We start from the raw sequence: 121,896 nt of genomic DNA, 5'->3' as shown, positions 1-121,896 counted from the left end.
CATCTGACCCGTGATACAGGCAGTTGATTGCGTGTGGGGTCGTTTATCTTCCCCATCTTCATGAACTCTTGGGTTCGGTGACTGTCTGCCACTCCACGCTGCTCCTACGTGCTTGGGAATTATTCCTTTCTTCTGTGGGTCTCACTGTCTCTCCAGGAACCCCTGAGTGTCTCAGCTCCACAAATCAGGCGGGGTTTCTGTCACCCGCCTGGGGCTTGGTCTGGGGAGCAGCATGCCCGCTCACTCTTGCTGAGATCTAATGGTATTTTCATTCTCACAGTTTCCCTTCTAACGTTATACCCTTCCCCAAGTCAGGGAATAATCTTGGTAGAGAAGGCTTGGGTTAATAATTTCCTTACCATCTCATAAGAACACTCCTTCTAAAATAATCCAATTTTTCTCTTTTTATCTATCACATGCCTTTCCTTAGAGTACAGATGTCCTGGATGCACAAATGTGGGAGATGGCCAAGGGAAATGCTGAGAGAACATTTCATATTTCGATAGTTTTGATACAAAAGATGTAACCAAGATAGCCCACATAGGAAACTGGAGTAGACACCACTTAAAAAGGCTGACCTGCTGCAAGTCTGTCTGCTCTGAACACTGTCCAACAGTCATGTCTGTGTTAAGTGACCCTACCCCCATGCCACAGTCAAACCGGGCCATCAGATTTCGTGCCAGGAATGTGTAATTTGGGGCTGAGAATCTGGAGACTTACACAGCAGATGTTACTGTCCCCATGCTGCCTTGGACCCCTGCTGCCAGGACCTCAGTGCTTCCCTGTTCCAAGCCTTGGTTATTGAGCTCGTTCCTGGGTTCTGCGAGATATTCCAGTATCTTTCCAATAAATTCTCCTTTTCTCAAGCCAGTATCAGTTTCTATTACTTGCCATGTAAACAGTATTAATAAAAAATCATAGAACCACCTCACATCTGAAGACAGAATAAAACAAATGGAAATATTTAAGGACATAACTCAACCAGGTATTAATTGAATTGGGAATTTGGAGTTAACTTGTCAATTTATTGGTGCCTGATCTATCCTCTACTAAAGTCCCATGGAGAGCTGTATGGCCACGAACACACACAAGGGAAAAATCAGCAACATTACTTAGAAAATGGAGATTATCATATGCCAAAGTTAGAAAAATTATAATAACTGCATCATCAATGAAGATATATAGAAAAGTACATTTTGGAGTTATATACTGGACTCTGTGAACCGATATAACGCAGAGAGAGGGTGGCAAAGCTGGTAGGGAAAAGTGTTAGTATTTCCCTGCAGGCCCAAATATCCAGGATTCACTGAACAGAAAACTAAGCAGGCACCCCCTACTGCTCTGAGCAGTCCCCAGAGTTGGCCATAACCATGACTTCTTCCACGCATGCCAGCCCCGTTGGCTAGATCTGCCGAAGGCAATGCAACTGCCATATTCAGGACGGGCTGGCAGAGTGGGGTGTGGTGTGTTCCCACCCAAGGGTGCCCTTAGCGCCAGCCTTCCGCTTCCAGCCCCTGTCAAAGAACTACAGGCTGCCTGGAAATCAGTAGCAGAGTTAGGGACCCTGGCAAAGAGGGGACTGGCCAAGACCCCACTGCACTGCAGCCTACCCAGCCGGGGAGACACACAGCCAGGGAGAGGCACACCGACCTCCTCTTCCCAGTCTCCGTCAGAAGGAAAGAGGCTGAAGCAGCAGTGCGAACGCTGTGCCCACACTGTCTGAGACTCGGGACTGAGACTCCTACAACTTATTTCTAAACCGGGTCACTTTGCAAGGGAAAGGGAGCAGTCGTATTAATTATGGGAACAAGTGGTGTAGCCCGGCACACCAGGACAAGTGGTCAGCCGCTGAGACTGCGCCTGACGGATCCCCCTCAGTTCAAAGTCCGTAACAGAAATAGGCCAGTCTGGACCCATTGATACGAAGCCGGGAACCAAAGGAAAGGGAAGGGTTACCAACGATGATCCGATCTAGGAGAATGCATCTCTGAGGAGGAGGGACATTCTGGGACATACCCGCCTGGAGTCCCCAGAAAGATGCAGGGAAACGTGCACACAGCGTACACCCGCCCCGCTGAAGGCAGACAGGAGAGCGGAGCTAGACGCTTGGGCCCCTCTGGCAGGAAGAGCCGCTTCCTGCTTGACATCAGAGCTGAAAGTGGATACTGTGTTGTCAGCACCATTTACTTCCTATAAACACTGCTACGCATTCCCTGGCAACGGAGTTTCAGGGTGCGAGCGTTCCGATTTCATATCCATTATTCTGTGGTTTACACACGCGCTGGAACTGGTAAAGTTTAGGGCCGTGGACACATGGACAAAAACCAGAGCAAGGCTGCAAGAAAGCTCTATTCAGCTGCCCCCTGAAGGCTCCGTGCTTAGCAGGGGTCACAGACTGACTTCTGCCTGCTACACAGGAAGAAACAAATCTTCTCCCTACACGAAGTTCTCTGATAAAAATGATGCATAAACAAAAAAGAAAGAGTATGTTCTTAAGATAATTAAGGTGACGATGACATTTCAAAAGTGACTGAATCAAGATATCGCTTAAGAAAGGAATACTGGCTTTGCTATTTTTCTGTAAGTCATTCTCATTCAAGGAGCTCTGCTTTAGAATCCCACAGTAGATACTCAAGATGGCATATAGTTGGTCATAACCGTAATAGAAATAATTACAATTTTATATATATATAAAAAGTAGATACCTAGCACTTATTCTGTGACAAATCTACTTTCGGAGTCGCATCACTCACAATGGTTGTGGTAAGAGTATCTCCATTTTAAAAATGAGTGGACACAAGGCTACCTTCCCGAGTTCACATGGTTAGTGAACGAGAGCTGGCTTGAATCCATGGCCGGCCAATTTGAAGGCCATGGTGTTAATCATCATGGCTAAGTGCCAGAAGAGTTCTCAGCTCAGACAAGCATCTAAACAGAAGCTCTAGCCCGCAATCTGAAGAATTCCCACACCCCCCCCACACACTGAATACGCAAGTCTGCAGGGAGAAATCTTGTGGTCTGTGCAGTAGGCACTGCAGGGCACTGTGAAGACGACCACTCATTGGGATAGAACTCCAAAAGCAGTGTGCACTGTAAGTTAATAAATTAGAACTCCATTTACAATAGTTGACCCAGCACGTGTCCATTGCTAGCTGGCCTCCTGCCGAGAAAGATCATTTCATAAAGTTTTATTTTTTCATAAATACGTGCTTTTTCTAAGAGCCTACATCTAATGTCAAAATATTCTGAAGCAGCTGCTAAGCAGTAGGTTCAATAAATCTCTAATTTAAAGGGAGGGTAGAACTTTCTCTGTATTCAGTGTAAGTAAACAAAATACAATTTTCCAATTCTGCACAGAAAATGACTTTTCCCTGCTTCCATGGACCAAGTAGACAATTGATAAACACACAACTTACAGCCACTTTGTGTCTTAGCAAGAGCCGAGATTTAAACTCCAGTGCACGGAATGCACACGTGCTCTCATTCTGCCCCTGGAAGACAGGAAAGGTACACCGCTCTGAGTGCGCTGTTCATCCCCAGAAACGTGTTTACACAGAGAATGGTACGAAATGACAGAGGTCACTCAGCCGTTTGGCCTCTTCCTTTCTTTGGTAATGGGAGGCAGCAGGAGCCCAGGTTCTCACGAGCAGCTGCAGCAGCAGCGGGGCAATCCTCACTGGGGCTGGACAGACTAGAAGCAGATGTGGCACCAGCCCCCCCACGCAGTCCTGCGAGCTGGTCTCAGCGCATGTGCAGTGGGGGTTTCCTGAGCTAAGACGGCGGTGAGTCAAAACAAATAGGCATCTTTATTTCAACACATTAAACAAAAGTGCAGGACTTGACAGGGTAGCTGAGAGTCACGGTCACTCACTTGAAAATGTGGCTTTTTGAAGGTGAATTCAAACATCTGGAAATACTTTTAAAAATAAATCACTTCTGAACTGAAGCACTAAACGGCAATTTTTTGGCAAGTGGTGCATCAGGGTTACTGAGAAATGAACTCCTGGCAAACGACGAGCTTAATGCTCCCCTCATGAGATCAGCACATAATTCACTATATTCTTAGAATGATTTTGCTTGAACTGTTTCAAGAGTTCTGCCTGGCAGGAAATGAGTTTAGGGTGAAGTGGAGACACAGGCCCTGCAGCTTCTCAGAGCAGACATGTCAATTGGTACTCATATGTGTATCTGCGTGGAGTCATGAAGCTTTACAGGAAATTGTTTTCACATACGTGGTTACGAACCTTATTCCCACAGACCCACAGTGTCCAAATCTGTGAAAAACCATATCTGATGAGAGTAGAGAAACTCTACAAAGAGAAACAGGAAAACACTGAAATGGAATTAAACACAAACTTTTTTTATCTGAAAGAAAACAGAATAATTGTGTCAAGACCTCACAGGATGGAAACCTCCTCTTTGCAGTAAAAACAAAAAAAACAAAAAACAAACCTTCCTGTTTCGAACCTTCATTATGCTTCTTGTACTTCATTACGTTTCTGTACATATAGTCAATTCTGCAGTCATAATAGAAGGCACAATTTCTGCGTGTGTGTACAAAGAGGAAAAAACAATGAGAAATCACAAACATAATTATAATTACACTAACAGTGATAAAAATGAAATATATTAACCTCAGTATACCAGTGAAAAGGTACGAATGAACAAATGAACCAGGGCCCTGTAAGAGGTACTGAAACACATTTTATTAAGTTTATTTGTTTGTCTTTCATTTTGTGTATATATATTATTTTATTAATAGCTCTTTAGAAGACCTGAGGGAACCCTTTAGACTAACGTGTATTCTGGGACTTCCTCTGATCAACAAGAATTATAGGCGTTTTCCTGTCTGTGTAGGAGCGTTCCTCCAGGGATTCATGCTGTTGTTTTGGTAGCCTCACTTTGAATTGGTAAGAAAATATTTAAGATGGATAAGAACTCATTTTTTTAGGAAGAAGGAAACATTTCCCCAAACTTGGAAATAGCCATTGGGCATGTGTAAGGAAGTGAAATAATCTTTTACCACATGTGTATACCTGTAAGAGACGAAAATCGCAGTCTGTTCTTAGCAAAAGGCAGCAGGTGGGACCCCTCCATCACCTCTGAAGAAACATCTCACGCTCCAAATCATGTGTCCTCCGTGGTACCATATTCAACAGTAAGAACGTTAATTGGTATCAACCATAGACATGGTAATCTAACTTTAGAGAACACTGTATACTAATTTGTGTCCTTAAGAACATCTTTATTCTAAAATTCAGATATTATAGCAAGGATGTGAATAGGTTTGCTCCTCAGAATGGCTGGGATTTGAGATTTCACCCTTAAGTTCAGAGAATATTTGTCAAGCAGTGCTTTTACTCCATGAAGTTTCCTCATCTACCCCTGGCCTTTCAGCAAAGACCACTAAAACGGAGTCAAAAATCTATTTTAAGACATAAGAGAAAAAATGAGTTTGATATAGTCTCTTTCATTAAAATCTGAGTGTGTTATCTAATTTTATGGCTCTCAAACTTCAGTGTGCATCAGAATCACCTGGAAGGTTTGGTAAAACACAGGTTGCTGGGCCCCCTCAATGAGTAGAAGTTCTGATTCAGTGGCTATGGAGTGGAGCCCCCAAATCTGCATTTCTAACAAATTCCCAGGGCATCCTGAAGGGGCTTATCTGGGGACCAGGCTGTGAGAACCACTGAGCTAACTTAATCCTTTTTTTTAGCCTCTCTGGAAGGTAATGGAATAGTAAGTACATATCAGTGATCACAATGTTGTCTGTTTCATTTGTATTGACTGATTTCTTCTCTGTCGAGTTAACAGCTAATTCCTTGAAAATCTTCATCCATAGAAATATTAACTAGCACGTATCGAATGCTGAAACAAAGGGTATCAAAATTGCTCGAATTGAGTATTAAATTTAGCCAAGGCAAAAGAGACACCACAATACATTTATAATGCTCATTGCAAGGTTAAAAACATCTTGAAGGGAAAAAGCATTTTCCTGGCCATATTCTTTAGAAAACCACTGCCATATAAATTTCGTGTTCAACAAATATTTGAGTGCCTATTTTTTCTTTTTTTTTTTTTTGAGTGCCTATTTGTACCAAGTGCTGTTGTGGGTGAAGAAGGCCCAGGTCAACGTACAAAACAGGTGAAACTCCAGTCCTCTTGGATTTTTGTAAAGGGCGAGAGATGACAAACAAACAATAACATATAAAGAATGTCAGATGAGGATTAGTGCCATGGAGAAAAGTCACAAGAGAAGCAAAGGCACAGGTGAGGGTATTAGTTTCCAGGATGGTCGACACGTTGTCAGCAAGCAGGTGACATTTGAACAAGATCGTGAGGATTTGAGGGAGTGAAGCAAGTCACATCTAGAGGAACGGCATTTAGGACAGAGGAAGCAGCAACTGCAGACGCTTGAGGTAAGTACTGCAACACGAGGTATTTTCACTTGATGACCTTCCACACTAGGTACATGGCAAATCCTTACAGGGAGTGAAGAGTAAAACTCCCTATGAGGATTTGAATGGTACCGAGGTCACAGGAGTGAGGTGGCTGGAAAAGCCAGACAGAGAAGGGAGCCAAGTGAGCACAGTGAGCGAGACTGAGCTAGTCCCTGGGGCTCGGTCCCACTGGTGACCCATCCGCACAGAGCCTGTCTCCCTAGACCAGGGCTGGGCCTTCTCCCCCTGACCCCTGTCCCCAGGGGTTGGGGACCCTCCATGTCTGGGTTCTGTGAACAGACCTCCTCAGCTTCAGAGAGACACTGGTGTCAACAGGAGGTGGGACCGTGCCGCAGGTGTCCACCTCCAAAGGGAAGAGTCATTTGGAATTTCTGGTCCTTGAGATTTTCAACAAACAAACAAACAAATGACAGACAACGTGAATGCATAGTTGACGGTGTATTAGGACAATTCAGGAACACGGACGATCAGCCAATTACAGCTGAGTCAAAGGGTCATAAGGACACTCACAGGCAAGGCCATTTTAACTTTACACAAAGAAATTTGGAGTTTTTTTAAAAACCAAGAATGCTTTCTTGAAGTCAAACTTCTATGTTGCTGAACGTAGAGGAAACAATTTCACTTGAGAAGTTTTCCAAGAATCTCAGTAGGCTGTCAGTGTTGGACAGCATTATATTTTCTCCAACATCTCAGTACAAGACCCTTAAAAAATATACCTATTGGATTCTGTTTGCTAGTATTTTGTTGAGGATTTTTGCAACTATGTTCATCAGTGATATTGGCCTGTAGTTTTCTTTCTTTCTGACATCTTTGTCTGGTTTTGGTATCAGAGTGATGGTGGCCTTGTAGAATGAGTCTGGAAGTGTTCCTTCCTCTGCTATATTTTAGAAGAGTCTGAGAAGGATAGGTGTTAGCTCTTCTCTAAATGTTTGATAGAATTCGCCTGTGAAGCCATTTGGTCCTGGGCTTTTGTTGGAAGATTTTTAATCACAGTTTCAATTTCAGTGCTTGTGATTGGTCTGTTCATATTTTCTATTTCTTCCTGGTTCAGTCTCGGCAGGTTGTGAATTTCTAAGAATTTGTCCATTTCTTCCAGGTTGTCCATTTTATTGGCATAGAGTTGCTTGTAGTAATCTCTCATGATCTTTTGCATTTCTGCAGTGTCAGTTGTTACTTCTCCTTTTTCATTTCTAATTCTATTGATTTGAGTCTTCTCCCTTTTTTTCTTGATGAGTCTGGCTAATGGTTTATCAATTTTGTTTATCTTCTCAAAGAACAAACTTTTAGTTTTATTGATCTTTGCCATCATTTCCTTCATTTCTTTTTCATTTATTTCTGATCTGATTTTTATGATTTCTTTCCTTCTGCTAACTTTGGGTTTTTTTTGTTCTCCTTTCCCTAATTGCTTTAGGTGCCAGGTTAGGTTGTTTATTCAAGATGTTTCCTGTTTCTTAAGGTAGGATTGTATTGCTAAAAACTTCCCTCTTAGAACTGCTTTTGCTGCATCCCATAGGTTTTGGATTGTCATGTCTCCATTTTCATTTGTTTCTAGGTATTTTTTTATTTCCTCTTTGATTTCTTCAGTGATCACTTCATTATTAAGTAGTGTATTGTTTAGCCTCCATGCGTTTGCATTTTTTACAGATCTTTTCCAGTAATTGATATCTAGTCTCATAGCATTAAGATCATACACCATGATCAAGTGGGGTTTATTCCAGGAATGCAAGGATTCTTCAATATATGCAAATCAATCAATGTGATACACCATAATAACAAATTGAAGGAGAAAACCCATATGATCATCTCAATAGATGCAGAGAAAGCTTTTGACAAAATTCAACACCCATTTATGATAAAAACCCTGCAGAAAGTACGCATAGAGGGAACTTTCCTCAACATAATAAAGGCCATATATGACAAACCCACAGCCAACATCATCCTCAATGGTGAAAAACTGAAAGCATTTCCACTAAGATCAGGAACAAGACAAGGTTGCCCACTCTCACTACTCTTATTCAACATAGTTTTGGAAGTTTTAGCCACAGCAATCATAGAAGAAAAAGAAATAAAAGGAATCCAAATCAGAAAAGAAGAAGTAAAGCTGTCACTCTTTGCAGATGACATGATACTATACATAGAAAATCCCAAAGATGCTACCAGAAAACTACTAGATCTAATCAATGAATTTGGTAAAGTAGCAGGATACAAAATTAATGCACAGAAATCTCTGGCATTCCTATACACTAATGATGAAAAATCTGAAAGTGAAATTAAGAAAACACTCCCATTTACCATTGCAACAAAAAGAATAAAATATCTAGGAATAATCCTACCTAAGGAGACAAAAGACCTGTATGCAGAAAATTATAAGACACTGATGAAAGAAATTAAAGATGATACAAATAGATGGAGAGATAAACCATGTTCTTGGATTGGAAGAATCAACATTGTGAAAATGACTCTACTACCCAAAGCAATCTACAGATTCAATGCAATCCCTATCAAACTACCACTGGCAGTTTTCACAGAACTAGAACAAAAAATTTCACAATTTGTATGGAAACACAAAAGACCCCGAATAGCCAAAGCAATCCTGAGAACGAGAAATGGAGCTGGAGGAATCAGGCTCCCTGACTTCAGACTATACTACAAAGCTACAGTAATCAAGACAGCATGGTACTGGCACAAAAACAGAAATATAGATCAATGGAACAGGATAGAAAGCCCAGAGATAAACCCACGCACAAATGGTCACCTTATCTTTGATAAAGGAGGCAAGAATATATAGTGGAGAAAAGACAGCCTCTTCAATAAGTGGTGCTGGGAAAACTGGACAGGTACATATAAAAGTATGAGTTAGAACACTCCCTAACACCATACACAAAAATAAGCTCAAAATGGATTAAAGATCTAAATGTAAGGCAAGAAACTATCAAACTCTTAGAGGAAAACATAGGCAGAACACTCTATGACATAAATCACAGCAAGATCTTTTTTGACCCACCTCCTAGAGAAATGGAAATAAAAACAAAAATGAACAAATGGGACCTAATGAAACTTAAAAGCTTTTGCACAGCAAAGGAAACCATAAAAAAGACCAAAAGACAACCCTTGGAATGGGAGAAAATATTTGCAAATGAAGCAACTGACAAAGGATTAATCTCCAAAATTTACAAGCAGCTCATGCATCTCAATAACAAAAAAACAACCAACCCAATCCAAAAATGGGCAGAAGATCTAAATAGACATTTCTCCAAAGAAGATATACATATTGCCAACAAACACATGAAAGAATGCTCAACATCATTAATCATTAGATAAATGCAAATCAAAACTACAATGAGGTATCTCCTCACACCGGTCAGAATGGCCATCATCCAAAAATCTAGAAACAATAAATGCTGGAGAGGGTGTGGAGAAAAGGGAACACTCTTGCACTGCTGGTGGGAATATAAATTGATACAGCCACTATGGAGAACAGTATGGAGGTTCCTTAAAAAACTACAAATAGAACTACCATATGACCCAGCAATCCCACTACTGGGCATACACCCTGAGAAAACCATAATTCAAAAAGAGTCATGTACCAAAATATTCATTGCAGCTCTATTTACAATAGCCAGGAGATGGAAGCAACCTAAGTGTCCAACATTGGATGAATGGATAAAGAAGATGTGGCACATATATACAATGGAATATTACTCAGCCATAAGAAGAAACGAAATTGAGTTATTTGTAGTGAGATGGATGGACCTTGAGACTGTCATACAGAGTGAAGTGAGTCAGAAAGAGAAAAACAAATACCATATGCTAACACATATATATGGAATCTAAGAAAAAAAAAAAGACGGGAATAAAGACACAGACCTACTAGAGAATGGACTTGAGGATATGGGGAGACGGAAGTGTAAGCTGTGACAAAGTGAGAAAGTGGCATGGACATATATACACTACCAAACGTAAAATAGATAGCTAGTGGGAAGTAGCCGCATAGCACAGGGAGATCAGCTCGGTGCTTTGTGACCACCTAGAGGGGTGAGATGGGGAGGGTGGGAGGGTGGGAGACGCAAGAGGGAAGAGATATGGGAACGTATGTATAACTGATTCACTTTGTTATAAAGCAGAAACTAACACACCATTGTAAAGCAGTTATACTCCAATAGAGATGTTAAAAAAAAAAAAACAACAAACCTAAAGTAGTGGTCTGTGCCGCCGTGTTGGACGAGTTAGCTGCTATTTTAGGTTAGAAGACCCGACCCCGGGGCTCTGTCCTCACCCCTCTTCTGGTCTCTGTCTATAGTCACACGGTTGGTGACGTCTCTCCTGTGGAGCCACATGACTACCTATTTGACAGCTCCATGTGGGCGTCTAATGATCAGTGTCTCCAAAACTGAGACTCTGAACACCCCTCCCCAAGCCCACCCCACCCCCAGCCTTCCCAGTCTCGGATGCTGGCAAGCCCATCCGTTGCATGGTCCGGGGACCCCTCTCATTCTGTCACAGCCCACATCCAACCCACCAGCAAGGCCTGCTGGCCCTGCTTCCAATAACCCAGAATCTGCTCCCTTCTCAACACCCCTACAACTGCCAGGCCTACCCACAACGTTCAAAGAGAGGCTCACAAACATATTTCTCAATATTTTAAAGGTATAAAGCAAACCATTAAACTTAAGAAGTCTTCTTTCTTGAGAAATACATCTTCCAAAGGATGTGGAGGCCCAGAGTTTATAGAAGTCCGAGACTCCTTGGATCTCTGTGATAGAATGCCATCAGCTGAGGGTGGCAGCGGTAGCCCCAGCCCTGACCAGCTCCCCTCCCCACCCTGGCCCCGTGTGCACACACATGCACACATGCGGACACAGGTGGACATACACAGGCTCCACCCACACGCGGTCCCAACAGCTGCCCTGGCCACTAGCAGGCTCCCGGCATGCACGCCGCCTGCATGCTCTTCCTGTGTTATGGTTGCTATGGAAAAGTTTGTTTCTTTCATCTTATTTCACGTGTTCGGTTTGCTATACTTTATTGCTCTTTTCCTCCTCTTTTTTAATCTTTGAATAGATCAAAAGTTCTCTGCTATCCCTGAAAGTTATACATTCTTCTCTTATTCTTCTTACATTTACATCTGACTTTTTCAGAGTTTCGCTTATGCTTTTATTACCCTATCACTGTTTCAAGGTTATGATTATGTCTTTTCTCGGGATAACTGAAGAACTTCAGCATTCTCTCATGTGGTGGGTAAGAATCCAGGGATTTGGGTTTGGGGTGATAGATTTGTGCTTCTAGTCTTTGGAATGTGTGCATGTGTGTGTACCAAGTATTCTACACTGGGGGGTGTGAGCACCCCAAATTCCATGCCAGCCTATAAGCCCACGGAAGATTTTGTCAGTCCATAGGATGGGGTGCTGTCCAGCTTTGCCTGGGCACCAGCTCTCTGTACCCAGGGAGCAGCTCCTGCAAGAGGCCTGCTGCAGGTGAAGTGAGGGTCTGCAGGGGACACGGAAAAAACTCAAGTCCACTCCCTGCAGGACCTCTGCCTCTTCTACTCAGGGACCCCTTCTCTTCCCAAATTGGGATCCAACCACTTCTAGTTCCCACCTTATTTTATTGGCTTATTTTAGGAAAAGAGCAATGCTCTGAATTTATGAAGTGTTGTCTCTCTCTCCTGGGATCTGCAGAGTTGGGTTGTAGGGAAAGCGGTGGCTATATTACTTTCATATCTCTCCCACATGAACACTTTATAAAACAAATGTATGTGACCCACAGGGTACTGGGGATGAAACCATTAAGTAGCAATACCTTCAAACTACTCTGTCAGTGAGGGAGAATTTAATGTCACTATCCAAGAAGTATTACGACAATCTTGTCCTGAGAAATCTATTTCAAAATCAGACTTACTCAAAAGACATTAAAACGCCCACCCCCGCACCCCATCAGTTTGATGGAGAAGATGCAGGAAGGGGCACCCTTAGATGACAGACTGGACCTCAGCACAGCAAAACACAGATCCACTCGACCAGCAAATACGTGGACTCATTTTGCGGGAACACAACGCCTTCCTGGAGGTATTATTGATAAGGGTACTGATAAGGGCTACCCTAAATGGATGTCTGGGGAAGTATGTAGATATGCAAAGACTAAGGACTTTCTACAGATACTTCCCAAATGTTTCACTTTTCCCCACTAAGTCAAGAGTTAAAACAAGCAAACCTCCCAGGTCATACATCTGTCTGGAAGGGCAAGATCCTCCCACCTCTTGGAATCCTAACTTGGGAGGTCCAAGCAGCCCATCTTCAAGAAGGTTGTCTTCACAAAACCATTCAGCCCGGGTGTGTCATGCACCCTAATGCAGGGCCCAGCAGCGAGCATTTTGATTAAAGTGCAGAATTCCATGCAGCATTGGAAGGAATGGTGTTGAGATGAACAAAGTAGCTCTTTACTGTGAACACTGGAGGAAGGTGTGGACTCGTCTCTGCCAATTATAAGAGTGCAGAAAATAATACAGGAAACGTAAAGTCTGTTGCATAAATGAGAAAGCCTGTTTTTGTTGTGATTTGCTGTCATATTCAAATCACAGAGAGGAGTTTGTAGGAAGCGCTCCCAGCTGAGTGGGAGTGACCACTCTCAGGAGTGACCGTGTGTGTTGGGAGGCCCTCAGCTGGACACTGTGAGTGGGCATCTCGGGTGGGACACCACACACAGGGTCATGGAGCCCAGTCACACTGGCTCCCAAGCACCAACTGGTAAATACACAGGAATTCTGTGACTGGGTTGTTAAACTGTTTGTAGTTTGACATTGGCCATGATTGGAATATTTACACCACAGAAATCAGCAAATGCTACAAATCAGAGCTTCTTTTCTTTTTTACTCCCGAAAGCCCATGTTTTCACGTGAACCAATATCTTAGCAATAATGCCACGACATTTCTCCCTTAGAAAGAAATGAGCTGCAATGAATTTAAGTGAACAATAAGAAAAGTTTAGATATGGAAAGACAGCTTGCCTTTCGTCCTGCTGCTTCAAGAACTAAAAGTACACAGTTTAATATATTTTGTACTTACTGTACAAGATTAGATTCATTGACATATTGTAGTGAATTCTACTAATTCCACATTACTAAAGTCCACGATGTTTTATTATGAAACAGATCTACCCATTATCATATTTTAAATAGCATATTTTCATTTGATGATTCTCAACCACTTATTTAAAAAATGTTCATTTATACTACAGCAACAAACTCCAGGAGAAGAAATGTAAAAGTTAGAGCATTATTATGGGATGACCATATTTTTCAGGGGAGGTAAACGAAAGGGAATAAATACATCAAACTCATCACCTTCAGTTTATTCACCACACAATAAAATGCCATAAGAATTTTGGAAAGGTGCCTGGTAATGTTTTCAAGTCTACAGATGTGAGGATTCAGATCTTATATTGAACTGAATTATGAAATTGGATTATAATTGGATTATGAAAGATTCTGCATATTTTTATAGATTATTTCAAAATTATGGCAATAATTTTCAGCATAAATATTAACCAGCCAACGTTTGGTTTCCTACTATTTCAGAAGAACTTTCCATGAAACCTAATGTGTCTTCAAAGTCCATCCAGTGGAGAAGGAGCAGAAAGGCAGCAGACCCGAAAGCTGCTGATCTGAGTTAGCAGAGAAAGTTAGAAAGGCCTCCAGCAGCCTTGCACGAAGTGCTCGTCAGCCTCCTAGCAGCTCAGACTCAGCGAGGGGCAGGAGGCACCAACCCAATAGAGCATAAGGACAGGCTAGTAATTAGGGAAAGAACAAGGGATAGGGAAAGAACAAGGGAGTAACTCCTCAGTTAGCAGTTTCCCAGCTGAGATGAGAGTCAGTGAAAGACAGAAACCCGCTCCTCTGACTCATCTACAGCATTTTAAGGCCACAGCACTCACGCTACTGAATGCAAGTTGGATTTAGCATGGAGAGTAAACTGGGACACAAAAGCACATATAGGAGTTTTTCCCACTTATCATTTCACAAATTATCCTGGTCAGATAGACCTGGGCATCAAAAAGCCTACACTCAGAAGAAAGGTGCAGTCAAAATCACAAGGGAGTGAATAAAATAGATTTACTGACTTCGTAACATCAGGAATGGTCCTAGACCCAGATAAAGATGTAGAATAATTATCTGAGCAAGAAAGCTGCACACCTTAGACTAAGTGAAGGGCATCAGGACTCCAGTTACAATCCCAGGGCAGCTGCAAGAATTAGGTTAAGTGTTCAAGTAATTTTATTCCTGGCATAAATTTTTACATACTGAGTAATGTCTGAAAGAACATTCCAAATTTATTCTAGAAAAAAAAAGGAGTTTTGTTTAGGTGCAAGGAAAGTTGCAGTAAGGGACTGGAGAAAAAAGAGCAAACACAAATGTAAAAGAGATGTTCAGAAAAGCCTTCACGCTTGCACCTTATCCTGTGTGGACTGTCAGCTGAAGGTTACTGTGTTCTGTCTGCTGATGAGGAAACTTAGTCTGATCTCAACAGTTTTCTAATTCATATAAACTATTCCCAGTGTGCTAAGGCCACAGCACCCTATGATGGAGGCAAGTGATAGAGTTTATATTTAGTGCCAGACCTGCTGTGGGTTTTCTCTCTCTGCTTTTTCCATTTTCTGGGATATTTTAAAGGTAAGTTAGAAAGAACAAATAACATGCTGTTTCCTGCTCCAGATTACTCCCATGAAGTCCACTACAAATTTTATTTCTTAAGAAATAATGCCTGATTCAAAAGGGCTTGGAAGTGTATTTATATTCTGCACACAGTGTGACAGAGCAAGTAACACTGAAGTTGAGTCACAGTTTCAAGTGAGAAACTCTTAAGTCACACCACCCTAAGCTTCAAATGGTGTTAGGTTTACATACAGGAAGTTGAAGGGAGAATGGGGTTTTGCAGACGTTTTTTGATCATTTCTGTTCCAAGAGGAAACATATTTTTCTATGTCCTGATTGCAAACAACTGGGCTGAAAACTCAAAATGTACCATCCTCGTCTGCCCTAGAGATAAGATATCACCTGAGATGACGAGAAAGTGTTAATATTTCATCAACTCAACAAACTACTGTGGAGCATCTGTTTTGTGACTGTCATCCTGCCAGGTGCTAGAGTTACATAAAGAAAAGAAACATATTTACTCCTCCCAGGGACTTAGAGACTGCTGAAGAGACATCTGAAATAATTATTACAATATAGTCTGTGTTATTCCGGTACAGCCTGGAGAGTGCAATGCTCAAGGTGTGCACATAATGATGAGGTGTGTGTGTACTTACTTGACGTACCTTTTGCTCAACTGCAGAGAAGTCTAGGAGCCAAGGAATTAGACAAGAATAAAATCAATGATTTGATTACTCTTAACTGTGTCAATTCGGAGGGAAAATAATAGGAGAGGTTTTTAAAATTTCATAAGTCCGTATGCAAAAAGCATCCTGGGAATATAGAGGGAAACCCACGTGGTCTACAGAAGTTCTGGGGAGAATGTTCTGGAGAAATGATATTTCCATTAAGACTTAAAGTGGGAGTTTGCCAGAGAACTGAGGGGGAAAATGGTCACAGGGGCAAGATTAAAAAAATGTAAAGTTGTTTGAAATGGTCTGGCAAGTTGGGGATGACAAGCAGTTCTGCTGCTAGATCACAAAATGCAAGGTCTTGCCCAACAGCAGATGGCAGCCTCTGAAGGAGACAGGACCTGGAAGCCAACCAGGCCGGGGACCAATCCCACCTATGAGCCCATCCACAGTAGTCAGCCCAGCCACAACAGAAGGGCCAACCCAACCCACATAGGGTTGCACCTGTAGAGCAAATAGCTCTGGTGACCAGAGGTGAGTGTGCTGCTGGGCCCCACAGGACATCTCCTATATAAGACCACTTCTCCAAGGTCAGAAAACATAACTGACCTACACAATGTAAACTAATAAACACAGAGAATTAATCAAAATGAGGCTACAAAGGAATATGTTCCAAATGAAGGAACAAGATAAAACCCCAGAAGAGCTAAGTGAAATGGAGATAAACAGTCTACCCTCAAAAAAGTTCAAGGTAATGACCATGAAGATGTTCAATGAACTTGGGAGAAGAATGGATAAACGCAGTGAGAAGTTTACCAATGACTTAGAAAATATAAAGAAGAGCCAAACTGAGTGAAAGATACAATTACTGAAATAGAAAATATGCTAGAAGGAATTAACAGTAGATTAGATGATACAGAGGAACAGATGAGCAAACTGGAAGACAGAGTAGTGGAAATCACACAAGCCACACAGGAAACAGAAAAAAGGATTAAAAAAAAAACTAAGGACAGATTAAGAGACTTCTGGGACAACATTCAGCATACTAACATTCACATTATAGGGGTCCCAGAAGGAGAAGAGAGAGAGAAAGGGGCAGAGAGCATATTTTAAGACCTAATAGCTGAAAATGTCCCTAAACTGGGAAAGGAAACAGACATCCAGGTTCAGAAAGCACAGAGAGTCCCAAACAGTATCAATCCAAAGAGCACCACCCAAGACATATTGTAATTAAAATGATAAAAATTAAAGATAGAGAGAAAATATTAAAAGCAACAAAGGAAAAGTGACTAGTTACATGCAAGGGAACTCCCATAAGACTGTCAGCTGGCTTTTCAGCGAAACTTTGTAGGTCAGAAAGGAGTAGCATGATATATTTAAGTGATGAAAGGAAAAAACTTACAACTGAGAATACTCTACCCAGCAAGGTTATCATTCAGATTTGAAGGAGAGATAAAGAGTTTTACAGACAAGCAAAAGGTAAAAGAAACTGGCTTTACAAGGAATGTTAAAGGAACTTCTCTAAGTGAAAAAGACAAGACCACAACTAAAATATGAACATTATAAGGGGAAAAATCTCATTGGTAAAGGCAAATATATGGTAAAGGTAGTAGATCAAACACTTATAAAGCTAGTAGGAAGGTTAAAAAAAAAGTAGTAAAATCATCTATATCCACAATACAAAACAAAATAACACAACACAAAACAGAATAATACAAAACAAAAATATGTAAATATGATGTCCAAAACATTATTTTGGGTGGGGAGTAAAGATGTAGGGTAGTTAAAATGCATTTGAAATTAAGAGATCAGCACTTAAAATAACTATATATATATATATATATATATATATTTTTTTTTTACAGATTGTTATACATAAACCTCCTGGCAACTACAAACCAAAAATCTGTAATAGATACACACACAAAAAAGAGAAAAGGATCCAAACATAACACTAAAGATAGTTATCAAATCACAAGGGAAGAGAGCAAAAGAAGAAAGGAGCAGTGACCAAAAAAGTCTATAAAAACAACCCCAAAATAACTTTAAAAAATGGCAATTGGGCTTCCCTGATGGTGCAGTGGTTGAGAGTCCACCTGCCGATGCAGGGGACACAGGTTCGTGCCCCAGTCCGGCAAGATCCCACATGCTGCAGAGCGGCTGGGCCCGTGAGCCATGGCCGCTGAGCCTGCGCATCCGGAGCCTGTGCTCCACAGCGGGAGAGGCCACAGAAGTGAGAGGCCCACATACCACACACACACACACAGAAAAATGGCAATAAGTACATACCCATTAATAATTACTTTAAATGTAGACAAACTAAATGCTTCAATCAAAAGACACAGACTGGCTGAATGGATACAAAAACAAGACCCATATATATGCTGCCTACAAGGGATTCACTTCACATCTAAAGACACACACAGACTGAAAGTGAGGGGATGGAAAAAGTTATTTCATGCAAATGGAAATGAAAAAAAAGCTGTAGTGGCAATACTTATATCAGACAAAATAGACTTTAAAATAAAGACTGTTACAGGAGACAAAGAAGGACATTACATAATGATTGAGGGATCAATCCAAGAAGAATATATAACAATTGTGTGTGTGTATATATATATATACACACACACACACACACACACACACACACACACACACACACACACACACACAACATAAAAGCGCCTAAATACTAACACAAAGAAAGAAATTGACAGTAACCCAATAATAGTAAGGGGACTTTAACACCTCAATTACATCAATGGACAGATGGTCCAGATAGAATATCAGTAAGGAAACAGTGGCTTAAAAGGACACATTAGATCAGATGGACTTTATAAATACATATAGAACATTACATCCCAAAGCAGCAGAATACACATTCTTTTCAAGTGCACATGGAATATTCTCCAGGACAGATCACATACTAGGATGCAAAACAAGTCTCAAATTTAAGAAGACTGAACTCATATCAAGCATCTTTTCTGACCACAATGCTATGAGACTGGAAATCAACTATAAGAAAAAACCTGCAAAAAAAAAAAAAAAACCAAACAAACAAACAAAAACTCATGGAGCATAAACGAGATGCTACTAAATAGTCAATACATCACTGAGGATCAAAGAGGAAATTAAAAAACACCTATAGACAAATAAAAATGAAAACACAACTATCCAAAATCTACGGTATGCCGTAAAATTATTTCTAAAATGAACGTTTATAGTGACACAGGACTACCTCAGGAAACAAGAAAAATGTCAAATAAACAACTTAGCCTTACACCTAAAGGAACTAGAAAGAGAAGAACAAACAAAAAACAAAAGTTAGTAGAAGAAGAAACAAAGATCAGAGCAGAAATAAATGAAATACAGACTAAAGCAAAATAGAAAAGATCAATGAAATTAAGAGCTAGTTCTTTGAAAAGATAAATGAAATTGATAACCCTTAGTTAGACTCATCAAGAAAAAAAGAGAGGTCCCAAATCAATAAAATCAGAAATGAAAAGGGAGAAGGTACAACAAACACCACAGAAATACAAAAGGATCAGAAGATTACTATGAACAACTGTATGCCAATAAAATGGACAATCTAGAAGAACTGAACAAATTCCTAGAAATATACAATATCCCAAGACTGAATCAGGAATAAATAAAAAATATGACCAGTAAAGAAATTGACTCAGCAATTAAAAACTCCCAAGAAACAAAAGTCCAGGACCAGACAGCTTCACAGATGAATTCTACCAAATATTTAAAGAATTAATGCCTATCCTTCTCAAACTATCCCACCAAATTGAAGACGTCTGTACTCATTCTAGGAGGTCAGCATCACCCTGATACCATAACCAGACAAAGACACTACAATAAAAGAAAATTACAGTCCAGTATCACTGATGAACATAGATACAAAAATCCTCAACAAAATATTAGCAAACTGAATTCAACAATACTGTAAAAGGGTCATACACCATGATTAAGTGTGATTTATCCTATGGATGCACGGAAGTTTCAATATTCACAAATCAGTGTGATACACCATAGTAACAAATGAAAGAATAAAAATCATATGATCATCTCAATAGATGAAGAAAAAGCTTTTGACAAAATTCAACATGCATTTATGATAAAAGCTCTCAACAAAGTGGGTATAGAAGAACATACCTCAACATAATAAAGGCCAAATATGACAAACCTACAGCCAACACCATACTCAATGGTGGAAAGCTGAAAGCATTTCCTCTAAGGTCAGGAACAAAACAAGGATGCCTCCTCTGGCCACCTTTATTCAACATAGTATTGGTAGTCCTAGACACAGCAGTCAGACAAGAAAAAGAAATAAAAGGAATCCAAATTGGAAAGGAAGAAGTAAAACTGTCACTATTTGCAGATGACGTGATAATATACATAGAAAATCCTAAAGACGTCACCCCAGAACTATTAGAAATACAATTGCATCTAAAAGAATAAAATACCTAGGAATACATCTAATTAAGTAGGTAAGAAACCCGTATTCAGAAAACCATAAGATGCTGATGAAAGAAACTAAAGACAACACAAACAAGTAGCTTTCTACTTGTCATGGATTGGAAGAATTAATATTGTTAAAATGACCATACTACCTAAGGCAAACTATAGATTCAATGCTATCCCTATCAAAACACCAATGGCATTTTTCACAGAACTAGAACAAATACTTTTAAAATTTGTAAGAAAACACAGAAGACTTTGAATAGCTAAAACAATCTTTTTTTTTTTTTTTTTTTTGTGGTACGTGGGTCTCTCACTGTTGTGGCCTCTCCCACTGCGGAGCACAGGCTCTGGACGTGCAGGCTTAGTGGCCATGGCTCACGGGCCCAGCCACTCCGTGTCATGTGGGATCTTCCCGGACTGGGGCACGAACCCGTGTCCCCTGCATTGGCAGGCAGACTCTCAACCACTGTGCCACCAGGGGAGCCCCAAAACAATCTTGAGAAAGAAGAACAAAGCTGGAAGTGCCATGCTTCCTGATTTCAAACTATACTACAAAGCTATAGTAATCAAAACAGTATGATTCTGGCACAAAAAAACCAGACAAATAGATCAGTGGAACAGAACAGAGAGTACCGAAATGAACCCACACTTTTATGGCCAATTAATCTATGACAAAGGAGGCATGAATACACAATGCAGAAAATAAAGTCTCTTTGATAAATGATGTTGGAAAAACTGGACAGCTACATGCAAAAGAATCAAACTGGACTGCTTACTCACACTGCACACAAAAATAAACTCAAAATATATTAAAGACTTAAATGGAAGGCCTGAAACCATAAAACTCCCAGAAGAAAGCATAGGCAATATACTCTTTGATGTCAGTCTTAGCAATATGTTTTTGGAATATCTCCCCTCAGGCAAACAAAAACAAAAAGAAACAAGACTACATCAAACCAGAAAGCTTTTTCACAGAGAAGGAAACTATCAACAAAAGGAGGCCACTACTGAATGGCAGGATGACATATCTGTTAAGGGATTAACATCAAAAATATGCAAAGAACTCATACAACTCACCTTCAGAAAAAAAATAAAAACCTGATTAATAAATGGGCAGAGGACCTGAATGGACATTCGCCCAAACAAGATATACAGATGGCCAATAGACACAAAGAAAGATGTACAACATCACTAATCATTAGGGAAATGAAAATCAAAACCACAATGAGGTATTACCTTATACCTCAGAATGGCTATTATCAAAAAGACAACAAATAAAAAGTGTTGGCAAGGATGGGGAAAAAAGGGAACTCTCATGCACTGTTGGTGGGAATGTAAATTGGTGCAGCCACTATGGAGAACAGTATGGAGCTTCCTCAAAAAATTAAAAATAAAACTAACATACAATCTACCAATCCCACTTCTGGGTATTTTTCCAAAGAAAAGGAAACACTAACTGGAAAATATATATGCACCCCTATGTTCATTGCAGCATTACTCACAAAGTACAGAAGTAACCTAAGTGCCCATAAATAGATGAATGGATAAAGAAGATGTGAGATATATATATATATATATAGGTATATATATAATGGACTATTATTCAGCCATAAAAAAGAATGAAATCTTGCCATTTACAACAACATGGATGAACCTACAGGGTATTATACTAAGTGAAATAATAAGTCAGAGAAAGACAAATACATATGGTTGCACTTATATGTGGAATCTAAAAAACAAAACAAATGAACAAACATAAAACAGAAAGTCATCAATACGAAAAAAAACAGGTGGTTTCTAGAGGGGAGGGAAGTAGCTAAGGGCAGAGCCTTTATTGTAGGGACTTTATTATCTGATCTTAAAGAAAATGTGAAAATATGCACAGATGTAGATATACAAAGTTAGGGGACAGACATTTGAAAGTAATCATGCCTCTTGTTCTCAACTTCCTTTAAGAGGTAGGATGGAAAGTAACCTGCTAAAGTTGATAAGGGCTGTTGAGAAGGAGACTTAAGGAGAATAAATGCAAAGGAAAAGTTCCTGAAGGAAATTAAGTGTTACTCCAGTGAACACGTGACTCATAAGAAAGCAAAACAGCCTTACTGCTGATATGGAGAAAGTTTTAGTGGTCTGGATATAAGAAAAAAACCAGCCACAACATTCCCTCAATCCAAAGGCTAATCCAGAGCGAGGCCCCAACTCTCTCTTTGATTCTATGAAGGCTGAGCGAGGTGAGGAAGCTGCAGAAGAAAAGAAGAAAAGTCAGAAGCTAGCAGAGTTTGGTTCATGAAGTTTAAGGAGAGAAGCCAACTCCATAACATGAAAGTGCAAGATGAAGCAGCAAGTGCTGATGTAGAAGCTGCAGCAGGTAATCCAGAAGATCTAGCTCAGATAATTCATGAAGGTGGCTACACAAAACAACAGATTTCCACTGTAGACAAACAGCCTCATATTGAAAGAAGATGCCATCTAGGACGTTCATAGTTAGAGAGGAGAAGTCAATGCCTGGCTTCAAAGGACAGGCCAACTGTCTTGTTAGGGGCTAATGCAGTTGGTGACTTTAAGTTGAAGCCAATGATCCTTTACCATTCCTAAAATCCTAGGGTCCTTAAGGATTATGTACTCTGCCTGTGCTCTATAAATGGAACAACAAAGCCTGGATGACAGCACACCTGTTTACAACAAGGTTTACTGAATATTTTAAACCCACTGTTGAGACCTACTGCTCAGAAAAAAAGATTCTTTTCAAAATATTGCTGCATTGACAATGCACCTGGTCACCCAAGAGCTCTGATGGAGATGTATAATGAGATTAATTTTGTTTTCATGCCTGCTAACACAACATCCATTCTGTAGCCTATGGATCAAGGATTAATTTTGACCTTCAAGTCTTATTAGTTAAGAAATGCACTTTGTTAGGCTATAGCTGCCATAGACAGTGAATCTTCTGATGGACCTGGACAAAGTCAACTGAAAACGTCTGGAAAGGATTTACTATTCTAGAGGCCATGAAGAATATTAGTGATTCATGAGAAGAGGTCAAAATATCAACATTAACAGGAGTTTGGAATAAGTTGATTCCAACCCTCATGGATGATTTTGAGGGGCTCAAGACCTCAGTGGAGGAAGTAACTGCAGATGTGGTGGCAACAGCAAGAGGAATAGAATTAGAAGTGGAGCCTGAAGGAATGGTGACTGAATTGCTGCCATCTCATGATAAAACATTAATGGATGAGGAGTTGCTTCTTATGTACGAACAAAGAGAGTGGTTTCTTGAGATGGAATCTACTCCTGGTGAAATGCTGTGAAGATTGTTGAAATGACAACAAAGGATTTAGAATATTGCATAAACTTAGTTGATAAATCAGTGGCAGGGTTTGAGAGAATTGGCTCCAATTTTGAAAGAAGTTCTACTGTCAATAAAATGCTCTCAAACAGCATTGAGTGCTACAGAGAAATTATTCATGAAAGGAAGAGTCAATCGACGCAGCAAACTTCATTGTTGTCTTGTTTTAAGAAATGGCCACGGCCACCCCAGCCTTCAGCATCCACCATCCTGATCAGTCAGCAGCCACCAACACCAAGGCAAGACCCTCCACCAGCACAAACATTATGCCTCGCCAAAGGCTCAGATGATGGTTAGCATTTTTAAGCAATAAAGTATTTTTTAAGATATGTTCGTTGTTTTTTTTAAGCATAATGCTATTTCACACTTAATCGACTTCAGTATAGCATAAAAATAACTTTAATACACACTAGGACTTGCCTTATTGCAATACTCACTCTACTGCAGTGGTCTGGAACCGAACTCACAATATCTCTGAGGTATGTCTGTACTCAGTCGCTCAGATTTGGAATAGAGAGGACAGATTTGAGCATGGATACACGACTAAATTCTACCAGGCAGGTGTTGAGTGAAGACAGGAGTGGGAACCAAGAGTGCTGTTGGATCTAGTGTGAATGAAGGAGGAGGGGGCAGGCCAGGCCTATGAGCCTTGGGAAACAGAGATTTAAGATATCTCTAGGAAGCTGAAGCCCTGGAAACTGAAGGAATAAAACCTAGTATTTCAGAGGTTGACTAGTTCATAGTGATAAGTTACAGTGTGTGGCCATGAAAGTAAAGAAAAAAGGGGATAGTGGTTATTGGAGTTGAGAATTATTCAAAAGAAAACGCTTATTTTCCTCCCTCTCCTGCTCACATGAGAAGGGACAGAACCCCTCCTTCACCCCCTGGTAGTGAACAGGAGTAGGGTGAACATTTTGGTCCCTTTCCCTTTTCCTTACTCACTGCTCTCTTTGGGAGGAGGAATCTTATTTGATCACTGAGCTCAATGGAAGCTAGGTTCACTGGTCCATATTTCCAGGGGCCGCCTTGCTGTCTTGTGATGTGGGTGACACTGGCCCATGTTCTCTGCTTCGTGCTCCCTCGTGCTAGGTGACAGCGCCTGCGCTTGGGTGAATAGTCAAGACTGTGTTCATGCCAAGGTCTGCACTTGTGGGGGAAGACAGAAGCCACAATTTAACCTCAGTTCCAAACTGCACTCTCCCCCTCCCACACCCCAAGTCTTAGTCATAACAGAACAAACATATCTTGACTCCTTATTGTTTAGAAACTCCTGCTGGGAAGGGAATGAATGACTTATGTTCCCTACGTTTTAGTAAGGAGGTCAAGGCATTTTGAGGCTAGGATCTGGATAGGTTATCCATCTGAGTGGTGGTGGGTACTGATAACCCAGAGTGATGGCAGGACTTTGGGAGGAAAAAAAAAAAAAACTTGGAGCCAGATACCAGATTTTCTATAAATGCAGCAGAATTACTAGACATCTGATAAATGGTAGAAATGAGGTGGGGCAAATATGTTGGTTGTGAGGGGCAAGACCCTCAAAGGAGCAAAAGTATCTATGAGAATGGGCAGTAAATGACCTTAAGGTGACACTGGGGATGAAAAGGAATGTTGGCCTCACCTTTTGGCTCTGAGTGTGGGAGGATGAGCAGCCTCTATTCGAGTTGGCTGCTAGGGACTCTTCATCCTCAGGAGAGAGGCGGGTTTCAGGGAAGGCCAGAGGGTGTCACTTCTGCAAAGAGTTTCATGATGCAGAAGAGTTTGTTTACCACATTTGTGGTTCCAGAGGGAAGAGTGAAAAATTCAGAATTATAAATTCTTACCATTTTTATATCCTTGAGAGCAGAGGGTGTGAATTTTTATTGTATTCCCACTGCTGAATAGAGTACCAGACATATAGTAGGCACTAGTGAATATCTGCAGGATGAATGGATGAATGAGTGAGCCTATGAATGAAGAGCGATAAGGCAATCAGACTACAAATAGAGGAGGTGACTACAGGTTTAGACTAAGAAAGGAGACCTAAGACATGTGACACTAAAGACACTAAGAAATGTGAAGCACGGTCGGGATTAATTTGGCTCAATGTATTAAGCACAATTGAATTAGAACTGTCTTGGTGTGAGTCAGGAGAGGCCCATGGAAAGTGACTTTCTCTGCAGGTGGTGAGCACAGGCTCAGCTCTGGGGTGGCTGAAGGTTCCAAGCTCCCTTGAAAGTAAGAGGAATCCCAGGGCTCCAGCCTCTGTTCTAGGAGTCACACTGGGGAAGGGCTGGCCAGTAAATAAAGGCCTAAAGCAAAGGTGAATCAGAGACCATATCCCAGACAAAGGGAGGCTGTGTATGTAGCAATGTAGAGCATCAAGCCCAAAGAAGTTGAAACAGGAATTTTAAGTAAAGGAAGGCAAAACTGGAATCAGTGGTTTGAGGAGCCAGGAGAGTTTCCCTTGACCAGCACCCCTTTTTTACAGGTCAAGAGGAAGTGGGACTGCTGGTCTTCAGATCACTGCTTTCCCAGTAGACTGAGTCCTGGTCAGGCATTTCATTGTTAGGGTCCACACCCCCAGAATACAATACAGTACTCCCCACTCCACTGACACTACAGTAAGGATGTGTTGCAGGAAAGGAGGAGGGTTACTAAAGTTAGACAAGCCCCCAGATGTGAGAGTCTCATTACCTGAAGAGCCCCTAGAAGTTGCCCAGCTGATGTGAGAGGTGGTATGTCAATGCCTGGAGAAGAGCCAGAAGGCATGTCTAGGTCCAGAGGCCAGTCAGCACGATGCCTGTGCTGTTCCTTTCCAGGTGGGTCGTACGAGGGAAGCCATACTCAGTGGACTGGTGTGAGAGGTGCTAGAGCGTGGGGCTTTTGTTTGAGCAGGAGAGTGGGAGCCAGAGCTGGAAGGAATGGAGCGTTCCAGGTAGAAGGATTGGAGAGCTGCGTCTGAGTTATGATGTGGTAAGAGAGATGGAGAAATGGCAGCACGGGGGCTCTTTAGGTGACCGAGTGGTAAATCCCACTGGATTTGGGGCAAGAGACACTAAGTGACCTTGAAGAGAAGGAAAACAAATGTACGATTAGGAAATAGGTATCCAGGGGCAGAAGGTCTTGTTGGCACATGGTTCAGAAAAGACTGAAGAAGTGGATAAGAAGTAGGAGAAATAGCTCAGTAGGCCAAGCACTCGCCTTGGGAAAGGATTCTACCACTGTTGCTATCAGAAAGAGGCGTGGTTATACAAGGTGAGTGGACTGAAGATAAAATGAGAATAGCTATTTCACAGGAAGCTGTAGAAAATCCAGGGCAAAAGCTGGTCCCTTGAAATTAATCAAGGGGTTCTAAATTAAAATTTTGCCTTGGAATAATGCAAAACAACATACGGAAGCAAAATTGTTTGAAAAAAATGGGTGTAAAAACAGAAAATAAGACTGAACGTTATGATCCATCTTCAACCACTTGAATGTTTTTGGTCAATGGTGTTTATGTATGAGGTGGAACTAGGCAGAGGCATGACAGAATGTGTTAGGATTAGAATCCTCTTGCCTCCATAGCGGTATACTTTTTAATGGGCTGGGTTCATTGAAAATATTTCCTTCCTTCTTATTTGAATTCCACCTTTCAACTTAGGCAGTTTTTCCATAGTTTATTCATAGCTAAAAACTTTTTTTTTTCATTTTCACCAAGAATTTTATTGAACAAGTTATTTTACCCTTTTGTTCCACTACCTTCTGCCAGTTTTCAGGCAACTTCATAATTCCATCGTCCCAAAACTTTTTACCTTTTTTGAGCAAAGAACTGGTCTAGGTCATAGCTAAAAACTTTTATCTATGATTGTTTCTTCTTTTATTTGGGGTTATCTTCCAAGTACTAAGTTGCCTGATACACAAACAACAATTCCATTCTATTTGGCCACCAAAAATGTTCTGAAAAAGTGGTGAATCTGCGCAACCAGACAGAACCTAATTAAGAATATAAAATGTCTTCTAGCCACTTATCCTATAATATTGTGATGTAATTCAAGCCATTTCTTGTTTTATGAGCTATGGTTATACAACACGTAACAGTCTACCCCTCCTACGAGAGAAATTCAAGATCACTTCCTTGAGGTCAGCGACTCCTCTTGCTTTTTGGTTCTTAAATTGAAGGCTGAGTAAAGTTCAGAGCTGCCGTCATAAGGGAAGAAAGTAAACCAAGTTCAGAGTTCAGTGACTGAGGAAATAGTCCAGATTCTACCGAGTTCAGATTCCTTTCCACAGCCTTCCAGTCTAAAGTGCTGACTTTCGCCCTTGTATGTGAGAAAAAGGCCTGGGCCTGGGAAACCTTCTCCTCTGGAAACATCCCCCCAACACCTTGTGCTAAGTCAGGGATTCATGGAAGGGTAGACATTTCGTAAATGCGAATGCCTTGCCAGTAAGTCTAAACCTGCAGTTACCACCTCAACGTGAACAAATCGATTAGAAGTATGAGCGTTCTTTCTTCCTAACAACTGCTTGAGATCCGTGGGCTCAGGGAAAGGAGACCCAAGCAGAGCAGTAACCAACCTGCGTGGCTGAGAGGAGGCTTCCGTCATGGAGGGCAGCACCCACCCCTGGGGCGGGGGGCGAAGAGGAAGTGATGGGGAAGCAGGACAGGGGCGCAGGATGCTGGGGAGGAGGTGCCGCACACATGCTTTCCTGTAATTTGCAATCCTGCTCCGAGGGCCCCGTTGGCCACATGTCATAGTACAGGTGTGACTTAATATGGGAATTCGTCATTTTTCTATTGGTGTAGTCCTACAATCCATTGTTTTTAAGAAAGTGATTTTGGACCTATGTGAGAACAAAGCTGAATTATCGGGAGCTAAAATCGCATTGAACACTTTGGTGTGCAGTGGCCTCAGAGGCCTGTGTGCCTGCCTTGCGAAGTGTTCTCGAGCCCCCCCTCCATGAACCCCTGACTTTACATGGGACAAGGCACGCTGCACATCCACCTTCTTCCCGCTGGCAAGAGGACCCTGGGCAAAAATTCAAAATACTGGAATATTTTCTCAGTACTTCTATACTCCTCATGCTTCCCTCCCTTGCCACTCAGGCAAGCTAGGCAGCTTTTGGTCTGGTAGCTTCTTGCGTCTTGACCCGATTTCAGTGGTTAGCATCTACCCGGGTCGGGGCAGAAACATACCTTGCCTTGGTACCATGATGTCCGCCCACCCAGAGCTCCGTTCCTTCCATTAGCGGCTTTCTAATTGGCTAGTCCCTGAAGTCTGGTGCTTGCTGTTGCCACTCGTGGTAAGGACAGGTGGGCTGGATGAGGTAAACTCTCCACTGTAGGTAAGCTACATTTGTAGAGCCTTTTCTGTCAAATATCTCCCTCACTCTTTCATTCACTCATTTTGAAAACTTTAATTGAACACCAGCTTTGTGTCAAGCCTGGGGGATAGAAAGATACACAGACAGTGGTCTCTGCCTCAGAAGGTATCGCAGTCTTTTAGGGGCAAAGGTTGTAGTGACAATACTCCCCCTTTGTGTTTGTGAATGCAGTGTGATGATTCTGGAAGAGGCAGCCGGTATCTCTCCTGAGGCTCCAGCACAGATGTTTGGTGGGGACGGGCGCTGGTGCACTGACTGGGGCAAGGAGGTTAGTAGATATTCCGACAGTGTCTTAAACCCCACTTCCAGGCAGAAACGGTAAGAGGCAGGCATCTGCCTCTGTTGAGGAATGGGGAGTAAACTTGCAGCTTTTAAAAATAATCAGTGATAGAAAATGGAAAAATAGAGGCGCTGGAATGCCATTCTGGCTTGCATAATTCTGGAAAAACAAAATGAAAAGTTTCTAGAACTGTGTTCCGGCATGTTTCCTTAATAACACAGTCTTGTTTATGAAGATTATGTGAGGTAGAACCTAGACCCTAAAGCAAGTAAAAGGAGTGAATAACCGTAATTACCTGCATGTCTACTAAAACTAGTTTGTGTGATGCCATTGGCCAAATACGTATCCTAATATTACACCACTGTGTCTGTGGGAAAATTTAAGTGTACCTCTACCAATTCAAATACAGGACTTTTTACAGACCTACAAACGTAAGGTGATATACTCAAGCCCAGCATAGCCTCACTGAGACAGAACTCTGCAAAGGACACGGCTTCCTAGGTTCCTCCAGACACTGAGAGCCTCACCCCGATGTCACTGACAGTGTAAAAACTTAAAGTGGGTGCTCAGCACAGCTCTCCTATTGGTGTCCCTGAAATGGGTGCTGGCTTTGTCCAGCACTTTTCTAGAGGAGAAGGCTAAGCATGGCTTGGGAAGGAACAGAGAAGAGTGGAGGCCCAGACCTACCTCCCCAGAGGCCGATGGCAGGCCAGTGTTGTTACCTGAGCCCCCCTTGGGTCTCACCCCATGGCCTATCAAAGGATCTCTTCCAACAACATAAGACTGTCCTGAAAGGCTTTTTGCCAGTTTTCCAGTGATGCATTATTGCTCACTAATGATTTAATGACCCAAAGGAAGGGCACCACAAGCTACTTAATCCAACACTGATGTGAAAAGTAATTTTCTGTTTGGAGACAAAGCTGAAAGCAGACCCTCTGCTTTCTCAGTGCCTTGGTGAGTCTCAGGTTACACCACTAAACAACATTCTGTCTCTAGTAAAGAGGCACAGAAGTAGCTCTGGGAATTATTCTTTAGTCATGTCATATCCAGATTATCTAAACATTGAATTAAACAGTGAATTTTATGGTGCACTTAACATTTTTCAGTATTTTCTCATTTCAAGAAAATGATGCCTTTCACAGAGCAGAATCTCCAAGCACATTTGTGGGTTGATTATTGAATCAAACTCTTCATTCACATTTTGAAAAGAAACATCCAAGTATTAGGTTTGCTACTGCTTTAAAAGATGTAAATCAATGTTTCCATGACTATGGAAAATTATAACAAAGGAACTAGAAAATACACTCTCACCTTTGTGAGATGTACGAGGAAATGCACTTTACACTCAAAATCTCAGAGATCTCCGTGCAAGGTGGGGATGGCATGAGTGAACAGAGCTAAAGAAGGAAAAGCACGGGGGCTATCGGGTCAGCCACACGGGGCCCTGCTCTTGGAGACGTGATGCGCCCACAGGGCAGTGTCGGCACAGGCATCGCTGCTGCCGCTACACCAGTCTTTAACCACCAAGCACACATCAGAGTCTGCTGACAAACGAATGAATGAGTTTTTCAGGGAAGTCCTAGTCAGCATTTTTAAGTGCTTACAGAGAACTGAGGAAGAACAAATGGCTTCAAATACAAGAGAAGAGATTTCATTCAAAACAAGTGATTTGAGAAAAATGCTGGAGCGCGGCCTTCCGGGTTTAGGGTACGTTTGAGAAGAAAATGCACATCCATCTGTGATGGTTTGAAAAAGCTGTCTGCTTGAGGAGAAAATAGGCTGAAGGAGCCCATCTCCTCAGGTTCCTCTGGTATCAAGGTGGGCTTAATCCTTGTTAACTGGCGTTTTATTACTGCAGCTTTCGGTGGTAACAAACACCTTCCCGAGCTGTGAACAGCGCTGACGTGGAAAATATCCTAACCTGCGAAGCACCAGCCCCGGTTCCCCGAGAGCAGGGACAGTGCATCAGCAGGTGCCCAAGGGTTGGCCTGTGGATGCAAACTCAGAGGCTTAGGACGTGGACTTTTCAGAGACCTTGAAACCTGGAAATTGTTTACAAAACGCAGTGCCTTCGTATCCCATTTTCAGAGGAGAGGATCCGTCTCAAAGATAACTCTGTAGCCACTGCCTTGGGGAATTCTGGCACAAACCCTGTGTTCTAACTATCTGATGGCTCCTAGGACATCACAGCCTCTTAAACCTCTACATCTTTGCTGAGGTTGGGAGGGTCTCCCAGAGCCCCCGGTGCGACTTTCCCAGGACGTGCGCTCCAGCCTGCCGAGCAAACGAGGGACAGTCCCATTCAGGACAAACCCTGGAATCCCCTCTGTCAGCCTCCCTAGTCTACCACTTTGGGGAATTTCCAAAAAAACACAGGCATGGTGTGGGGTTAAATGGCCACTACTTTCAGAGTCACACCGAGGCCAGCCTTGTGTTTTCTGTCTGCTTCTCTCTCTCGATTATTTTGGCACAACTGACTGAACAAATAAAGGGTTTGGGGTGTGTGTGTGAAATGATGCAATAAAGTTCTAACATGAAGCTAAAGGATAACACTGTGATGCATTCAGGTTCAGGAGTGTAAGTCAGAAAATGGTGACGCTGCCAATGTTTGCTATTTTATTAGAATGTAGAAACCCATTAAACTGATTGCACTGTAAGCATGACTTGCTGCGTCTATGTACTTTACTCTGACAGAGAGGGTGTAAATATAAAGTCTGATCTTAAATGGAGGCTTGCAATGACATTTACTTTCCTGACCTGCACAGCCAAGTTAAAGTTTATGTAGTCCTCCCTTAAAGCCCAGAGAAATATAGGTTTGAGTCAAAATGGCCTTTATGACTCTCATATGAGGAGCTCTGGCTGAGTTCATAAAGTCGAGGCATGTCCTGGGGGCACTGTTCTTAAATATGGAAAACTATTTCCTAACCCAGAGCCAGGCTTCAGCCACAATGAGATTACACCAGCATCAGAAAAAGAATGGGGCTCAGATCTTCAGACCAGAACATCCACCCACAAGAACATCATGGAAGAACGGCAGTTTTCTCAGTGCCTGATGTCTGCTTGTATGAAAGTAATAGAGAAGCAGAGAGGGGGCAATAAGGTAAATCGAGTTTAAGAATATCAGGAAGAATAGCAGAACATTGGGGTCTTGGTAAATGAAGTGAGATTCAGGCATGAAACTAAGGCCCTGAGCAACTTAGTTTCAGAGGAGAGCCAGGAATGTTTCTCAGGAGTTGTAAGCACCGGGCCCTGGCTGGGAGTCAACTGAAGAAGAGGCTCACTGGACGCGAAGGACCTCGGCATCAGACAGCGTGTGCACGGCAGGGGCCTCTGGGCTGCAACGGAAAGAGCCACACACAGGTCCGCAGAGCACTTAGTGAAAAGCACCGGGGGCTGCCTGAAGGCTTCGCTTCAGATGGAAACTGCAGGAGGAATTCTGAACTGAAGTTAGGAGGACACAGATAATGCTCTGGATACCAAATCATGTGGGCCCAGAGAGAAGCAAGGTCCGCCTTCTCACAGGTGAGACCATACTCCCCAGTATAGTGAATGTTCTCTTTTACAGGTTTTAAGAATCAACTTAAAAAAACAACTTAAATCAGCTTCAAGGGTATCTCGTGACGTTTGAGATATAGGTAAATACATGGGTTATTGGCTTCAATTTCAATATTGTTTTAGAATGTTTCTATTCAGAAGATTTCTTTTTTTTTTGGCGGTACGCGGGCCTCTCACTGTTGTGGCCTCTCCCACTGCGGAGCATAGGCTCTGGACGCGCAGGCTCAGCGGCCATGGTTCACGGGCCCAGCCGCTCTGCGACATGTGGGATCTTCCTCGACCGGGGCAGGAATCCGTGTCCCCTGCATTGGCAGGCGGACTCTCAACCACTGCGCCACCAGGGAAGCCCCAGAAGATTTCTTGATTGACAAACTTTGGAATAAAGTTTATGTGGGGTGTATTTAGGGATTCAGCAGGAATGGGATATTTTGAGACTAGATTGTCAGATGGCCACTCACTCGTGCTCCTTGACGAGAGATGGGGAAATACCTACAACAGCATGGGTGGGGATCCCTGCACCCTCTCAAAACCTGACCCCATCATGCTTGTACACATGCTCCTAGTCTGCTTCTCATGGTCCCACAGAACAAGGGACAGCCCCCTTCCCTATGATGTCTTGGCAGGGTCTCTGAGTTCTCCTGCTTCAGTCAAAATATCCTTAGTGCCTTCCGTATTTCCTCAAAGGATCTTTTAATTGTCTTGGCTGCTTTTATCCTGAATGTGCTAGCTTATGAAGAAATATTAGGCTCAGAATTTAAGGTCTATTTATTCCTCGATACATAATCATGAAAAGCGTCAAAGAGCTAATCTGAAATCTGCAGAGAAGAGTAGAACCACCGTGTGCAGATGTCTCTAGTACTAGTCCGTGCTGGGCGAGCAGTTAGAGAGCTGTGTTAGCAGAGTCACATGCTTTCTACTAACTTAAAACCTACTTCATAATTGCCCCAAATTGGAAGCAACCAAATGTCCTCCAATAGGTGAATGGATAAACAAGCTACGATACATTCATACCACGGAGTATTATTTAGCGATAAAAGAGCGAGCCATCAAGCCACAAAAAGACATATTATTTAGCAATAAAAGAGAGCCATCAAGCCACCAAAAGACACGCAGAAATCTCAAGTGCTGGTTACTAAGTAACAGAAGCCAATCTGGGTGGTTTCCGGAGGCAGGGGGTAGAGGTGGGCAAACGGTAGTCACTTCTAGTTATAAAATAAATAAGTCCTGGAGACATCACATACAGCACGGTGACTGTAGGAAACAATACCGTATTGTATATTTGAAAGTTGCTAAGAGATTATCTTAAAAGTTCTCATTACACACACACACAGAATTTGTAACTATGTGCAGTGATGAATGCTACCTTTATTGGGGTAATCATTTTACGATATATACCTACATCAAATCATTATGCTGTACATGTATAACTAATTCAATGTTATGCATCAATGAACTCTCAAAAAAATTAACCAGAGGCGCAGCCAAGCCAATCTGAAAAGACTCCACACGATATGATTCCAACTATACGACATTCTGGAAAAGGCAAAACTACAGAAACAGTGAAAAGACCAATGGCTGCCGGTGTTTGGGAGCTGGGGATAGAGGACCGAACAGGTGAAGCACAGGGAATTTTTAAGGCAGTGCAACTATTGTGTATGATACTATGGTGGTGGATAAATGACATTATGCATCTGTCAAAACTACAGGGGGGGCTGAGTCAAGAAGGCAGAGTAGGAGGCCGTGGAGTTCACCTCTTCCCACAGGCGCATGAAGAGTACGTTGACAGATGGAAATTCTCACAGAGCACCTGCTGAGCACAAGCAGAGGGCCTGGGAAACCTAAAAGGACAAGGAAAGATCCATGTGTAACTGGGCAGGATGAAAGAGAGAAAAGGAAAAAAAAAAGAAAAGAGGAAGTAGGACAGGACCTGTGCCCCTGTCGGGAAGCTGAAGGAGCGGAGAGCTTCCCGCACCCGGGGAAGCCCCTCACTGTGGAATAGGTCAGCTGAGACAGAAGGGGAGCTTTGGGGGCCCTGAGGAGAGCAGAGCACCCAGTTTGTGGCAGGCAGGACAGAGTGAGACCTACACAGATGGTCATGCCACAGCGCTGCATGACCCAGCCTGAGAGGTATGGGCAGGGGCTGGGTGCTGCAACATGGGGTTTGGAGAGCAAACCTGGGGAGAGGACTGCTGTTGGCTGTGCAGAGACAGCCTGAGGGGAAAGGAGAGAGGAGCTCTGCAACCAGAAAAGCTCCCGGAGGAAGCCTGGTCTGCCGTACAAGCAAAGGGCCATTGTTGAGTGACTGGGTCGCCATTGCGGCCTCTCTCCCCAGGGGCCGGCCCCTGCCTCTGCAGGCACTAGGAGGGGCTCCCACCAGAGCAGGTTCGTGTGCCTCATTCCGTCGCCGCCTCCTCTCCCTCCCACCTGAGTGGGCACATGAGCCCCAGTCGGTTGCCACCTCCACCCCTCTTGCCTGTGCAGGGAGCAGACACCTGAGGGTAGTCCACACGCAGAGGTGTGGCGGAAACCAAAGCTGAGCCCCAGGGGCTGTGTGACTAAGGAAGAAGAGCCGCGGCCACTAACCTTGGATTAAACCCCACCACGACTGGCTTGGTAAACTCAGTGCCTGCGGAACATCTGAACGGACAACAAGTGCTCCTGCAACTGAGACCGGTCTTGCTTTCACAGCTATGGACTTTGTGGGCACGTACATGCCGGGGTTGGGCCAGGCCGGACTCTGAACTGCATCATAACTCCCACAGTGGGTACAGATCCATGATTACTGCAATTCTGGAACCTGACTTCAGTGGATCTATGCTGGTGGCCTGGTGTGAACAATGCTCGAGAGACACCAGGGCCAATTGCCGGCTCACCCACAGATAAGGTGGAGCAGAGAGCAGTGCCAACAACAGTGTAATCTGAGAGCTCACACAACAGGTGAAAGGCGCCACAACAGAGCACACCCACAGGTGAACAGCTCCAAAGGAGGAATACTCAGTGGCTTCTCTCGCAGTGGGAGTGCTCCAATTGCACATACCTCACACCGCAGATCAGAAACACAGCTAGGAACAGATATGGGGGCCTCTACTGCAACAACTAGGGAGCAGACTACACCTCTGACAGGGCAGTGACAACCACAGAGCAAACGGGAGGCCCTGCTCAATACCCAGTGTAGGCTCTGGTCACCACAACACCAATCAAAACCCCTGTCAAGGGGATAAAGGGCAGCATGCACTGAAGAAAGTGGTGGCAGACATCCATACTAAAAACAGCCCTTGTACCAAAAAAAAAAAGAAAAAAAAGAAAAAAATTAAACCCATGCAGGCTACACAGCATCGTGCCCACTTAAAAATAGTCCTCCAAGACAGTCTGAGGGTCTGGCATCAGGAAGAAGAACGCCCAGAGCATTTAGCCTTGAAGGCCAGTGGGGGTTGAGTGCAGGAGCTCCTCAGGGCTGGGAGAGGCAGAGACTCCACTCTGGGAGGTGCACACAAGGTCTCACGTACACTGGGACCTGGGGAACCGGGGCTAGACCTACCTTCGGGCCTTGCAGGGCCTCCTGGGGAAGTAGTGGTGGGCTGCAGCTCACAGTGGGGGCAAGGACACTGGGAGCAGAGGCCCCAGGGAATAGTAATCGACATGAGCGCTCCTGGAGGACCCCGTTTCAGCACCAAGACCTGACCCCACCCAACAGCTTCAGGCTGCAGTGCTGGAACTCCTCAGGCCCAACAACCAGCAAGACAGGAACACAGCCCCACCCATCAGCAGATAGGCTGCCTAAAGTATTATGCTCACAGCCACCCCAAAGCACATACCCTGGGCTTCCCTGGTGGCGCAGCGGTTGAGAGTCCATCTGCCGATGCAGGGGACACGGGTTCGTGCCCCAGTCCAGGAGGATCCCACGTGCCACGGAGCGGCTGGGCCTGTGAGCCATGGCTGCTGAGCCTGTGCGTCCGGAGCCTGTGCTCCGCAACAGGAGAGGCCACAATAGTGAGAGGCCCGTGTACCGCAAAAAAAAAAAAAAGCACATACCCTGATAGGGAACTGCCCAACAGAGGGACAAGACCCAGCTCCACCCACCAGAGGGCAGGCACCAGTTCCTCCCACTAGAAGCCTGCAGAAGCCCCTGGACTAACCTCACCCACCAGGGGGCAGACACCAGAAGCAAGAGGAACTATGATCCTGCAGCCTGCAGAAAGGAGACCACAAACACAGTAAGTTAGACAAAATGAGATGATAAGGAAATATGTTGCAGATAAAGGAGAAAGATAAAAACTACAAGAACAACTAAATGAAGAGAAGATAGGCAAGCAACCTGAAAAAGAATTCAGAATGACGATAGTAAAGATGATCCAAAATCTTGAAAAAAGAATGGAAGCACAGACTGAGAAGATAAAAGAAATAACAAAGAGATAGAAGATTTAAAGAACAAACAGAGATGAATAACACAATAACTGAAAAGAAAAATACACTAGAAGGAATCAACAGCAGAATAACTGAGGCAGAAGAACGAATAAGAGAGCTGGAAGACAGAATGGTGGAAATCACTGACACAAAACAAAGAAAAAAGAATGAAAAGAAATGAGGACATTCTTAGAGACCTCTGGGACAACATTAAATGGACCAACAATCGTATTATTGGAGTCCCAGAAGAAGAAGAGAAAGAGAAAGGGCATGAGAAAATATGTGAAGAGATTATAGTCGAAAATTCCCTAACATGGGAAAGAAATTGTCACCCAAGTTGAGGAAGCTCAGAGAGTCACATACAGGGTAAATTCAAGGAGGAACATGCCAAGACACATATTAATCAAACTGACAAAAATTAAAGACAAAGAAAACATATCAAAAGCAACAAGGGAAAAACAACAAATAACATACAAGGGAATCCCCAAAGGTTATCAGCTGATTTTTCAGCAGAAACTCTGCAGGCCAGAAGGGAATGGCATGATATATTTAAAGTGATGAAAGGGAAAAACCTGCAACAAAGAATACTCTACCTAGCAAGGCTCTCATTCAGATTCGAGAAAGAAATCAAAAGCTTTCCAGACGAGTAAAAGCTAAGCAAATGCAGCATCACCAAAATAGCTTTACAACAAATGCTAAAGGATCTTCCCTAGGCAGGGGAATAAAAGAGGCCAAACTAGAAACAAGAAAATCACAAATGGGAAAGCTCAATGGTAAAGGCAAACATACAGTAAAAGGAGGAAATTATCCACACACAAATATGATATCAAAACCAGCTACCATGAGAAGAGGGGAATACAAATTCAGGAAATGGGAATTGCATTTGAAATTGAGACCAGCAACTTAAAACAACCTTGATATATATATATAGACTGTTATATCAAAACCTCATGGGAAATGCAAACCAAAAAACTACAGTAGATACACACACGAAAAAGGAAAAGCAACCCAAACACAACACTAAAGATGGTCATCAAACCATCAGAGAAGACAGCAAAAGAGGAAGGGAAGAAAAAAGACCTACAAAAACAAATCCAAAAAATTTAAGAAAATGGTAATAGGAACATACATATCAATAATTACCTTAAATGTAAGTGGATTAAATGCTCTAGCCAAAAGACATAGACTGGCTGAATGGAAACAAAAACAAGACCCATATATATGCTGTGTATAAGAGAACCACTTCAGACCTAGGGACACATACAGACTGAAAGTAAGGGGATGGAAAAAGATATTCCATGCAAATGGAAATCAAAAGAAAGCTGGAGTAGCAATACATATCAGAAAAAATAGACTTTAAAATAAAGACTGTTACAAGAGACAAGGAAGGACACTACATAATGATCAAGGGATCAGTCCAAGACGAAGATATAACAATTGTAAATATATATGCACCCACCATAGGAGCACCTCAATATAAAAGGCAAACACTAACAGCCATAAAAGAGGAAATCAACAGCAACACAATAATAGTGGGGAATTTCAACACCCCACTTACACCAATGGATAGATCATCCAGATAGAAAATTAATAAGGAAACACAAGGTTTAAATGACACATTAGAACAGAAAGACTTAATTGATATTTATAGAACATTCCATCTGAAAGCAGCAGAATACACTTTATTCTCAAGTGCACAAGGAACATTTTCCAGGGTAGATCACATCTTGGGCCACAAATCAAGCCTTGGTAAATTTAAGAAAACTGACATCATATCAAGCATCTTTTCTGACCACAACGCTATGAGATTAGAAATCAATTACAGGGAAAAAATTGTAAAAAACACAAACACATGGAGGCTAAACAATATGTTCCTAAATAGGCAATGGATCACTGAAGAAACCAAAGAGGAGATCAAAAAATACCTAGAGACAAATGACAACAAAAACACAGTGATCCAAAACCTATGGGATGCATGCAGCAAAAGCACTTCTAAGAGGAGAAGGTTATAGCAATACAATCTAACCTCAGGAAACAAGAATCAACTCAAATGAACAACCCAACCTTACACCTAAAGCAACTAGAGAAAGAGGAACAAACAAAACCCAAAGTTAGTAGAAGGAAAGAAATCATGAAGATCAGAGCAGAAATAAATGAAATAGAAACAAAGAAAACAATAGCAAAGATCAATGAAACTACAAGCTGGTTCTTTTAGAAGATAAACAAAATTGATAAATCTTTAGCCAGACTCATCAAGAAAAAAAGGGAGAGGACTCAAATCAATAAGATTAGAAATGAAAAAGAAGTTACAAGTGACACCACAGAAATACAAAGGATCATAAGAGACTACTACAAGCAACTATATGCCAATAAAAGGGAAAACCTAGAAGAATTGCACAAATTCTTAGAAAGGTACACCCTTCCAAGACTGAACCAGGAAGAAACAGAAAATATGAACAGACCAGTCACAAGTACTGAAAATGAAACTGTGATCAAGAAACTTCCAACAAACAAAAGTCCAGGACCAGATGGCTTCAAGGTGAATTCTATCAAACATTTAGAGACGAGTTAACACCTATCCTTCTAAAACTTTTACAAACAAACGCAGAGGAAGGCACACTCTCAAGTTCATTCTACGAGGCCACCATCACCCTGATACCAAAAACCAGACAAAGTTATCACACACAAAAAAAGTTACAGGTCAATATCACTGATGAACATAGATGAAAAATCCTTAACAAAAAACTAGTAAACCAAATCCAACAGTACATTAAAAGGATCGTACACCATGATCAAGTGGGATTTATCTCAGGGATATAAGGTTTCTTCAATATACACAAATCAATCAGTGTGATACACCACATTAACAAACTGAAGAATAAAAACCACATGATCATCTCAACAGATGCAGAAAAATCTTTTGACAAAATTCAACACCCATTTATGATAAAAACTCCAGAAAATTGGCAAAGGGGGAACCTACCTCAACATAATAAAGGCCATATATGACAAACCCACAGCAAACAGCATTCTGAATGGTGAAAAACTGAAAGCATTTCCTCTAAGATTAGAAACAAGACAAGGATGTCCATTCTCACCACTTTTATTCAACATAGTTTTGGAAGTCCTAGCCACGGCAATCAGAGAAGAAAAAGAAATAAAAGGAATCCAAATTGGAAAAGAAGAAGTAAAACTGTCACTGTTTGCAGATGACATGATACTATACATAGAGAATCCTAAAGATGCTACCAGAAAACTACAAGAGCTCAACAATGAATTTGGTAAAGTTGCAGGACACCAAACTAATACACAGAAATCCTTGCATTCCTATACACTAAAGATGAAAGATCAGAAAGAGAAATTAAGGGAACAATCCCATTTACCATCACATCAAAAAGAAAAAAATCCCTAGGAATAAACCTGCCCAAGGAGGCAAAAGACCTGTACTCAGAAAACTATAAGATACTGATGAAAGAAATCACAGATGACACAGATGGAGAGATATACCATGTTCTTGGATTGAAAGACTCAATATTGTGAAAATGACTATACTACCCAAAGCAATCTACAGATTCAATACAATCCCAATCAAATTACCAATGGCATTATTTTTTTACAGAACTAGAACAAAAAAATCTTAAAATTTGTATGGAGACACACAAGACCCCGAATAGCCAAAGCAGTCTTGAGGGGAAAAAAATGGAACTGGAGGAATCAGACTCCCTGACTTCAGACTATACTACAGATCTACAGTAATCAAGACAGTATGGTACTGCCACAAAAACAGAAATATAGATCAATGGAACAGGATAGAAAGTCTAGAGATAAATCCAAGCACCTATGATCAGTTAATCTATGACAAAGGGGGCAAGAATATAAAATGGAGAAAAAAAAGTCTCTTCAATAAGGGGTGCTGAGAAAAATAGAGAGCTACATGTAAAAGAATGAAATTAGAACACTCCCTAACAGCCTACAGAAAAATAAGCTCAAAATGGATTAAAGACTGAAATGTAAGGCTGGATACTATAAAACTCTTAGAGGAAAACATAGGCAGAATACTCTCTGACATAAATCGAAGCAAGATCTATTTTGATCCACCTCCTAGAATAATGAAAATAAAAACAAAAATAAACAAATGGGGCCTAATTAAACGTAAAAGCTTTTGCATGGCAAAGAACACCATAAACAAAATGAAAAGACAGCCCACAGAATGGGAGAAAGTATTTGCAAATGAAGTGACTGATGAAGGATTCATCTCCAAAATACACAAACAGCTCTTGTAGCTCAATATCAAAAAAACGAAAAACCCAATCAAAATATGGGCAGAAGATTTAAATAGACTTTTCTCCAAAGAAGACATACAGATGGCCAAAAAGCACATGAAAAGATGCTCAATATTGCTAATTATTAGAAAAATGCAAATCAAAGCTACAATGAGATATCACCTCACGCCAGTCAGAATGGCTATCATCAAAAAATCTACAAACAATAAATGCTGGAGAGGGTGTAGAGAAAAGGGAACCCTCCTACACCTTTGGCAGGAATGTAAATTAGTACAGCCACTATGGAGAACAGTATGGAGGTTCCTTAAAGAACTAAAAATAGAATTACCATATGACCCAGCAATCCCACTACTGGGCATATACCCAGAGAAAACCATAATTCAAAAAGACACATGCACCCCAATGTTCACTGCAGCACTATTTACAATAGCCAGGTCATGGACGCAACCTAAATGTCCATCAACAGAGGAATGGATAAAGAAGACGTGGTACATATATACAATGGAATATTACTCAGCCATAATAAAGAATGAAATAATGTCATCTGTAGCAACATGGATGGACCTAGAGATTGTCATACTGAGTGAAGTCAGACAGAGAAAAACAAATATATGATATCGCTCATATGTGGAATCTAAAAAAAATGGTACAAATGAACTTATTTACAAAACAGAAATAGAGTTACAGATGTAGACACAAACTTATGGTTCCTGGGGGTGGGGAATGGCAGGGAGAGGGATAAATCAGGAGATTGGGATTGACCTATACACACTACTATATAAAAAGTAGATAACTAATAAGGACCTACTGTATAGCACAGGGAACTCTTCTCAATACTCTGTAATGACCTATTTGGGAAAAGAATCTAAAAAAGAGTGGATATATGTATATGTATAACTAATTCACTTTGTTGTACAGCAGAAACTAACACAACAACTATACTCCAATTATACTCACCTATAATCCAATAAAAATTTGAAAAAAAAACTATAAAGCTACACAACACAAAGAGGAACCCTAATGTAAACTATAGATGTTAGTTAATAATATATCAATATTGGTTCATTGATTATAACAAATGTACCATACCAATGCTAGATGTTAATAGAAAAAAAGAAAAAGAAAAAAACCCCAACTCTTAAATAAAACCTAAAGTAGTTTTCATAATCCCTCTAAGCATGTCATTTCATCCATTATCCTGTTTTTCTATTACCTTCTGGACCCAAAAGCAGGCTTTTTATTTAGTCCCTATTAAACTGCACTGTGTATTTATTAGTCTGATAGTGTTTGACCATGATTCTACCACCCAGCACATGCCCTATTCTCTTGTAGGTATGTACTACCCAGTAGTTTGGTGAGTATGTTCTTTGTTCATGTATACGTCATAAATTAAAATGAATGAACCAATTTCTTCAACAACTATTTGTTAAGTAACTGGTGTGTACCAGGCATTGCTCTGGTATCAGTGAGCAAGATATAAGTTCTGGTGGAACTTATATTCGTGAGCAGGAAGACAGACAATAACCAATAACATCACAAATGAGTTCTCAAATAGGTTAGGAAAATCTAAGCATCATGGGAAAAACAGAAAGGGGTGGAGGGGATCATTAATTATTCAAGTGCCCTGGATCTGAGCTTGGAAGGAACATGGCGGGTTTGAGGTAGTGTGGAAAGGCCAGTCTGTGATGGCCACGTGGAGAGCAGGAGACAGATGAGGCCACAGGGTGCTGCGAGGCCAGAGCACGCTGGGCTGCATGGGCTGAGGGGAGGGCTTGGAACTCTATGCCCTCCTTCCCCCCACAATAGAAAGCCATTCCACGGTTTTAAACAACAGGGATGATGAAACAAGCCTCTCAAAGAGAGAACGGACGGGAGGGAGGTGAGAGGCGCCGTGGGGAGGAGAGCAGCAGCAGTCCAGAGGGGCTGCGGGGCTTGGAGCAGGACAGCGGGGAGACGGGAAAGCAGGGGCCGCTGAGAGGAAGAGCTGACTCCCCGGCCTCCGTGAACAGTCAGGCGGGAAGGGGAAGCGCTCACCGAGACCGGAAGTCCTGGAGCCGGGGGAGCGGTCCGGGCAGCCTGATGGGGTGTGCGGCGCCTGTGACGTGCACAGGCAGGAGAAGCGGCAGGCAGGTGCATCTGTGGGGCTGGGGATCAGACCCGTGCGTTCATTCAACAAGACATAGCTTTCCCTGGCTAGGGCAGTATCATAGTCACTGTTCCTGCATCTTGCAGAAGTGTCGCAAAGGCATGTTACGGGAGACGAGAACAGGGCTTCACGCCACGCGGACGTGAGTGCAGTTTCCTTGAGCTCACTGAACTTCTCTGAGTCTCAGCTCTCCCTCTTTTGCAAGTTCTGGTCATCACTTCAGTGAAGGATTTTTGTCAGGCTTGAAAAAGATAACGTGTTAAAAAACTCTAAAAGATCTTTTCTATTTGAGATGAGAATCCTCAAGTCCCCCCTGTCTCTGTCCCTCTCTTTATCACCCCTCCTCTATTTTTTCTTCTAGAGTTTCCTATTTTACTTTCAAAAAAGGAATTTTGTTCTCACATGTCTTATCCCCAGGGTATCTACACAGTCTCCTCCTCAGTGACTGACATGCCTCTAATAATCTGCTCTAGGATTTTTTAACGTCGACCATAAGAAGGTTGTGGACTTAAGAACGCATCTTATTTTCTTTTGTCAAGGCTTTACCTACATCTGAGACTCCCGTCTCTTACCAGCCTTGCACAAATCCTAAATGCTCACGAACAGCATTTGTCATAACGTCAATCCGCCATCACTTGATTTCAATCCGGCTGCACCAGGCAGTGAAGGAGAAACTGAGAGTGTGGGCAGATGGGTTCCTTTGGAGTTGGGATTTGACGACACAGCTTTGGTGGAAAGATAAGAAAGCAAGAAAAGTGCAATGCTGATGTACTATTGTAAAATGGTCAATCATTCTGTTCAGCCTTGCTGATAGAGTGAACTGGGAAACTAGGATGATATATACATCCCAGTGATACAAAGAGCAGTGTTACTCGGAATAAAAGAAAAGGCAAAGAGAAAGAACGGCAGGCTCGGTGACATCTAAGCTCATTATTTCAGAGGTGGGATAATCACAGTGTGACCAAGAGAAGAAACTGCTTAAGTGAAATAGAAGTGAAGATTGTCAGGGTTCAGGAGAAGAATATTTTGAGAAAAATTATAACATGAGATAAGAGTCTCTAACCAGATATAGAAACATACTATAACATATCATGTTTAAAGCAAAGAAATATGGCTGAAAAACAGAAAAACATATGAGTGGTAAAGTATAGACAGCCCAGAAATTGACCTAGATCGGTGTGGGATTATTGAAATATTGCTGGGTAATGAGTGGGAAACAGCAGAAACTTAATAAATTATATTGGGTAAAAATTAGACAGTATTTTGGAAAAAGTAAATATATAACCATATTCGGAAAGCTCTGAATATATCAAAGAACTAAATATTAGGGAAATCACAGACGAGCTTGCATAAAGGCAGAATTTGTTATAACTTTAAACTGTTGATATCATTTGAAGAATTGAAGCAATATAAAAGTATGAGAGAAAAACAACAGATTCTATTACATAGAAATGTAAAATTTTTGTAAGCAAAGAAGGGTTAGAATAAAAATGCAACAGAAGACTGGGTAACACGTACAAACAGAGTGCACACATATAATAAAGCAAGTGGTAGAAATTGCTACGGCCCTAACGGAACGTTAATCGACTATGGAAATAGTCATATCATTTGGACCAGTACTCTAACCTCTAAAAATTTACCCTACGGAAATAGTAAAAAGGAGAAGAAGTTAGGTCCATGAAAGTATTAACTGCAGGATTATCTGTAACTGTAAAATAATAAAAACAAACCAAATATCTAACAATAAGGGAATGGTTAAGGAAATTAGGACATAGTGGCTCAATGACATATTTAGCTATTAAAATGGTAATTTGGAAAACGATGTAATAACACGAAAAATATTTGAGATAATACTTAAAGGGTATGGTAACATTTATATGGTTATGGAAAAACACTAAAATAGCACACTGGAGAGTTAATACAATTCTTTTAGTGTGTTAGGATTATGGGTGATTTTATTTTGTAAGTTTCATTTAAGAGTTTAAAATAGTATATGGAAAATTCAAACAGAAGACATGCACACGGTAGGAAGGACTACAGGTGTTGCTGAAACCAGACTGGTAAGTCACCCAGGCTAATGGCACAGGCTACAGGAGTTCTGGGTTGTGTCTGAAGCCCCCACAGGGTTTCCTTATCACCCCGATTCCCTCACCAATACTAGAATTAATTTGTGTTACTCACAGGAAGTGGTTTACTTAGATGACTGACTTAATGTTCTCAGATGAGTCTCCTCCCTGAGGCACTGCCCCTCCTAGTAACTACACACCACCATCATTTTCTAGGCAATAAAAATTTAGGACGGTCAAGCCTAAGCTTCTGAAATGCATAAAAACTGACGTTTTCAAAGTTTGGGCTTTTTCAAAACTTCCTGAATCTTCTGAAAGCAAAATGGACCCATAAGCACCAATTCTATTGGTCCTTCACTTCCTCTGTGCCCAGACAGAGGAAGATTTCTTCCTTTTACTCTACGTCCTCTGCCAGGTAATTTGTGGACCTTTTGGATTATGGATCTTCAAAACATGGAGAAAAGAGGAGAAATGAGACCTGAGACAAGGAGGAACAGAGGAGGGCCAGGAGAGGCTATCAGTCTACAAAGTAAGGCAAGGGGATGTGAGAGGAGGAGGGGCTTGGGGGGGACGGGTCTGCCACCAGAGGGCAGATCCAGGGTGCAAAGGAAGGGGGTGAAGGAAGGGGCTTTGGAGAAGGGCTGCTCTGGGTTCCGAGTCTCTCTCGATGTCCCTGCAAGATGCCAGCGATGCCTTTTTAATTAGTTTGTGGCTGAACCATACTTCTATACGTGAGCCATTGATTTCAGGGAAGGAGCCACACTGGGCCTGAGAACTTATAAGTGCCTCCCTCCCCTCCCTATGGATACGTCCTGGGACATCCTGGTGCCACTCCAGACAAGAGGCCGGGTGGTTCGTGCCTCTCCTCCTTCCTAAGGAGCAGGCCCTGTCGAATGGCTCACGGGAGCCAGAGCTGAGAGTTTTCTCTGCTGGATGTTGCTGCCAAGGAAGGAAAGTAAAAGCAGAATCTTCCGCATCAGTTAAATGATGAAGGATACCAACTAGAACAGTATTTCTACGTATTTCCATTTTCCATGAGAGACTGTACCTCATGGAAATTCCTCTCTGGAGTGAAATAATTAAAGGTAGATACAAGTGTGTCCTTTTGCCACACTTTTAGTATTAGTTCTCTTAAGGGGTAATATTTAACATATTTATCCACTGCCTAGGACACAGGCACCAATCATTAAAATGAAACAGACATTAGCCTTGACTGGCTGGAGTGACAGGGCGTTGTGAAGGCCTGGAGCAGGGACCATTTACCAGCCACTTGGAAATACTGCAGTATTTTAACAAAAGTGTGGCCATGTTGGCATCTACTTATTATCAGCCTTGGTTCTTCCTCTTCTCTTCTTCCCCTTGGTAGCTGCAGCCTCTTTTTTGTCCCGCCCGACCACCGCCAGTGCTGGGTGTGATTCCCTTTCACTCTGATCATGAATTACTTCATGTGCATGGTGGTGACCGGGATCCTACAGGTAGACTTACTCCTCAGGCGCGAATGGGGGCAAGTGGGTGGGTAGTGGTGCGACAGCCAGGGTGATGACCCCAATTGTCATGGAAGCGGAGGACGGTTTCCGTCTTGGGCAGGAAGTCAGAGAGTGCCCGCGGTGGCAGAATGGAGCCCGTGGGGACATTCCAGACGGGGAAACTTTTCCCAGTGGTATAACACTGGGTGGCCCCTAACATCTCCAACCTTCTCAAAGCTGCAGACGTTGCTCGCTTTTGTGAGACCACGCAGACCCCTCACTGAGCCCAGCTGCAGCCCTGTTTCGTAGCAACAAATTCCCTCAACGAATCCCCTGGATGAATTCCCAAAGGAGGGGTGGGAGCGGGGACGGGCAAGAGCTTCCTGTGAGCTACACTGATTTCATTAATTTCATCCTCAGTACTTGTATCATCCACTAGAACAAGTAAATCAAGTTATATAAGGATGGCTGTCTCGATTCAAGCTGTAAGGAAAAAAAGAAGCAAGTGTTCTACGTTACAAATAGAAACAAAGGGGAAAGAATGACGCTTTAGAAGAGGTTGATGATTTTAACACCTCCAGGTCTATACTCATTTACTCAGTACAGCAAACCCTACTTGGTAAAGTAAGACAAAAGAATGTCCTGTTAAAGAAGCACACAAAACATTTGCATTTGAATGAGTACAATCCCCAAACCTCAATGCTGAAAAGCAGCAGCTGGGGTGCAGTGGAAGGAACTTCTGGACCAGGAGCCGAGAGAACTGGGCTCCAGGCCGGCTCTGCCATTCAGCAGCTGCCTGACTGTGCCCAGCTCAGCCGGCCTGAGCTTGGGTTTCCTCTTCGGTAAATGAAATGCTCGACTAAAGGATCTCTACAATCCCGTCGAGTGGCAATCTCTCTTACTGTTGTCTGCAGTAGACACAAATGAATGGCAACTCCTGACCACCTCTGCCCTCCCCACCCAGCTCACAGCCAGGTGAGTCTGGTGGTCCAGGGAGTGGCAATGTACGATGGTTTATTTATCTATATTTCCCCCAGTACTTCTCTTAAATAATTGACAGTAGCTGGAAAATGCTTTCAAACTTAGAAGTCACTGGGCAGAGATGAGAGGTTGACCCTTAGACTGACTTTATTTAAAGACCACCAAAATCTGCAAACCTTCTATACTTTCCTTGCTGTGTGTGGCAAACTTTTTTTGCAGAAGCTGAAGTGTCAAACAACATTTTGTACGTGGTCCTGCCCTGTCTAAGGTAAGGGTGACCTGCCTATAACTTCTCTCCATTACAGACACGCCAGGCTCCTTCAGGAATGGCTATCAGCACTCTTCCTTGACAGATAATGTGCATTTCTTTATGGCATTTTGATAACTATTTCCTTAAGCCATTAGTTAAAGATATTATTGATATTTTGCTTTTCAAGTGCAGAAGTGCTGTGCCTGTAAGTATTAATAGCTATGATTTGATGAGAACCTACCACGTGCAAGTTTCCAGGATGGAAACTTTATATACAATATTATTTAACTGTCAAAATACCTCTTTGAGTGGAGATATTCCTATCTCCAGTTAACAGATCAGGAAAAGCTAAAAATCACGTAAGTATCTCGCCCACTGTCAAACTGACGGTGGGGCAGAAATCTGAACCCAGGCCACTCCAGCTGCGGTTTCCCACTCATCCCCTCCCCCATCCTTTCTGGATGCCAGGCTCACAGCTTTCATTCCTATGGTTTTTATTCCCCAATTCTTATAAATTCTTTATATTAAGAAGGATCTGCTAGCATCATTTGCGTTCATCCCAATATATTCCCTATAATTTTAGCATAATCAACTTAGAGCCTTATTTATAGTGAAGAGGTCATGCTTCATACAAGAGGGCTTGAGTGGACCTGAGGCCAATCCTCAAGACACCTAAGGATTCAGCACTGCTGCCTCCCAGTGGCTGTGAACCTTGAGTGACTACCGAGCTTTAGAGAGATCTGCGATTATAGTGATTTTGGGTAGAATGAAGATGTGGAGGAAGGAAAAGATAGGAAAGGTTCTAAGGAAATATATACTATGAGGCTTGATGACTGGGTATGGAAAGTGGTGGTAAGTGAGAGAGGTTGGAAAGTAGATGATGTTTATCACAATATTGAAATGAAATTACAAAGGGTTTGGTGGGGGACAGAGGGACTTGGAGGCCAGTGAGAAGACCAGTGGGTTGAATGTGGAGTTTCACTAACGTTTAGGAGGTGATCACAGCAAGAAAACAATCAGTAAATAGTCCGAGAAGGAACAGGAAGAGAGTAGAATAGAAATGGGGAAAGATGATGTGGAAGAGAATTTTAAGGACTAGTCAGCCAAGGGTGTAAAATGTAAGAGTTTATGATTGTATTAAGCTTAACTGTTAGTTTAAGAAAATTGCTTTAAAATTACTGCAGCAGATGACTTGACTTCTAGAAATACACAGCGAAATAACTTGTGTAATTTCTCCATTATGTGTCATTCTTTAGTCCCTAAGAGCCCTGAAAACAGATATTACACTGGTAGAGGAAAATGACCCCAGAAATGGGTCACGGTAGAGCCTGCAAAAGATTTGTTTTGCCTACTTTATAGATTTTTATCAACATTATGAAAGTAAATCTTATTAATTTTATGAGTCAATAATATCTACCCCAAGGATTGATATTTATGAAATAAGTAAAACTAGAATGCTGACTTAAACCCCAGGGAACTTTGTTATAATGAGAAATCCTCAAGACCTGAATTTAATCAAGAACTTGAGGATTTTACATTGTGCTATTAGTCATACTCCTCAGGATTTAGCTCATCATATACTCTTCCTTCATTTAATAATTTTTTTCTAACTTTGCTGATTTAGAAGCATTCCAGAAACTGATCACGACGCAATAAGCATTACCAACAATGACCCTATTGTAGTGGAAATGACCTCATTATCACTCTCGTTGCCAAAAGCAATCCAGGGCAGATGTGGTCGTGGTTTGAGATGAAGAAAACAGTCTTAGGATGAAACAGAGACACTGGGAAGATGTCTCCCCCCAAATCCCGATCTGTTCCTCTTACAAAAATGATCATGAAACTTTGGTTCCAATACCAATGAATGCACCGCTGATTTAAGAGACAGTGCACGTCAAGCTGGCGATTAGAATTCTATAAATGAGGTATGGACAGCATGACGCGAGCTTGGCTGTGTATTTAAGAGCAATAGCTGGAGTCACAGCAGTGACTGCCCTGCACCTGTGGCTTCTGCTCCCAGTTACAGCACTGCCGTAAATTCAGACATCTCCCTAGCAGGCCTCTGTCACTACCGAGACATAACTTCAAGTAAATATGGCCTTTCCTTCTAACTTTCAGTTCCTTTTTCAGTCATTTACTTCATCATTACTCATGCTATTATTATTTTATTCCTTCAACAAATTATTTTTTGTTTACCTTTCTATGTGCCTTTCCATGTACTGTTCTAGTGGCAAACAAGACAGACAGCATCCCTGGCTCTATGGGGAGACAGAGCCGATGGGCCCCGCTGCTCAGGCCCTCCCCACTTCTGGTGGCTGAGCAGAGAGCTTGGGAAGGAGACCTGAGCCAGTTTAACAGAAGGATGGGCTAATTACTAGTTTCCATGACCTGGAGCATCCTCCTTTCCATCAAAGCTACTTCCCCAGCCAGGGAACTTACGTGATCTCAAGGATGTTCTCTGACCCTGTCCCTCATCCCTGTCCCTCATACATATGTCCCTCACCACAAATGTATGGAACATTGCAGGGGACTGTCCTTCTTCATTGGTACCTTGGCCATGGGACATATCTATACCCGGCCTAAGCTCTGACAAGTAACAAGAGTCAAGGAGATTCTATCTGCTTCTACTACTTCTTTGAAGGTTTTTCTCAATAAACTCTATATCTGAACTGGATGGTGCTGCAACAAATAAATAGATAGAGATACAATTTCCGATAGTGATAAGTGCTGTGAAGGAAGCAGAACAGTGCAGTTGGATCGAGAGGGACTGAGGCTGGGTCAGGACCAACCTAGGCAGGACAGTCAGGAAGGGCTTCTTGGAAGAGATGGTAACAGAGTCAAAGCGGGAGTGATAAAGGGCAGGCAGCCCAGCAGAGAAAGAACATTCAAACACAGGGAACAGCAAGAACAGTGGCTTGGATGAAAGGATGAGATTGAAATGTCTGTGGGACAGAAAGAAATCGAGCACCACAGTGAATGAGGGAAAGAGTATTAGGGGTGACTTCAGAGAAGTAATCAGGGGACTGGTAAGGAGATGAGGTTTTGTTCTAACTGGAATAAGAAGTTATGGGAAAAAAGAAAAAAAAAAAAGAAGGAGCTATGGGAGAAGTTAAAGTGAAGGATTAATAAAAATTCATAAGCATATTTAATAGTTTAACTCTTGGATCTGGAGGAGAATGGCATGCAGGTGACATGGAGGGAAGCAGGGAACCAGTTAGGAGGCTACCACCGTGGTCCAGGGGAGTGGGGAAAGGTAGAGGGGCAAAGACTGCTTAGTCTAATTACGGGACCTGCAGTGAGTGTTGGTGGGATGGGAGAGGTGGGAACAAGGCGAATCACAGATGATTCCAGAGTAGAGAGGGGCTGTAGCCCTTTTAAAAGCTGGTGCACACGATCACTCAAAATTCTGTAAAATTAACCACCAAGAAGAAAGTAGGAGGCCACAGGAAATAAAGATGAACAAAGACTGGAGGGTGCAGGGTGACAGGAAGCTGGAGACAGGCAGTGGTTCTGAAACATTCCCGGGAAGTGCTAACTCCTGCAGTTCCTTACAGGCAGCTGTCATCTGAGGGCTTCTTTTAGGGGGTCCCGCAAGCTAGCACTCACTGCAAAAATGTGGCAGATTATTCTTCAAACCTGCATTTTAAAAGGGGGATGAGAAGATAGACTAAGCTTGTGAGAAGCTTTTTTCTTTTCTCACGGCCCTTTATAAAAAAAGTTCAGGACCAGAGTCTCAAGCTGACTGCGGGGTTGGCCACCAGACTTTACCTCAGAAATTGAGAATTAGTCACAAGATTCCATGTAAGCCACAAAAGAGAAGTGGGAAGCAGACAGCACTCACCGAACTGCGATGTGCCAGGCCCCGTACACATTATCCGTTAATCCTCAAAAAGAACCCGTGAGAAAGATGTGCTTTCCTTCAGGATCTGCAAGAACAAACTGAAGCTCAGGGAGGTTTATGAACAGCTCAAGGTGTCCCCGACGGTGGCAGGGATGAGCAGCAGGGATGAGCCCCGGGCTCCGCCTCCTGGGCCAGGTGTGGGGCTGCTACAGGTGAGGGCACCTCCCCTCACACCATCACCGTGCCCGCCCTGAACTCTGGCCTCTGCTTTCACTATCACGAGGTTCACCCCTGGGACTGGGGTCTGCTCTCAGGGGAAGAGTCATAAAAATGGGAAATTTACCAAGTGACCTCTCTCCTTCCACGTCCACCCCCCTGCAGAATCTGCCTGCTTTTCCTCTCTCTCCTACGTCTTCATGTAGTGTTTAAAATATATTATGTCGAGATTACAGTTATCTTCAGGAGAGTTCCTCGACACTCCATTACTGAGAAATAATGTTTTAAACAAAAAAATTCTGAATCAAATAAATGGTTTCTAGAAATGTATTCATTTTCTTTTCACCCTTTACTCTGATAGAATGAATGCTTTTTGGTGCTCACTAATCATCTCATTTTAGTCTCTTTTTGTAGAAGATCTAGTTGGTTCCTACGCTAAACCCGGTGCCCATAGCGTAATAACCACACAATTCCACTGGCGTTTTCCACATTGCATTTTGGTATCTTATTTATGTTTCTGTACTGCCCTCTAGTGGCTGACTGTCTGAAATACAAATCAAAGTACAGCAGGCCCTTTGTATCCATAGGGTCTGCGTCCGGGGATTCGACCAACCACGATCCAAAATGTTCAAAAAAACAAATTCCAGAAAGTTCCAAAGAGCAAAAATTGAGTTTTCTGCAAGCTGGCAACTATTTACAAAGCATGTATATTATACTTATAAGCAACTATTTACATAACGATAGCATTTACATGGTGTTAGGTACTATAGGTAATCCAGAGATGATTTAAAGTATAGGGGAGTTTGTGTGTAGGTTATATGCAAATACTCTGCCATTTTATATAAGGAACGTGAGCATCCCTAGATTTTGGATTTTGGTATCCATAGGGGTCCTGGACCCAATCCCCTCAGATACCGAGGGATGACTGTATTATTTTCGAAATGCAGGCACTTTTTCTAGAGGTAAGACAAATCTCAGACAGTTCAATTGGTTAGTAACAACTTGTAGTAGACATAAATCTTCCTAACAACAATCTTATTGATCGTGAACTATTTCAATTTTGACTTTGACAACAATAGAAAAATTTTTAACGCTTAGAAGAACTTTAAAAGTTCTGGAGATATTTAAAGAATCTGTTGGCATAGTTGGAATGTAGACAATAATTAAGTATATTGGAAAAGACTCCTGAAAGCCCCTGGAGAAGAAAGTGCTGGGCCTAGAACCTGATTTGAGAGGAGGCCGGGGGAGTATATGCTTTCTTGGAGTAACATCGCCATCTTGCGTCTTTCTTAAATACTGCTGATAAAAATAAGCAAACCCTTATTTCTTTTAGCACTCCTAAATGTTCTCTAATTAAAGAAATTTGAACATTTGTTTCAAGGTTCAAACAGAAGTTTTATTTATTTATTTAGAGAAGAGTTTCTAAAAGACTGTATTGAGGTATGATTTACACTCAATAAAATGCACCCTTTAAAGTGCACCAGTTTTCAATGTGTTTCAAAAATAAACTCCCAGGCAGCCACCAGAACAATCAAATTGCATAACATTTCCATCATCTCCCAGAGGTACCCTAGTGCCTATTTACAGATAACCCCATGCCCAGCTGTTGCCCCGGGCAACCACTCATCTGCTCTCTATCATTAGAGATCAGTTTTGATGTTTAGAATTTCATATAAACGAAATCATACAGTATGTGCTCTTTTGTGCCTGTATTTAAGCATGTGCTTTTTTCTTCATCATAACATTGTTAAAATCTGTTCATGCTTTTGCATCTATCAGTAGCTCATTCATTTTTGCTCCTGAGTACTGTTCCTTTGCGTGACTACTCCTCTATTTACCATTCTCCTGTTGATGGCCACAGCTTGTTTCCAGTTTTTAATTATTTTGAGTAAGACTGCTCCGAAAGTATGTGTATAGTAAGTGTGTACAAATGTTCTCATTTCTCTTGGTAGATACTTAGAAGTAGATGGCTGGGTTTCAGGGTAAATAGATGTTTAACTTTACATAAAACAGACAAAGTATTTTCTAGAATGGCCTTACCATTTTATTTTCCCAGAGCAATCAATGAGAGTTCCAGCTGAGTCATATCTTTCATATTTGGTGTTGTCATTCATATTATCCATTATGATGGATATATAGTAGTAGCTCATGACGATTTTAATTTGCATTTTCCTGTTCACTAATACTGTTAAGCATCTTTTCATATGCTTATTGGTCATTCATATATATTATTTTGTCAAATGTTTAATTAATTTGCTTCCCTCTTTTTATAAAGTTGGGTTGTCTTCTAATTATTGCGTTATAAATTTCTTTGTATATGCTCTGCATGTCTTTTGCCAAATACATGCATTGTTAGTATATTTTCTGAGTCTGTGACTTGCCTTTTTGTATTCTTAAGTGTCCTTTGAAGAGCAAACATTTAAAATTTTGATGAAGTTTATTCATCAATAATTTTTATAGGTATAGCTTTTTGTTACCTATCTAAAATTTTTGCCTATACTGAGATCACAAAAATTTTCCCCTATGTTTTTTTCTAGAAACCTTATAGTTTTAATATTTGTATTTTGGCCTATGATCCTTTTCATGTTAATTTTTGTATATGATAAGAGGGAAGTACTGAGGTTTCCTTTTTCCTAGATAGATACCTAAATGCACCAGCATCTTTTCTTAAAAAGACCATCTGTTCCCCTTGGCCCCTTTCTTGAACATCAATTGACCATATTTGTATGGGCATATTTCTGGACCCCTTATTTTATTCCTTTTATCTGTTTATCAAAACTTAGACTTGTCCTGATTACTCTCATTCTATACGTCTTGAGATCCTCCAAATGTGTCCTTGTTTTAAAATTATTTTGGCTACAGTATGTCCTCTGCATTTCCTTATATTGGGTTGGCCGAAAAGTTTGTTTGGTTTTTTGCCCTTAGTTGTCTTTAACTTCATTTGAAACAATTTTGTTAGATTGTATTGTGATAGCTGTCATACAAGCGTGCATTTAAAAAAAAACATCAAAATTGGTGAATTTTTGTGTAGCCATTTTAATATCGAATATGGAAGAAAAAGCATTTTCTGCATATTATGCTTTATTTATTTCAATAAAGATAAGAACACAACTGAAACGCAAAAAAAAAAAAAAAAAAAAAGATTTGTGCCACGTACGGAGAATGTGCTGTGACTGACTGAACGTGTCAAAAGTGGTTTGCGAAGTTTTGTGCTGGAGATTTCTCGCTGGACAGTGCTCCACGGTTGGGTAGACCAGTTGAAGTTGATAGTGATCAAACAGAGACTTTAATTGAGAACAATCAACGTTATACCACACGGGAGATAGTCGACATATTCAAATGATCCAAACCAAGCGTTGGAAATCATTCGCACCAGCTTGGTCATGTTCATCACTTTGATGTTTGGGTTCCACGTAAGTTAAGCGAAAAAAACCTGCTTGACCGTATTTCCGCATGTTATTCTCTACTTCAACGTAATGAAAACGGTCCATTTTAAAAACAAATTGTGACAGGTGATGAAAAGTGGATACTGTGCAATAACGTGGAACGGAAGAGATCGTGGGGGAAATGAAATGAACCACCACCAACCACACCAAAGGCCAGTCTTCATACAAAGAAGGTGATGTTGTGTACGTGGTGGGATTGGAAGGGAGTCCTCTATTATGAGCTCCTTCCAGAAAACCAAACGATGAATTCCAACAGCTACTGCTCCCAATTAGACCAAGTGAAAGCAGCACTCGACGAAAAGCATCCAGAATTAGTCAACAGAAAATGCATAATCTTCCATCAGAATAACACGAGATTGCAAGTTTCTTTGATGACCAGGCAAAAACTGTTACAGCTTGGCTGGGAAGTTCTGATTCATCCGTAGTATTCATCAGACATCGCATCTTCAGATTTCCATTTATTTCGGTCTTTACAAAATTCTTTTAATGGAAAAACTTTCCATCCCCTGGAAGACTGTAAAAGGCACCTGGAACAGTTCTTTGCTCAAAAAGATAAAAAGTTTTGGAAAGATGGAATTATGAAGTTGCCTGAAAAATGGCAGAAGGTAGTGGGACAAAATGGTGACTATGTGGTTCAATAAAGTTCGTGGTGAAAATGTGTCTTTTATTTTTACTTAAAAACCAAAGGAACTTTTTGGCCAGCCCAATACATTTTAGGATCTGCGTGTCAAGTTCTACAAAATAGCTAGCTGGGATTTTGATTGGGATTGGCATTGCATCTATTAATTTGGGGAGAACTAACATCTTAACAATAGTGAGTCTTTCAATCCATGAACACGATATTTTTCTTTACATCTTCAATTTCTCTCACCATTTTTTTTATAGTATTCAGTGAATAGGTTTTGCAAATATTTTGTTAAATTTATCTTTAAATATTTCATGATTTCGATGACAGTATATAAATATAATGGTATTTAAAAATTTTCATTTTCTAATTTTTCAGTATGTAGGAATACAAGTGGTGTTGTATACTGACCTTGCATCCTGTGGCCTTCTTAATTCACTCATTAGCTCTAACGTAAGTTCTGGAGATTCCTTAGGAACTTCTACACACAATCATGTCATCTGCAAATAAAACAAATGAACATTTTTGTTTCCAAGACAAAAAATGCCTTTTACTGCTGTCTTGCTTTTTTTGTACTGGCTAGCCTGGCAAGGACTTCGTGTGCAAGGCTGAATAAAAGTGATGGGGATGGAGCCTGATCTTAGGGAATATGGATTCAATCTTTTCTGTTAACTGTGATGTTAGCTGTACATATTATGTAGAAAAATGTCTTTTATCAGTTGCCTTTTATTCCTATTTTGGTGCAAGTTTTTGTAATAATTGCAGACTAAATTTTGTCAAATGCACCTTTTCTTCTCCTCCTGAAGCAGGAAAACTTATTTTCCCCTTCTTTATTCTGTTAAGGTTGAGTTACAGTAATTTTTCATATGTTAAGTCAACCTGGCACTCCCAAGAAAAATTCCACTTGGTCATAAAATATTATGCTTATTACACATAGTTAGATTCAGTTTGTTAATAGTTTATTAATGATTTTTGCATCTAGGTTCCTGAGAGATATTGGTGTGCAGGTTTTTTTCTTTGACGTATTTGTCTGGTTTTGGTATAAGAGTGATGTTAGCTTCAAAAATCGAGTTGGAAAGGGTTCCTTCTTTATTTTCTAAAAGAGTTTGTGAATATTATTATTATTTTTTTCTTCTTAAAATGTTTGGTAGGGCTTCCCTGGTGGCGCAGTGGTTAAGAATCCACCTACCGATGCAGCGGGGTTCAGGGAGATCCCACATGCCGTGGAGCAACCAAGTCTGTGTGCCAGAACTACTGAGCCTGTGCTCTAGAGCCCATGAGCCCCAACTACTGAAGCCCGCGTGCCTAGAGACCGTGCTCAGCAACAAGAGAAGCCACCGCAATGAGAAGCCCGTGCATTGCAATGAAGAGTAGCTCACAATCAGCACAACTAGAGAAAGCCCGCACGCAGCAACAAAGACCCAATGCAGCCAAAAATAAATGAATAAAATAAATAAAATTTTTAAAAAAGTTAAAAAAAAATGTTTGGTAAAATCCACCAGTGAAGACATTTGGGCTGGGAGTTTTCCTTGTAGAAAGATTTTTAATTATGAATTCAGTTTACTATATACATGGCTATTCAGATTTTCTATCAATTTTTATATTACAAAGAATTTGTCCATTGCTTCTAAGTTACCAAATTTAACAGCATAAATTTATTTGTACTATTCTCTTTTTATCCTTTTAATGTCTGTAGGATTGATAGTGATGTCTTCTCTTTCATTCTTGGTATTAGAAATTTGTATTTTTTTCTTTTATCATCTTAGGTATAGATTTACCAATTTTATTGATTTTCCAAAGAATCCTTTGGTTTCATTGATTTATCTCTATTTTCTACTTAAAAAGGTGGCAAATGTTTTCTGTTCGTGGCCAAATAAATATTTTAGGTTTTTCGGCCATATGATCTCTAAGGCAGCACTAGACAACAAGTAAATGAATGAGTGGAACTATGTTCAAATAAAACTTTATTTACAAAAACAAGTGGTGAGCCAGATTTTGCCTGCGAGCTGTGGTTTGCCGACCCTTGGTTTATTAATTTCAACTCATCTTTATTTTTCCTTCCTTGTACTTTGGAGTTGATATTCTCTCATTTTCTAGCTTTGTAAGGTAGAAATCTTAATCCTTCAGTTCTGAAGGACATTTCCAAAGAGTTTAGAATTCTAGGTTCACTCCCCCAACCAGCACCAGTAGTTTAAAGATGTGATTGGTTTTAGATGAAATGCTTGCTCTTGGTCTTTGTTTCTGTGTATTGCTTCCTTTGGCTACTTTTAAGATGATCTTTTTAATCACGATTTTCAAAAATTTGATTATGATAATGATATACTTTGCTGTGTTTTTCTGTTTCTTCAGCTTGGTTATTTGTTTGTTTCTTTGTTTAGCTTATTGGATGTGTGTGTTGGTTTATAATTAATCAAATTTGGAAAATTTTGTGTTCAGTGATGTCACATTGGTACTTTGAAATCAACAATAGTGTGAGTATTTACATCATAAAAATTGGCCTATGCTATAAATCAAGTCTTTTTTCCCCCGTGGAGCTAGTTGTTAAAATTTACTGCCTACAGGTCACTAAAATTTGGTTCTTTTGAATTTTTTTTCTTTATGTTTTTCTATTATGGTAGTTTCTGTTGCTATGTGTTCACATTTACTGATACTCTTAAGTTTTCATTGGATGCTATCCTTATACTGTAAATTTATTATTTAAGATACTGTATTTTTCAGCTGTAAAGTTCTGTTTGGATCTTGTTATAATACTTTCCATTGATCTTTTCATGATGTTTTTCTTTGAATCCTTGACCATATATATATATTTTTTTGCTGCGTTGTGCCTTTGTTGCTGTGTGCGGGCTTTCTCTAGTTGCAGCGAGTGAGGGCTACTCTTCATTGCAGTGTGCTACCTTCTCATTGCAGTGGCTTCTCTTGTTGCAGAGCATAGGCACTAGGTGCACGGGTTTCAGTAGTTGCTGCACGTGGGCTCAGTAGTCGTGGCTCAAAGGCTTCAGTAGTTGTGGCACGAGGGCTCAGTAGTTGTGACTCGTGGGCTCCAGAGCACAGGCTCAGTAGTTGTGGCTCACTGGCTTAGTTGCTCGCAGCATGTGGGATCTTTCCAGACCAGGGATCAAACCCAAGTCCCCTGCACCAGCAGGTGGAATTCGTAACCACTGCACCACCAGGGAAGTCCCTTGACCATATTTTTTTTTTTTTTTTTTTTTTTGCGGTACGCGGGCCTCTCACCGTTGTGGCCTCTCCCGTTGCGGAGCACAGGCTCCGGACGCGCAGGCCCAGCGGCCATGGCTCACGGACCCAGCCACTACGCGGCATGTGGGATCTTCCCGGACCGGGGCACGAACCCGTGTCCCCTGCATCGGCAGGCGGACTCTCAACCACTGCGCCACCAGGGAAGCCCCTTGACCATATTTTTAATAATTGTTTCAAAGTAACTCATTGTTAACTCCCTGTTATTGTTGACAGGAACACTGTCAACTCCTGTTTGGCTTCGACTGCTTCTTCCTTCCCTCCCTTCCTCTCTGTGTTTACTCTATGGCTAATTTAATACTATTACTAAGGTATCACCCTTCTGAGGTTTCTACTAAATGTTCCATATAGTTGACAAAGATTCCCCATTTGGCTGGTCAGAACTTGCATGTTTCCTAGATCTTGTGTCCTCTGGGAATGATTCATCTGAGGGCACCTGGTCATTGTTAGCCCAGCCTGGTGGAGTTTTACCTTATGTTAGCATAGCTTAGTTTTTATCAACAGACTCACAGAGAACCCTGAAGATTTCTACAGCTCTTTCTCCATCTAGCTCCCTCCTCTATGCTGCTCTGCCCTAGAAATTCCAGCATCTCAGACTTATTGATCCCTAATAATAATCTCCTGAACTCAAGACCTCTGCAACGGATCCTCCCCTCAACCCTGAAGCTTTGCTTTAGACAGTGCCCTTCAGGCAGAAGGCTGGAGTGATTTTAAGACTCAGTGTTTGAAAGCGGTTATTTCATATATTTTGTCCAGTTTCATTTTTTTTAAACAATGGGAGGACATGTCTTTTTCTAGTTTCTCCATCATGGCTGGAAGCTGAAGTTCTTATACATGCTTGACCAAACCAGTAATCTTTCTTCATCTGGTATATTCAACCCCTTTGACAGAGCTCTTAATAGCACTATCAGTCTTAAGTGGTATGCATTATGAATAATAGAAAGGGAGGAGATATTATAATCCACTGAGTCAACACCAGCTATAATGGAGGGAGCTGGATGTTGTGGGTAGATAGATGGTCCTCCTGTGCAGTGAATAAATTATGTCCTTCCTTGGTACTTAATCCTTAGGTTGGGTTGAACTAACCTGAGGGTTAAGTATTAAATTTCTCATTTCTTAAAACAGCTAGAAAGTAACAATCTGAGGATTCACTATGGGGTAGTAGAGAAAGAGATAAAATGCAAAAATAATTCCTTCCTGGGAGTTAGGAAGCTTGGCTCAAAGGCCAAGACTCTGCATTTATAATCCTCCACACTTCCTTCCATTTCTATCTGTAAAAATGGGCAATTGAACTCTTTGTCCTTTAACAATCCTTCTGGCTTGGTGATTTTTACTACTGTTCTGTTTTCTCACCATTATTCCTAGTATTATCCCATGTTAATTGGTGTAATATCATAGGCTAGAACAGTTACCTTCTTAAGGGTTAAATTATTCCTATTGCATCTATTAGTAGAGGGTAGGTGCTAAGAGCAGTGCTAGGAAAGTGAATAGAAGATAAAAACAGGCATATCAAATAGCCTCTTGTAATAGTGTAGAGATCTCTGTATTTCCAGTTAAAGAGAGCTTCTGGGTTAAAAACAATCACAAGACAGCAGGGCCTGATATTTTAATCTCCAATCTTCTTATTAAAATAGCAATGATTGAGGAGCTCAGAATTCATCTCCTCCAACATCTAACGTAACTAACAATAATTATTAGCACAGCGAAAATTTCAAGAGCAAGAACCAAACAAGGAAAAGCATACAACTTCATGCCATAGACTTCAATAAGTAGTGAAAAAAGAAAAACAAAATATTCTGGCATGGCTTGGCATAGCTTCCTAGCCTTAACCCTAAGCTCCAGAAAGAGAGGGAATGAAATATTGAGAATTTCCACAATTATTTCTTACTTTGGAGAAAAGTAGTTGGAGGGTTGAACAGGAAGCTCAGGTAAAATTCAAAAAGAAATTGTAATAGGGAAGAACAAATCTGACTCCATATTGGATGTATTTCTTTTACTTTAACCTTTGTTATGCATAACAGCCCATCTCTGGGAACCCCACCTCCTATGCCTGAACATTAAGATAAATCCCTTTTTTCAGCTCACAGGAAGCATCCTGACCAGGCCCACCTGTGAATGGCTGCAGGAAAGAAGAAATTGACTCACCCCCTTGGAGTCTGGCAGAAACCAGGAAATATTTGCAACAACTTATCTTTTTAATTTTACCTCCTCACCTCCCACCTCTCTGTTCCATAAAAGAAACTAGCACCCAAACCTGGGCAAGATGGGTCTTTTGGACACTAGTCCACCATCTTCTCAGTCTGCTGGTCTTCTGAATAAAGTCATTATTTCTTATCCCAACAACTCGTCTCTCAATTTATTGGCCTGTCATGTGGTGAGCAGTATGAGCTTGGGCTCGGTAACAAAATCTTCAGGAGTAAAAGCATCTACAGCAAGACGCTCTGGAGGGGCAGAAGAGCTCTAAGACCTGTGTGGGTTGGAAGAACTGTCTGAGAGTAAGGGATCACCCACACAATAACTGGGTGCACTTTGGGCCAAGCGAATATTAAGATAGGGCACTGGGTCAGAGGAGAAAACAGAATCCATATCCTTAAGCAAAGGAAACATAGCTGGAGCCAGGCCTATGCCATTTCCCTGCATCCTCAGGCTACAGAGAAGGCAACAGGAGCAATGCTCATCTTCCGAGCTGCAGGTCTAAGGAAACAATCAGAACTCTGAGTATGAACGACACTGAGGAAAACTCGACCACACTATAGAGAACAAAGGGCAAGTCAAGCAGAGTAGCCTATGTTCTGCATATGCAAGATGAAAAGAAAGGACATAATTATACCATTCCCTGTTTTTTTGTGGCTTTAAATTTTTCATAATAAATATTTTTAAAGGATTGTTTAAATTTAAATTATACAAGCATACTACTGAAAGGTAAATACAAGGAGATATGAAGATAGCATAAGAAGACAAAAAGTAGAAATCTCAAAGAAACAGAAGGAAACTCTCTACAACTTTTTGTGACAAAAGAACCTTAATAAGGACGTGAACTCCGGAAAATGATTACTCGTCAGTAAAATTTTAAAAACAGAATAAAAAAGACAAAACTGTACTACTAAAGGAAAAAATTGAGAACAAAATAATATCAGGGAATGAATTAGAAATAGCAAGAAACAGAATAGAGAGTTAAAAACTGAAATAATAAAGTACAAAAGGGCTTGAGCTAATCACAGTGAACAGAGGAACAAGCAAGGTAAAACAATTAAGAAAATATAATATATAAAGAAAGAAGAAAAGCTAACAAAAGGTCATTTCCTTAAACAGATACCCCAGCAGATCAAGCAGAAAACTTACTACAAAATTTCCCTGAAGTACGAATCAAATAGTCTATGTAAAAAATTATACAGAATATCAGTTTTTATTGAGAGTTGTTTGCCACTGAATTTCAGGAATAGAGAAATAATTCTTTAATCGCACAGAGGGGACAAAGTAAGATGGGAATATTTCAAGCCAGTGTCAAATTTCTCCTTAGTAACACTTAGTGCTAGGCTATAACGGAGTGATTAATTTCAGCCAAATTTTTAAAAATAATAAAGTGACAATTTTATACCCACTCATGTCACTAAAATATAAAGACAGATATATTCAAACATGTGTGAACTCAGGAAATGTACTGTCTATAAGAACCTTTAAAAAAAATAAAACTACTTGACAAGGAAATTTAACTGATCAAGAAATAATTTTGAAAACATAGTTTAAAATCTGCAATCTTTCTCAATATAAATTTTCACAAAGCTCTATAAATATCTTCCTAAAAGGTTAATTCTACAGTGCAACAAAAGAAAACAACATTTCATGATTTTTATATTCTTGTGATGTTACTGTGTCCAAAAATTATACTTGCTTGAACTTTTATTTCTTTTAGAAAGCAGGAAGAAAAAAAGGCAATAAAAACTTGCCCCAATTTGCTAGAGCTGCCATAACAAAGCACCACAGACTGGATGGCTTAAACAGAAATTTATTTTCTCACAATTCTGGAGGCCGGAATTCTGAGATCAAGATGTCAGCAGGGAAGGGTTCTTGTGAGACTGCTCTCTTTAACTTCAGATGGCTGTCTGCTCACTGTATCTTCATACCACCTTCCCTCTGCACCTGGGTCCAAACTTCCTTTTCTTATAAGAACATCAGGCACACTGGAATAGGGCCCACAATAATTACCTCATTTTAACTTAATTACCTCTTTAAAGGCCCCATCCCCAAATACAATCACATTCTAAGTCCTGGGGCTTAAGACTTCTACATGTAAGTTTTGGGGAGACACAATTCAGCTCCTAACACTCTCCATGGCTCGATGTAAAGAAAGTGCAATTGAATGTCATCATGCTCCATTATTTAAGCCCCAGGGAATGCAATGGAAAGGTCAGAACCCCTTGCCTTCCTTGCCTTCTTGAAATAAGTCAACTGGTTATAGCTAGGTTTGGGATCAAAGTCATCTCATCCACTTTGTCTTGGGAGAGGTGCTGGACTTCTTATCATCTTGGGGGAAGAAAAGACTGACTGGTAGTAGAGGGAAAGAGCACAGGACACTCAGTGTTGTTTGACAGTGGTTTTGATAAAGCATAAAGAAAACAGCAGAATGACTAGTTTCTTCCCATTTCCTAGTCTTATTTTTTATTTTCACTCACTTTACTGTTTAAGGTTTACAGAAAACATTGAATATAAAGTACAGAAAATGACTACACCCTCCCCCTCCCACTCCCTCTGCAGTTCCCCCTATTATTCACAACTTGTACATCTGTTACTATTGATGAATACATTATTAACCAAAGTCCTTCATTTACACTAGGTATCACTCTTTGTGTTGTACAGTTCTGAGTCTTGACGAATGCATACCATCATGTAACCACCATTGTGGTTCATTCACAAGTTTCCAGGCACTCAAAATCCCATGCTACACCTAGACATTCCTTCTTCCCTGTCCCCATACCCCAGGTAACTACTAACTTTTTCCTGTCTTTACAGTCTTGCCTTTTCCAGAATGTCATAGCTGGAAGCAAACAGTGTGCAGCCTTTTCAGATTGTCTTTTTTCACCGAGAAATACACATTTAAGGTTCCTTCACATCTTTTCACAGCTTGATAGCTCTTTTTTTTTTTTTTAAACACTGGATAACATTCTATTCTATGGATGTATCACAGATTGTTTATCCATTCATCTACTGAAAGGCACCTTGGTTGCCTCCACATCTCACAATGATAAATAAAGCTGTTATAAAAATCCCTGTGTACGTTTTCAACTCATTTGGGTTAAACACCAGGGAGCGTGACTGCTGGATAGTATGGTCAGATTATGTTTAGCTTTGTAAAAAATGCCCAAGTGTCTTCCAAAGTGACTGCACCATTTTGCATACCGACCAGAAAGGCATGAGAGCTCCTGTGGCTCCACATCCTCCTTAGCACTTGCTGTTGTATTTTGGATTTTAACGATTCTAATAGGCACATCTCATTGCTTTAATTTGCAATTGCCTGATGACATGATATTGAGCACTTCTTCATATTTGCCATCTGTATATCTTTTTTGGTGAGGTATCTTGTGCAGATCTTTTGCCTCTTTTTGAATTTTTTTAGTTGCTGACTTTCAAGAGTTCTTTGTATATTCTGAATACAAGTCTTTTATCAGACATGCATTTTGCACATATTTTCTCCCAGTGACTTGTCTTTTCATTTTCTCAACAGTGTCTTTATGTAGAGCAGAAGTTTTCGATCTTGATGAAGTCACACTTATCTTTTTCTTTCATGGATCATGCCTTTGGTGTTGTATCTAAATACATCACCAAACCTAAGGTCACCTCTGTTTCTCTTATGTTATCTTCTAGACATTTTAGAGTTCTGCATTTTACATTTAGGTCTATGATCCATTTTAATTTTTGTAAAATGTCTAAGTTCTGTGACTGGATATCCAGTTATTCCAGTACCTTTTGCTGAAAAGATCTATGCTCTTTTGAATTGCCTTTGCTCATTTGTCAAAGATCAGTTGTCTCATTTGTGTGGGTCTATTTCTGGATTTTCTACTGTTCAATTGATCTATTTATCTCTTCTTTCACCAATACCATATTGTCTTGATTACTACAGATATACAGTAAGTCTTGAAGCCTAGTAGTGACAGTTCTCCAACTTTATTCTTCTTCAGTATTGTGTTGGCTACTCTTTTGTCTTTCTATAAACTTTAGAACCAGTTTGTTGATACCCAAAATAATTTGCTGGGATTTTGATAGGAATTGTGTTGAATACCAAATTGGGAAATACTGACATCTTTAAAATATTGAGTCTTCCAATCTGTGAACATGGAATATCTCTCCATTTATTTACATTTGTATTTCTTTCAACAATTTTGTAGTTCTCTTAGTATAGATCTTGCACATATTTTGTTAAATTTATACCTATGTCTGCCTGCCTCCTTCCTGCCTATCTCTCTCTCTCTCCCTTTTTTTTTTTTGGTGCTAATAAAAGTGATGTATTTTTTATTTCAAATTCCAATTTGAAAGCAATTGACTTTTGTATATTAACTTGGTATCCTGTAATCCTGTAATCTGGCTGTAATTGTTTATTAGTTCCAGGATATTTTTTTGTTGAGTTTTTGGGATTTTCTACATAGACTATCATGTCATCTGTGAAAAAAGACAAGTTTTTTTTATTCTCCATCTATATGCCTTCCCCTCCTCCCCTTTTCTATGTCATGAGTGAGGACATCTAGTATGATGGTTAATAGGAGTGTGAAGGTCTTACAATTTTTACTTTTCTTATAATTTTTACTTTATTATTTTAAAAGAATTAAAGTGGGCTTCACCAAGAGATTAATTCCTTGTGTAGGGACTATTCCAATACACTAACAGAAGTTGGAGGGGAGAGGAATAAGGAGGGAGGAAGTGTGTTAAATTTCTCATCATAGCACGGCACCAATTTTACTAAAATTAAAACATTTCAAGAATATATACCTTATAATAACTCCAACCTAATGTTTTCTCTTAATCTAAGAGTTATAATTAAGGAGCAATATAGCATGTGGTAAAGAAATGTTTATCATCTTACATTCAGAAATTTGGAAATTATTTCATTTTCATTTCAGTTCATTTTTCTTGTTAAACTCAGATAAACTTAATATTTTAAATATAATTTTAATATGATCATATTTTTATTCTATATCTGTATACTTTTTCTAGCTATTTACCTAGATAGCTTTCAACCTGTATGTTTGCAGAGACAGAACTGGAGTGGGGTTCATCTGTTAACAAAGCATTTTACTGGATAAAGGATAGTGGTTGATTTTTAACATTTTCTTTGTACTTGTCTGTACTGTCTGAATTTTAAAAATAATCAGCATGTATTATTTTTGATAAAAATGTTATTTCAGGGGCTCCCCTAGTGGCGCAGTGGTTGGGAGTCTGCCTGCCAATGCAGGGAACACGGGTTTGTGCCCGGGTTCAGGAGGATCGCGCATGCCGCAGAGCAGCTGGGCCCGTGAGCCACGGCTGCTGAGCCTGCGCGTCCGGAGCCTGCGCTCCGCAACTGGAGAGGCCACAGCAGTGGGAGGCCCACGTACCGCAAAAAAAAAAAAAAAAAAAAAAAGTTATTTCAAAAATATAATCACAACTGCTTAAAAAAGATGTACTCATCAACCAAAAAAATTAAGATAACAGCTATATGTCCAAATATGGATGGAATTTGCTCTAAATACATACTATAGTGTTAGATTTTGACATATTTACACAGGTTCTACCCTCTGAAGCAGTACCACATAACTTAGGGGGTTAGGTAGCAATCACTGTCTTAACCTTTCCCATCTGCCTCTACATGAGGGATTAAAATGCTACATCAACCAAAAACTGCACAACCACAGACTTAATTATTATGCAGAATCTACTTTATGAAACAACTAAATTGGTGGACTATCCTCTCCACTCCCCAATTAGCAAGTCTTATTTCACATACCTTAAAGCTTAGGACAATAACAGTATCATTCCTAAATTGTTAACAATAATTTTTAATATTATAATTAGTGTATGTATAAAATAGCAGCTTCTTTATTGAATCAAGATAAATATAAGCTGTCATAAGTTAATATGCTTTTTAGATATATTTGACTCATAGATTCTTTTTCTCTTGCAATTATTTTAGAAAACTAAGTCATCTGTAGACTTTTACTATCTCTTGTTTTATCAAATATCTTATTACCTTAAAAAAACAGGACTTAAAAATTTTTTTTAAATTTAAACTAGTAAAAATTGTCAGTGGAAAAAAATTTAAACAGTATCAAACCTAAAGTAGCAAACATCATCAAATCTATATCAGATCTATATCTTTAAAGGCTTTCCCTCAGACATATATAAATACATAGATGTTGTGATATTTACTATAATGTAACCCAATGTGGTACATATTTACTATTTTGTGGTATGATATTTACTATTTTGTAACCCAATATAGAACTAGCTCAATTACTGCAACGAGAATATAATTATTAGAGAATTACATGTTTTAAAGCAGGCATACCTCATTTTATTGCACTTCACTTTACTGTGCTTTGCAGATACCGCACTTCTACAAATTGAAGATTTGTGGCACCCATGTGTTGGGCAAGTCCACTGGCACCATTTTTCCAACAGCATTTGCTCACTTCCTGTCTCTGTAACACAGTTTGATAATTCTCATGATATTTCAAACTTTTTCATTATTTTTATATTTGTTATGAGGATCTGAGACCAGTGATCTTTGATGTTACTATTGTAATTGTTTTGGGGCACCACAAACCACACTCATGTAAGACAGAGAACTTTATAAATGTTGTGTGTGTCCTGACTGCTCCACTGACCAGCTGTTCCCCCATCTCTCTCCCTCTCCTCAGGCCTCTCTATTCCCTGAGACACAACAATATTGAAACTGGGCTAATTAACAGTCTCTAAGTGTTCAAGTGAAAGGAAGAGTCAATTCATGTGCCAAACTTAATTGCTGTCTTTACGGAGAAATGGCCACGGCCACCCCAGCTTTCAGCATCCACCACCCTGATCAGTCAGCAGCCACCAACACCAAGGCAAGACCCTCCACCAGCACGAAGATGACAACTCACTGCAAGCTCAGATGATGACTAGCGCTTTTTAGCAATAAAATATTTTTTAAGTAATGTACACTTTTTAGGCATAATGTTACTGCACACAACAGACTATACTATATTATGAACATAACTTTTATATGCACTGGGAAACCAAAAAATTCATGTGACTTGCTTTATTGTGATATTTGCTTTATAGCACTGGTCTGGAATTGAACCCACAATATCTCCGAGGTAAACCTGTACCCATTTTGAAAACCTATAGAAAGAAGATATAGAGGTACAATTTTTTTTTTTTTTTTTTTTTGCGGTACGCGGGCCTTTCACAGTTGTGGCCTCTCCTGTTGCGGAGCATAGGTTCTGGACGCGCAGGCTCAGCGGCCATGGCTCACGGGCACAGCCGCTCTGCGGCATGTGGGATCTCCCCGGACCAGGGCACAAATCCGTGTCCCGCACATCAGCAGGCGGAGCGCCACCAGGGAAGCCCTAGAGGTATAATTTTTAACTCTCTTTCAGAGAAGCACAGAGATCTTGCTTGTTAGTAAAATAAATGTAAAAAAAAATCATATACCCCATTTTCAATTAAAGATTATATTTTTCTACTTTAAGGAACAAAAGACTAGAACTCTGGGTAAAATATTACTTAACCTACTTGGAGGGTGTATTATTTAAACTTGGCGTTTTTTAAAAAAATCCTATATCTATACAAGGGTTTTTAAACTTTCTTACTTCAAGCAGAGATTCAGGAATCTAAATGGAGCATTAATTCAGCTTATCTCAAATAACACTATCAATATTTCACTGATATTTTTAAATTGAGGGGCAATTTAAAATTTCTACTATGTATACTTACAATTTATAGTCGACTTTATGTCAAAACAAAATTTTAAAAACTTGACTTCATCATGTGCATATAGATCTTTTCCACATTATGAAAAAATTCAAACATACGTAAAAGTTGAATTGTTCAGTGAATACCCATACTACTACACCTAAGAATCTTTCAATGACTGTATACTTGTACCTGTACACTTCACTCCTGTCAGTGGTTATATCATTTAACTAGAGCGAGAGTTCAGTGTTTGTGTATGGTGTTTTATTTTTTGAGGTAAACTTTACATGAAGTAGAATACAGACCTTATGAGTACCATTTGATGCCGTGTGAGAAATGCACACACCTGCTGCCATGACTGAATGTCTGTACGCCCCACATTCATTTGCTGAAGTGCTAATGTGATGGTGCTTGGAGGTGGGGACTTTGGGAAGTAATCAGGGGATGAGGGTGGAGCCCCCATGGTGGGATTAGCAACCATGTGCAGATGCCATGAAGACAGCCCTCTGTAAACTGGGACCACACTCTCTACTAAGAACCCAACCACGCTGGCACCCTGATCTGGAAGTTCTATCTTCCAGAACTGTGAGAAATAATTGTTTACTGTTTAAGCCATCCAGTTGATGGTATTTTATTACAGCAGTCTGAACTAAGGCTCCTGTGTAACCCTAATCCTTGTCAAGTTACATTATTTTCACGCCTGAGTTCTCTCATCCTCCGTCTTAATCCCTATGCCCAAACACTGTTTTCAACATATATTAATTTTGCCTTGTCTGGAACTTCTTACAAATATTATTTACAGTATGTGGTCTTTTGCATAGACTTCTTTCACTCACCACAATGTTTCTGATATTAATCAATGGTGTTACATAAATATATATATATTTTTCCCTTAATTGTGGAATAGTATTTCATTGTGGAAATACATCTTTTTGTTCATCCATTCTTTGTTGATGGACTCGACTCACTTTTAGTTTTTTGGCTATATCTTTGTACAAGTCTTTTGGTGAATATATTTTCATATCTCTTCAGTAAATATCTAAAATTGAAATTGAGGGATTATAGAGTGGTATACACCTAGTTTTATAAAACTGCTGGGTACCATTTCACACTCCTGTTGACAATGATAACAGTTCTGATTGATCTAATATTTATACCCAGATTTGATGTTGTCAACCTTTTTAAGCATTCTCAGGGTGTGTAGTGATACATTGCAGTTTGATATACTACATTCTCATTATCATTTGGTTCAAATAATTTTCCAATTTCCCTCTTAATTTCTTCTTTAACCCTTTGAATTATTTATTTAGAAGCATGTTATTTAATTTCCAAATACCTGGAGATTTTTCTAAGTGTCTGGTTGTTATAGATTTCTAATTTAATTCCACAATGGTCAGAAAAAAATGTATGATTTGAAACTTTTTTAATATAAGACTTGTTTTATGACCCAATATATGTTCTATCTTGGTAAAGTTACCATGTGCACTTGAAAACGATGTGTATTTGCAGTTTTGGGGGGTAGTAGCTCCACTTGTAGACTAATCAGGTCAGGGTAGTTGACAAGGTTGTTCAGATCTTCTATTTCTTTGTTGATTTACTTTTTTGTCTAATGCTGTAAGTTGCGGAACGAAGACATAAAATCCCCTACTTGTTTGTACAGTGGTCTTTTTGTTAATTTTTGTTTCCTGTATTTTTAACCTCAGTTACTAGTGCACACAAATTTGATTGATATATCTTCCTGATGAAGATATTACGATTGATATACCTTTTATCATTATGAAAATGCTTCCTTTTTATCTCCAGTAATTCCTATGTTAAAGTCTACACTATCTAATATTATCTGATATCAACAAACCCCGGTACCAAATTCTGACATCTTCTTATTGTTTGTATTTCCATCTATTTACTTGCAACCTATATGTCTTTATATTTAAAGTGTACTTATACAATCAGCATATAGCTAAATCTTTGTTTTTTTCCAATCACTTTGACATCTGCTTTTTAAGGGGAGTTTTTAAACATAAAAATTACATTTGGATGTAATGAAATTACAGATGTGGTTATATTTAGTTCTCCTGTTTTGTTTGTTTTTTTTTTTTTTCTCCCTTCCTCCTTTTGGGTTTTGGGTTAATTGCGTATTTCTCTGAATGCCATTTTAATACGTGATTGTTTTTTCAGCTATATAGCTTTGCAGTTTTTAATTTTTTTCTTTAGTGGTTGCATTCTTAACATAGTCTTAACACTACACCACTTCATGAAAAATATAAGAATGTTGCAATAGTATAGTTCCATGCACCCCTTCCATGGTAAAAGGCTGTACTCTGCTTGTATGACATTTGGCATTTCCATATCTATGTCCATAAGTTCAGAACTCAAGGAGAAACTCTATAATTACTCAAGTGTGGATATACGAATATAGTCTCACCTAAATATCAAGGACATAATGGTTCAATGTGGCGTCCACAGAGCTCAGCGGTCTGCTGTAATATATATATTGTCAGGGTGATGGGCATCACTTGTTTTCTAGGTAAGAACCTAGGTTTTCCGAATATGTGATGATATGATTATGGGTTTTTGTCCCATGTCAAGGCAAAATACTGGAGCCTGTTAATAGTTATTGCACAGAATATTTGCTACAGGATGTGTTGGGAATGAAGCAGAGTAAAAACTTTTCCAAAGCCCAGAGGTCTGTAAAACATACTTCTTCTCTCTGTCTAACAATGGAGCATGACAAGGGTACCAGAGGAATAAATGTAACTCAGGAGCAGCTGATAGAGCTGAGTTCAGAGAGAGGTTAGAACCCTCAGTGCTGTGATCTTCAGTACCTAAACGCTCCTGCTAAGTTTAAAAAAAATGTAGGTTTCTAATCCCTAAATGACTAAATATTCTGATTCAGTGGGTTAGAGGTCAGGAATTTACGTTTTTAACAGTTTTCATACACTGTACTACAGGTGGTCCATACGTATTGTAAAGTTCACATGGGTACTTGGCCTTAATTTTAAGAAGTTTAAAATTCTGGACAGATTGGGGTGTTTAAATAAGTCTTCACCCCTAGGCCTTTAGCTCAGGTGACGTGGCCTTAGAGTCCTACAGTGATCATCCAAAGGAATGCTGTCTTTATTCCACCGTCCTTTTTTTTTCTCTCTTCACAACACACTTTTTATTTGCCATATAGTATTTTTACTAACGTATATTTTGCTTTCTTGTCTGTTCCCTTCCCTACCCTGTAAATTCCCTTACTAGACTGTAATAAGAGGGCATGACATATCTGGCTCATTCATAGCACCTAGTAAAGCGTTATACACCTTAGGTGCTTGATAAATAATCGAGGACACACTGATTCATTCCAAAAACGTAACATCACAGCACCATTTAGCACCAAATGTCTGGGTTCATAATAGTCTCAGCAAAACCCATAGTCGGATAACACGTATACCCTGTACCATGTCCCCACGGCAAACCCAGATCATGGCCTCAATTCCTGGGGAATTCCAAAGATGGACACAGAGGAAGGCCAGGTTTTGCGGGTGGGAGACCGTTTCGAGGGAGGTCGGTCACAAAACACTATGTTGCTTATAAGGTTCATTGTTGACGACTACAATTAAATACGTACAAAGGGACGGGCAGTCAAGAGGTCACCGCCCAAGACGAAGCCTATCAGAGCCTGTCGTCCGGACCGGTCCAGCAGAGTTGACCCAGCTAGGGAGCTCGGGTGAGGAGCGCGGCGGGGAGCACGCCCCGCCCACGCCGCGCAGGGGCCCACGCCACTCCCCACGCTCTCCACGGAACTACCCAAGCCGCCGCCGACGCCATAGACTCGCACTCCGCGAGCCCGTTCCGGAAGCGGGGCCGAGACGCACGTCGGACTGCGCCTGCGCGCCGACGTCTTCCCGAAGGACCAATGAACGGAGGGGTGGGCGGGCAGTAGGCGGTTTCCGGTTCCGGTCGGCGTTTGTGTGTCGGCTGTTGTGCTACGTGTCTTGGACTTGGCCAGCGGACGCCGGGCAGGTGAGGCTGCGTCTGGCGGGGGCTCCGGGCTACCGTTTGGTCACTCGCGGAGGTGGCGGACGTGGGCGAGTCCGCCGGCCGTCCGCCGGCTGCCCGCACGGCGTCGGGGGAAGCAGGCCCGGGGCCGCGGCCCGCGTACCCGATGGAGAAGGGCTTCCAGGGCCTCTGGCCTTCGGGGTCGGCTTTGCGGCCGCGCGGGCTCGGCCACCTTGCTGGGAACACTTCCGCCGTCTCGGTGCTGTGGTCACGGAGAGTCTCTTCGGTGTTGGCTTTGGGGCCGTGTGTGTGGAGCGTGTCTCGGGGAGCTCCTCCCTGTGCTGTGAGGGTGAAAGGGTTGATCTAGAGTCTGGATCAGGAGGCCATAGTGGGTTATTGGATCCCCTCTCCTGACGTTCAGTGCAGTGTTTCGGGTGTTGCACGGGTTTTTTTGTGTATTTTTTTTTTTTTTCCTGAAAGGACCCTTCGCATTTATCACGACATCTGTAAAGTTTAGGCTCAGTGGATTTGCAGAACAGAGTTAAGTGCAAGACTAAGGAAACAGGCGTTACTACCTGTGTGTTGCAGGGGCCCAGCACACCTGGCCCGGGACGTTTATAGAATTCCGGACGTCCTTTCAGTGTTCCTGGGTGAGGAACCCGGGGCTTAGAGAGGCTGCATTTCATAGAAAGGGATTTGAACCACCACCTCTTACGGGTGGCATTAGCTCAACAAAAGCTTATCGAGTATCTGGGTGCCTGGCCACGGTTGTAAGCACCTGAAATACAGTGAAGTCCAAGTAGCGAATCGGCTTCATTGGCTGTTGTACCAGTGACTGTCAGAGCCAAGGTTGGATGACATTTCTACTGTGTGACGGGTTCCACAAGAGAGCCCATCGGTAACATACATATAGCCCTTTTCCTTAAAAGGTGTGTCCAGACCTAAAGGTTCAGACTTCAGCGGATAGCTTCTGAGAGTCTGGGTCTTGGTTTAGCCCGTTGTTGTGGTTTTGAAAATTGTACAGATGATCTGCCCCATGCAGAGAAACTCCTTTCTTAAAATGTTGTGTGGCCGTGGTTTGGAACAGTCAGATGGAAGTCCACATTTACCTCTACTCTAGGCCCTTGAAGCATCACAGTTAGCATTCACTGCACGGGACACTGGGGTCTGGGGAGTTTAAAATAAAATATAGCAAATATTTGTTGGGGCCCAACCCTGTTGATTCCTCAGCAGGAGCAGCGGGGGACTGCAGGGTGGGTGAGGAGCGGATCTGTTGTCAAGTGCTTATTAGACTTTTCGTAGTGAGAGCCCTTTTATATTAAGAGGTTGCATTCTTTGTCAGTGATAAGAACACGGGAAAACCTGCGGTTATCTTATTGCCTTTGTTTTGATGATTGGCTGGAGATTGCAAAAAATAATGTCAATTTACTCTTGGAGTCTGTTTTTTTTTTTTTTTTTTTGTGAGATGATACCGACCCACCCATATCAGGCTGGTCTCATTCACATTTTGATATAACTCAACAAGTCCTTGCTCTATAATAAATAACATCAGTGAGTATCTTTTTTGTTTTTTAAATAGGCATCATGGATCAGGTAATGCAGTTCGTTGAGCCAAGTCGGCAGTTTGTGAAGGACTCAATTCGGCTGGTTAAAAGATGCACCAAACCGGATAGAAAAGGTAATAAATAGCTTTGAAATGAGAGAAAAAAATTAAATCTTTGCATTCTCTAAGCCCTTTATTTGATTAATGTCTTCCTGTTTAATAATTGTTGCAATTCTTTCATCAACATTTTTATTGATTTATTTTGCTTTATTGCTTTTTAACATTGTTATTTTTTCTAAATTTTGTATACTTTTTACACACCTCATAAATTTTTCTCTTATGTGTATTTTCACATCGTATAAGGTTATTTGTTACAGTCTTATTTTCCATGTTGCTTTTGCCTTAGTCGTATTTAATGACTTGAGAGTTTTTAGTATCTTTCACATTTCTACTCTGGAAAATCTTTTGGAGCTCTTCCTGTGGTGCCACTCCCTCCCCAAGCCTCCCCCAAGCAAAAAAGGCCTTAACGTGAAATCAACAGCATAGTTGGTGCCAACCTAGGAAGTTTAACTTCTTATTTATCACAATTCATGTGTTAAAAGGTGTACCACAATTTGCTTCTGTTCATTTATTGACTGCTGCCTGAGTTAGGAGGTGGGAATATAATAGAGACTATAATATGATGCATTATAATACATATATAGCATAATATATAAAAATGTACAATAGGGAGCAGTCCTTGCTTTTATGGACCTTAGATTCTTTGAGAGAAAATAGTCATAAATAATGACAATTACAATTTTTAATTACTGCTATGGTAAGTATTATGGAAGGTAAATAGAGGAATATTTGATAGCATGTAATAGGAGGACTGACCAAGTCAGGAGGTCAGGGAGAGCTTCCCCAAGGAAATAACATTAAATGGAAATATTACCAGGGTCTGGGACCTTTACATAAAATTGTGCTCAACCCAGTTCGGTTTTTCAAGCCTTATTTTTGGCTTCATTATAATATCAAAGACAGTTGACCTGTTATTTATAAAAAGTTATGTTCTATGCTTTTATAATTAATACTTTTAGCAATGTTACAAAGTTTTTAAGACAGATACTGTGTATTCTGTCCATGTTTCATTTCTTTTTGGTATTCTGGTCATTTGCTAGGAAGATAAATATGTCACTGTTGGTTGATGGAATCACTAGCCTGAACATGCAGTTTATTTTTATATATCATTAAATATCAATAAAATATGAAAGTTAAAAAATCTGTCAAATACCTTATTTACTATTAATACTGTCATGTTTTATGTAGAATTATGTACTTATTATCAGGAGAAATGTACATCAGTAAGTTTATGTCAGTGCTAATTTTTTTCCCCCTATACTTGCAGTGACAATGCAAAAAATAATGTAAATTTTGTGTTTTTAAATCCAGAATTCCAGAAGATTGCCATGGCAACTGCAATAGGATTTGCTATAATGGGATTCATTGGCTTTTTTGTGAAATTGATCCATATTCCTATTAATAACATCATTGTGTAAGTAAACTTTATGAAATAGACAATATCTAGGATAGAATGAAAATGCAAACCATTTGAGTTAACAGCCTGCTATTTCGTTAATACACAGATATGTTTCTTGACTTTTTAATGTTGGTACAGTCTGCTGCTGTTTACTGAGTACCAGATAATTCAAAGTGACTTTAAATCTTGTATAATTTTTATAGCTACTCTGTGAGATAGGCACTAATTTTTTAATAAGTAAAATTTTAAAGGATCAAGGAAGTGAGTTAAAGGCACTCAGTATGAGACAAAACAAGTATTCAGTGACAGGACCAATATTCAAATCCAAGTCCTCTTTCTGCAATATATTAACTTGTCCACAAGAATTTTAAGGTGCGGAGAAAATGCTCCCCATCTGAAAATCACTACAGCGATAGAGTTCAGACTCTGGACCAGGTTGCTTAGGTTTAGATTCTCTTTCTTGTTACTTAATAGTTGTCATGACCTTGGACAGCTTGCTTAGCTCCTCTGTGCCCAGTTTATTCAATAAGGATAATAGTTCTTAACTAGGGCTATGGAAAGATTAATGACTTAGGTCATGTAAAACCCTAAAAAATAATTTGGGTAAGAACCTAAATGGAAGTTGTGGTTATTGTAATGAGCCATTGATACTAATATACTTTTAGGTATATTAGGAGGAGAAAAGACAGAGGAACACTGGGATTACTTTATTCTATTCTAAATGCTTTTGCTTTTTAGATTCATTACAAGATTCATTACAAGTTGTTGGGAACACCTTATGGCAGTGTGCAATTAGAGCAGTCATTTTAGGCCATTTTGTTTGGTGTAAAGAGTTAGTATGAGTTGCAGTACTTATTTGCTCTGTGATTTTGTATTCACCTAATCTCTGAGCCTTACCTGCCAGTGAGATAATCATGAGAGAAGCCTTTTGGACTTACTTTATGGGGTGGGGATGCTTTGTAAACTATAAGTCTCTTTAAGTACTAGATATTTTATTATGGATGCTGGTGGAAGTTGTCTTTTAAATGACGAGACTGGATGAGTATTGTCAGGTGGCTTTCTTAAGTAGGTTTTCATAGCTATTATGCAGACATGCCACAAAGGGGTATTTTAGGATCACAGAAAGTTAGACCTGGAAAGGACCAAGTCTCTCAAACCTCCTCCATCAGTTCAGAAATCTCTATTATATGCCTAGTGAGGAATGCCATTTCTGGAATAGTGGAATCACGGAGCGAATCCTGAAGTAGAATTAGGAAACCTGAGCTCAGTGTCTCTGGGCTACAGCCCCTACCTAGTCAGTAAACAGAGGAGGTAGGGTGGAGTCTGTGACATAAGCTCAGTGCTTCTGCTCTCCTGCTCCCTAGTCCATTGTCAGACAGGTATAACTGACAGTTATTTCTTGAAATTGTTATGAAGTTTAATTAATTGGTAAGGTAATATTAATACGTAACTGTGTATATATATATATATATATATATATATATATATATTCATTCTGTAGTTTGTGTGTGTGTATACACTACAGAACCTAGTCCAGTGTATTCTTGTACACATTGAAAACACTTGAGTACGTGTTGAATTAAGTGAACAACGGCAGGTTCTTAGCCTTTTTCTAAGGATTATGATGGTAATAATAATTGCTAACATTTATTGAGCACTTGCTGTGTGCCGAGGACACACAGCTTACTGTGAGCTGACTCTTTTAACCCTCATGACAATTGTGTGAGGTAGCAGTATTATTATTTCCATTTTATAGATGAAGAAACTGAGGCATGGAGAGTAAGGAAGTACGTCGCATGCCTATAAGTGGTAAAGCAGCATGTGAAACCCAGGCTTGGGAGCCTGTGTTCTTAACCATTGTATAGGCCATCTCTCATTCCGGCTCAGTTTCAGACCACTACTCATCCTGAGTCAGGCGCCTCACTTCAGGCTCCAGTTTGCATTTCGTTAAGCCCTCTTAAAATCCAGTGTTTAGAATCCAGTGCTTACTGTGGATGTCTTCTTGCTAAAGGCTAAAATCTTCAGTTTCTCACAGATAATGGCTACAATAAACTTCCTTTATCCTGGGTTTACATAGTTGGTGTGGTTTGTTTTTAGCCTAAGAATGGAACATTACCCCTTGTTAAATTCCATTTTGCTAGATTCCGTGATGGAAGACTTTTGCATTTTTAATCTGTTCATCATTGTTATTTATCCTAGTTTTGTGTTCAGACATCTTTTATTTCATTATCTGAGTTGTGACCTAAAGTACCTTTTAGGACACCCTTAGCACACCCTTTCGGGATTGAGATTCATTAGTCCAGTTGTTCCCAACAGGTCTTTGAAACAAGTGTTAAAGATTTGTTTTCTCCCTTCCCACTAGCTATCTATTTTAGGGAGATCACCTTGGTGCTTTGTGACCACCTGGATGGGTGGGATAGGGAGGGTGGGAGGGAGGGAGATGCAAGAGGGAGGGGATATGGGGACATATGTATATGTATAACTGATTCATTTTGCTATAAAGCGGAAACTAACACACCATTGTAAAGCAATTATACTCCAATAAAGATGTTAAAAAAAAAAAAGGCAAGGGAGTTAACAAACATTCAGTAATAATTTGAATTGTTGAGAAAAAAGGATCCATTTATTCACCGGCCAAGGCTATTTCTGTTAGGTTGATTCCGTCCAGTAAATGTAAATATTATTTGTCACTGGATAATTAATCAGCATGTGGTACTAGTGTGCTTAGATCCAAGGATTAATTATCATTATTTAGTATAAAAAATCCATTGAATGTAGTTGTCTTTTACACGGAAAATGCACGTTATCAGTGGTCTTTTGCCTTGGTCTCACTAGACTATACAGGTGCTATGCTGTGTGTGTTTCCTGACTGAGATGAATTTTAATTTTTGCCAGAATGAAGGGCACGGGGAAACTTACAGATAGCAAGTCAGAGAAGAAAAACAATATGTCCTTACTTTTATGCTTGCTCTTTGCTTTTTTTTTCCTCTTAGAAACCTTGGCTTGCATTCAAACTCTGACCAACTAATAAAAAAAGAAAATTAAAAAAAAATTTGCTTTCTCTTAATTCTTATTTCTGCAACAGGCACAATATATCTTTTGCCAACCTTGCTAGTCAGAGATTGTTGAACTATGACCTTTTGGAAGCTAGTTGCTTAGAAAACTTCTCTTCTAGTAACACAATTGTTTTCAGTGTTTAAAGAGTTAAAAAAATATATCTCTAGATAGTTTTTACATTAAAATGAGGGCCAAATAAAACATTTTGTGAGAAAAGCTATCAGAAAACTTTAAGTTTCTTCATGATACGCCATGACAGCTGTAAAACTAAAAGAAATCTTTTTTTCCTACTTGAAAGAGCATAAATCACTGTTTAAATCATTTTGAGGCGGTAGCAAGTGAAGTATAAACACAAGCTTCTCTTTCACTAGGCTGAATTATCACATGTTTTTCCTTATGATGAAATTTTTTCTTCTATACAATTACAGCAGTCAAAATTAATATCCACAGGGTTATAATTTAAAGGAGTTTTATAGTTGTGGGTATTTTAGCTGCAGCAATACGGTTTAATGATATAAGCACTTAACGCACTTCACGTTAAAGTATAGATGCAGGAGTGTTTCTTTTAGGAGTATAACTTTCATCTAGTACTGGAATTATTCTCTTTCTTTAACATCACAGTTTTAAAATGTATATCTCAGTATACAGTTTTAATGTTTATGCTTTTGAAACTTGGAAGGTCTTCTGTAGAAAAGGTGATTCTTATGTTCATTATTAATCCAGGTTTTTGAGTGATTATGGGAAGATACAGTGGTTGAGAACCAGCATACTACTCTGCACTCTTGATTTTCAAATGGCTGATTGTACATCAAATTGAAAAAGTTCTTAACTAACCGCCCTGTTATGTAATTCATATTTTTCGTCTTGTTGAGAAAGATTTTATGCTAGACTGTTAAGCATGTTTTCCAAATGAGGATTCTGAGGTTTAACAGATTAAGCCTGTTCCAGCAGCCACGTCCTCTGTAAGGACCTTTTCAGTTCCAAGATTTTAAAGTTCAGTTTCTTCCCTTTTGTGCTATTTTGGAGTAACGTAGGCGTGGTTCTCAAATAACTGGTTTTGGTTCTGTAAAATTACAGCATATTGCATTTCAAATTTTTCTTCTTATTAAAATCTTACGTACATTCAAAATTGACCATCTTTTTTTCTTTTACAGTGGTGGCTGAATACCTTTTTAGAAAAGTGTTTTTCATCTTGGGGATTGGTGAACAAGTGAGGATTTGAGACGCTCATGGACTAAAAATTTGCCTATATGTTTTGTGTTTTTCTTTCATTTTTTTCTTCCAAGATGTTTTCTATTTGTAAATTAAAATAATTTCAAAATAGACAAATTTCTCTTTTTTCCATCACAGATATTTGTCAAATTTTAGTGGTTAAAAAATAATGGGTTCTTTTCCCTTCTTCCCTTCTTTCCTTCCTTCAATCCTTTATATTTTGGTTTACAGGAGAAATTAAAGGGCACAGTGGAATATTGCACTTTCTGAGTACTCCTCTATCAGATCAGTGTTTTGCCATCATGGAGGAAGAAACAGCAAGTAAAGGATGGTAGAGATAGTGAGAGAGAGCTTGAAGTTGGGGTAGGAGTTTTGTCCCTAAACACTGAAGGTGTAAGTAGGTAGTCAGACCTATATACAAGTTTATGTGCTACTTGAAATAGCTTCCTGAAAATCATGGTTAAAAACTTTAAAGTGAGAGCTCCTCTTCAGGTAAACTATAATTTGTTATACTGTCATAAACATTGGAGTTCTAAATATTTTAAAGAATTTTTTTGATAATTAAATGTGAGATGAAAAGGTGCCTTGTCTTCTTTCCCTTTTAAAAAAAATACTGGTATAAAATTGAGACAGTCTATTCTCAGTTTTATTTATAAAACTATTAATCTGTTCATTGAGTGTTATTGAACTTTATTTCTCAAGTTCTAATATTTAAAAAAAAAATTGTATAGCAGCACACATTTGGTAGGTGTCCTCTGATTCTTAGCAAGTAAGGTAGACAGGTGTCTAACTGGTATTGTTTGGCAGTATTCCTCAGTTTTGGGATCCATGGTTCAGAGAGCAAAGTCTGTTTTCATAGTGATGATAACAGATTTTCTGCCTATTTTTGAAATACTGATAACTGTTTTCAGTCTTGAATGAATTGATGTCTTCAAGGAAATAAAGCCTTGGCCATCTCTGCTCTTAAGAAGACCATATAGCTACGTTTGATAGTTATGTAGCTCCTTAAAGGCCAGAAGTGTGTGTTTACGTGCATATGTATGTTTGTCTCTATGTTTACACAAGCACTCATATATAGTGTGCCTATACACATATATACACGTTTACATATATACACATATGTATTGAGTACTTATGGTAGAAATCTAAAATGTACACTTGCTAAAATGTCAGACTTGCTTCTGGCAAATGTGTGTATTTTCTTGTAGGATAAAATCTGTACATAAGTATTGACTTGATGTAAGATAATTATGAATCTCTATAGCCTACATTTGTGCAGCTCATTTTTTATTTTTCTGACTTACTGGTTCCTGACACACGGGTAGGTAAGGCATGACATAAATATTTTGTATTTATAAATGTGAAGTGAGGGCTGACCAAAGATTGTGGTGATAAAACAGAATAACCTTCACACTCAACAATTGAATTCTTAAATAGGAAAGAATAAATAACTAGATTTTTCTTACTAACCATACTCCTAGTATATCTAAGATATGCTAGTGTGTTTGTTTTGTAAAACAATACTTCTTAAACTTCAGCAAGTTTAAGAATCACCTGAGGGAGTTTCTTCCCAGCCTGAAGAGTGTGAGTGAGCAGGTCTGGGTGGGCCTGAGAGTCTGCATTTCTGTTTCCCTGCTGATGCTTCTGGTACACAGAACACACTTTCAGTGGCAAGGTTTTAAAGCTCTTGATAATTTTCTGGTGTCTTAATACCTGCAGCAAAACATACTAATGCCCTTGTGGCAGTTCTGGCATTTCCATGAACCCCTACACCTTACAACCAAGTGCTTGGCCACCTAGACTAAAACCTGCTGTTAACAACAGAAAGGCATGTCGAAGAGGGAGGCAGTTAATGGACCAGACAGGATGGCAGAGTCTTGATAGGAAAGGGTAGGAAGTAAAGCCCTGTTTCTATTTCAGTGTCTTTGTTACTGCTGGAAAGCAGTGCTTTGCTCCAGACTCTGTCCCTCTTGGGGCATCTGTCTCCCATTTATCTGCCTGGAAGGAAGGGTACTTAGTTTCACCTGAGTACGGGAGGCACCATGGTGCTTCATGTTTAAAGGGTGCACCTCACATTGGAAAGCTCCTGCTTAACAGCAGCTGCGATCTACTGCAAGTTACGCATGTCATAGTGTGCTCTAGAAGTCTTGTGGCAGATTTTCTAGATTCTGTGGATGCAGTTTTGTAAGGCTTATTCTACCTGTAGCATCTCTCACTCCCTAACCACTATTATAGTAATGTATATGCCTATCTCATGATCTTGAGGTCCTAATAGAGCTTGCTATTTTTTTTTTTTTTGCGGTACGCGGGCCTCTCACTGTTGTGGCCTCTCCCGTTGCGGAGCACAGGCTCCGGACGCGCAGGCTTAGCAACCATGGCTCACGGACCCAGCCGCTCCGCGGCATGTGGGATCTTCCCGGAACGGGTCACGAACCCGTGTCCCCTGCATTGGCAGGCGGACTCTCAACCACTGCACCACCAGGGAAGCCCAGGTATGCCTTCTTAAGAAGCGAGAAGAACATGTGTAACCTCCCAAGTGTGGCTGTATAAAGAGGATGCAGAAAGTCCTATTGGTAGTTTATTCTGACCACTTCCCTAATCAGCCTGGGGTAGAAACAATTACATCCACTGTAGGCAATAGAAAACGCATGATTAGTCGTTTTAGGAAGCTGCAAAATAGTCACCTCAAGACATCTAAAAATTGTGCACGACTCACTACCTGTTTAGTCTCTGTGAAGAAATTAGAGGCGATTTCTCAGGTGTCTCTTAGTGTTGCTTTTCTGTGATCTGGCGTATTCAGAGGAGACTCTAGGTTATCTGAAAGTGTCCCCACCCCACCAAAGCTGGCCTTCAGTTCAGGGGCACTCCCTGGATCTGTAATGGTTTTCTTTTAACACCAAGTATGTGTCATTTTTCCACCCCAGTTCTCCAGTTCTCCGACCGAGTGTCCAGCAGTTGAACTCAATCCTAACACTGTCTCGAGTAGCCTCAGATCCCACCTGGTAAAGGCCTCAGTCCCATGTGACTGCCCCACTTCAGGTGCCAACTGCAAGTGGGGTCCCCAGACGACCCCTACTTATGACAGTTGGCTACAAATTGGGGGGTTCCTGCAACTGTCCTCAGGTTCAATAACTCACTAGAATGAATTACAACCCAGGTCAGTCATCTACTTAACGATTACAGTTATATATGTGTGTGTGTCTATATATATATATACACATAAATAATATGTGTGTATTTATATGCTATATGTTTAAAGAAATACGTGTTGACTATTTTCAATATTTATTACATATTGGTCTTTCCCCATTCCATTGTTGTTCAGTAATAACATGTTTCATTTAAAAGATTTTACAGATAACCTTAAAAGCACATAAAGTTAGAAGGAAAAATGGTAGAGGTTGAAAAGCACAGGAGATCCTCAAGTCCTTCTCCTTTTATAGAAGTGGACACTCCCCTACTCCTGGCCCTTAGAATTCTACTCTGAGCAAGAGTCCTGCCTTATTCAATTTTCTATTTACTTGCTTTACTTGGACTCATTGATTCATATTTTTCAATGGTTTATGATTCATTATTGTCTTTAAATTTGCCATTATTAAAAATTGTACTAAAAGCAAAAGTAATAAATCCTGAAAACTCATCTCTTGCTAAATATTTCTTTTTTGGCCTTCTGCACGTATTGCCTTTACCTGACCTGGATTGTCCTGATTAGTTTCAGCACAGTTAGGGTACCTAGGAGGCTTGGGTTCTTTCTCTCATCTATGTTTTATCTGTTGATATTATAGGTCTTAATGTTGAGGTGACCTGAACTAGATTAAGCCTTTGTTGGAACCAGCAGTCGCAAAACTACGCTTGTAAGCTAGGCCATTATCTGAATGCTCTGTAACTAGACAAGATATTTAGAAAAAGAAGTCAGTAAGGAGCATTGTTCAGGGTCAATAAAAAAAACACACACGAGAAAGGAAAGGGTTAGGTAACAGTACTTATCAGTTCACTGTGCATTCTTATATTTTCTATTAAATGTATTCCGTTTCATTTTTTAAAAAACAGGCTTGCACTCTATGAGGTAGAAGTGCACAGGGTTACTGCTTTCTGCCTCTAGAGGGCTGAGGGGTTAGATGATGAACTTACTGACAGCCAGCTGGATGGACCTAACGCCAGGGAGACTGTGACTGCTGAAGGCTTCGTGTGCCCTTAGGGCCTGTGCAACATCGGACCTGGGGGGAGGGTCTTTGCAAACCACTGAGGTTGAATTCCTGACCACCTGTAGGATGGGATCTTGGAACAGGTTAACTTTTATTAGAGGAGAAAATGTGAATTTCTTGCATCCTAGTCTATGGTGTAAAATTCATACCTGGGTATTCTGTAGCTTAAACCTTTGCAACTCTCACACATGTACATTTTATCAAACTAATAAGAAGCAAGACTTTCAAGTGTTACGGAGGCTTATATATAACATCGACCTTTTCTGTTCCTTCAGCTTGGCAGTTCCACTCTCTAGAAGCATACTCTTTTATTTTAGCTGTTTCTTCTGATGATCTCAAAATCATAGAACTTATTTCTAGATTCATCTATGTAGATATACTCTTGATATTCTGTTATGATAGGTGATACTTTAGCTCACATACCTGCCACTTGTTCTTTTCCATCTTCCTAGCATAGCTAAACCACTCTTTTTAATTGCTCTGACTACCTTTGTATCTTTAAATAATATATTCACACCTCTATTTCTTATTCTAACAAGTGTGGAAGGTATCTTTTCAACTCCCCGCCGTGAGGATGAGGATTTTGTGGACTTGCTTTTCTCTTCAGTTGGCCCCTCTCCATCACCTCTCATCTCTTGTCATCTCAGCTTTTAATTTTACATTTTCAGACTTGATGCTGTGTCCTTTTTATACAGGTAGATTCTAAAAGTTAAAAATTAATAGCTGGGGTTTACATTACTATAACAAGTAAATATTGCTAATTTTCTGGCCAAGTGTTATACCACGATTACATTCCTTTTTTGACCAGTTGTATGTATTTTGTGTGTTGATGTTTTTATTTCTGTTTTCCTTAACATGGCCTGCCTTGTCACCATCTCTCAAGGAATATCGAATGTATGGCATTTTCCCTTTTCTGCATCCCTCCCACCTCCCTCTAAAGCCTGTCCTCCCATTCCAATTCAGACTGATCATTTTCTTGTCCTGATGTACAGCTGTCACCCTGGGATCTTTCTTCTCTTGATTCTCTTCCACTTTCTTGCTTTGTTCTCTTATTTTACTGTAGTATATCACCAAATAACCTCCTAAGTAAAATGTATGAGGTTAAAATATCTTTAGTCTTATATCGTATTTGATTGATAGTTTAACTGCATATAAAAAACTAGGTTCTAAATAACTTAAATATTTTTCCCTCAGAACTTTGAAGATATTGATAATTGCCTCTGATAATGTACTGCTTTTGATATATTTTCAGTGTGATTCTCATTTTTTGTTGGTTACTTTTGTTATTATAGTTGTAATTATTACTATTATTGTTGATATTATGAAAGCTTTTAGGGGCTTTCCTTTACCTTGATAAATTTCACAAAGAATTGCCTAGGTGTGATTTATCTCTTGTGCTGGGCACTTACTAGACCTTTTAAGTCTGAAGACCTGTGTCTTTCAGTTCTAGGAAATTATTTCTGAAAATGTTCTTTCCTCTGTTTTCCCTGTTTTCTTTCTTTTTCTTTTCCAGAACTCTAGTTAGTCAAATTCCTTGTCCTGGAGTTCTATTTCCTGGGAGAGTTTAATCTTCCAAATTTAAATTTTTAAATTTCAGCAATGATTTAGCATTTTTTAAGCTTTCTTTTTTGTTTTGATTTTTTAATAGCATCATCTTATTGTTCCATGGATGCGATAACATCTCAAGTCTTTTTGAGAAGAGAATTGTTTTCTGTTTCTCATTTTAAGAACGTTTGTTTTCCCATTCTTTGCGTTATCTTTCCTGCTGGGTCATTTTTTTTTTTTGGGACTAGCTAGAATTTTTTTTTTTTTGGGACTTTTTTTTTTTTGGGACTTTTTTTTTTTTGGGACTAGCTAGAATTTTTTTTTTTTGGGACTAGCTAGAATTTCATTTTAGAAAGACCATAGTAGGAGTAGTGCAGAGGATATACTGATTGGGGTAATAACAGTGAGTAAAACTGAAAGCAGAAGGTAGTTTGCGGTCTAAGGTTCTAAGAGGCGATGAGATTATCCTGAGTGAAGAGCACTATTCAGAAGGAAAGGAGAGAATGGGAAATGGGTTACAGGGAGATTGAGGAGGTTAGAGTTGGAAGGCACTAGAGTGTAAAGGGAGGCAACTTCAGTACTTGCCAGTTGTGTCATCTTGGGTAAATCGTATTGTCTCTGTGTGCCTGATGCCCTCATCTTCAAAACCGGGTGCTTGTGAAGGTTGCATGTAAAGTGCTTGGAAGTGTTCCCAGCGCAATAATAACGAACATTATGAGAAAGGGGATATCAGAAGACTTCAGGGTCAGAAGACTTCAGGGTCAGACTGGTTCAAATCCTGCCCTGGGCTTTCAGTAACCATAAGGACAAGTTTGTGTTGTTCACTAGTCTGTAAAACAGGGAGGAAATACCTGCCATGCAAGGTTGTGGTAAATATTCAATCTATTATGTCGAGGAGTTTATTTCACAGTGGGTGGAAGAAAGTAGGTGTTCAATAAATGGTCATTATTTAAACATTGATGTTAATCTTATATTCAGACATAATATACCAAATGATTCAACAGTTTAAAGAATAATAACACACATACCCATGTTCTCTACCCAGTTTAAGAAATCAAATCCAAGCAGAAGCATCCTATATGCTCCCTAGTTGTATTTCTCTCCTTCCACCCACACAGAGGTTATAACTATCCTCAGTTTTCTTTAGGCTGTACACAACATGCATGAGTGCATAAACAATATATTGTTTAGTTTGCCTGTTTTTGAGCTTCATGTAAATGGAAAGATGCTGTTTGTATTCTTCTATGACTTGCCTTCTTTGCCCAAAATAGTGTTTTTGATATTCATGTATATTGATACTTAGCTCTAGTAGCTGTAGTCCATTTATTCTCAGGGCTGTGTAACAAACAGTCCCTTGTAAAATTATTCCACAACTTATTTATTCATTTTACTGTTGATGGATGTTTGGATTGTTTCTTTTCTTTCTTTCGTTCTTTCTTTTTTTTGGTGCTATTAAGAAGAACTCTGCTAAGAGTTTGCTTATACATGTACCTGTACAAGGGTTTCTTTTGGATCATACTTAAGAGTAAAATTACACGCTCAAAAGTATGTCCACACTCCACCTTGGTACTGGCCATCATTTTCTGAAGCGCTCCGCGGCATGTGGGATCTTCCCGGACCAGGGCCCGAACCCGTGTCCCCTGCATCGGCAGGCGAACTCTCAACCACTGTGCCACCAGGGAAGCCCCCAAATTAAATATTTTATATTTCAGTCCCAAGGGACCTGAAGACCACATAGACATCAAAATAGTTCTCCTTTTTGAACAATTATATACAAATCCTGGAGAATCACTCCCATACAAATATAGGCCTGATGAGGTTGCAGTTAATAAAATGGGAATGATTAGGATAGGAGTGGATTTGGAGGATAATTGGGAGTTTGGTTTTGGGCATGGTACTTCGAGATGCCCATTGGGCAGTTAAATGGAGATGTTGAGTAGGCAGTTGGATATACTAGTCTGGTGTTTCCGGGAGATGTTCTGCTAGAGATATAAATTTGGGAATCATCAGGGTAGAAATTTTTTTAAACCTTGAGATGGAATAAGATCATCAAAGGAATGAAGGTAGCAAGAGAAGAAAAGAAGTCCTGGGGTAGCGTCTTGGGAACGGCAATGTTGAGGACTCAGTGGGAAAAGGAGCAGCCAGTGAGGTAGGAAACAGCCCTGGGGGTCATGGCGCTATGGAAACCAAGTGAAGAAAGAGCTTCAGAAAGCAAGTGACCACTGAGTCAGTGCTGCTGAGAGGTTATGTAAGATGAAGGTTGAGATATGACAAATCTGGCAATGTACAGAGTATTTGTGACCTTGATAAGAGCAGTTTTAGTGTTGGGACAAAGGCCTGACTGGAGTGGGTTAGGGGCTAGAGATACAAGAAATGAATTATGGATGAGTCTTTAGAGATTTCTGTAAAAGGTGGCCATTGAAAGGAGTAGTAGGGTCAAGAGACGGTTTATTTTTAACATGAGAGAAATGGTAATGTGTTTTTATAGTGGTAGGAATGGTCCAGGAGAGAAGGGAAACATTTTAATGCTGGGGTGAGAAGAGAGGGGATCTACTGCCCAAGCAGTGGGACTGCCTCATCCTTGCTAACAGAAAGAAAGAGCATATGCATATAGAATTGATTTTTTTCCAAGTGAGGAAATAAATAGGAAGGTGGATTGAGGGTACATGTCAGACAGTGATATAATGATGTGCCATGGGATTTAAGCCAGGTAAGAAATAGAGGACAAGTGTTGGATGAGGGACAATGGATTATGGGTCCCAGTGAGTTGAAGCTTTGTTGAAATTAAGGTCTTGGAGGGAGTGAACTAGAAAGATAGGAGTTTGTGATTGAAAAGTAGAATGCTTGAATTTAAATTATGGAGGTGGTGGTGTTATTGATAATGACCAGTCATAACACTGGTCACCGTGGGAAACAGCAACTAAGGTAGGGTGAAAATCCAGATCCTTGAAAGTGAGGAAGAAAACAAAAAGCAAAAGTATTGGAAAGATTATTTTTGTGGATATTAACATCACCAAGAATTACATTAGAAGTAGAGGGGTGGAGAGAGCAAGCCAGGAATAAAGTCTTCCAGGAATAAGGTGGGAGGGAGGAATGACTCAAGAGTATACCAACAGTGTATGCAAGGGTTCCCTTTTCACCGCATCCTCACGAACACCTGTTGTCTCTTGTCTTCTTGATGATAGTCATCCTAACATGTACGAGGTGGAATCTTATTGTGGTTTTGATGATTAGTGATGTGAGCATCTTTTCATGTGTATGTTGGCCATTTGGATGTTCTCTTTGCAAAAATGTCTATTAGTTCTTCTGCCCATATTTTAATCAGATTGTTTCTTTTTTTGTTGTTATTAAGTTAACTGAGTTCTTTATATATTTTGGATATTACCTCATTATTTGATACATGGTTTACAAAATTTTTCTCCCATTCTGTAGGTTGTCTTTTCATTTGATTTTTTTTTCTTGTGTGCAAAAGCTTTTCAGTTTGATGTAGTCCCATTTATTAATTTTTGCTTTTGTTGTTTGGGCTTTTGGTGTCATGTTAAAAAAAGATCATTGCCAAGATTAATATAGATGAGCTTCTTCCCTACCTTTCCTTTTAGAAGTTTTATGGTATTAGGTCTTATGTTTAAGTCTTTCATCCATTTCAAATTAATTTTTGTGAGTGGTATAAGATAGAAGTCTGATTTCATTTTTCTTCAAACATTTCTCTAGTTTTCCCAGCACCATTTGTTGAAGAGACTATCCTGTCTCCATTGGATATTCTTGGTTCACTTGTGAAATATTAATTGATCATATATACTGGGATTTAATTCTGGGCTTTCTAGTCTGTTCCATTGATCAGTATGTCTATTTTTGTGCCAGTACGAAACTTTTTATTACTATGACTTTGTAGTATAGTTTGAAATCCAGAGGCATGATATGTTCAGCTTTATTCTTTTTTCTCAGGATTGTAGTGACTATTTAGAGTCTTCTGTGGTTCCACACAAATTTTAGGGTTGTTTCTTCTATTTATGTAAAGAATGTTTTTGGTATTTTGATGGGAATGGTGTTGAGTCTGTAGGTGGCTTTGAGTAGTATAGCCATTTTAACAATGTTAATTCTTTCCATCCATGAACATGAATGTCTTTCCATTTGTTTTTGTCTTCAATTTCTTTCAGCAAAGTCTTGTAGTTTTCATTGTATAGCTCTTTCACTTCCTTGGTTAAGTTTACTCCTAAGTATTTTAGTTTTTTGATGCTATTGTGAATGGGAAGGTTTATTTCTTTTTCAGATGCTTCATCATTAGTATAAAGGAATGGAACTGATTTCTGTATGTTGATTTTTTATCCTGCCACTTTTTTTAGATTGATGATTAATTCCAACAGTTTTTTTGACTGACTCTTTGGGTAAATTTAAAAAAATGTATGTGTAAGATCATATCATCAGCAAATACTGATGATTTTACTTCTTTCTTTCTAATCTGGATGCCTTTTATTTCTTTGTCTTGCCTAATTGCTCTAGCTATGACTTTCAGTATTATGCTGAATAGGGATGGTGAGAATGGGCTTCCTTGCCATGTTCCTGACTTTAGAGGAAACATTTTCAATTTTTCTCCATTGAGTATAATGTTATTGTTGGGTTCATTATACATGACCCTTATTATGTTGGGGTATGTTCCTTATATACACAATATGTTAAGGGTTTTTATCATGAAAGATGTTGTATTTTGTCACATGCTTTTTCTGCATCTGTTGAGATGATCATGTGATTTTTAACTTTCATTTTATTGACGTGATATATTACATTTACTGATTTACATATGTTGAACCATTCTGGCAACCTAGGGATAAATCCTACTTGGTCACGTGCAGAATCCTTTTGATGTGTTCTTGAATTTGATTTGCTAACATTTTATGGAGAATTTTTACATCTATATTTATCAGGGATATTGGTCTACAGTTTTCTTTTTTCTGGTATTTTGATATGGTATTGGTATCAATGTAATGCTGGCTTCATAGAATGAGTTTAGAAGTGTTCCCTCCTCCTTGATATTTTGGAAGAGTTTGAGGAGGATTAGTGTTAATTTTTCATTAATGTTTGGTAGATTTCACCAGTAAAGCCATCTGGTCCTGGAGTTTTCTGTGTTGAGTGTTTTAAAATTACTGATTCAATCTCTTTATTCATTACTCATCTCTTCAGATTTTCTATTTCTTTCTAATTCAGTCTTGGTAGGTTGTGCATTTCTAGATATGTATCCATTTCTTCTAAGTTATGTAATTTGTTGTCATAAAATTGTTTACAGTAGTCTCTTACAATTCTATGTATTTTGGTAGTATCAACTGTGTCTCCTCTCTCATTTCTAATTTTATTTATTTGACTCTTATCTCTTTTTTTTCTTAGTTAGTCTAACTAAAGGTTTGTCAATTTTGTTTATCCTTTCAAAGAACCAGCTCTTAGTTTTGTTGATTCTTTCAGTTGTTTTTCAGGTCTATAGTTTATTTTCACTATGATCTTTCTTATTTTCCTCCTTCTGCTGACTTTGGATTTAATTTGTTCTACTTTTTCTATTTCCTTGATGTGTAAAGTTAGGTTGTTTATTTGAGATCTAACTTCTTAATATATGCATTTATTGCTATAACCTTTCTTCTCAGAACTGCTTTTGCTGCATCCCACTATACTTAATATGTTATATTTCCATTTTCATTTGTTTCAAGGTAATTTTTTATTCCCTTTGGATTTCTTTCTTGACCCAAATGCTGTTTACAAGTGTGTTGTTTAGTTTCTACATATTTGCTGATCTCCTTACTTTCTTCTTGTAATTGATTCTAGTTTCATACCACTGTGTTCAGAGAAGAGATTTGGTATAATTTCAATCTTTGTAAATTTGCTAAGATTTGTTTTGTGGCCTATCACATGATCTATCCTGGATGAATGTTCCCTATGCACATAGGAAGAATGTATTCTGCTGCTGTTAGATGGAATATTCTATATACGTCTATTAAGACAGTTTGTTATAAAGTGTGGTTCAATCCCAATGTTTCCTTGTTGACTTTCTGTCTGGACAATCTCTCCATTGCTGATAGTGGGATATTGAAGTCCCCTATAATTACTGTTTTGTTATCTATTTCTCCCTTAAGATTTGTTATTATTTGCTTACTATATTTTGGTGCTTGGGTGTTGTGACCATATATAAGATTGTTATATCTTCTTGACGTACTGACCCCTTTATCATTATATAATGACCTCTTTGTCTCTTGTTACCCTTTTTTGGCTTGAAGTCTATTTGTCTGATATAAATATGGCTACACCTGCCTTCTTTTGGATTCCATTTGCTTGTAATATCATCTTATGTCCTTTCACTTTGAGCCTATATGTGTCTTTTAGAGCTGAAATGAGCCTCTTGTAGGCAGCATATAGTTGGGTCTTGTTTTTTCAATCCATCCAGCCACTCTGTCCTTTTGATTGGTGAGTTCAGTCCATTTACAGTTGAGTGATTATTAATATGTAAGGATTTACTACTGCTATTTTATCTTTTGCCTTCTGGTTATTTTGTCTTTCCATTGTTTCTTTTTCCTTTTGTTTCTCTCTACCTTTAAGTTGGTGGTTTCCTGTGGTGATTTGCTCAGTCTCCCCTTTTTAATGTTTTGTGTCTCTTCTCTATCTTTATGCTTTGTAATTACCATCAGGTTTACATAAAACATTTTCTAGATAAAATAGTCCTTTTTCTGCTGATAGTAATTTATCTTCATTTGTCTATAAAAGTTTCATCCTTTTACTCTTTCCCTTTTGTATTTTTGATGTCACAAATTATCTCTTTTTATGTTATGATTTTGTTATTGAATTGCAGTAGCTATACATATTTTAATGCTCTTTTCCTTTAACCTTTGTGCTGTAGTTAAGAGTTTAATATACTATTCTAAAAAAGAGTTACAGTTTTCTAATTCTGACTATCTACTTATCACCTTGATCAGAGTTTTGTGTACTTTTTGTTTCAGATTGAAGATCTCCTTTCAACATTTCTTGTTAGGCAGGTCTAATAGTGGTGAACTCTCTCACTTTTGTTTGATGGGAGAGTCTTTATTTCTCCTTTATATCTGAATAATAACTCTGATGGATTGAGTATTCTTGGCTGATGGTTTTTATCTTTCAATACTTTGAATATGTCCTTCCACTCTCCTAGCCTGTAGAGTTTCTGCTAGAAATCTGCTGATAGCCTAATGGGGGTCACTTGTAGGTTACTGTCTTCTCCCCCAGGCTGCCTTTAAAATTCTTTATCATTGACTTTTGATAGTTTTAATATAATGTGTCTTAGAGAAGTTCTTTTGCATTGAGATAAAAAGTTTTCTAATAGTATCATGGACTTGTATATTCAGTTCCTTCCCCAGGTTTGGGAAGTTCTCAGCTATTATTTCTTTAAATACACTCTCTGCTGCTTTCTCCCTCTCTCCCTCTTCTGGAATACCCATTATTCTTATTTTGGATTTTCTAATGGAATCAGATAGTTCTTGTAGAATTTCTTCACTTTTTAAAAATCTTAGCTCACTCTCCTCTTCCATCTGAATCATTTCTAGATTCTATCGTCCAGCTTGCTAACTCTCTCTTCCATCTGATCTGATTATTTCCAATGTGTTCTAATGCATTCTTCATCTATCTCATCTGTTGAGTCCTTCAGCTCCAGAATTTCTGTTTGGTTCTTTTTTAGAGTTTCAATATCTTTGGTAAAGTACTCCTTTTCTTCATTAATTTTATTCCTGAGATCATTGTATTAGCTTTATGAGTTTTCCCGTAGCTCACGGAATTTTGTCGTAACAGCTCTTTTGAGTTCTTTATCAGTTATATCGTGATATTCTGTCTTTGGGTTTGGTTGCTGGAAAATTGTCATTTTTTGTGTGTGGAACCAATTACTATGCTGCTTGATGAGTTTTTCCTTTGCTGCTACATTTGAAGTAGTGAAAGCCTTTCTTATTCAGGTAAAGCTTTATTTTGATTCTAACAGTTCAACAGGCTGCTGGCAGTTAGGAGCCTTCCTTTTGTTTTCCAGAAGGTGGCGCTGTCCACAAGTTTTTGGTTTCTCTTAGAGGAGCTGATGAAGCTAAGGTCAGAACATGGTAAAAAGAAAGTCTGGGGGCAGAGTGAGGGGAGGTGTGTACTTAGCATTTGGAGCTTTGGTGGGGGAGGGGGGTCCATGTCTGGTAAGGGATCCTCAGGTGGGGCCGTGTCCCAGAGGTCTGGGCCAGCATCCGGGGAGACAGCAGGAGAGATTCCCTTCAGATCTCTTTGCCTACTTCCCTTTCCTTTCCCTCACCCATCACCAAGTCTCTCCTCAGGGAGAGCAGGTCCCTCCAGCTGCAGGACACACGGCAGGACAGAGCCCCACTCATTGCCTTTACCCTCACCTCCTCTGCCAGAAAGGTCCTGCTGTCCCACTCCGTGCCTGACCCAGCACCACGTCTGCTGCCACTCCCCTTACTTTGCAGCCTCTGAGGTCCAGTCTGCCCACTTTTGGGGGCACAGATGGATGGATCTCTCAGGTGACCTGGTATTGACAACAGATTTTTGGGTCTTAATTTTAAAATTCTGAGCTAATTTTAATCCCTCTGCAGCTCTGAATACCAAGCTTAAACCTACTTTTATCTTATACTGGGTCAGAATCTTAAATGAAGCCCTCAAAATCAGTGGAAAGAGCTCCTTCCCTACTGCATATCAAGTAAATTTGGATTAGCTTCTTGATTTATTCAATACATATTGAAAGCCAGGCTGCCCCTAAGAGTAGAAGGAAAACCTGTTCAGAGCAGCTGCTTGAGGGCCTGAGTGTTTCTGTAGGGCCTTTGGCCGTTGGCAGCATTGAGGTAAGGGTCCTGTCAGGTGGGAGAATCTTAATTGTATAAGATGCCACACACATTTGTATAATTGGGGCATGTGTAATTATATATGATGGAGATCACTAGTTTGTGGCCTAAATAGAAAATACTTACAGACATCTAGATGTGTTTGGTTCTTTTTAAAAATTTAATTCATTTATTTATTTTTGGCTGCGTGGGGTCTTTGTTGCTGTGCGTGGGCTTTTCTCTACTTGCAGCGAGCGGGGGCTACCCTTCATTGTGGTGCGCGTGCCCCTCGTTGCAGTGGTTCTCTTGCTGTAGAGCACAGGCTCTAGGCGTGCGGGCTCAGTAGTTGTGGCTCGTGGGCTCTAGAGCACAGGCTCAGTAGGTGTGGTGCACGGGCTTCGTTGCTCCACGGCATGTGGGATTTTCCCGGACCAGGGCTCAAACCTGTGTCCCCTGCATTGGCAGGCAGATTCTTAACCACTGCACCACCAGGGAAGTCCCGATGTGTTTGGTTCTTGAGTCAAATTCATTAAGACCACATTGTCACTTGAGGAAAAAGTGGTTTCAGCACTCAGGTGTTCCAGCCCTGACTCCCTGGTATCCTGTAAAGTCAGTCTGTCAACATTAGCACTGCAAATTTAACATAGTCTTTACATGGAAGTCCTGCTTCTCCTGTCATTTGTAGTACAAACAGGTCTTCTGTCTTTCAGCCTTCTCATTCTGGCAAAATAGAAACCCGTGATCCCTCTTCTAATCTAATCTGTTTGTCACAAACACATCTTATGTTAATCAGTCTCTTTCATTACTGCAATGTTTCATCTTGATCCTGTCTTGTAGCATTCCCAATGTCACTTTAGTGTGTAAAATATATGCTGAAGTTCTAAGATTTGCATGATGAGACATGATGAGACACTTGTGAATGTTTAGTGAAATGTTTAGTGAAATGTTTAGTGAATGTTTAGTGAAAAGTACCGTTATCTTGATGCCACCATCTCTGTACCAGGAAATTCGAATAATCACCTTTGATTTAAGTCCTTGAAGAATTGCTGAAAGGACTGTTTTGATGCTTAAAACTTATGCTAGTTTAAAATTTAGGTTCACTGCTATTTACTCAATATAGTTTTGTTTTAAAAGGAAGATATTTTACTTCTTTTCATGAGTTGGTAGAAAGTGTAACTATCGATATTTTATTTGAGTTTGAGCTTCAAGAATTACTGTGTGTGTGTGTGTGTGTGTGTGTGTGTGTGTGGTGTGTGTGTGTGTGTGCATTGTATAGCTGCCAGATTCTTGGTTAATAATTAAGTCCAGATAAAATTCCTAATATGTACTATGGATAAAGGAAATAAAATTTGTATAATCCTTCATTATTCTTCTAGTTATTTAGTATTATGTAGATATAGCTTACATATCTGCTTTTCAAACCAGGAGAAAAGTGTGAGTGTCCTACTGGACTAGCAGTAAAGTTTTCTATAGTAATGAAAAATTGTCCACACTTTGAAATCCATTGCTTATGAGCCATCTGACTTTCACTTATGCAGTATTTTCTCAAGATACTACAATATTTTATATTTATCTAAACTCATTTAAAATCTATATTTACAGTATTTTTCTTCCTCTCTGTAGTGTATACAGATGAAGACATTTATTACAGCCTTCAATTTATTTGCTGTTTACTTAATAGCCAGGTTCACTTAATGTGACCCTTATTAGATAAAAAGGAAATAGAGTATCAGTAGATTTCTTTCATCAATAGGATGCAATTACCTGAGTGATTATTTAATGAAAGGATAATGTCAGAAGAACTGTATTGGAGGAGCTATTTTAAGACCAAAGGACAGTTTTATGCAAAAAGTTCACACAGAAGGTAGGGTTATCATTAACATGGGCTTAACAGTGAGTAGCAGCCAATTTTCTTCTCTTTTCTCTTATTTCATGCTTTAGCAATCAACACAAATGATATGGATGATAAATGTACTTCATCAAACAAGGAATGTTAAGTTTAGAGAATGCTTCAGTTTGTTACTTTTTAGGAACTTTGCAGAAATACAGCAGTCACCCAGAATAAAGCTGAGACCCACTTTCTGTTCAGTATGAGCCCTGCCCAAGGGGAGAGCATCCACACACCTGACACATCGTTTGGACAGTTCTATTGAGATGCATGGAAATGGTTTTATTTCCTTGATCTAGACATTCATAAAATAAAAACTATTGTGCTATAATATAAAATGTGTTTTTTATATTTGTAATAAAATAGGTTAATTTAGAATTTTTTCCATTTTCTCTAAAACTTAGAGTGAGAATTTATGAACTGCCAAAAGCAAGAACAATTACAGTCTTCATGGTGATTATTGCTGAAGCCTTTGTTTGGCATTGGTTCTGGAGGGATGTTATCTCTTTTATTTCAAAATGCCAGATTTAAGACGCATCAGTAAAGAACTGTATTCACTTGAATGTGAAAAGAAAGTCCTTGGTGGGTTTCCTCAGCTGGAAATCTGTACGTTATCTTCTTCTTCTTCTTAAGAAATTCTGAGAAGTGATGCACATATAATAAAACCAACCTCAAATTCAGCAAATCTTTTCAGAAACCAGTTGGCAAAGTCAAAATGATTAACTGCTTACCTTTCAACCCAAGAAAAGACCAATGCCTCTGAGTTTTAGAAGTTTTGAAAACTTCCAAATTGTTTAATTAAATTCAAATTTTTTCTTTTAGTCATGTTACCTTAAAGACAGTCATTCTACTTTCTAGAAATTTTCCCTTAAAAATTAAAAAATGTAATTTTTAAGTAAGTGTCCAATTCTCCTCTGCTGTCTCCTTCAGTGGCACATCCAATCACCGTTTGTTAGCCAAGTGTCTCAGTTATTTATTGTTAGGTAATAAACCATTTCCAAATTTGGTGGCCTAAACAACACAATTTATTATTTCTCACAGTTTCATGGGCCAGGGCTCAGTTGGGTGGTTCTCTGCATAAGGTCTATTATACATATGCATTTAGCTGAAAGCTTGGCCGGGGGGATATCTAAGGTGCCCTCTCCTTCTACAGGGCCAAGCTCCATTTAGGGCTCTGTTCTGGGCTTCCTTACATCCAAATGGCTGAGCTCTAGGAGAAGAGTGTGGAAGTTGAAATCCCCTTCAGGCCTGGGCTTGGAAGCCCCAGAACATCACTTCCACTGTTTTCTATTGGACAAGTCAAGTCACAGGACCACTCCAGATTCAAGGGAGGGAAGACAGATTTCCTTTGTTGTTGAGATGAGAGGCATACATGTACACGAACAGAAGGCGTTAATGGCTGCTTTCATTAACACTATCTATTACCCTAGAGTGGTAATATTTGTTTATTTCTCAGATGGCAAACATTTATTGAGCCCTGGGAAACAAAATGGAGATGGAGTCCATAAATTGACATGGTTCCTATCTTTGTGATAATTATAGTGTTGTAGAAAAGATCGACAATTAAACAAGTACACAGCACCTGTGTTTTTGGCAACATGGCAGATTAAATAACCCAGACAAAACATAAAATATGCAGAATAAACTTTGACAAATTTTTTAATGCATAGCCAGGAAATTTCCAGTGACACAAATAAAGAGGATAAAATTTAAAGCACGTTAAGTGTGTAAAGTGATGCTACAGTGGTTTATAAAGACATCCAACAGGATATAAGCTTTAAAGGCTAGAGGCCAGGGTTTGAAGGTGTCCAGGGAGAGGAAGGGTAGAGAATGGAAACAGACTGCTGCATCTTTCATGTAAAGGGTCTAAAATTTCTACCTGAACAACCTAGTGAAATATTGAAACACTAAACCTGGGCAACCAATGGGCATGGAGCCAATAATTTGTAAGAAAACCAAAGCTGAAAAATTAACACAAAACTGTTCTATCTGTAAAATCCTTGGGATATCAGGCAGAAATTAACACAAATCTTCTCCGTACGGGCACCTCACATTTATAGGGTACAGAGTGCCCACAGAAAAAAAGTAACCCCAAAAGTTGAGCTAACAATAAAACATTAGTCACCATAGATGGTAGTTTCCTAAGGCTGCTCACCAACATTTCTGGGTGTTTCCCGTTATGTATTCAGTATTAATGCATTTCCCCATTCCCTTGAATGCCATGTGAATGGCATGACTGGCTAACAAATTGTGAGTGGAGATTACATGTGTCATTTCTTGCTGGGAGCATTTCAGAGTGTATGTGCTATTATTTGTAATACTCTCATTCTACCTTGGTGATTGATTGTGAAAGCATATATGTTGATAATGAAGATGCAACTCTGAGCCCTCATACTGAGGACACTGTCTTAGTAACTTGAACCTGAGGCCTGATAGATATGCATCTTAAAGTCATTTAAATTTGGAGATTATATGCTTCCATGGCATAACTGAGCATATCATAATTAATAAAGTGTACAAGGAAATTAATTAAGAAACAATTCAAAATATAGTACTTAAAGAACTTTAACTAAGGGATAATCTGAAAGTCAAACAAGTGGAATGTTGATTACTTTATTTTAAAACTCTATTTTTAAATAATTATAAATGTAAAAGAAGGAAAAGGCATTATAACCAAAGAAAAAGACAATGCAAAAAACAGAGATTTAAAAAGTAGCCAGTGGGATTTCTAGAAATGCAAAAATGTAGTTATTTAAATTGAAAATTCAGGCATTCAAACAAAATCACCAGGCATGTTGGGAAACAAGATCAAGTGAGTGATAACTAAAAGTAATGTCAGACAGTAAAAATAAAACCATAAGTGATTGAGACATTGAACTTATTAGGTAAAGATTTTACAATAACCATGGTTAATTTCCTGTCACTGTGGAGGGATGGCCATTTCTCAAGACAGCTGCAAGTTCTCCAGACAGGAGCAGAGATAGCCCTACCACAAGAAGCAGAAATGTGACTTGGAGTGACCATCAACCAGCACAAAGACCAGCCTGCATGGCATACTGACAGTGTGGAAGCAGGCAGCAAGAAGTAGCATCCTCTAAGGCATGTACTCACCAACTTAGAGTCACCAATGTGGTCTGTAGGGGTTCCAGTAGTGAGCTATGTTAAGATCCTGGTGAAGAGTGCTATGCTCAGATGGTACTGCAATACCCAACAAAGAGTCTTCTTCTTAAGCTCAATTAAACATTCAGACTCACAGAATTACCAAAGGCTACTCTTAGAACACGATTACTTAGAAAAATATAGGACAAGAAGCACAGCCTGCCTGGGAAGGCAATCTGCTTTACTCAGACTACTCATTCAAGTGTTAACCTCGTCTGGAAACACCTTCACAAATACCCTGCAAAACAATGTTTAACTGGGCACCCCATGGCCCAGTCGAGTTGACACATAAAATTAACCATCACTTCATCCTTGAACAGAGAGAGAGTAAGTGATAAAATTTGGGAGCTGACCACATAACGAACCCTATGTCCGGTTCTATCCAGGGGAACCTCTTAAGCTAATTATAGAGCAGAGTGGGGTGAGAATGGGGCATGCACACCCGAATGTCAGACCACAGACAATGCTGTCGAGGAATTAATACAGGCAAGTCATGTGAGAAGGTTGGGGGAAATCTGGTTGGGAGCTACTGGAGGATGTAACTTTTCTGGCTATAACCCAAGCCCCTTAGATATACTAAAAAAAATCAGATTTTGAATAGAGGGACAAACCACATGGTATAATTTTGGCCATGCTGTTAAAACAATGCCAGAAGCATAGAAATGAAATGACTGAATCATGATTTTGGAAACAGAATACTGTATGATCAACCTAAAGTTGGAAAGATTTTTCTAAGATGAATATCGTGTATCCCTTGTTTAAGTCATAGTACCTTAGATTCCTTATACATTTTGTGGGCCACCTTGTATTATTAGAACTCCATATTTATAGTTACTTCACAGAATCTCTTATAAATTTTTCTTACTTTGAATGCAGCTGCACACATCTTTAAACAAAAAGCTCATATTTATATATTTTTTTCATCTTAACTGAATTGCTTCAGCACTGTAGAGAAATATTGATTTTCAAGTCCTATTAAATGTCTATTATTGCTTATTAGGAAATGCTCCCTCATCCTTGCCTTGGTTGATGAATATCTGCTCTCTTGCTTTTGCTCCTTGTCATTTACTTCTCTCTCAGTGCAGCAGGAGGTACATAATTAACACTTCATACGATAAAGAACTTTGCTCCCCCAGAGTTCAGGAGAATCTTACTTGGTGCCAGTGAAGTTCTGAGTTATTTTCTGCTCCTACTTTCTGAGGGAACGGGGAACTTGAAGAGATTGTAAATCTTAAATCCAGTGTCCTTTGAGTGACCTTGCAGGTCTCTCCTGTTCCCAAGCCCATTGGTGGTACAGTGTGTACAGCAGAAAGGCGCCAGCTGGGGCGTCCACTGGTCAGAGCTGGGGGCCTTGGCACCGAGCAGGATCATCCAGGAGGAAGGGGACGCTTCTAATCCATCCACCCAGGAAGGCCACCCTGTGTGCTTTCAAGAGTCTTGTACATTCTGGCCCCGCCGTTTAAATTTAATATATATTTTTTCAACTAGCTAGTTAAATGTCATAGTAATAAAACCATGGACTTTAGAGGGAAAACCATACATGTTTGAATTTTGGTTTTACCATTAATCACCAATTTGATTTTTGTTAAGTTAGGGTAGCTGCATGAGCCCCTGTTTTCACATCAGTTTTTTCTTTTTAAATTACGAAAGTTATTCATACTCATGGAAAATGAATAAACACACCAAAAAAAAGGGGTGATATCTCAGAATTCCACTGCAGAGGGGACTTGGTGTGACTACCTTCAAAGTTTTTTCTCTGCCTACACATGAAAATTAAAATTAGAATCAGAGTTTACATGTATTTACTTGCTTAAATTACAAATATTTTAATTCAACTTCATTTTCTTGACTGCATCTTAGGAATGTACCGGAATTTATTTCACTAATCAGCTATTGCTTTACATAGATGCATATTTATGCACATTCATGCCTTTTTCCTGCTAAAGATAGTTTTCCAAATGCCTTTTTCAAATTTATGTCTACAACTGTCATATATGAATAGTATATAAGAAATGTCTATTGCTATATATTATCATCCTTTCAAGAATGTATGCCTTTTTGATAGATGAAAATTATATATTTTTTGGTTGCTATAATTTGCCTTTCATTGAATAACGTAGGATTGAGCTTGTTTTTTATTTGTTTACTTGCATTTGTATTTATTACTTTGTGAATTTCATGATTCTGACTTTTCCCTACGTTTCTATTCTTAAAAAATATTTTTCTTCTTGGTTTGTAAGAGCTCTTTATATATTTTTTTACAAAGTTAACCTTTTCTGTGTCCTGTCTGTGTTTCAGCCAGAGAGAATTCAAGAGGGTGACATTAGTCAGAACAGGTTTTTTTTTTTTTATTATTTTTAGTTCTTAAGTCCCCTTTACTTTCTGGACAAATAGTATTTATGATTGAGTACAATCTGCAGTGGTTCTACAGCTTTCTGTTGGCAAGGTATATTTCTTTGATCTGTTTCCTAGATCCATTGTATCTTAGGAGATGAGGACAAAGATGAGGCTGGTCAGTTGTTAAACCTTTGTCGACACAATCTAGTCACTACATTTTCCCTGGATGAAGGACGCACCTCCCTCTTTAGTTTGTGGGATGATTGCCAGCGATGGTATCCAATTACAGCTTTTCCGTTCTTGACTGGGTAGAAAGTTGCACTTCCTTTACACTCCAGCAGAAACACAGCAGAGCCAGCATGAGAACATTTTCTGATACAGAGCAAGCTATAATTATTTTTACCTCATACTTCTGTTTTTTCTGTTGATTATAACTTCTATATGAGTCTGTTGGTACAGCAGTCCTCTGATGTTAGTTTCCAAGTTTTTTCCTGGAGGAAGGAAGGACAAATTTTTCTTATGGTAAATGGCCAAAACTTTTCATGCTAAGGCAAGATTTCTTTTGGTTCTCTGGCACAGTAAGTTGCAAATAAAATTTTTCAGTGTATAATTTGCCTTTTCATTTTGTTTACAGTGTATTTTTCCAAAACTCTACTGTTGATATTTTCAAACATCCAGAAGCACTGAACTAACACAATGAATACTTGTATAGTCTCTACCTGTCTTCACAGCTGTGAACAATTTTCCCTATTTATTTGGTGTGTTCTCTATATATTTCCCTAAACCATTGGCAAATGAATTTCAGAAATCATAATACATCACCCCTAAATACTTCCAAATGTATCTGTAAAAATATTGAATTATATAAATAAAACATATATATATAACCATATACCATTTGCTACACTTAATAAAATTAACAACAATTTTATATCACCTAATATCCAGTTCAAATATGATGTATTTTTGACATTCAAATTTTTAAATCGTCAAAACTGTCAATCTTTTCCTTTGAGCTTTTTTCTTTGATAATATGCTTTAAAATAAGTTCTCTATTTCAAAAATATTTTATTATACTTATCTGTATTCTTGCCCTTGTATGTTTTTTTTCCATTTGAATTTCTAATCTATTTAGGATTCATTTAGATGAATTTGGTTCTAAGGGAAAAAATCAAATTTAATTTTTCCACACTGTTAGATGATTATCTCAGCATGATTGATCAATCATATTTCCCCCACTGATTAAAAATGACACCTTTATACTCTACAGGAATCCACTGTGTATTTGGTCATTTCACTGCTCTGTTTATTCCTGTGCCAGTGATGCCTACTTGCAATGACTATAGCTTTTCCTGAGTTTTAATATTAGATATCCATATGCTCATTCCAGAAATCCTCAGTTACTTCTATCTACACCCCCTCATGGCCTCCAATCGGGTTTTGTCATCCTTGTACTTAGTGACTAGACTTCCTTGAATACAAAATGTCAGTAAGAAACCACACTGCACAAAATGTTAGAGGCACCCCATTTATTGTGACAACTACAATTACCCATGCAGATTTCAAAAATGCCACCTAGGGGTCCATTTGTGATAAGTTAGTTTAAGCATCATTTCATTAAGAAATGTCTTGAGACTGGGTAAGCACTCCTGTTATACATGCCAGCGCACATCTGAACTCTCTTCAAAAAATACTTGTCTTGTTCATCAGCACCTATTACATACAGTGCCTGCCACTTGGTTCATGATTAATAAACATTTGTTAAACGGCTTAATTAATAGAATGGCCAGATATAAATTGTACTGGAAAAATAACAACGGCAGCACAAGCCTATACTATCCAAGAATAAGAAATGTGAGTAAAAATTATTACTAAAAAGAATAAGACAAAGTGAAATAAATAGTTTATGGCTGAAAATATGAAATATTATAAATTAGACACCACTATCATTGGATCTAAAGGATTTGTTGGTTTAATGCAATTTGAATCTAATTTTAACCATGATTCAATATTTCTAAAGGTCTTTGGAAAATAAACAGATGAGACTAGCTAAGGCAATATTAAAAATTAAAACAATAAGATGGTAGTACAAGAACCAGCAGGCAAGCTACTGTAACGAAGCAGACCTAAAAGAATCCTGGTTTATATAAGTACTGTGCATAAAACAAAAGATGAAGAGAGAGGCTATTCAGTACAGGGATTTGGAAAAACTGGCCAAGTATTTGGACTAAAAAAAGATAGATACTCATTTCTACCATACACTGAAATAGTTTTGATATGGAATAAAGAACTAAGTGTAAAAAGAATAAATAAATATTTTATTTACAATCTACCTCTTGCCTTCTGATGAAGTGGATGCAAAAGAGAGATAGTTGGGTAATGGCTGAATTTGATGGTGAAATTAGAGCATTCAACAGGAAATAAAATCGCCATATGTATGAAGAGAGGCAATGAGTGTGTGTGTGTGTGTGAGAGAGAGAGACACAGAGAGACACACAGAGAGACAGAGCGACAGAGAGAGAGAGAGAGACAGAGGGAGCAAAGGAGATACCAGGGCAAATAGAACTATGAAGCTGAGGATGAGAAATCACTAAGTCACTGAAATATTAAAGAGAATTTATTTTCAGGGAAGTTTTTTTGTTTATCTGAATATGTGAACTGATTCATTTCTCTCTTCCTCTATATCTGCGTGCTCCCACCCCAGCACGCACACACTCTTGTCCAATCTCATTGTCACTCACCTGAACACCATCACCTCCTGCCAGGTCCCCCACATCCTCTCAAGCGTGAGGGATCCAGACATCCCGTGTCCTCACGTAACTGCTGCGGAAGGAACTGGACCAGCTTCCCATCGCTCTTAAATGGCCTCCAAAGTCCCCCCAAGGTCTCCAAACTCAGCTCGTGCCGCTCTCCTCCTTACTCTATGTGCTCCGCAATATCTGAAGAGTTCTCTGTCCCTCAAAAGTGCATCCTTTCCCATACTTTAGTGCCTTCACCACATAATCTCTTCCATGTGGAACACTCTCCCCCAGCCAACGCCTCCGCTTCAGCCTCAGATTTAACTCTGAGTTTTCCCTGGACTTTCAGCAGCATCATGTCCCTACACTTCATGCTCCCCGGACCTGCTGTCTTTTCAAGTGAAGGGGAATTGGGTTTCTTTACAAGTGTTCTGAATAAGCTGACGTAAGCCCTCAAATTTGCCCAAAGAGATCAGAGTCGGTTGCTTTACTCTGCACCTATTTGGAGTCATTTTATGTGCCCATAAGTTTTGTGACTCAGTGACTCATTCAGCCACTTCATAATTCACTCACAACACATCTGCTCAAAGGTTTCAACAGCATCGTCACTCCAGGTGTCCCACCTAGCAACCATTAATCAATGCTTGATTAAAATATGACCTTTTTCATTTTTTAAAATAGTGGTATTTCAAAAAAAAACCCTATAGCACACAGCTTCACATGGCCTTTCATTGTTTTGGGTTCACAATCTATAAACCGTTACACGAATTTCTGGAAATACACTTCCAAAGCACATGAGTATCTTGAATTATTTAAAAATTATTTTCGAAGTAATATTTTAATTGACTTAATGAGGTGCCAAGATAACAAAGAGTATCTTATAAATGTTATATTTTCCTTAGAAAATCAGAACTTACTTGGCTGTAGGGTGACCAAACATCTTGGTTTTCCCGGGACTAAGATTTTGCTAGGATCTTGGATTTAAATGCTACAGTCAGGGTAGTTTTCCCATGTCCTCCACTATTGTTTCATTTTTCCACCTGCCAGGCATTGTCTTGATGGAACCAGTTTAAGTCAGTGCAGACCAAAGCAGAGACGAAATCCACCCATCCTGTGGGACCTGGACTCTGTTTACGTGCTGGGGATTCGCTCCAGACATCTGTGTAGCATGTGTCACAGCAATGTTCATTTCTCCCCTGCCCTATTTATCTAATGATTGTATTAGATTCTAATTTGATTCTAACCTTTATGACCAGACTCAAATTTTGGTTTAAGTGGTTAACAATCCAGTTCCATGTTGGGAGTAGATTAAAACTCTTAATATCACTTAGCTTGTCTGGGCCAATAATTCTGACAATCAAAAGTCTATACCTCCTCTCTGGATCTCTCCACTACCAGCTGTGAACTATGGTCTTGCTATGACTACATCAATCCTAGGAGCCACGTAAGTATTTATATGTTTCCTCAATTAATAGGGACAATTATTTTTCCTTGAATTTCTTCTTCTACCCAATTTGCCTAATTGAATCTCTTCCTCCACCTCAGTGGTTCTCAAACAGTAATGCACAAGAATCTTATGCTTTACTTTACTTATGCAAAGCTTTAGTGCAGAAGAATCTCCAGGAGAGCTTTTAACACACAGTTCTCTGGGCTCTATCCCCAGAGATTCTGATTCAATAGGTCATGGAAGGGTCCACGTATTTGTGTTTCTAAGAAGCTCACAGGTAAATCTGATGCTCTTGAATCAAGTACTGTCCAGAGGGGGCACCTCTCTGGTACCCAGCTGCTTTTCTTCCAAACCTCTATCAAGCTCAGTTCTAACTTTCTCTCCTTCTTATCAGTTCATTTTGGCCACCGAGGTGCTTGCACACCAAATGACTCAGACAAAGCTGCTGGCAGACAGGCTGGAGTGACCGGCATCCCTGCTGACAGTGCCTTTAGCTTATCCTTTTACCTCACAAATCACAGAGCCTATTTCAACTTTTACTTCACTGTCTTAAGAGGGGTGCACGTTTATCAGATTAAGTCAGCAGCTGAAATAAGATTTAAATTCATTTAATGTTCCTGTTTCCTCAATGTATATTTACTGGATCTAACAATGTGAAGTAGGATCAAAATATAAAAATTTGCCCCAAGTAGGTTCTGGCTCTGAGGCACAGTCTAGAATGCCTTAGTGGATTGAGTGTGGATTTAATAAAATGGATATTAAATAAGTCTCCTGAAGTATTTTCATTTCCCCTCTCAATTTGAATTGTCAGAGTACGTATAAGATAAAGAAAAAACAGCATAAAGCTAACATTATGGAATGGAGGCATGTATTATTTAAAAATATCGTATTATTTTATTGGTTATATTGTCAGCTGTGGGGAATTTTAGCCAGGATCTTGTTAGCAGTGAAACATAGGAAACAGCTATGAAGCTTGCTGAGGTAGGATTTCTCGTGTTTTTCTTCCTGAGAACAGATTAATAGGGACTTTGATGACTTGCGACTTTTCTTTCATGGTTCACAGAGTGAGAAATGCATATATAGAATAGCTGAAAAAAAAAGATTTAAAATTAGAAAAAGAGGTGATTTATTCACTGATTCATATTTATGATGGAAAAGAAGCAAAAATTCCTAAATAGCTCTTTGGTCAAAGAGGAAATAAAAAAATATAATCATCACTTACTGAGAAAATGAAGTTAATGAAAAGACTGTATAAAAATTTATCTGATTTGGTCTGATAAATCAAGTTTGGTCCGAACCCTAAAATAACTGTTTTTTTTTGTTTTTTAGACTTTTTTTACAGTGTAGTTTTAGATTCACAGAAGCATTGAGAAGATAGATTTCCCATATACCCTCTTCCCACACACAGTCTTCCCCATTAACATCCCCACCACAGAGGTACATTGGTCACAACTGATATCGACATGTCATTATCACCCCAAGTCCACAGTTTACGTTAGGGTTCACTCTTGGTATTGTATATCCTATGGGTTTGGACACATGTGTACTGACACATCCACCATTATAGTATCATGCAGAGTGTTTCATTACTCAAAAAATCCTCTGTGCTTCATATTTATCTCTCCTTCCCACCAACCCATAGCAGCCAGTGATCTATTGTCTCCATAGTTTTACCTTTTCCAGAATGTCATAGAGTTGGAGTCATACAGTATGTCACCTTTTCATACTGGCTTCTTTCACTTAGTAATATGCATTGAAGATTCATCCCTGTCTTTTCGTGGCTTGATAGCAAACTTCTCTTTAGCACTGAATGATATTCCATTGTCTGGATATATCAGAGTTTATTTATCCATTCACCTGCTGAAGAACATCTTGGTTGCCTCCGAGTTTTGGCAGTTATTAAGAAAGCTGCTATAAGTATCTTTGTACAGTTTGTGTGTGTGTGTATGTAGACATAAGTTTTCAGCTCCTTGGTTAAATACCCAGGAGTGCTATTACTGGATCATACTGTAAGACTATGTTTACTTTTGTAAGGAACTGCCAAATTGTCTTCCAAAGCAGCCAAACCACTTTGCATTCCAACCAGCAATGAATGTTCCTGTTACTCCACATCCTCACCAGCACTTGATGTTGTCAGTGGTCTGGATTTTAGCCATTCTAATAGGTGTATAGTGGTATTTCATTGTTTTAATTTTCATTTCCCTGATATAATGTAGAGAACATTTTCATATGCTGATTTGCCATCTGCGTATCTTCTTTGGTGAGGTGACTGTTAATGACTTTGTCTCATTTTTTTTTAATGAGATTTTTTTCTTGTTGAATTTAAGAGTTCTTGGCATATTTAAAATAACAGTACTAGGCTTCTCTGGTGGCACAGTAGTTAAGAGTCTGCCTGCCAATGCAGGGGACACGGGTTCGAGCCCTGGTCCAGGAAGATCCCACATGCCGCAGAGCAACTAAGCCCATGTGCCACAACTACTGAGCCAGCACTCTAGAGCACGTGAGCCATAACTACTGAAGCCTGCGTGCCACAACTACTGAAGCCCATGCACCTAGAGCCCATGATCCGCAACAAGAGAAGCCACCGCAATGAGAAGACTGTGCACCACAACGAAGAGTAGCCCCCGCTTGCTGCAACTAGAGAAAGCCCACATGCAGCAACGAAGACCCAACACAACCAAAAATAAATTAAAAATAAATAAATAGATAAATAAAATTTAGTAAAAAAATAAATAAAATAAAATAACAGTACTTTATCAGATGTGTCTTTGCAAATAGTTTCTTCCAGTCTTTGGCTTGTCTTTTTATTCTCTTGACAGTGTCTTTTGCAGAACAAAAAATTTTAATTTTAATGAAGTCCAACTTATCGTTTCTTTCATAGACTGTGCCTTTGGCATTGTGTCTAAAGAAAAAAGCAATCACCAAACTCAAGGCCCTCTGTACTTTTTCCCATGTTATATCCTAGGAGTTTTATAATTTTGCATTTTACAAATATGTTTGTGGTCCATTTTGAGTTAACTTTTAAGAAGGTTGTAAAGTCTAGATTTATTTGTTTGTTTTTTACATGTGGGCATCCAGCTCTTCCATCACCATTTGTTGAAAAGAACATCTTTGCTTCATTGTGTTGCCTCTGATCCTTTGTCAAAGATAAGTTGACTATATTTATGAGGGTCTATTTGTGGGCTCTCTATCCTGTTTCATTGATTTACCTGTCTATTCTTTTGACAGTACTACACAATCTTGATTACTGTAGCTTATACTAGGACTTGAAGTTGAGTAGTGTCAGTTCTTCAACTTTGCTCTTCTACTTCCGTCTTGTGTTGGTTATTTTGGGTCTTTTGCCTCTCCACATAAGCTTTAGAATAAGTATATCTATATTCACAAAATAACTTGCTGGGATTTTGACTGGTATTGCATTGACTCTATAGATCAAGTTGGGAAGAACTGACATCTTGACAATATTGAGTCTTCCTTTCCATGAACATGGACTATTTCTCCATTTATTTAGTTTTTTGATTTCATTTGTCAGAGATTTATAGTTTTCCTCAAATAGATTTTGTACATATTTGGTTAGATTTATACTAAGTGCTAAGGTAAGTGGTATTGTGTTTTTAATTTCAAATTCCATTTGTTCATTTACTGGTATATAGGAAAGTGATTGACTTTTGTATGTTAACCTTGTATCCTAGAAGCTTACTATAACTACTTATTCATTCCAGGAGATTTTTGTTGATTCTTTTGGATTTTCTACATGGACGATCATATTATTTATGAAAAAAAAGTTTATTTCTTCCTTCCCAGTTAGTATACTCTTTAATTCCTTTTCTTGTCATATTACATTACATGAGACTGCTTTTGTTTTTAAACAAAGAGATGAAATCAATAAACCAAGTGTTTATTCAATAAGTTAGAATAGATAAGGAGATTCTGGTCAAAGTGGAATATTTGGTGCACCGCATATCCTCAACCCAAAACAATAATAGATAAAATGTAAAAAGACAAAATAGAGCAATGTTGATGGCAAAGGTTATTGGACTGTGGCTATGAGTATAACAATAGTGGGGGTTTAGCACCTATTGGGTAAAAATTCTGAAACCAGGCTCACAGCTTGAAGCCAGATGAGGGGTGAACCCTCTTTCTCATGAAAGATGATAGAGAAATACAAATAAAGTTTCATTATAGAAGATCTTGGCCTGGGAAGGCAGCTGAACAAAGACACATTTTCACGTCTACACCTGAGCCAAGGTACCTCCTGGGTTAATAGCATTGACAAAATAGCATTGTCCCCAATATGAATATGGACTAAGAGTCCTAAAACTACCTTTCTCTAAACTGGTATCTGGAAGACAACGTAAAAATCTCTACATAGGAAGAAGTATACAGGAAAAACAACAAAGAGAAAATGAAAGCCAATTAAAAAAAAGAAACTGAAAAATTCCCCAAACACAAGCTTACAAAAATTTATAAAATGCATAAAATATTTAAGGATAAAAAGAGAAGAAAAAAATCAAGAAGTGAAATATTAAATTACTTCAGATAAAATTATCTGGAGTTGTTTGCTAAATATTTGCAATAATCACATTTAAGATGTAAAAAGATATAGTAAGGAATGGCATCTATAAAAATGTGACCAATATTACGTTAAAAAGTAGAAAAGGTAAAAGCAGCAAGATATAAAGAAGAATCAATTAATCAATCAGTTAGAAATATAACTATTTTAAAAAGGTAGATGGGAAGGATTTTAGACCAGACACCATTGAATAGTGAAGCAGTGAACAGAAGTTCGTACTGAGAGATTGTCTCAGAGTGCTGCTGAGAGAGCTGGAGCCCAGACGGTGAGATAATAGTAATGGGACCTGGAAAATGGACAGAGAATACACCATATGGGTATGATGAGAGTTCCAGAATAAGGAAATAGAAGGAATGATGAGGACACAATATTTTAAGCATTGAAACAAAACCACTTGAGACCTGAGATCCAGAGAGCAGCCCAAGCTCTCCAAGCTAGATAAAAAACAAATCCACATCCAGACACGTAACCTACTGCAGAATATAAGACTGTAAAGAAAATCTAATATGCATTCTGAGGGCAATGACCAATAGTCTACTGATGGCAATTGTAGGCTTGGTAAACAGGGATCGTATTTTCAGTGTGCTGATGTAGCTACTTTTACCTGTATGCTGGACAAGCCCAGATGGGAGGACGACATAATTGCAAGTTTTCTTGCTCTTCCAACTCCTTTAAAATATTGTCAGTGAGGGAAGTCATTTCTCTCTCTCAAAGTGAGCAGACCCATGATGCTTCTGAGCACTCTTCGGTTAATAAAGTTTTATGAGCACTTTAAGATGTGAAATACATTCAAACCGAGACGTCCAGTTCCATCCTACAGTTAAAGTTCCTAATTCCCCTTCATTCAAAATTACTCTGAAGTTGCTGGAGAGGGGAGGTCAGGGAGGGGAACAGGAAAATTTCCCTGGACTTGATCAGAGCTGGCTCTGCACTTTCTGGGCCTGAGTAATGTTGGAAGCTGGCTTGATTTGCATGGGCCTGACCCACATGACCTGTGTTGTTCTTTACCCTCTGTCCTCTGGCCTCTAAGAATCCAGCGATCCACCTCCAGCTTCTGGTGCTGAGACCCCCTGCCCACTGGAAGCCAGACCTCAGAGGACTCACGCCAGTGCTCTCAGGGTGCCGCCCACATTTGGTCCATGGGTTAAGTGCATGCTCCCCTTTGTCCTGACAGACGCTGGGGGTGCTGGCTGGTCCCACCACGGTCCCCTCTCCCTCAGCAGCTAGACTGCTGTCTAGAGCTCTTCAGATTTCACAGGCAGGATTCAGAAGCCAGTTCGCCGTGTCCACCATACTTCACAGCCCACATATGAAACTCCCCACGTCACCCAACTGGAGCTCGATCTGAGGAGTTGGCACCACTGACCCCCACCATTGCTGGGGGTATGGGGGGAGGACACAGTGAAGCTCCTCCCCACTGTTTCTCATGTGATATTTTAAAGGTTGTACAACCATTGCTGAGCTGTTTCCTGTAAAATTGTTCACATCTTAAAGGGTTATCTGTCTTAGAACCCACTTTGTACATTGGTACCTTGAATTTTCCTACTAAATATCCTATTATACCAACTAAATTATCATTCAGGGTAACTTAGACATTTTTAGATATAAAAAGACTAAGAGGTTTGACAGTTGCTAAAACATATCGAGATGTATTTCTGTAAGAAGAAAAATGAGCTTGGAGGGAAGGTATGGATATAATGTGTACAGAAATTATTTAACTATGAGACTATATTTACTATTACATTTATTTATAGTTTTTGTTTTATCAAAATCATGCACGCACATGTTTTAAGGAGTCAAATAATTCTATAGGGCCTTTTAAAAAATCCAACAGTTTCCAACCCTTCCAGCCCCCAAGATCCCTCTGTCCATCTTATCCAGTCCCATTATTTAAAAAAATCAAATCTACACCATGAACTTACCAATGGAAGTGTCCAGTGCAGACCACTCCCCTGAGCTCTGGACACATGTGTGTGGCTGCCTGCCTGAGCACAGCACTTGGAAACCTAACAGGCATCGCAGATTAGTAGGATTCAATTGAACTCTGGATTTTCATCTCCAAACCTGCATCCCACTCCATATTCCTCACATCTGTAAAAGAGAACTTTAGGATTACAGATGATCAGACCAAAATAAAAATCTCTCTCTTTACAAATCCTACCTCAAATCCATCAGCATATCCTGTTGGCTCTATCTTCAAAATAGTCCCAGAATCTCACCATTTCTGTCACATCCTCATGGATCTCACTATTCTACTCTTGTCCACTCATATTGCCCTCCCTGCCATCCCTCGAGCATTTCCTGTTTCCCTTAGCATGTGCTGTTCCTTCAGCCTCAATGCTGTTCCACCTGGAGAGAATTCTGGCTGCCTCCACACTCCTTTCAGGCCTCTGCTTACCTGGTGCCTCATCAGTGAGCCTTTTCCTGGCCACTTGATGCATAGGGTCACTTCTCCTGGCACTGTCCTTTTTATCTCCTCTTGTGTACTTCACTTGTATTCAATATCTACCACAATTTCACTCTCTCCCACTCATTATCTCTCTGTCTCTTCGTCTCTGTCCCTGTTTCTACACACACACTCTCTCTCTCACACACACATCTTGTTCATTTGTTTTTGTTTATTAGTTTATGAAATATCTTCTTTCCCTAGAATGTAAGTTCCATGAGAGCAGAGACTCTATTTTACTGCTGGACCTAGAATAATGCTTGTCACATAGTAGGGCTTCAAGATATTCATTCTTTAGTTTAGTTTTTTTTTTTACTGAGTTATGAAATACATGCAGTAAGGTGTGTGAGTCTTGTGTACAGCTTACTGAATTTTTACATATGCACAGAACCACACAGAACCACCGCCAAGATACAGAGCATGTCTGTCGCTCCAGAAGATTCCCTTGGCCCTTTCCACTCAATACTCCCTCCAGGAGGTACTGCTGATCTGACATCTGTCACCATGTGTTAGTTTTGCCTGTTTTTGAACTGCGCACGCATGAACCACACGTTTTGAAGTCCTTTATGTCTGCCTTCTTTTGCTCAACATGATGTCTGTGTGATCCATCCATGTTGTTGCTCTACTGCTAGTTCGCTCTTTTATTTTCATTGCTGGGATGTATTCTATTGCATGAATATACAACAATATATTCATTGGTTTTCTGGTTGGTGAAAATTTGGGCTGTTCCAGTTCTTGGCAAATATGCGTGTCTTCTGATGGACACACTCATGTCTCTTGGGTATATGTCTAGGAGGGCAGGGCGATGTCATGGACTTCAGTAGATACTGCCAAACAGTTTTCTAAAGTAATTGTACCATTTTACACCCCCACCAGCGATAACTACTGGTTATTTCCCCCTCATTTTTCTACCCTCACTCTTTCAGGAAAGGGAAATTCCTTGTCTGATTGGAAGTCATCACTTTAACATTGTAGGAGCTAAACAATCTTGTATCCAGACCAAATTCAATCTAACATCTTCAGAACTAACTCCCTCACTATGGATGCCAGCCCATTACAAGAGGGCCAGAGCATAGATGACTTTTGTCTCGTATTTTTCTACAAAATTGTCAACTGATTCCAGTCAAGGCCTATTGTTCCATGAGTATGTGATCTACCAGAAATCAAGGCATCTATTTCATCTATTGATACCTGTTTTGGGTTGAATTGTGTCCCTCAAAGACATGTTCCAGTCCTAACCCCTGTGCTTGTGAATATGATTTTATTTGGAAATTAATTTTTTGTAGCTGTAATCAAGTTAGGATGAGGTCATAATGAATTGGGGTGGGCCCTAATCCACTGACTGGTGCCCTTATAAGAAGGAGAGATCTGGACACAGACACACAGAATGCCATGGGTGATGGTTGATTTTAGGTGTCAAGTTGACTGGGCCACAGGGTGCTCAGGTATTTGATCAAACATTATTCTGGGGTGTCTGTGAGGGTGTTTTGGATGAGATTAACATTTAGGTAGGTAGGCTGAGTAACGTATTGCCTTCCCCAATGCAGGTGAGCCTCGCCCAATCAGCTGAGGCCCTGACTAGAACTAAAAGGCTGTCCCTCACCGAGTAAGGGGGAATTTTTCCTGCCTGATTGCCTGGAATTGGCACATTGGATTTTTTCCTGCCTTCAGACCTAAACTGAAAGTTAGGCTGTTTTGAGTCTCAAGCCTGCCAGCCTTTAGTCGATGGACTACACCATCGACTCTCCTGGGTCTCCTTGCCAGCCTCTATAATTATAGGAACGAATTCCTTATAATAAGTCCCTTTATGCATATATATCCTGTTGGTTCTGTTTCTCTGGAGGACTCTGACTACTGCACCATGTGAGGATGGAGCCAGAGATTGCAGGGGTGCCTCTACAAGCAAAGGGATGCCAACAATATTGGCAATCACTAGAAACTGGGAGAGAGGCGTGGACCTCAGGGGCTCAGAACCCCCAGAGAGAACCAACCCTGCCACACCTGGATGTCAACCACCTAGGCTCCAGAACAATGAGAGAACACATGTCTGTTGTTTCAAGCCCTGGTTTGTGACCCTGTGTTATTGCAACCCTAGGAAACCAATACAGTGCCTTTGCCCAGTGAGTCCCTGTTGATAGTTTGATCATCAGAGCCCACAGATGAAAAATAGAAAGTTCAGGGCTTTTTTTCCCCTTGAACTATGTGAATTTTCTACCAGGTATTTTTTTTTTAATATTTATTTACTTATTTGGTTGCACTGGATCTTAGTTACGGCAGGTGAGCTCCTTAGTTGCAGCTTGCTGGCTTCTTAGTTGCAGCACATGGGCTCCTTAGTTGTGGCTCTAGGGCTCCTTAGCTGTGGCATGCATGTGGGATCTAGTTCCCTGACCAGGGATTGAACCTAGTCCCCTGTGTTAGGAGCGTGAAGTCTTAACCACTGTGCCACCAGGGAAGTCCCTCTACCAGGTATTTGACCATAGAAGCATCTTAGTAGGTGTCTTATCACATGAGCCACATTAGCAGGTATTGTAGAGGTCCTCACTGTGAGAGACCTTCTGGTTCAAGACGTTCTCAGCCCTCTTGCTTGGTGGTTGCTGCTGCAGAGAGAATCCAGCAGTCGGATGGCAGTACCTACCCCACAGCAGCACCTGCGTAAAGCCAGCCCCACCCAGTGGGTGCTGATCCAGCCGTGGAATGTGGAGTTGGTGGTGTAGTAATGGGGGAATCTTCTCCTAAAACCACTAGTTATATTCTAAGTGGAGAATCACCACTCGAGTGCTGTGATTCTATTTATTTTTAATTTTTTTCTTCCAGTTTTATTGAGATATAGTTTACATACAGCAATGTATAAGTTTAAGGTGTACAGCATAATGATTTGACCTGAATACATCATGAAATGATGGTCACAAGTTTTGTGAACATCCATCATCTCATATAGATACAATATTAAAGAAGTAGAAAAATATTTTTCCTTGTGATGAGAACTTAGGATTTATTCTTTTTTTTTTTTTTTTGTGGTACGCGGGCCTATCACTGTTGTGGCCACTCCCATTGTGGAGCACAGTCTCCAGATGTGCACGCTCAGCGGCCTTGGCTCATGGGCCCAGCCGCTTTGCAGCATGTGGGAACTTTCTGGACCGGGGCACGAACCCGTGTCCCCTGCATCGGCAGGCGGACTCTCAATCACTGTGCCACCAGGGAAGCCCAGGATTTATTCTTTTGACAACTTTTACATATAGCATACAGCAGTGTTAATTATATTTATTATGTTGTACTTATTTATCTTATAACTGGAAGTTTGTACCTTGTGACTGCTTTCATCCAATTCCCCCTCCCCGCAAACTCTGCCTCTGGTGATCACAAGTCTGATCTCTTTCTCTATGAGGTTGTTTGTTTGTTTGTTTTTGATGTATAATTGACCTATAACACTATGTTAGTTTCTGTTACAAAGCATAGTGATTCGATATTTCTATACGTTTCGCAATGACCACATGGTAAGTCTAGTTACCATCTGCCACCATACAAAGATATTATATCGCTATTGACTATATTCTCCACATGGCACATTTCATATCTGTGACTCATTTATTTTTCAGCTGCAAGTTTATACCTCTTAATCTCCCTCACCTATTTCTCTTCTCCTTTTCCTCCTCTCTGGAAACCACTTGTTAGTTCTCTGTATCCATGACTCTGTTTCTGTTTTGTTATGTTTGTGCATTTGTTTTGTTTCTTACATTCTACATGTAAGTGAGATCATACAGTATTTGTCTTTCTCTGTCTGAATTATGTCACTTAGCATAATACCCTCTAGGTCCATCCATGTTGTCACAAATGGCATTATTTCATTCTTTTTTATGGCTGAGTAATATTCCATTGTATATATATATACCACATCATCTTTATCGATTCATCTATTAATGGACACTTAGGTTGCTTCCATACCTTGGCTATTATAAATAATGCAGCAATGAACATAGGGGCACACATATCTTTTCTAATTAGTGTTTTCATTTCCTTTGGGTAAATACCTAGGAGTGGAATTGCAGGATCATACAGTAGTTCTATTTGTAATTTTTTGAGGTATCTCCGTATGATTTTCCAAAGTGGCTGAACCAATTTACATTCCCACCAACAGTGCACAAAGGTTCCCTTTTCTCCACATCCTCACTAACACTTGTTATTTGTTTTTTTTTGATAACAGCCATTCTGACAGATGTGAGGTGATATCTCATGGTGGTTTTGATTTGCTTTTCCTGATAACAAGTGATGGTGAGCATCGTTTCACGTGCCTGTGGGCCATCTGTATGTCTTCTTTGGAGAAATGTCTCTTCATTTTTCAGTCGGGTTGTTTCTTTTTTTGATGTTGAGTTGTATGAATTCTTTGTATTAGATTTTGGATATTAACCCCTTATCGGATATATTGTTGGCTGTGATTCTATTTGATACACACTTGCAGCTCCTTGCAGTCCTGCAGGTGGCCCTCCGGGGTGTCTGGTAGCCTTGCCAGCAGCCTGGCCCTGTCAACCTGCCATCCCGGTTCCGCTTACGCTCTGCACGGTCAGGCCCAGAGGTCCTAAATGGATTTGGGTCCCACTCTTGATTTTGGAGGCAGTACTGGAAAGATAGCTATCCCAGGGGAGAACAACAGTAGAACATAGATCAATGAGGGAAAAGCAAGCACAAAGGAGACAGATGAAAGCAAAATGAGGAGCTCTGCTGCAGTGCCCTGATGATCTTGCTGTCTCCACACGGTCACACGGGAAGGGAGGCTTAGCCATGGCCAGACTCATGACTTGTGGGACGCCGCGTAACAGCTCTGGAGCACAGGGAGACACACAGCCCTAAGCAGCTGTCAAAGGCAGTTGTCTGTCTCCCTCCCTACCTCGCGGGAGGTGCCTGGCATCTGCACCCCGGTGTCACTAAAGCGCTGGAATTCCTCCGCATGCCCCTTGGGTACAGCTGCAGCTATAAACCACGTGGCTGCAGTTAGAATTGGCTCTTCGGCGGCCAGTGACCCGCATGCTGCTTGTCATCTGGACCCTCTGGTTCAGTGTCATCCGTGGAACTAAGGACGTGGTGAACTGACACCAGGCTGTTTGGTTTCTGCTGTAGGTGATAAACCGTGCGAATCCACGCAGGCAGGTGGACCTAGCAGGTACAAGGAGTGATGCTTGCAGCTCTGTTCATCCCTGGTGACTGCCTGCGGTCTGCTGACTGCATGTTATCAGTGGAAGAAACATAATCTCCCGAAGCAGAAATAAAGTTCTGATAAGTGCATTGGACGACTTACTCCACTGCTCTGACACTTAACTTTCTCTTTTGCCAAATGGGGATTGTAATACCTATTTTTCAGAGTGGCTGTGAGAAGAGCATGAGAGACTAAATTTACTGGGTTTAGAATAAATTCATAAAATCAAAGTCCTCTACCTGGAAGCAGACAATCAAATGATGTGAGATTGTTTTGTGCTAAAACATTTTCTTAAAACACTGTAAACTTTGAAGTGAGCTATGATAATCTAGTTTCAATATAATTACATCCGTTGGGTGTTTATATCATTTTTATACTATATTTTTTGCTATTAAGTGCAAGATTCTCAGCTATTGTTCTAATTAGTATTTTTGGTTATTATTTAGGATCATATTCTCTCATGTTTTGTTCATTATTTGTAAACCTCTATACAGTTTTGTGTGAAATATTTTAATCTTTTCCCACATATCTAATGGGATGTTAATATAAAGATCAATTAAAAATATAAAATTACATTTAAAAAATATGATTCTTTCCCAATTGTAATATTAAAAATGTTTTCTAATCTGTTGCTTTTTAGGTTGTTTTGTTTTCTTCCTTCTGTAGCTTGTAAATATTTTATGTTCAAATACACTAGTTTATCCAACTGTGATTTCTTCTACTGCTTCAAAGCTGAGATTGCTCTCATGATACAGATCTGGTAAATATTCTATTACTTGAAGATTTTCTTTTTAGATTTTTAAAGTTTTATTTTTGTTTGATTTGGAAGTTATCTTATTTGGATGTACCTTAAATATTTTTACACAGTTGATAGGCATTAAAAATATTATCATATCAATGATATTTCAATATATACTTGTTCTTGACCCTCCTGATCAAGTCATGTGTTTTAATTTACAGTTACACTATTCATGTTCTCTCCACTTGTTTTTCTTTGTTGCTAGTATCTGAGATCAAACATTTTCCTATTGTTTGTTCACTGTATTTATTTGACCTATTTAAAAAATAAAGGGCATTGCTTTTTATCCCAGTTACAAAAAATAATAGATTCTCATTTATAGATGTGCAAAAAATACAAAAAAGTAAAAATAAGAAAAACTCATAATCTAAAACATAATCCTTTTTTAACATTTGTTATATTTCAATTTTTATTATATGTATTTTTAGTTTATGAAGTTCCAAAATATATAAGATTGGAGCAATACTTTACCTCCTCATAGAGTTGTGAGGATTGAACAAAATTAAAAGTATGAAGCATCAAGCAGTGTTCAACATACAGTATTTAATGAATATTAGCTATTATTTTTTTATTTACATGGTTGTACAATTTTGCACTTTGTTTAACTTTATGTAAGACTCTACTTTTCCCCATTCAGATATAAATATTTTAAATCAAAAATTTTAAACACAGTTTTAACTGGGTTTATAGTATTTCCGTCATATGCGAATATGTCTGTATATGTTTGTGTGTGTGTGTGTGATTCAACCTGCCATTTTCCTGTTATATATTTTTGGTTTTTCCTGTTAGTATATTTTGGTTTGCACTGTGAGAAAGCATTATCTGTTTTGGAATTGGGTGCTTAGTGTAGAAATCTAGAGCTGAAGTTGTTCAATCAATGACTAGGAATGATGGGTGTGTATATAGATGTATATGTCTGTGCTTATGCACACAAACACATACATGCACATACACACACAATGTATATATATACATTCAAAAGGTCTCATTCCAATTTTTACTCCAAAGAATTTTAAGTTACTGTTTCATTTCAATTTGTCCATATATTGTCTTATTCTTTATTTTACTAATTTTACACTGCTTTTCTTTTTTGCTCCTATCTGAGATTGGGCATTTTCCCATGTGCTTGTTTACTATATCATATTCTTATAAAATATGAATCACTAGATTATGTCTTTTGCCTATTTATCTAATTTCTTTCATCATTTCATGGTCTCTGAATATAGCAAGTTCTGTCTCCAAGGGTCTAATAATGTCCTACTCCATTTCCTTTCGTAATATTTCTATGTAATCCTTATACTTTCTTCATTATGAAAGTGCTGGTAGAGAAATTTGGAAATCACTGATATGTGAAAAGATGCAAAAATAAAAAAACCCCATATAGTCCAATAATAATAATAAATATGTTGATATTTTTCCAAAAAATTCTATTCATGTTTCTTTGCATATTTGAGTTTTATACATTATTTTTATGCATTGCTAATATTATTCTATAAATGAGTCTAATTTCATAAAAACTATCTGCAAATCTCATTATCACATAGGTGTATTATAATTACTTTAACACTTAATTTAAATATTCATTTTCTCACAATTTTTGCTTTTGCAAATAATAATGTATCTTATTATGTAGATATTGTTCATGTTTCTAATAATTTCCATTGTGAAATATGTTTAAATGTATAATTATTTGGTAAAATTTTTCAGTACTTTCAAGGCTCTTAAAACATAAGGCAAGTTGCTTTTAAGGACTTGGTCTATGTCAGCATCCATTTCTTA

General features: G+C 39.6%; 1 protein-coding gene and 1 long non-coding RNA gene across 4 annotated transcripts; one reads left to right on the top strand and one right to left on the bottom strand.

Annotated features, from left to right (window-relative positions):
* Positions 1–2,975: 2,975 nt before the first annotated feature.
* On the bottom strand, positions 2,976–73,502 carry LOC307191382. Of its 2 annotated transcripts, XR_013829738.1 has the most exons (5): positions 73,287–73,502; positions 68,286–68,418; positions 56,909–56,997; positions 52,211–52,295; positions 2,976–3,491 (listed from the first exon to the last, which is right to left on the bottom strand). It is a non-coding gene; the product is annotated as an uncharacterized lncRNA (long non-coding RNA). The 2 variants fall into 2 exon arrangements; XR_013829739.1 differs by lacking the exon at positions 68,286–68,418.
* Positions 73,503–73,612: 110 nt separating this feature from the next.
* SEC61G (SEC61 translocon subunit gamma) lies at positions 73,613–82,009 on the top strand (the record flags this gene model as incomplete). Of its 2 annotated transcripts, none has more annotated exons than XM_079931671.1 (3): positions 73,613–73,681; positions 75,237–75,335; positions 76,632–76,738. In XM_079931671.1, the coding sequence occupies exons 2-3, from the start codon at positions 75,242–75,244 to the stop codon at positions 76,736–76,738; spliced, it is 201 nt and encodes a 66-aa protein (XP_079787797.1). In that variant the 5' UTR covers positions 73,613–73,681; positions 75,237–75,241. The 2 variants fall into 2 exon arrangements, 1 of the variants encoding a protein (XP_079787797.1); XR_013829799.1 differs by lacking the exon at positions 73,613–73,681 and adding an exon at positions 80,931–82,009 and having other exon boundaries at positions 75,299–75,335; positions 76,632–76,734.
* Positions 82,010–121,896: the final 39,887 nt, after the last annotated feature.

This window comes from Stenella coeruleoalba, assembly GCF_951394435.1.
Source record: "Stenella coeruleoalba genome assembly, chromosome: 9".
Taxonomy (NCBI): Eukaryota; Metazoa; Chordata; class Mammalia; order Artiodactyla; family Delphinidae; genus Stenella; species Stenella coeruleoalba.
Note: the sequence above shows the minus strand (reverse complement) of the source record. Positions and strands in the feature narration are given on the sequence as shown.